Source organism: Astatotilapia calliptera, chromosome 18 (assembly GCF_964374335.1).
Source record: "Astatotilapia calliptera chromosome 18, fAstCal68.1, whole genome shotgun sequence".
Lineage (NCBI taxonomy): Eukaryota > Metazoa > Chordata > Actinopteri > Cichliformes > Cichlidae > Astatotilapia > Astatotilapia calliptera.
This window is the reverse complement of record NC_137439.1, coordinates 24,345,679-24,479,999: the sequence shown is the minus strand read 5'-3', so window position 1 is coordinate 24,479,999 and position 134,321 is coordinate 24,345,679. Positions and strand designations below refer to the sequence as shown.

Below are 134,321 nucleotides of genomic sequence, written 5' to 3'. Positions count from 1 at the left end.
AACTTCATGTTTCTTCAAAAAACATAAAGGTCTAGCTGTTAAAACAAAGATTATATGAAAGCAAACTGTTGTCTTTAACAACAAAACAATCTTCGCCTTTCTTCCAATAACATTTCTGCTGAAAGAAGTCAAGGTGAAGGTCAGGGTTGCTCTGAAGGATGTAAAAAAAAAAGAAAAAGAAAAAGCCTCATAATCCCCTCTAGTCTCTGCAGTGTTGATGGACAAAAAAAGGGGTTTTGCTTCATGATGTCTTTTCCATCCTGGGCAGCCGTGTGACGGCAGCTACAGCCCAACAGACAGGAAATGCAATTAGAAGTCACAGTAAAAAAGGGGACATTAGCATGCACAGACAAAAGAGTCACAGTCCTGAAGCCCCAGGTGAGGAAGGAGGTCGTAATCATAACCACCCTTACAATTTCCTGCCTTTTAGGAAGTAGAGGGAGGTGGTCCTTCAGACTGTGCCACAAATGCCTCATATTTTTGTAAGTAATGACCAGAGTTCTTAGGGTCAAGATCCTCAGTCAACAGCCAGCACTGAGTGTGTGAATGTTATCTAGTCTTAACCTGACCATGTGCTGGATTAGCTTTTACCCAGACGTACATCTGGCCTTAATAATGACCTGCTTAAACACCCAGTGTATCGTATTTGATACATGTCTTTTGTGACTTTTTGAGACAAGCAATTAAAAAATTGCCAGATGTAGCATTCATGTAGCATTAAATGTAATTCTTTTTTTAAACAAATGGTCAGATGGTTCACTAAAACTTTCCTGGCAACTATGTCATGTTTCAGGCTTTAAAAGATTTTTAAAAACCTAAACAACTGAAAAGAACAAACAAAAAAAACAGGACATGTATGGATAGGCTGCTTACACTTTATTTCAAACTGTGTCCAGTTTTGGCAAAGTGACAGAAAACTTGAAAAAAAAGTGACATGCATTGCTCGAATGTAAGTATATCTCGTATGTCCTATTGGTCTGTTCACTTTATGACATGTTAACATATTTATAATACTTTGTTTTGAGCTCTGTTAAAAGGAATGATATAAATACAATAACCTTCAGGGAGTTGTTCAAGCATAAATTAAATTTAAAGAATGTAAGGTGGGAAAGTTCAAACTATGCCTGTAGCCTCGTAGTCTGTTCAGAGTCTGCCCCACATCTTGCCCTATGACAAGCCTGAACTGGATGAGAAATTATAGAAAGTGCATAACAATTGTTGTTATTGACCACTGTGTCAGTCAGACAATGCTCAGTGGTGAACTGTGCACATAGAATACACAAATGATGTACGGGGCAGGAAAATGAGATGACATGACAGGAAACAGACTTGCTCAGACCAGCATCATCAAGATAATTTTCCAGTAAGTAGTTTTAACACATCCTGTGTCCCATCGCATCCAATAAAGAGACTCCCAGTAGCATCCAACCATCTGACCTTTAATACCCTGATTGGCGCTCCTGCATTTCACATCCTAAATGTGGAAAACACTACTGTTAAACAAAGGATATCCTATCCCTCTCGCCCAAGCCTAAGTGCTGTATTTAATTGGCACCAATACAAATACCCTTTTGATTCTTGAATTAACAGCATGTCCCCATCCTTTCACAGTTCTTTGAACAGGATGTTTGTCTGTTCTCAAGATGTTTTTTCCCCACTGGACCATGTTGGCTCCACACTGTTGGGGTCCAAATAAAATGAACCTTTGTATGAAACGAATCCAAGACCAGTAGCTTTGTTTATCTTTTTGTCTGTATTAAAGCTGTTGTATTAATATTCAGGCTGTGATCGGAGAAAGAAGATAAAATCTGATTGCTATGTCTAAGGTTGTTTAAGGTGTGGTCAGACCACTCATCATGTAGCGATTGCTCCGTCTTTTCCCACCTGTTTTTTTTTCTTTTTCAATGAGAGGTATTTTAAGATCTTATTTAGATTATGGATATCCGTGTTCTCTGCCGTAAGGAGGTTACGCACTGTTTTTAAGTGCTTGTCAAAAGATTCCTACCATTTTTCTCTGCCTCCATACTAACAAGTTGGCAGGTAAACATAAACATGTTGGAAGGATTAAACCGTGTTGCCAATAAGCTGTCACAGGAGGGGCTTGGGAGTCAGCTGCAGACAATTAGTTACACAATAGGTGACGCACACAGAAACAAACAGTTCTTTCCGGATCTGAATGGGATAATATTTTAAATAGCTTTGTTTATAAAGAACAAGACAAGGAGACAGAGAAATGGAGACTAGAGGCACAGTTTACATGCTTAGGCTTAAACAAAACCTTTATTTTTATCTTTGTATTTACAGTGTAAAAATACTATATACTAAATACTAGATGCCATTATTCATACACGCATGACAAAGCTTCACATTTTAAATGTAAAAGTGCAAGTTATTGGAATGTATTTCATACATGCATACTGAAACATTACCTGTCGTAAGCAGAGCGTATTATACAGTACTTTTATGTATAGACAATGTGAGAACTCAATATGAGAAGCCATGTGTAACAGATAACAACAGATTATAAAAATGATATGGTTAACCCAGCATTCTGGAGACTTCTTGTTTCTCTCTGTTGAAAGAAAGAAAGAAAGAAAGAAAGAAAGAAAGAAAGAAAGAAAGAAAGAAAGAAAGAAAGAAAGACAAAAATTTGGTAATTGTATATAAAGTGGAAGTGCATCAAACCTGCAACATTTTGTTAAAGGATAACTTTGGTGATAATCTGTGTAATACACAAGGGTCTTCTAGAAAATTTTGATATAAACTATTTAGAAATAACCTATAAAGCTATTTTAAAACATTTATGTATTTACCCCACCGCTTACCAAAATCCAAATTTTTTTGGTAAGGTGTTCCATCGAACATTGTGTTACCTAAAAAAAACTGGTTTGTCTAAAAAGGCCAATTAATCACATTAGCAGAGGCTGAAATCTGTCATGCTGATTAAAGAAGCAGCACATTTGCTTAAAAAAATGCTCTACCTTGGCTATTTTAGCAGACTTAAACCCACACAGGTTGTTGCCTCATTCACGCACGTAAGCAATTGCATTGCTTCTTCAATTTTATTTGGTGCACAAATAACCCACTAGTGTTTCTAGTTTGAGTGACTTGCAGGTCTTCAGCTGGCAACTTAATTTAGTAAGAGCTAGACAGGTTTGTGAACAGAGTATTATACCCTGTTGTATGTCTTTATGATTCTATAATCAAACCCAAAAGGCTGACATTCAACTAGTCAAAGTCATTGCTTCTTTAATCAGCACACTTTTCAGCATTAAGTAAAACATAAGTGATGGCTGATGTTGATTTTAACTATTTTTTTAAAATAATCCTGCATTAATAATGGTCATTTACATCATTTAGTGTCATATTTTATTGCCCTGCGCCTTTCTTTAAGAACCTGCACTTTTCTTTTTTTTGAACATTAGTATAATAACAATACCAGTACATGCCTATTCTACAGTATTATTTGGCCTGCTGACCGTGAAAGGAAAATGATGCAATGCTTTTATAATGTTTATAAATGCATAAAAAGGGTCATTTTAACCTATTTCTACGTGGTTGCTAGGTAACACGATGATGCAATAATATATCATGTGCCATTCAGCTTTTGTGGATGCAGACGCAGATAGATAGGTGGAGAAATGCTTAAATGAGGTCATTTTAGCCTGTTGCTAGGCGTTCACTTAGCAACATCGGTAAGAACCTTCAGGGGCTCAAGATGAACCCGTGCGCCATCTTGGTTGCTCACCTCCTGGTCATGTAGGAGGACTCAGCAATCAGCAACTTACAACACTTGCAATAACTCATAATCCTCAGAGAATAAATACAATACTTACTGTGGGCCAGGTGGGTTGATCAGGCGTTGTAGATTTTGTATGTGCTGAGCGATGTTGCCTATTTGTTAAAAGATAAGAAAATAGTGATTTATCATGACCTCGCCATGAGTTATTAATCATATAAATTTAGATGTTTGACAGTGAGAATAATAAATAAGAGTAAAACAAATGTATTTATTTATGCTCAAGGGGTGTACCTGTCATTCCATTGGGTTTTCCTGCACCAAATGGCGATCCAGCTCCAGTACTGGTACCACTTGATGTTCCTTTCCCTGGTATACTTGGTGTTTTACTTTGACCTGAGTTACTGCTCCCAAACCAAGGAAGCCCAAAGGTAGTTTTACTTGTTGATGATGATGATGAGGAGGAGGAGGAGGAGGAGGAGGAGGAAGAGGAGGATGATGAACCTAATCCTAAGCCAGAGCTTCTTGTATTTGAAGTTTGCTTATTCAAGGAAAACGAATTTGAGCTGAGGTTAGGAGTAGACACTGATGACCCAGAGGAAGACCCGATGGAAGAAGAGCCTCTCCCACTCAATAATGGGTTATTTGAGCCTATTCCACCTGAGCTAAGATTTGGATTGTTAAGTCCTGACCCAGGAGAGCTGACTCTTGACCCAGTGGACAAGGGTGTATTTGAGGAGCTTGCTCCAGTTGCACCCAGTAGAGTTGATGCAGGTTTATTGAATGATCCAAGTGAGCTATAACCTTGGCCTAACAGTCCAGTTGACCCTGTCTTACCCTGCTGACCGAAACTGGTAGAGCTTGGAGAATTAGAGCCGACACCCAAGCGATTCTGTACTGGTTGATGGGCCAGGGCTCCAGCAAACCCTGTCTGAAAAATAAAAAATGGTCCGTTTAAACATGAGAGAAAATAGAGCCTTCAATTTTCATTCATGTATAACACAACAAAACACGTGAATCAAGAGAAAATATCAAAACAATGAAATCAAGTTCTGCTTTAAGAAAAAACTCAATTTTTCCTCAGTAATCATAAAACTGCACTAAGCTTCACATCTAGGTTCAAATTTTCTCCTCAGACCATAGCAGACACTTAACACGAAAGGCAGAAACATTTGCCTGCTTTCACCTCTTTGCCCTCTAGTTTTTTACTGGCGGACAATACCCTGCTCCCCCCTCATCTTCTGCACTTGCTGGAGTTGAGGCTGGATCATTTCCAACAACCAGTCATGCTGCTTTGATCTCATCCACCTTATATAACACCTCATTATCTCAAAGAGGTGAGGCATGGGCTTTTTTCTATGTTAGCATTCCTGCACTTGCTCTGTACCGCAGAGGCTGTCATTAACAGCAGTGCTAACGTTTTTGCACAAAATCAGCTAGTTGCTGTATCAATAAATGCAGATCATTGCACTTATCAATAGTTTTATAGGAAAATCTACAACAAAATATACAGACAAAGACAAATTGCATGGGATCACTTTTCATAATAGCATGAATCTCTGTCTGCAGTTGTCATTGAGTACCCCTGAGAAAAGCTTTGGAAGGATGAAGGACTCAGTTGAAAATTAAATTAGGTTTTTGATGACTAAGTGGGGTTTTTTTTTCCTGAAATATCCAAGTTTTTACATAACTTGGATATTTAAGAACACAAAAAAGCTCAAAAAGCGGGGCTTGTGTAGCATATCGATCAGTCTTGAGTGTTTTTTCTTACCTTGGACTTGTTGAGAATTTCGATTTGCTGCATAAGGCTCTCAATCGCTTTAGTTTTATAATTGACGGTGCTTTCTAAGACCTCTTTCTCTCCGCTTAGCCTCTTCTTTTCCCTCAGGAGTCTCTCCTGGTCCTGATCATGCTTCTGCTGAAGTTTGTCTAGGTTCTGTTTGTATTGCTCAACCATGCCTGCGCGCTCCTTGCTGCACGAGCGGTAGTCTTCAGAGAATCGCCAGTTTTCAGCCTTCAAGCGGATGTTCTCATGCTGGATGCCTGCCACATGATTTCCCACGGTGTTCATGTAACGCTGGAGCTTGTCTTCCACCTCTCTGGACAGGTTGGTGCAGTTGGAGCGGATCTGTTCCAGGTGTTCCCTCTGTTTCGGACAGGTGATCTGGAAGGCAATGTGTGCAGGGAAGAGCGAATCGATCTTGTGCAGAAAAGCCCTGGAAACATTGTAGACCGAACCCAAGGACTGGGAAAACTCATCTTTGGATGTTTTCTCGTAGATCTGCAGCTGCTTTTCTTTTGTGGCGATATCCCTCCTCAGCTTGATGGTCTCCAAGTTGAGGTTGTCCCTTTCTTTGGCAATCTCCTCCATTTCCATCTTCATGGCTTGCACTGACTGAGTGAAGTTGGAACTCACAAGCTGAAACCTAGCTTTCAGTTCTTCGACCATCACCCCACAGTTACAAGTATTAAAATCTGTAGCTTTAAAAAAATAGAAAAGAAAAACAACATACAAAGTAAGTCACAGCTGCATGAAATGCATTAATGTATTTATTTTGGGGCTTGCACTGAAGACGTATCATATTTACCTCTTGACATGGGGCATGGGGAGGATCGTAAGAGTCTGCATGAGAGCAGCTCAGTATTGAGCTGTAGCTGTTGACATTAATACAAACAAAACAAAACAGAGTGTTAGGGATTTGTTCTAAAACAGAGTGAAAAAACACATTTTTAAAACTTCAGGTTTGCCAGTCGCAAGAAATATTTGAGCTAAAGTTCTATGGATCTATGATCATTTTGATTCATCTCCAGTTTTGGTGGTGTGAAGTTCAGCGGTCTCTGCCAACTTTTATACAGCAGGAATGGACACATTCCCTTTGTGGACAAATTTATGCGTAACTTCTTGGAGCTTTTTTTTTACCAGGACCATCTTCACCCTAACCACTGGGGTTCATATAATTTATCTACAAACATTTACCTAACCCTCAGCATGGCCCATAAACTCAAATACAGGTACAACTATCATAGACTTTCACCTTTTAACGTGTATAACCACCTTGGGTAAATACCTCACTGCCATTACTAATTTGATATCTTTCGATTTCTTGCATCCTAATGCCAGCAAAATTGAGGTTCTGGTGTTTGGACCTGACAGCTTCTCTGAGGAGGTCAGTCATTCTGTCGTGCCGCCCCCTGTCCAGATTATCGTAAATCACTGAATGTACACCTCTGTGTCCTCCTTAGCCTGTCTCCAACTGGTGCAAACAAAAAACTCGCCAGCACTCAAATATTACATTTAATCTTGCTGCCATTCACTGAGAAATTCAGAATTAATTTTCAAATTTCATTAATATCAATGTAGAGCTCTGATTTGACCATCAGAAGATAGGTACAGCTTGGCCATAAAGAGATGGAAATGGTCAGCAATACTTAGGTAAGCTGTTGCATTTAAACAATGCTCAGCTGGTACAAAGCCATTCGAAGTTGTGGCTCCTAGACTCTGGAACAGCCATCCTCAGCCTGGCTGAATATGTGGTTTGCTTTGAATGAATGATGAAAGCTCATTTTTATAGCTTTTTTTATTCTTGTTTTTCTGATGTGTGTGCGTAAGCATGCATGCAGGAGTGAATGTAAGACCGTATATTTGACAGTTTGTATGTTTGAACCTGTGGATTTATTGTTAATGTGCAGTTCATCAAGCTGTGAAGCACAAATGAAATATTATTAAGTATATTATTATTTTGCATCAACTTGGCTAAAGTATTGCAGGTGTATTGATCATCTTTTCCTGTCATCTGTAATTTTACTTATTAAAAAGATGAAAGCTTCATAAATTAAATTAGATAACACATAAGAAGGTAGACATAGAAGAAAGATATCGGTATTGTAAAAAGCTCAGTTCCTCACCTGCTTCTGATCGCATTCGTGGAAATACAGAATTGACATATTGGTGTACTGACGCAGTATTGTCAGGTCAGAGTCGAGCCGAGCCTTCGCAGTCAGGGTGACATTGAGGAAATTGGTCAAGTTTGTCCTCTGCTTCTTGAGAGCCACATTCTCCAAGGATAGCTGACTGAAGCGCTCCTCAAGGTCCTGCGTGCGTTCTTGGCATGTAGAGTCCTGCGTCTTACCATAGACAAGAAAGAGCACGAGGCTAACTATGATAAGAGACTGAATGAGCGAGGAGAAGAAGAAGACGATGCGCATGTAGTAGCCGCAACTCTTGCTGCTGGAGCGGTACTGCATCTTTTTTTTAGCCTGTGGGCTGTGCTTGGAGACCTGGGAATAGCCGCTGCTGTACATGGGTGCTCTAAAACAGAGTAAAAAAAATCAAAACAAAAACCAAAAACAAAACAAAACGAAGGGCTTAAAGCAAGTCCAAGATCTGAGAGTTACCAGGAGACAGATGATAATGCTGAATTATTTCAGACTGTCCGGCTGATTTCACACCCCATTTCTTGTAAAGTCTTCCAGTGAAGCCCAATATGCTGCAGATCCTGACCAGATTCCTCTTTGCAGTTGTGCTACAAGAGAATAGAAACGATTGTGTGCTGGTTGTAAACTTGGGCAAGGGTTTATAAACACCTTTGGCCACACATTTCCTATAATGGGAATGGTCCTGTTCCCAGTCTCCTCCCTCCGTTGGCCGCCCACACCTATGCAGAGTTTATCAAACACACGATGACCTCTCTGCATGCTTTATGAGCCAGATGTTTTCTTGGGAAAAACTAAATAAATTCTCTTACTGTAATTTGCGAACTGCACCTCATTGCAATTGGTTGAGTCAGAATTTAAGGCCTGCTGAAAAACCCCAAATACCAATGGGCTCCGAGGACCTCACTGGACTGAATGTGTGGAGCTTCCCTGTAAATCTGCCAAATCCATCTTTCATGGGATCATAAACAGTGATTTCCATCACGCAGCTGACAAGGAGGACAATGGCTCCTGATGCTCCTCTAAGAGTCTTATTCTGTGGCTCTTTGATGCTTCGAGTCTCAGTCCAACACAATGACGTCAGCACACTTCCCTCTGTCATAACACAAACATGCACTAAGGCACACACACACGCGCGATTTAAAATGAAATGTAAGAGTGAGAATCCCAACTTTTGTCCTGAACGCTATTGTTGACATGGTTGACAGGAAGTGGCACACTGCAGAGGAATTGCTGATGTCCAAAGCTGCCAAGAATCTACAGAAAAGACTCAACAAACACAGGATACAGATTACACAAATAATAAGGGTGTTTTAATTGAGGTTGAAGTGGTTTGCTTGTTTTTTTTAATATCTAGATGGTGGGTCCGGTTTCCATTTTATTTTTATTTTTGGAATCATGGTGATGCCGACCTGGTCGAGCAGCACAGAGAGCTATGTTTTACTTCCAGCATACGCTAAACACGTGAAGCCCGGAGTGAAGTCGGACTCCAGTGGTGATGGTGATGAGCCACTAAAATGTGGTTCAACACCATTTTTTGCCACTGAACATGAGCAAATCTCCTTGCATGTGAATTTCAGGTTCCTTTGTGACATAAATAACAGGAAGGGCTCATAGGGTCCAGTTTTGTGTGATTTCTTTGCTTTGGGTGCGTCTTTCCCAGCAGGACTCCCATCACAAAGACTATAAATCAAATATTAAGTGTTTGAGTTGACCGTTAACAATCAAGAAAATATTTCTTGTAGATAATGTTATATTTATAATAAAGACCATTTTATCTGCAGTGTGCACTTAATAAAGTCCTTATCTATCTGAGAGATTTTATGCCATTAATATTGGTAATTTAAAAAAGAAGTATTTTAATTGAATTGTCTCAGAACATGGTAGACATTTGGATCTTCATGCAGTTGTAAAAATAACAACAACCAAGAAAAACCTTTTTGACATAACTGAGCAATCTTTTTTTTAAATTATTATTAGTCTTTTGTTTATACAGGTAAAAAATCTCATTGAGATTAAAAATTCTCATTTCCTCATTTTCCAAGAGAGACCTGCCATCTAAGCATAACAATTATATTTCACTTGACTGCATGATTTAAAAAAAAAAGTTTAAAGTCATGATTAACGATGATTTTAAGAGGCCGCTTAAGGTCTTTTTGTTAGAAAATGCAGACGTTACTGCAAAAACAGTTTATTTAAACCAAATTCTGTTTATTTCTCAGCCTCAAAACTGTCATCAACAGCTGCCCATGTGAGTGTGAAACAGCCGCAATTTCTAGCACCTCATGTGAGAACAAGCCAAATGTGTACCCCTCCCACACAGCAGGAGCTAATGTAGGTGTGCAGCATCTGCTCCTGCAGCTGAGGTTAAGCACCTTTAACAGAAACACAGAGCTTGAAATGTTTGTGCCAGATTACACTTCAGGCTTGTGGCGGGAAGAAAATATTTCCCTTCAACAGGATTTTTTAGTTATTTTATTGAAAAATAAAAATATCAGAATTCAGCCAGACACTATAAAAAAGCTGCACGCTGTCATTCACCAGCGGTTTTTTCTTTCAAATTGATGTGGCAGGAGGGGGTGTTTGGAGAGACCAAAGAGAAGGTATTGCATTGTGCTTTTTATTTTCCTTGAAACTCGAAGACCTCCATTATGCTCGTGTTTCTTGAAACTGGAGAGGGCATACACCCACACAAAATCCACTGAGGGCTGCTTGCATGTTCGCTTAAAATGCAGAATTACTGCTTCTGCAAATGAGCAACAAAACATTTGGAAGTGGTTAAAGTAAACCTTGGTGCTACAATATGAGCACATATAAATAATTCTTACACATATATAAAGAAAACATTCTTTAGATCTTATGAATGTGAAAGTTTCGTTTTAGTGTGGGTGAAATATTACACACAGTTTACCATTATGGGATTCTTTTATAGTTTCCTACATATTTTTAAAACATATCAAATTTGTCAAGTCAAGAAATCAGCTGATGTATTAAACAGTAACATTAAGCACAGGCCTCTACAGTGTACAATGTACCAAAACTGACAGATTTCTAATACATTTACCTGCAGCAGGCTGGTAATCAGTAATGACATATCTTAAGAGATAATCATTTAGGTAACGTTTGTCCTGATGGCGCAGCAAGAAGACAGTCACATACAGTAATCGTCATGGGACACACTGCCACTTAGAGGAACATAAACACTACTACAGCCACAGATCTACTTGGAAATGTAGTGGCTGAATGCATGTGTGTGTAGCAGCTCCAAGCGTCAGGAAAGTCTTTTTAAGCTTTGCCTGGATTATTATACTCCTCTAAGGCAATGTGCATGAATGAAAAATATGCACCTATTTAACAAAATTATTTTCTTGGCTGTAATTGGAGTGCCAATAGAAAACTTTGAGAATGTTGTTCTGTCCAGGCAGGACTATCTTGTCACAACTTGTCATATTTGCTCAATATAGCCTAACATTTTGATAAAAATTGCATGTTTTTTCATTTTTTGACTAACATGTTTAAAAGTATTCTGCATGTTTCCTTCAGTATTTTTGTGACATACAACAATATAACGTCCTGAAGTTGACACTAGTGATTTTTTTTTTAAAAATCAATGTGTGCTCAAATATGGGATTTTATAGGATGGCTTGATTTATTTATTTATTTATTTTATATTTACTTTGCCCAAACACAGATATTCTTTTGTCTATTCCAGATTACAGGTCCTGAGTCATTTTTATGGTACGAACGGACAATAAAAATTTCAGTCTTTTATCTTTAATAGGTTTTGAGATATTCATGTTCAAATATTGCTGCAGATTTTAACGTGCAAAAAAAAAAAAAATTCTGAAAGTGGGCAGACTGGCTGCTTATAAAAAGATATATTTCTTATAAAGGGCAGCACGGTGGTTAGCACTGTTGCCACACAGCAAGAAGGTCCTGTGTTCAATTCCACCATCAGGCATGGGGTCTTTCTGTGTGGAGTTTGCATGTTCTCCCTGTGTTTGCGTGGGGTACTCCGGCTTTCTCCCACCATCCAAAGACATGCAAGGATAGGTTAATTGATTGCAGTGTTAGCCCTGCAACAGACTGGCGACCTGTCCAGGGTGCATCTCGCCCTATGACAGCTGGGATCGGCTCCAGCACCCCCCGTGACCTTGAGAAGGATAAGCGAATGGATGGATATTTCTTAAAAAGCATTCCATATATACAAAAAAAAAAGTATTTGAAAAGCTGCAATTTCACAGCAAAACATATGTCCAAAATTTAGCCACAAAATCAGAGGTGGATGAGAAGAAAACAGACGTGAACAGTAAAGCAGTGAAAATACTGCAACACATGAGGACAATTTAAAGAGCTGAACACAGAATTATAAATTCTTTGTAATGCTGTGGACAAATTTGTGTTTTACTAATTAACAGCTTTTGTTATTTAGATCAGATTTTTAGTTAATATTTGATGGACTGACTCTTTCATACAGCACGTGCTGCTGAATTTTTAAAATGTGCTCCAAAAAAATGTGAACATCTGAATGTGTAGCAGCTGTGTGTATCACTGATGGAGATGTTACTTAGTTTCATAGCACCTGTCTAAAAATGGTTTTATGACTGCTGTCCTGATGTTACCAGCTGATGTGTGAAGTACTGTTATTAAGCCTCAAGCTGGGGATTTTTGTTGTCAGTGTTTTGAAACTGAATGTGATTTGAAATACAGACTGAGGACACTCTATGCTTATGATTCAAAGTGCTCTGATTATCATTCATTCTGACTCGTAGAATGATCCAAATTCACAAAATTGACTTAACTGTTAGTTTGACATCATGTTGAATAGAATATTCAGCTCATAACCCATCAAGGAAATGTTTAATAATGTCATAGACCAAAAAAAGGTGAGGGCCAAAGACTCTTATACAAGCGGAATTTGACTTGCATCCAAAAGAATCGCCTCCTGCTGGCCATTGGAGAGAATGCAGGTTTAAGGCTTTTAAGGCACACTGACTTTTTTTTCAAACCTAGAAGCTATGTCATCTTTTATTCTGTCTGTGATGATGAGCTGGCCTCCACATTCTCCATATCCCACCCAAATCAAAATTTCCATCTCCAGTTTCACTTGAGAGCAGACTGGAATTCCCAGCGCAAACACAGAGGATCCACACACCACAGAACACCCCAAGAGGTCCCGTGTCCATGTTCACGTGTGTCAGAACCATCTTGTAGCACAGGAAAAATGTGCACAACTTTAGGCAGATAGTTTTAATGTTGCAAATGCTTGTTCCCTCACACTTTCTTAAGTTCAAGGCAAAATCTGAAAAATAATCTGATTTGCTTTCTTGTGTAGCATATAGTCTTGATACAAGTTGGCTTGCTTATGACCACAGGTAACATAATCCAGCCAATAGCAAAAAAGGCTCACTTTTAACATAATCTACTTTCTACTTAAATGCCACAGAAATAAAGTGGGTTCAGTGTACAAGCGGTTAATTTTCTTTTTAATTGTGTTGATGGATTTTCTTCTGCCCAGTGAAGAGATGTGATAAAGATAAAATGTAAAAATGTAAACAAAGCTACTTCTGAAGTAGCTTCCTGTCTTCGTGCTGGTCCCTGTGAACATCCAGATCTGATTTCAGCTTTTATGCTAAGCTAGGCTAACATTGCCCTGTCTGTGCCTTCATGTGACAGATATGAAACTTCGACGGCTGTTCTCATCTCAGCTCTCAACAGTCACAAATTAAATTGTTACATCTCATTTTTCTAATGCATACACACCAAAGTGTATAAACAATTTGCAGTTTTACCAGGAGGGGGGTTGTGTTATGTGTCGGCTGGGAGCACTAACTTCCTGGAGGCTCCGCTGGTTGCCTGGCAACTGCTCGATAATTCCCTAAAATGTCCAGCTTTCACTTTAATACCAAATATTTGGAAAGGCATCTAATTTACATGTTTCTTTTTTACTCCAGTGCTTCCTGGACCACCTGCCTGGCATACTGTTTTATCTGCCCCAACAAAAAAACCCCCAAAAAAACCCAAACTTATTTCCTAATGAAAACTCCTGGATGACACCCAGAATCACACCATAGGATTTGAGATGTTTCATGTGCACATTGCGCAGTTATGTTGAACATGTGCAGTATTGGGTGGCTTACTTAAGGAAAGAGGTGGTACATGCCTTCGTCAATCATCAGACCGCGGAAAGGCAAATAAACAAGGTGGTGCTAAATAACGGCATGTGCAGAGTTTGTGCACAAAGAAAGTGGAAATACCTGCTCTTGTTGTCTGCGCTCCAGCTTGAGCTGAATTTAAATGGCACTGCACCGCGTCGGCGGGGTTAAAAAATTCAGACGTTCATTTATCACGACAATGCGCGATGATATCAAAGACAGAATTGCTGAAATGAATTTTCTCAACAGGCCCTGTGATGTGCCATCCTCTCAGATCATTTATTCTGGCTCAAATTTAATTTAGAAAAAAAAATAAAAAATGAAAGAATAGCTGTGGCCAGCACCTCCTGCGGTTATGTGATAAGAAAGACTGGAGCATTCATATCAAAGAAATTTCCCCCTCATATATATTGTATTTATCTATGTTTTTTAATCACTTTTTTCCTGCTGAGCCATGAGGCAGACGGGAAATTATCGGGAGGAAGGGGGGGGTTTCGCTTGTAATGATGGAATGTACAGTGGCTTTCTGCACGTTCCCACCAAGCACCTCTCATCTGAGGTGACTGAAAAGACCAAATGATGAATACCTGGGAGTTAATCCCCCTCCCCTCCTCTCTGTGTCTTCAGCACAGCAGATGTTTTCCCTTTGACCCACACAAAAGGCTTCTGTTTTTGTTACCAGGCTTGTCCATTCCTCAAAGGTCAGAGGTCACGCTGGTCTCAGGGCGAAGCTGTCACTGCAAGTCTAAACATTTGACGGCCATCAGAGCGTGATGAAAACAGCACCCCTGCAAAAAAAAAAAAAAAGGCTACACAGACGCCTCACGACTGCTTTTAAGTAAAGACCTACTTTCCATATGTTGATGCAGTTGAAAGCACACAGTTTAGATCAGTTTAGAGTTTGGTGGGGATGCCTCGGGGAGAGGGATGGCCTAACATGAGACATTTAAAGGTTAACTTAAATAGGTAAAATGTTAACGAACAGTAGTGATTCATGTTTCAACTTGTCTACACAAGCAAACGGTTCAATTAACTGCCCCGTAAACTTAAATTTAAAGGAAAGTTGGCAGCTTAAAGCCAAAAAAGTAACAATCATTTTAAATTTGACAAATAGGTTTTCTGAGCAGAGTTTAAAGACTTGGAAAACTAGTTTCATGTTAGAATTGCATAAGATGATTTACTGAGAATAACCTAGAGTCATCTCTAACCTGAGAGATGGACAATAATCCCATAGAAATGAGACATTTAGGTAGATAGACGTATAGGAAAAAGTCAAACTTTTGCACAGTTTAAATGAAATATTTGAGCCCACATAAAAACATGCCAGATTTTTCCCAAAAGGTTGATTGAGTTCATGTGGCCGTAGCGTTTTCAGTGGGAGAAAGGTTTCGGTACTCGTTCAAGTGTGACTTAATCTGTCTCGGACTGTAGTCACTGGATACGTGAAAACGTTACGTCCACATGAACTGAATCAACCTTTTGGGATTTACGGAGCTGGATGATTGTGCATGCATCAAGACCTGCCAGATTTACATGCATGTGTAAACGTAGAGATGTAAAACTGTGTATATTTAGATGTGATTTTAAAGCAAACAAAGCCTCCGTCTAGTGTTGGGGTTGTAAAGTCAACTAACAGGCCTTTTTAGCTAGCCATGTCCTCTATTAACCAGCTGCTTGTCAGCATTTGATGTATTCACCAACTCTGACCCCAATCAGGCTGCTTAACCTTGAAGAAAGGATTCAGCTGTGTCTTGTTCACTTGGGTCCTCGGATCCGTAACAAACTTGGACATTTCTTACCTCAGTAAAAGAAGCCTCAGCCAGCTATACAAAGACACAGTGTTCGTGTACGAGGCACTGCAATGCTCCGAGTACTTCAGATTCTTCAGTATGTTACAGACTGCTGGTGCTGTTACAATCTATTACTTTTTGTTAAATAAAGCACACTTACATTTTTCTTCTTATGATAGATTTTATTTTGTTTTCAATTTCAATTTTCATTTTTTACATATATATATATATATATGTAAAAAAAAAAAAATATATATATATATATATATATATATATATATATATATATATATATAAAAGAGCGTCATCAAGGCAATATCAGAGGAAATGGAAAACATAAGATCATCATGGTGGTGCATACTAATGCATGCTTGCCTGCTGTGGTGTGCGATTGTTTAATTATTTATAATTACTGATGTTGGTGCGTGAAAACTCAACATTGAGGGACCCTGGGAAATGGTTTGCTGATCTAGACTGTGCTTAAAATTTTAAAGGGGTTAAATTAGTTTAAGCTCTTTTTTTCCTTTAATCTGTGTATCTCATCTCAGAGAGGTGACGTTCATAGATATTTCGGTCACACACACATTATTTTTTAAAGAACAGACTGGGCTAAAAATCACAAGTGCTGTTTATTACAGGTGACCAACCTTTGCTTGCTTGTTGCAAGACTGGATCTACCTGCTGGCAGCTGTCAGTCATATCGGAGTATGAACTCATCAAAAAAGTAGTGTAGTTGAAATGCTCTGATTTTCACTGTTTGCATCACCTCTACATTCATAATTTTCGGCAAACATCAGAAACATTTGACTCTTTCACTTGATGTGACTGTCTATGGAAGCTTTTTCTGCCTGTGGGAATGTTTTGATTTTCATGGGACTGGAAAAAAATAGATAAAAATTTGCCATCCGTAGGACACATTTTCAAGCCCCTTACTCTAATTTTGAGATATTAAGTCAAAATTTAGAGATAATAACTTTATTCATGGATGCCAATTTAGATTTTTTTTCTGTTTCTTCAAAAAAACTTTCACTGACTTTCTTACACCAATCAAAAGTGTAATACAAGTAACAGGTATACAGAGGTCCCTCGTTTATGTTCTAAAAATAACCTGCGATAGGTGAAATCTGCGAAGTAGCCAACTTTATTTTTTACAATTATTATAGATGTTTTAAGGCTGTAAAACCCCTCACTAATGAATCAATGGTACGGGAGCAGAGGAAGCAAGAAGATTGAGTTGAGTAAAGTTGGACTTATCTGACTGTTTTGTTTCGCTTACGGTAACTTCTACCTTCCTTTAGCATGTCCAGAAGTCCAATCTTTTCGGCGATGGTTAGCATCCTCCTCTGCCTTTTGGGTGCTACTGTAGGTGCCTTTGAAGGTGCAAAACATTTACAAACATAAAGTACAGCACTTCAGAGTTACACTGCTAGCGATCGAAGATTTATGTAAATTTGACAAGCTGGAGACATGGCATGTAGGAGATTGATTGACAATGGTCTACAGCCGATCAGGACGTGCTGTAAACAAAAACAAAACAAAAAGCATGCAAAAATAAAATACGCAAAACAGCGAGGCCGCGAAAAGTGAACCGCATCATAGCAACGGACCACTGTACACAGAAGCAGTGCTCAAAAGGTTGAACAAATAAAACAATATTTCATTTATTTATGTTCAATATGTTAACATGCCAATTTGCATTTTACTTTTATTTTAGCAGTCTTTGAAACTGAGCTAACCCATCAGTTGTTCAACAGCAAAAGAACACATCACAGAAAAACAGCTCAGCTCTCCAACTAAACTAGTGTAGCAGGGGAGCTGTTCTTGCAATGAACATAAAAAAAGCATTTTTTTTTAAACTTCTCTATTTTTGTTATCTTAAAACTGTTGATAAGTGGGAGCATTTTGCACTTTGAGTAGCGTGACCCTGTTGACCTAAAGAGAATCTCCAAAATGTTTAAACTGCTATTAGATAGTCAGACTTCACTATTTTATGTGTATACACGTTTGTGTCTGTTGTTCTGGCTGCTTGACAGATATTTTTCACAGTCTTGCATTTCTGGATTTCTCGCTGGGAGCGATCACATCCTGCAAGTCCAAAGGTCACACCTCTGCTGCCCCCAGTAGCAGCATTAAATCGGACAGACACGCTGGCGTTGAAGTGACGAGAATGTAAAATATTCTCATTGTTTTCTGCAAAAAGTGATCTTAAATGTCACACCTGTTGTGTGCGAAATGCTATTCGGGTTCTGTAAATGACAATTTTATTATTGACATTTTTAAAACTGAGAGTTTAGGAAGATGCCACTGACATGTTTTGAAGACAGAACATGTCAGTGGCAGCAATCTGGTGCGCTAATGCTGAACCTGCATGGATAATGGCATACAAGAAGGGCAGTTGGGTGCTGTTAAAGCTCCGCCGGTTGAGGAGGCGACACAAATGCCAAAGGCTACTGCCGGAGCCTCAGTTTGCGTGCAGGTCAGACCACTTCCTGTGTGTCAGATCCCCCTCTCACTCTCTCCCTGTTTCCTGCCTGTTCCCTGTACTAACCTCTCAAAATAAAGGCCAAAAAAAGGGAAAAAAACTAAAAAGTTCAGAATCCAGGGGTTTGAATCCACAAGAGCTCTAAAATATTACTGACAGCATTATTTATAATGCGATAAAGCTACACAAAACACTCAGAAAAAAATGGTTTTAACATTCTTTTGATTGCGTAAATCAACCTGTAATACATCCTCTGACCTGCAATGCCAAATTGAAAATCTTCTGACATCTAACGACAGGGCAATTAATGGGAACTCTTTAAATTTACTGTTTTTCAGATACAAAAAGTATTGATTATCGGCCCTGCTGGGTATCTCATCTCCCTCCACACACACTCCTTTTATAAGCAGCCTTTTATTTGACAAGCCTAATCTTTCTCAACACAAGAAGTGACAATAAGCAGGCACAGAGGCCTAATTAAAGGGACTTTCATTCAAATTAACACACACTCTCTCCCACACAAACCTCTGATGACCCATTAGCTGCACAATGGTTAGGACAATGCTTCTCTATCACACACACACACACACACACACACACACACACACACACACACACACACACACAAATACACACAGTGTTCTGCAGGGGGAGAGCGGTAAAGCTGGATTTAGATTTAGGAATGCAATAAAAGTGCAGATGGGGGTGGGGCTAACCAGCTGCTTGTCAATAGGGTGGGGTTGGGGGGGAGATACCTTCACAATCTCTAGATAAGACAAGTTGCATATAATGGGATCTCTCAGGGCACTTTCATCTATCCATATCTTCGACTGCGACCCCCATGAAGCTGCGCAGTTTACAAGCAGATTCATCACTTATCTCTTGAAGCTCTTATCCGAGGTTGTCGTCCCTCCTCTCCAACCCTTTTATCGGAATCTGACCCCGGGCTTTTAGCGTGGCAAGGGGCGTGAAAGTCAGCTTGACCTCTCGGGGTAACCTCCGACACAAAACACCGTGTGCAGCAACAAAGCGCTGAAAACAGAGGACCTCTGAGAAATGAGCAGTGACCATTAAATGGTAACCTCTATTTTCTAGCACAATAAAAGTGTTCTCGGGAGAACTGCTCGCATGTACGCGGGATCAAAGAGCACCGTTCACGGCGCAGTGCGCTTTTGCGCTGGGAACTAAAGTTCACCTCGATGCTACCTCGCTTGGCTTCTTAAAAAATAAAGTTTACTGTGATATGAAAGCATGAATCTGAGGGTGCTCTTAAAGACAAAGGCGAAGCAGGAGATTGGCTTGCATGTGTTTGTTGTGGGGCTTATGGGTAATCTGGTTTTGTCGGGATGGTTTTTGAGGCCTCGGGGTCATGCTCTCTGCATCTCTGAAGACAGACATCCTCCACATTCTTCCTGTGTGTGTGTTTGTGTGCGCACGCTGCCCTACACAGCCCACTCTCTTTGCTCTTTGACTCCAATGGCCATATAAGGCAGCCAGCACCATGGTAACCACAGGGCTTGAATAGCAGTGTCAAATCCCTGGGAGCGCACACACACACACACAGCCCCCTCCCCCTCTGCATACACTCCTGCTCCCCTCCCTCCTTCTCTCTCTCTCTCCGGCTTTGCTTGATCTCTCTTTCTCAAACACACACACAGACACACACACAGACACACACACAGACACTTACAAATACGTTGGAGGAAAACAGACAACAGGAAAGAGGGTCGAGGAGAGAGAGAGACAGAAGGTGGGGGGAAAAAAGCAAATGCTGAGAATTTCAGTCTGTGTGTCGAGCTCAGCCATTTCCTTGAATCATAATCTGATTTGTGGACTGTGAAGCCGGAGAGGGAGAGACAGAGGGGTGAGAGGAGCACCCATCTCTGCAACCCCCTCCTTCTGATCGCCTGAGCCATAGGGAAAAGCTTCTCACACACACACAGAGGCGAAAAGCAGCACACAGGGGCTAGGCCGCAAGTCATTAGTTCTTGGTGGACAAGCACTGACAAAAGGCTGGAGGGAGGCTGCACAGGCGCCTGGAGAGCGACCGCAGGAACTATGGAGGGCTGAGCACACGGACACCCTCTTGTACGCTCTCTTGTTTTTCTGGGTTTTCTCTGTGGAAGCAGGAAGCACAGAGGCTTGTGTCACAACTGAAGCTACAACAAGCTACAACAAGCAAGGAAGAGAGATCACTTCCTTGTGCCGGGGATCTGCTGGTGTGTATTTTGGAAGTGAGTGCAGGCAGTCCACGTCGCCAGGTCTGCTGCCACCGCTGCTGCTTTTGCAGCTGCCCCCAACATCGCTCTGAGGACCGCCGTGACCACCTGAAAATGTTGCAGCTGCTGCGTGGACATTAACTTGGTTTGCTCAGTGTGGAATGTCTCCATCACGGGTCACAATGCTACTGCTGCTGCTGAGAGGATTACAGCAGGGAGAGAAGAGTTGCCTGCCTTCTCAGGAAGATCTCTAGAGCGACGAGAGGATTTCTTTTTCAGCGAGGGGAGCCACAGACACCACATTACTGTTTGCTCTAAGGTAAGCTTGACATTTTCTCTCAAAGGACTCTACATACACAGAATAGCTGCTACTAGCAAGGGCAAATTCAGTGTTAGGGGTACTTTAAGAGGGGCGGTGAAATGGTCTCCAGGCATGTGCTGAGGCGAGCTATGCTGAGGTCCTTTTTCAGCCATTACTGTTGCTACAGAGACAGGGCTGTACGTGTGTGAGAGGACAAGAGCATGCAGAGCAGCGCGAGACGGGATTCTGCACCTCGTGCCGTTTGCTTGCAAATGATTTTGTGTTTTGCTCTAATTTTGGAGGGTGTGCGCTTAATGTGTGTTTCCTGTGTAAGGTTCCTCGGCTGAGACTATTTTCCTGGGCAGTGCTCGTTGCCCTTAACCATCTCAGGAACTGGTCTGAAGAAGAGGACGAAAACACCAGGCAAGGGCTACGAGCTGGATAAAGAGAGAGCGCAAGAGACACAAGACACTGAAATCTACATGCATGCAAAACTAAAAGTTGCCACACTGAGACTGTTTCCAGGTCATAGTGGAGTGGGAGGAGACTGATCGCTCTTGTTTTTATTTCGTTCTCCTGCCAAACACACTTCTACTCAAAGGCTTAAAGCCCCCTCCTTTTTTTTAACCCCCTCTCATTGACATCTGCCATCAACCCCAAGGATTGTTTTTCTTTCTGTTCTTTTGTATAATAACCCAGAGACTTCATAAACAACTGAGAGAGGGAGAGGTGGGGGAAAACACACGCACACACAGTCTGGACTTTTTGATATTTATGTTACCTTGACAGCAACCAGAAATCTTGGCTGCCTGTCCCATTTTCCTCTGCGGTGGTTCGGTAACCAAGCGATGGCCATGGTGAGTGGGGGCTGGGGAGATCCCAATGGGGGCACTAACGGGCTGGGGGACAAGGGCTACCTGAGGGGGGAGGAGGAAGACGGTTCTCCCCAGGCGGGAGGCAGCGACATGGAAGCCGGAGAAGATGACAAGGCCTGCGTGGTGGACTGCGTGGTGTGCGGGGATAAATCCAGCGGGAAACACTACGGAGTGTTCACCTGCGAGGGCTGCAAGAGCTTCTTCAAGAGGAGCGTCAGGCGCAACCTCAGCTACACCTGCAGGTGAGGCATTGTGGGTAATTGTTATTTTTTGATTTATTGATGGGCTGAGCTCGCACAGCGTTGAGAAACCCGCTTAATACAGGATCTGGAAGGTGAAAGAGGAAATGAGATTAGTTATCGTTAAAAATACGCCCATGTGGTTTTTTTTTTCTTTAAAAAAAAATTGTAGCCTAAATGAAATATTGAAAAAATAGTTGTTATTGACAAATATAAACTTCCTAAATGTAAGGACTCGCTGCATTTCTTTGTCTTGTTGTACTGGGTGTACTACTTTAAGTGCCACAAAACAAACTGCTTTCATGTGGGAAGAACATTTTCTCTATTATCTGTTTTTTTTCTGACTAAATTATTCCCCAAAAATAACAGAAACGTTACTAATCAAATCAGCTATTATTTGTAGCTAATATTTATTATATGTGTTCACTAGATCGCCATTACAATTTTGAAACTAGTGATTATTTTCATTTTTTTAAATCGATCTAAAAAACTCTCCGTGCTCTTCAGCTTGCATGCTTTGCCATGCCAAGCTATTCTCACTTCAGATTATTTCTGTTCACTTCTGATCAAAAAACTGTCTGAATCCATTAATTAATTACAATTATTTATTTATTTATTTATTTGCTGTTCATTTGACTTATTTAGCCCATGATAACATTTTAGCCAATTTTACTTGAATAATAATGAAAGCGTCTGTTGTGCACAGCACACAGCTACATACAGTTAAGCTACATGACTGAACCATGTAGCCATCAGCTCTCTGGGCGCCATCCTGTTGTGCGCAGCCTCGTGGAAAATCTAGTTTCATAATGCAATATTAATGTTGAGTAGCTCTGTTAAAAGGAAGTGCTGGCATCAGGCTGTTGACACTAATCTGCAAACAGCTTTTATGCTCATCAGATTTTTTGTTTGTTCTTTTTGAGAGGAAGATAATGGCTGCACATCAGAGCAGAGCAGCTTTTCCACTCGCTGTATGGGCTTTGTTCTTATATTTGTCATCATGTTTGGCCGCTTTTGATCACACGTCACACAAACTGACGCCCCGCAGTAGAGCTGACCGTTATTAACTGTATTACAGGACAGTGTGGTCGATGTATTTTAATACATGTAAATACAGTGTGTAAGAGGTGTGATGTGAGGCAAATGTTTATTAACTTTACACATCTGTAATGCTGCTCTGCTGCATGTGCTGCAGAATTGTTTGCGATGACATGAGGCCAACTTCATTTTTCCAGACAATCAAATATTTAATGACTTATTATTCATTAATTGACTTTTTTTGGCGGGTTTATTCTCAGATCAAATAGAGAGTGTCAGATCGACCAGCACCACAGGAACCAGTGCCAGTACTGTCGCCTGAAGAAGTGCTTCCGTGTTGGCATGCGCAAAGAAGGTAACTATCCTGTTCCCCAAATTATTTTACCATCCATTCACTTTATAAGAATAAGAAACACTGTGGCAAATGCTGTGATTGTAATTGCACAATAGTGGAAATAGTTCAGCTGAATGAATAAAAGAGGCTACTTTCAGCTGCTCTTGTATTTACAATGGGTCGCCACAGTGGGTAGCTCTGCTTATTTGATTTATATGTTGGATACCCTTCCCTACGTAAACCCCAAAGAACCGGGGATCTTCTGCTTGTTAGGCAAATGTGTAAACCACTACACTATAAAAAAGGGGGAATAAGTGACATTCAGCACTAAGCATCAGAGTCTTCTCGTTATTTCCGTCAGATACTTTTTTAAAATAAAGAATAAAAACCCATTAAAGTATAGTAGTATTTATCTGCTAGTGTGATCTTGCCTTTTCTGTGCTCTGTAGTGCAGAGAATGCCACACATGGTTCTCTAGGTCCTATCATGGCTTAGCAAGCCATGCGTGTCAGCTCAATGCCATGTACTAAGTGGCTTAATCTAGTGCCTGCGTAACAGTGAGTGAGAGGGATACAGGGCTAAGACACCTGCGTCCCAGAGGCTTAAACCTCTGGTTGAAGCTACAGAAATCCTCTGACTTGTTGGCTCAATCAAGAAGAATCCAATATGGGAACTTCACCCTAAGTGGAGGATCAGGCGAGGCCATCAGTAAATGTCCCTCTGACAGATACACAACAACAAACAAATAAATAAATAGTTGTATACAAACACATTTGTTAGGCTTTTTAAAACTGACATCAACATTTAGGAGATTCTAAGCACAGACATCCTCCCTCAGTGTCCCTTCAGTTGGTTTATTCCTTGCAATCACAGATCACAAAGTACGCTAACTACACACATTATGAGTCCCTATAGAAAACGAGAGAGATTCCCTTTGCTCCACTACCTTGACTGAGAGGTCAGAGGTCAGAGTCAGCTAGTGAGCCGCATTCCTACTGTATGTGTGAATTGGGCATATTGATCAAGGACGCTTGAAAAGGGCAGATGCTCATACCGGGAATTAATATCCCCAAATGGAGAGATCTCTACTGGTTTCTGCCCTGCTTTGAGCTGAGCTTGATTGTGCATGCTTTCAATGCTAGAGAATAGCTTCCTAATTGAGTCAGGCCTGGTAATCAGAAATGCACTGCTGGCTGAATTCAGTTTTAACTTTTCTTCTCTTTGGTCTTCTCAACCAAATCCCCTCCATCACCTCCCCTTGTCTTTTGCAATTTTCTATTCTGCCCTTTTCTTCTCCAAACCCTTTCCTTTCCTTTCCTTTCCTCTCCTCTCCTCCCCTTTGTCCCCCAACCAAAATACAGCAGTTCAACGCGGTCGCATCCCACCTCAGCCGAGCCTCAGCCCCTCCATCACACCCATAGGTGGCGCCAGTGGCCTTGGAGGCGGCGAGTTCTATAACAACAACAATGGAGGTAGTGGTGGTGGTCAGCCAGTGTCTGAACTTATTTCCCAGCTCCTGAGAGCCGAGCCTTACCCCAACAGTCGCTACGGACACCAGTACAACCAGCAGGCCGGTCCTGATAACGCTATGGGAATAGATAATATCTGTGAACTGGCTGCGCGGTTACTCTTCAGCACAGTGGAGTGGGCGAGGAACATCCCTTATTTCCCTGAGCTGCCTGTGTCCGACCAGGTTAGAGGATTATTTCTAATTAAACGCCACATATACAGTTTTGACTTTGAAAGACTCTTCCCTCTTTATCAGATTATATTGCAGGAACTGTAAAAGATAAGCAGAATGAACTGAGTAGACATTAAAGTGTTGAGGGGGGGTGTCACTGATTGAGACACTACTAAATCCTCAGGTGGCCCTGCTGAGACTGAGCTGGAGCGAGCTGTTCATCCTCAGCGCGGCGCAGTCTGCCCTGCCGCTCCACATGGCGCCCCTGTTGGCTGCAGCTGGTTTCCACTCCTCGCCCATGTCTGCGGAGCGCGTGGTGTCCTTCATGGATCAGGTGAGGGTGTTCCAGGACCAGGTGGACAAGCTGACCAGGCTACAGGTGGACTCTGCTGAGTACAGCTGTCTCAAGGCCATCGCGCTGTTCTCGCCAGGTGATTAGTGATTCGAGTGGCTAGTAAGAGCAGAAAACGTCTTGCTTGTTGACTTCACCTGCTGTCATTTAGCACAGCTAGATCAACAAAAGAATGGTACAAATCCTCACAGTTAGATGGTGCCTGGCAAACATCCAACAGCTTTATCTTGTAAAAAAGACCCTTCTTCTTCTTTCATGGAGAAAAAACACAAAGAACTGCTGGAAGACTAACAAGCCACTTAGTCCAAGGCATTCATCGAACAATTTACCTCCTATGGCACCATCTCCTGGCTTGTCATTGAAAATGCAGTAATGTTTTAAGTGCTTTGTAATTAGCAGCACCATTGATCAGCATGAGCCCTGAGCTTTTCCTGACTTAAGTCTTACATAAGTGTCTGCCTTAAAGACATAGTTTATAGCGACTGTCACCTCTAAAAGCGATCATTATTTAAAGTAAAACTTTTTTAAGTGAGGCTTATAAATCATTTTTTGGCCTGAGAGCATCCATAGATGAAGCACTCTGGTTTCACGTGTTTCCCTCTGGGAGGTTTTATTACATTATTTGCTGGGATTTCATCCTTCCTCTAGGCTCATCACGACTCTTTATGTAACCTGCCCACACTATTAAGTAACTGCCTCCTCCCTCCTCCCTCTTAGATGCCTGTGGTCTAACAGACCCAGTACACGTGGAGTCTCTGCAGGAGAAGGCTCAGGTGGCTCTGACAGAGTACGAGAGGATGCAGTACCCGAGTCAGCCTCAGCGCTTCGGCCGCCTCCTCCTGCGCCTGCCCGCCCTGCGTGCCGTTCCTGCCAGCCTCATCTCCCAGCTCTTTTTCATGCGCCTGATAGGAAAGACACCCATTGAGACGCTGATCCGGGACATGCAGCTCTCCGGAAACTCAATCAGCTGGCCGTATGTCCCAGGACAGTAGCTCCCTGACAGACGAGGTCTCCGTCTGGTAATAGTGACGACAAGGACCCACAGGAAACCTCCTGACTCATCACTATCCATCTGTGTGGTTATCAAACTGCAGCGCCAGCTGGCCATCATATGCACTGTACTGTAACCGCTCAATTCCCCCTCATGAACGAGCCCTCAGACTCCACATGGGCCTCCAGAAGAAGAGAGTAGAAGAATAGCATAGCCAGTGCCAAGCTGGAGCTGTCTTGTTGCCAGTGCTGTCGTTCTGGTGCCAGGTCCCAGGCCGGAGACCAGCTCCTCACGCTGGGCTCCGATATGGCCACCACAGCCAGTCATGTCACCACCCACATGTCATAGTGACTAAAGACTCTGCAGTTTCATGTAGAGGGCAGCAGCACCCCACTAGAAATACATTTAGAGAACAAAACTGTCCTGCCAACAAACATCGGAGGAGCAGTGTTTCCCACACCAGGCTCATTTTCCATGGCTCGCCATTTGTGATACAATGACCTTTTTAACCAAATAACTGACAACAGGATGATGAAGTATCACTATTATGGATCGATCTGTGCGCCTCACTGTTGAAGGGAAACTCTTACCTCAACAACGAGGAAGACACTAAGGAGCTCCTGAAAAGGAGCAGAAAGGAGATAAAACCAAGGAAAATTCACCAAAGTCTATCATATCATCCTACGAGATGGTCCTCACACCCAGAAAACGAGATGAACCGACTTGTGACTGCCTGACCATTGAGTAAACAGCGCATTTAAATTCATCCACAGGGCTCACTGGTGGTGTAGTTGAAGAAGATTTAAAAAAAAGGCATAGTAAGATGAGAGCGGACTAATACCTCACTAGACATCAGAATGCTTTAGTCTGATATTTCCTAAACACAAACCTCTGTAAATTTTGTTCACCAGAAACCGCCTTCTTTTTGACAACTGCCTTGTTTTTCAGTACAAATTTGAGACACCTGTGTAACACGAGTCTTAGATCCCCCAAATTGATTTTCAGTCGTTTTGACTCGCTGAATGTTCAGCGTTATTTTGATCAAACATCATTGTTATTATATATACATATATATAAATATATATTTGTTTTCTTTTTTCACATATGCACTGAGAAACGGCAGGCTGACGTCTAAATCCTACTTGAGTTTAGCTGTTTGAAACGATTCTAAAACAACAAGAATTAGCTTGACAAAAACAGCTCTAAGAGTAAATAATCGACACTACCAGTTAAATTCCAGTTTACGCTTCTGGAGATCACGATCTCCCGAAAACTGTATTGAAATATGTACATATATATATTGAGCCCGGCTTTTGTCTTTTCTGCATGTTCAACTGTTATTTTGGATCTCTGCTAAGTTGATACTGTTTTATTTTATGTAATTAAAGTTTCATTTAAACATTAAAGTATTTGCCTTCAATGGTAGCTCCTAAATGTTTCTTCTTTTTTTTTCCTACCTGTATTTACATGAAAATACCTCTGTCATCTGTTGAGATGTCAAGAAAGAAGCTGAATGCCATTACAACTAATACGACGTAGAGCTGTTCATGCTCTCATCTCTTAGCATCTTGAGTGTGTCTCTGCTGTTTGTGAATGATGTTGTAATTGATGAGGATCTGGTGAAAAGACTGCGCTTGCAGGATATTCAATGCCAAAAGATTATACGGTCTGTCGGGTTAGAAGAAGATGGGATTCCCCGGTCCACATGAATTTACCTCACATGGGTATTTCAAGAGGCGGGTTTACAAAATCAGGACTATTTTAGGTATTTTTAAGGAAATGATGAAAAACGCACTCCAAACTCAGCACGATTCAGCAGTTAGCAATTTAAGAAACCAGAGAGGAAGGGTGCAACTCCTGCTTCTTGATTTGCTGCTGGGCCATTTTGGAAGTTCTTTGCATATTCTTCCCTCAGTCTACAATTCACACAACCACGCCGTAGAGGCAGGGGAACAATATTGTTAATGTTTTCTTATCTTTGTGTTACTGAGTTCTTAAGATTTAAAATTTCATGTGTATGGCAACGCTATTAAAAGAATCAAACGATGACGATGTGTCTTTTGTTATGTTTTTTTTTTAACTTCTTGAATAATGTGTTGTAATTTCATCTGTATGAAAAATGCCAAATAAACACTGCAACATGTACTGCAAGTTTGCTGTTGAAAGTAGTTTTGTATGACAAAAACAGGAGTTTCACTTGCTTCTTTATTTACATTACGCTCGTCTTCCAGCGTATTCTTACATAGTTTGTCATATATTTAAATTAAATTACAACTGAAATTGAAATCTCATGCTTAAATATGACAGACATCGTGACAGACGTATGACAGCGCCGTGTTCCTATGCAGTTTAAAACCACACACAGAGTTGCTGTATGCTTACAGCTTCATGAACATTGATGTCAAAAACAGAAATGAGGTTCACTGGCTGTAGGACCAGTATTAGTGACACTAGCTGGGAAGTTCTGTGCAGCCAGTGAAGGAAAAGTCAGTAAATGCTGGATGAATTCTTGTCAGCACACCTTTCTGGACAGATGAATAATGTACACTAGCAGAAACCTTGGTCGTAGATTTTCACCAGACGTTTGATGTGGAAAAGTTTTTGCCGAAGTTCCTTACTCTGCTTCTTCTTTGCTTGATACTCAGGCGTCTAGAAAAAACAAAATTTAAACAAGTGTATATTTAACAAACTCAATATTGTCAATTGTAGTAGTGTTACAGTGCAGGAATGAGATAGCTAGTTTATCTTATAATCTGGACTGTAAAAAAGCTAACTGCATTTGTCTAATATATGAAAACATGTCATAGCTCCCCTTAAAGAGATTAAAAAGTATATAGCTGGCCACATTCTGCTTTCAGGTCCTTCTCTGGGTTCTACCCTCCCCTACTGCTAGTTCCTGATGTTCCTGCTTTTCATGTCACTGGTGCTGGTATGAGTCCTGCAGCCACTGCATGCTCTCCAGGGACTATAGAAGTTGACTAAAGTTGCCTTTCCTTAGCTTAGCTAGTTTTCATTTTTACTTTTTTGTAGGTTTCTTATGTGCCTAGCTGGTTTTTGCTTGTTAAACCCGACTGATTTATTGTGACCACAGGGAGCTTGTAGGGGAGAGTTGCCATATTCTTCTCATATTCCCCTTTTTCTCTTGTTTATCTTTGGTTGCTAGGGAGTCGAGCAGTAGGTCTGCTTTTCTGTTGAGTAGCTTCATCAGTCAATGGGTTTTTATTTCATTTTGGTTGCTGTGTTGGTTTTGTCTCTTCCTAAAATGAACTTCTGCTTCCTTTTATTCACAACCTGACAATAAATCTTTTCAAACCGACCCAAACAGCCTCCTCATGTTTCCCCATCTAGTATTATGTAATTCCCCTTACATCTAGGCCTATTTGGGGATGTAACATGGTCCCCCCAAAGCCCCCAAATTGGGCTGTTAAATCAGAGAACGATGAAATGGCATGTGGGAAGATTTCAGACAAGCAAAGATGGTGAAAAAGTCTTGCCAATTTTGTTTTTATTGATTTCCCTGGTGACTCTAATCCTGCATTTTTTCTGTTTGCGTGACCACTGAAAAAAAATTTAGAAAATACCCCTCAGCTCCCTTACTGCAAGACATCAGAAAAGTTTATGGGCTTAATCACCAGCTTCAAGCCCTACTGATTATAAAACAAAGGTCATTTTAAAGAAATGGTCCTCAGCAGAGTTAGAAAGAAGGAGCAACAACTTATGATAAACAAGTCATTAGCCGACTAGCATGCAGTGTCCCACTTTTTCACCAGCTGCGTTGATTTCAAAACGCTAAGATGACGTTGGAAGAAATGTTCGGTTTGACGCTTCACAACTGATCTTTAATTTAACCAATGAGTGATGACGCAGCAGGCATATCCATCTTTTATATTCAATCTATGATTTTAGGTTAGTGTATGTTTAATTTACTCAGTTTCTCTCTAAAGTGAAGAAACTGCAAACTTTACATTATGACATCACAGATCTTCTTATACTCACACTTTTAAGGCATTTCAGTTGGTTATACTCATCTGCCACACCCTAAAAAAAGAAAAAAGAAAGGTTTTGCTGACTTTATGCTGGGAAATGTCAAATACTTAAATACAAAAGCCACAACCATGACTGGCTGATATATTCTCCTGGCTTTTCCACTCTGTGCACCTTATTCCTGTTTTTCTCTACCTGGTACTTCATGGAGTCTTCTTCCAGTGCGTCCAACTCTCGGCTCAGCTTGTGCATCTTGTCGCTGATGTCATCCAGCTCGCTGCAGAGGATCTTATAGCGCGACAGATCTGAGTCAAAATCCTTCTTGTATCTTCTGCGCTGCTCATCTGAAGTTATCTCTGGGTACAGCCTGGAACAGCGTTAATACCAAGACATGAAATCATTGTTACATTAAAACTGTTATTGGGGCAATGGCAGATACTAATGAAAAGCTCCCCTTTGTATCTCCACCAGTATTAAATTAGCTGAACTCCCTTAGAGGCAACTGTGATCCTGACCACTTCTTTCTGATATTGCTGTATTTTACTCTAAAATATTATAAATACTGTGTCATTTCTTTATTAAAGATGTGACTGATTAGATAATTGTTCCTCCTCAGGGTATGATCTTTACTTAATCGTGGGTATAACCAAAGGGGATTTTTAAAAACTGATACCAGTGCTAATTTTTCTTGCTTAGTCGACATCTGCAGTGATATTCAGCATTTTTTTTATTTAATTCTATTCCTTCATAAAAAAAAATTAAGAGACTGTTAAAAGGAAGGAAATGCATCTAAACCAGCACGTAGACTCTTCATTTAGATGTAATGCATATTTTTAACATTATATGAGTAAAAACACATTTTTCTTGTTAAATAAAGAGACGTGTAGTTTTTATGATTTCAGGTTCAAGACTATATTTTGTATTTATTATTTAAACTACTCTGAACACCACTGAAGCTTCTTTTGCTTTGAGTAAATACTTTCTCACACACTGAACTCTCTGAGGTTGCAGCAACCTCAGGACATACCTGTAGAGGTAATCTGTGTGGTCCCGGTCCAGCCCGTTGCCGGTGTCTCCTGTGGTGTAACCAGTTTCATACTGCGACTCGATCATCACCTGAGCAGCAGGCATTGGCTCTCTGTCCTTTTTCCGTTCCTTCTTCACGTAATAAGGTGGAGACCTGATGCTGTCACTCTCATCTGAAGAGCTGCTGGGACAAACTTTGGCCCTGCAGTTTTGGTACAAAGGCTCAGCACCATGTGTCTTGCTCTTGTTTGCAGAGAAACTGTGGAAAATCAAGACTTAACTGAAGATCAGGAACAGGGAAACATAACTTATGTGTTTGACACTGTGACGAAAATGTGTCTCTTTTTGCTTTTTGTACTTCATACTTGTTTGGATTTGAAGCCAAACGTGTGTGTGTGTGTGTTTTTGTAATGTGACCTATTATTTGAACACAGGCCACACTGGAGAATCTGTGCGTCACAGACTCATTTGCTGCAAACATCACCCACCTGTTGGTTTTGTAATTTCCCTCACTGTGGATGCTGACTGCTCCATTGCCGTAGGAGACCGCGCTGTTCTCCGCCCTCAGGTCTGGCGCTGCTCTCTCTGACACAACAACAGTCGGTGCCTGCTGGGTGCTGCGCACTTCTCCAACATGATTCACCTAAGACAACATCCGGACCGTCAAATCATAATCTCCTTATTTACTTCCAGGACCTCTGGTTTGAATAACCTGAAGTCTTTATCTTGGTGTTTTCTGAGATAACGCCATATTTAACACGATGATATAAATAATATAATCCTCCAGAGTTGTGAGATGTATTTTTTTAAGCCGGAAAGAAATCCTTCGACTGACTCTGTCGCCTAAGTGGAGAAGTGCAGAACTGGAGGGTTCTCCAAACTGCTCAGAAACACTTGGCTGAAAGTCGGCATGTCCCTGCCAGACGCGTTCACATGTAGCCAGACTGATACAAGGGCAGACACAAACGCTAGCCTTGGCCTCAGCATGACTGTGTGACAGCTCTCATATCCATTCAGCCATTAAAGAGAGAGAAGCACTCCTCCAGGTTTTCAGGATGAGCTCCCCCTCACCTAAAATAATCTCTTCATTTCTTTCAGCAGCTAACAGAGGCGATTCATTCGAAGGACACACGCGCACAATACAATTTCCCGGTTCCATCTGATGTGAGATGCATTCCACCAGAGCGTTAACAGTGTGAGAGCGTGTGAACATCAATATCATCAGCAGCGCGCTGAAAAGGCTGAGACTGCGGCGAAGAGTCGCATGTGTTTATCAGACAGATATTTTAACACCTACAGTGTAACAGATGCTGCAACCACTGTCAAAAGAAAACATCCTTATAGGGTACGGAGAATATCAGACACTGGAACTGCATTACACCTCATTTGATCCACTGTCATATGCATCATTAATGAAGGCTTGTCTGACCTATTTCTGTAACAGGGTGCAGTCACACAGGATAAAGGTCTAGCGAGCTGATGTTTGAAAAATGCAGTCAGTGAAATAGATCTTATGAATGTCAGGGTTGCAAGTCAATCCCCCATGTGAGGGTGTGTGGGTGTGTGGGTGGGGAGCACCTAGAGGAAAGCTACAAGGAATTTGATCCACTGCGGCAGACAGGTGCACATTCAGCTGTTATTGTTAAATCCAGACATCGGGATTATTATTAGTAATGGTTCTGATTACTACCTAAATCTGCAGATATTTCTAATTAAATGATTGTGCTGTCTATAAAGGGCTGCCAACTATTAGAATTTAGAAATTTACCCAGGAAAGCTGTTTTTAATGATTGCTTTGACTCACTATTATGGTAATTTGTAAGCCATAGAATCTGCGACATTATGTAAACGCTCATCACAATAAAATCTCTCTGTAACCTTGAGATATTTTTCCTTTGGAGGAGGTCTTGTCATCTGTTCGACTCTGGGGTAACTCCTGATGCTGATAAAAAAAAGCCCCATTAATTACGTTTTTTTTTTAATTCAACATAAGCAACGCACAGTTTTCAGATATCATAACGCATTTTCTTTTAATCTACTTTTCCTATATTCCCTCAATTATCTCCCTTTTCCAGTCATGTAGCACAAAACCGGGGGAAATTACGTCTTAGCCAGGAGTCTAATCTGCAGCAGTGTGTAGCAGCCCCTTCACAGACTGAATCATTTAGTGCCACCACACTCTGTAGGGATTCACACAGCAACACAGAGGCAACTCAACCCTTTTTATTCATTATACATGCCACATACATTATATATGCCTCCCTGCAAGGCAAGCATCTTCAGTGCGAAACAAGAGTGCCCCAGAATAGGGCCTGCCTCTTGATGAAGCAACTTGGTACATGCTTTGCGCTGATAGGAAGAATGTAGGCCAAGACTTCACTGAACTTACTGAATACGTTGCTTCCCTTGCCCTAATGAGTCACGGTGGGCCTGATACGTTCATGTCACATGGCTACTTTAATGGATTAATTGCTGCTAAACATCGCATCAGGCTACTGCGAAATAAAAAGAGCACATAGCGTCAAAGCAGCAGGAATAGCTGGTAAATGCTGGACCGCTGATGCTCTCTGAGAAAAGCTCTCAAACCAATTTTTCTTTTCCTCTCATTGACACATGCGTCAATAAAACCACAAAAGAACTAATTCTTTAAATTCCTCAAACCCCACATCCTTGCTGAGGTCATAATCTGAGATGAAGCATACCTGCATCTCTGAGAAATGCAAAGAAGGCAGATTGGACAGTATGTGCAGTATGTTCCCATTAATAAACGTGCTGTGGAGGATGTTTATTAGTGACATGACAATGAGCCAAATTGCACCTCAACGTTCTGTGAGCTTTGTAGCAGACCAAGTGGCAAAGTGATGGAGTTGTGCATCAGATGGCATGGTCATTCCAACAGCCTGACCTAAACCCATCATGGTTGGGATGCAGAGGGAGGAAATCAGTCAAGAAATGCTTATCGCAGCTGGCAGCTCCTGCAAGACTGCTGGAAACAATTTTTATGATAACTTAAGGAAGTCGCTTGTCAGAATGAACAGCGCTCAAACCTGTTATCAAAGCAAAGGAGGTTATTTGAGGAATGCTTTGTTCACATTTTTTGCTCCGCACATTCAGTAAAGGTCAGAAGTTTACATGCTCTCATCACGGGCTTGAACGTTATGGTAATTTGGGGCTATTTTTTTGAACTGTCCTTTTTGCATGGTGAAATAATTATACAGCATTCATCTTTAATGGCTTTAAAAAGAAACAACAAGAAGTGGGTGCACGAGTTTGAATTTATTTTGGATTTTCTCTAATTCCCATACAGGCTGATGGGCAACTTGCTGAGGGACATTTAATCAAATGTTTGTGAGAGTGAGTGTCAATTAAAAGCCCCAAATTACCACGACTGTAAACTGTAATTCTGTTATTTAAATTTTTTGATGTCTTCAGGACTGTTCTACTATACTGTCATGTATGAAAATAATGAAAAACCATTAAATGTGTACAAATTGGTACTATAGTTCAAGCACATGTTTTTTCTGTGGGTAAAATCTTGACCGATGGAACAAAGTGGTGCTGCATGTTAGTCAAGAGCTTCTATTTCTGTCTGTCTCTTTTATCTGTCTCAGCTTTAAGTAGATTTTTTGGTTTCTAAGTCATAATTTATGTAATGTAAATTTAAACAAAAATAAATGTGACAGAAACAACATAGAAATAATGTTTGTAATCTGCATCATATTCACAGCAAAGCACATATCTTATCCCATTGATAAAATCTAAGAAGTCAACCTGCTGTTCAGGGTCATTTCTTTAGATGGATATTGTACTGGTTTCTGTGGGTTTTGGCTGATTATGTGGAGAATAATATCAATTAAAAAATTACTGAACGAGGTGCCGACACCTTTGCTACGTGAGGTTCATTTATTGCCGTCTTTGTTGCTGTATGGTGTAATATATTATGTCATATGTTGTAAATCTGTGAGGTTTGGAACAAAACAACTTAATTTTATTTAGGGACAACTAGTTAAAAAAATATGTTTACCACAAATTCTTCTGGTTCTAAATGAATCGGTCTGAGACTGTGTGCAAAGTGAAACTTAAAACCTGGCTCTTAACCATAAAGTGAGTTACTTTATGAGCTTCCTGATCAGTTTCATGTCACTAAAAGCTAAAACCTGGACCTTGTAATGCTGTCTGACTGTCATTGTTAAATGGTTTCTATGTGCCTGTTATCACTAGTCTGGTTAATCATCAGTCAGAGTGAAACCTGGGAGTGTCAAGGATAAACACCAGTATTCTTTGATTCAACATCGACAGGTATTGTGACTTTGTGACACTCATTTTTCACTGTCAATGCATGAAAACCTCAACAGATTGTTTATATAAATGCTGGGAATTCATTGGTGCTGGTATCTGAAAAAAAGCAATTGTGACTGTTTAGGAAGTGATGTCACTGTAAAAAATGAAGTTATACAAAAATAAGTCAACATCTTTTTGTTAATTCACTTTTTTTTATCCTCAGCTGATAAACATCAGTTCCCCATTTATATGCTGTTTCAAAAATTATAATGAGACTTTACTCACCCAGTCCTGTATATCCTGCCCCTCCGATGGCCTGGCCACGGCCTCATCCCAATGGATGTTAGCTTTTCCATGGCGCCAAATCTTGCTGCGGGTTTTGTAGGCGAAGTAAGCAGAAAACGATAAAGCCACCACCACCAGAAGACCCAACACAAACGCCACTGCCTGAGGAAAGAGTGAACTTTGGATGGATGGATGGATGGATGGATGGATGGATGGATGGATGGATAGATAGATAGATAGATAGATAGATAGATAGATAGATAGATAGATAGATAGATAGATAGATAGATAGATAGATAGATAGATAGATAGATAGATAGATAGATAGATAGATAGATAGATAGATAGATACTTCCTGCTAACCTCCTCGGGGTCCATGTAGCAGTAGTGTTGCAGGTATTGATTGAACAGAGGAAACCCCCCAGGAAAACCGGCCCCCACGCTGCCACTGAGGCTAGGGCTGCCCTGGATGTTCTGACACATCATGAGCATGGGGTTGTACAGCATGCTCTGCGAGCTCTGAGACATCGGGTTCACACCAATAACAAAGATGATGTCAATGATGCCCTAGACGACAAACCGAAAGCAAATTTAATCATAATAAATAAGTGATTTGCCAATGCCACAGATTAAAAACACAGAAGTCTCATGTAGTTTCTACTTACACTAAAAAGTTGGCTCAAACGTTTAATTTAGCATCATTTCTGAACACAAAAGGCTGCAATTCAGTTTCAGGTCAAAATTGACTGATCAGAAGAGGATCCCACTGATCAGCCCACAGAGAACACAGAACCACTGTACTGTGTTCCTCCTCTGAGTGGGGTCCTTCTGCATGGAGTCAGCATGTTATCCTGTATCTGTGCGGGTTCTCTTTGGCTACTCTGGCTTCTTCCTACTATTTAAAGATATGCAGCATGTTAGGTTAGCTGGTGATTTTAATCTAGCCGAAGGTGTGCAAGTCAATTAAATGGTTGTCTGTTTCTCATATGCTGTCCCTGCGATAGACTGGTGACCTGTCCAGGGTGTATCCTGTTAGGACAACTGCTTTTGAAAAGCAGAAGAAGAATGAATGGATGGATGGATGAATGGATGGGTGATGAGTGCTGATCGAAGGGATTTGATGAAAATGAACAACTGAATATATTTGTGACTTGCTTTGTTTGTTGGGTGAGACAGACTCACCTGAAGGACAGCTAAGATGATATCACAGATGAACACAGTGAGGTAAAACCTGCATGTCCGTATGCTCCGTGACCGTGAGAAACTTGCCACCAAGAACCCCAGTGACACCAGGAAGTTGATGGCACCCATGGAAATCATCGCTGCCTTGGCAGACTGAGGCGTCATGTAGGAGCCGCCATAGCCGTAGCTACCTCCATAATATCCTGACCCCAACCCTCCAACACTTCCAGCATCAACAACACCATATCCCCCATACCCAAATCTGTTCATGTCCCACACCAAAGTTGACGCTACTAAGGCGAAGATGAGGAAACACATGAGCACCGTGGCTCCTTGGAAGGTCTTGACAAAACCAGGAGGTGAGAACCAGCGGTAGAAGTGTTGAGGCTTCCCCTCCATGTAGTAAGACTCTGGTGGGACATCGTAGGTATAGGGGGCATTCTGGCTTCGAGGGGATTGGACACTCCTTGGGGGATACAAGCTGTGGGAGGTAGTGCTGTAGGGTGGGCTGTACACAGGGGGGCTATCATAGTACCGAGGCTCATACATGGTTTACTGGATAATGCTCCAATTTCACCTGGAAGAGGGGTGAAAATGAGACAGAATTAATGCAAGGGTAAATGACTTGAGCCTATATAGATATCAGCACTATAACATAATGCATTTAATAGGAGATTTTATTACGCTAAGTATTTTAATTCAATTTTTTATAGTGTAAATTCTTCAGTGGGATGTTTTGATGAGCAAAATGACTTTCAAAATCTAAAAGATGAATTCACTTCCAACGCATTTTCCCTGTCCCTTTAAGCCCTAATTAAGTGTAGCTACGTTTTAGTTATAAGCACCTTTTTCAGCTCACCAGCATGCAGCACTCTCACCTCAGCCCGTCCCTGAACCCTTTCTAGTGTAGCTGACCCACACTTCATCACTCCAATGAGCTCAAACCCAGCACGCTTCAATTATTCAGACACACAGCAGATAAGAGGTGAGCAGCCATGCGTGGTGTTTTCAGCAGTGGAGAGCCACAGACATAGCCCCTGTTCTGCATGTTACCTGTGAGCACCTGCTGATTGTCAGCACCACTTAGGGAGGGGTGAAGATACAACTTAAACCCCCCAAATTTAACTTTTTCTGTTTGATTTAAACCCGTGAAATAACGAACTCGTGTACTCCTCTGTTACTGCAACTGTGTGCTAATTGTACATAACTGAACATCTCTACATTAAAAGAGGCTCATTCCACTTCAGCCCAGAAAAAAACACTTCTGTCCACTGTCATAACGTGTTTAAAATATGAGCATTTTACTTGGTCGTAAAATATTTTAAACTCATTTGTTAATGCTCGGAGGTTTTCTTTTAATCAATCAGCATCATCAGCGAGGTTAGACGGTCAATAATAATTAAGAAAATTCTCTTTAAATGTAAAAAACTTCAGAGAGGAATCAACAAGGACATATGAGTTACGCAACTTACCCAAGCGCCGTGAAAAACTCATAAACTTTACACCGATCCAGGTTCAGCTGCTTAAACCGCGTCGTTCATGACTCCTGGCCACCACCACACCGTCCGCTTTATATCCCATCAACGATCGTTAACTTCGCCTTTATTTTACTGGATGGATAGTTTCTCCTAACAAAACAATGAAAGTTTCGAAAGCTTCACCCACACTCTCCGGAGCTACCGAGCGTCTCAGCAGGGGCACCGTTCACCCGCTAACGACCTGCTTCACCCACGTGCTCGTGACAGTTTATACCCAGGCTCCTGCTACATTCAAATTGCAGTTTACAACCTCCAACCTAAGTATAACCTACTGATATTCAGCCCAGTCCACGCATTAGACCGAAACCTTTTTGACAAATCTTTTGATAAATTCTAATATAATTGTAAAAGTACAATTCATGTGATCTATGATTCAAACTTTATACAATGCAGAGTGATACTTAACTACTAAATCATAACAATAAGTGCATAACTGCTTTTCCCAGACAGGCTGGTCTAAGTATTTCAGACCTTCAAAACCTTGAAGGTGATTGGTTACAGCAGCAGAAGACCACACCGGGTGCCATTGCTGTCAGCTAAAAACAGGAAACTCAAATCATCTCAAACCGATTTCTTGAACATAGCATTACGTTGGCTATACTCAAATGGCCTCTACAGTCACCAGATCTCAATCCAGCAGAGCAGCTTTGGGATGTGTAGAGTAACATCACAGATGTGCAGCTTCCAAATCTGCAGCAAATATGTGATGGTGATGTCAATATGGACCAAAATGTCAGAGGAATGTTTCAAGCACCTTGTTGAATCTATGCTAATTAACTATTAAGGCAGGCCTTAAGTCCAAAGTAGTTGAGTCTGGTACAACTAATAACTTGTGTAACTAATAACATGGCCAGTGACTATAAATCTGTTCTAATGGGTGTATATGACAAGAGAAAGGATCAACAGGTGGTTTTATTTGTTGTTTGGTTTGTTGTTCTTGTTGTTGTTGTTGTCTTAATAGAAATACCACAGCGGCGGATTTCATAGATAATATCTCTACATTGTGTATTCTATGAGTGCCTGTGGCAGAGTCTACTGAGAACAAGAATAATATTTCTGAGCCGAGTTACTTTACAATACAATTTGGAGAAATTATGCTGCATTTTCCTATTTAACATTTTAAATCAGAGAAACTATGAAATCTCCAAAATATATTAAAATCATTAGATTAAAAATTATTGCCAGTTTCCAAGTTCTGTTAATTTGGCACCTGCAGTTTTTTAACTGAGAACTTGCTTTCGCTGTGATGCCCAAAGAAGAAAAGTGAAAAGTAAAGAAATAACAGCATAAAATTAATATAGTTGTAAAAAAATATTACAGAAAGATATATAACAATCCTTTAACTTTATTTTATTTCTACATCAAGCATGTGAACGTTGCTCGGCCTTCACAGAAATGACAAGAAAGTATTTAGAAACACAAAACCGTCAAGTCAAAGCTCTACAGAAGAAGCATCTCTTATAATGTTGTAGCCCAAGGAATATAATCATGTCACAAACCAGAATTTGTGTAAACATTGATCTAATTGTACATGAAAATACAATGATGCGCAACAATCAGACTTTTCCAGAAGGAAGAATGTTGTCTGTCACACAAAGAAGCAGACATTTTAAAAAGCGTTTTTATTTCATCAGTTCATCAGTTGCTGTGGACACTTGTTTCTGATCTTCTTCATGTCTGACCATCTGCCATGGTCTCCTGGTCATAATCACGGATTCTGTTTTTAATGTGGCTCAATTTGGCTTTCAAGTAGTCACAGCGTTCCTTTTTCTCTAGGAAAGTAGGGTCCTGCGAAACATGCACACAACAGTCTGCTGATTAATGCCTGAAAGCTCTATTTCCAACCTTTCTTACTGATTCATTCTGTAATTGATCTGTGTTAAACATGATTTTTCAGAATTATTTGCATCAGTAGACAATTACCGAATAAAAGCTACTATTACCTGGGCAGAACACAGAACTCTAATACCTCTATGGTTAAATTTGAAAATTGCTACGATTGATTTCAGAGTGAGCAGCTGTAGAAATCGCGGTTTATACTGTCATTAAAAAAACAGAAAAAAAGGTTAAAAAAAATTGTCACTTACATTCCTTTTCTGGTGATACTTCTTTACAATACTTTGAATCCTGCGTTGGTCCTATATGAATAACAAAGTAATTAATTCCCATATAAAAAAGGAAAACCGATGGGAGGTCGGTATGAATCTCACCTCTTTGCTACTTGTCTCTCGGGGGAGTCGCTCCATCATGAGATCCAGCTCTCTGAACTTACTCAGAGTAGCACTGATGTCTCTGTGAAGGTCTTTGTATTCCTGATACTGATCATTGAAAACTGCTTTGTACTTTTCCCTTTCCTCCACACAGCTGATCTCTGGATACTTGCTACAGAAAGGAGACACACAGTAAAACTGATTCTCTGTATGTTTCGAACTAATGGTGTGATTCAACTTATAAATGTTAACTTACATGATGTAGTCTGCAATGATGTGCACTTTGGGGTTCAGATTGACTGGATTCTTTTGGACGTCATGTAGAAGATTATCCCGATTGTTATAATCTTTACTCAGCGCTTTGTCAGCTTCATCATCCCTGAATGATATGCGTTTTGTTGTTACCGGTTTGAGTGGGATGGACTGTTGAAACTCCTCCTGAGGCTGAAGGTAAAAGAAAAACATCATTTGGCAAATACAAAACAAATGAACAAGATGTTCACAACACTATACTGGCATGTGCCATCATTACATGAAGGCTTTTATTTTGAAAAATACAGCTGCATTTCTTTAATGGAACTATTATGTTCACATCTGGCTTCTCATCCTTTCTTATTTTACATTACTATACATATTATCCCAACACACCATTACAGAAAACTATAGAGACATGTTTACTGCACAGGTTATGTGGCGATCTGCACTCACAGTAATATGGTTGTTTTGTTAGCCTACAGTGGCCCAGATGTTGTTGTCAACAGCTGGAAAGGCCATACATTGAAAACTAATTTGCTTCATTCTTGTTTTATGCTTCAAATATTTGCTGTGGGTTACTCATGGGATATATTTTGCTAAACCTCCAATCATCTGTGTATCTGATATTTCTATTTAGCTCTATCAAACCTGCAACGTCACAGAGCAGGCAGCCCTCTTAGACCTGTTTATTTGCCAGTGGGGAAATGATACGGTCATGGGAGCAGTGCTGATGTTATTTTATCATTATCAGTATTGTTACTGGAACAAAGTAGCTGTCACGATCCTGGGTCTTTTGACCCAGCGTTTTGAGTTTTAGTTTATTTTAATGTTTATAGTGTATGTTTAAAGTTCATTAGGTTGGCGAAGTTCATTTGTTTATTAGATTCCCTTTGTGTTTTGTACCCTTGTATTTAAGTTTCCCTCTAACTTCATGTGTTTCATGCTGCGTGTCTTTTGTTGTCAAGTTTGTATTGTCATGTCTGCGTCTCATGTTTCCTGTTTTATTTTGAAGGTCTATGTCAGTATAGTCAGCTTTGCTTCCTGGTTATGTCAGATTAGTGTCAGCTGTTTCCCCATGTGTTTCCACTTCCCCTAATCACCCTTGTGTCTGTTTAGTTTGTGTGTTCTGTTCATTTATTGTCAGGTCGTCTGTTGTTCCACATCATGTTTCCAGGATTTTTCCATGTTCAAGGTTTTGGTCTTTGTTTTTTGTTCAGCAGTTAATTTTCCCAGTTTAGTTCTAGTTTTTTTTCCCTGTGTGCCTCTGCCTTTTGTTTTTGTACTTTTTTTTTAATTTTTAAATCAGCCATATTAAACGACTTGCTTTTTGTTAATATTCAAGTTTTGGGTCCTTTTTGTCAGTCCACACCGTCTGCCTCTGCCAGACTGTGACAGTAGTTGCCCTTGTGCCAAAGATGCAGGTGATAGCTACATTTGCAGGTGCAACTCTGTTCTTTAAAATTCTAAAATACTGCCACACAAGAAATGAGCTAAATATTAACCAACTTTAACAGAAAAAACTGTAATGATGAGCAATTTAAAGGTGGGTTTCCACTATATTAGCCTTTCACAGAGAATTTAACTGTACTGTATTCATGAGGATACCTTCATATATGCAGCTTTGAAATGTATTTCAGTCAGTCTTCAGATTTAGAAGACCTGACCTTGTATTTCATATTTGTTTACAGAGGAGTAAAAATCTGTACCTGGTTCTCAAAATACTGCCTCTCTCTACGTGCAGCTTCATGCCTCCACATCTTCAGACATACCAGGAAGCTTCCTAGATACAGGGCCATGTTGATGAAGATGAAAGCTGTTCCTGCCATCTGGCCACCATCAACCCGACACAGATTTGCGACGATGGGGTTAATACCTATTGTTGTGTAGCATAGCCCCCCGCGATTCAAGTCGTTCAAGTAAACTATCCCTGCTGCCATGTAGAACAGGAAAAGAGCCACGTTGATGAAGGCCTCTGTCAGGGGCCACCACGAGGAGTCGAGAAGTATAGTGCGATAGTACATTGTCATTCCCACCACCAGGAGACACAGAGTAAGGATCCATGAGATTCCAGCTACAGCTAGAATGAAAGGAGTCATAGGACCTCTGTAGCTGTACCCAGACAGGCCCATCCCATTGTTGTATACACCATTATAGAGTCCGTAGCTGTTGGACCATTCACTGTCTTTCTGAATGTAAGCAATGACACACGCAAAAACCATTCCTCCAAATAGGAGCTGAAGTCCAGCTAGAAGCCTGAGCAATCCCGGCCATGATTTCAAATAAGAGTACTTCTGCTTGTAGACCTCCACCTTCTCAGCGTAATACTCTGCAGGGTGGATGCTGGACAGTAGTGACTCCTCTACTGGGACGTGACCAAAGAGACCGTCAGTGGGACTCTCTCTTATCAAAGGCTTATGTGAGCTGTGACTGGAGCTTCCCAGAGATTCATTCCAGTTCCGACGCTCCACCAAGGGACTTACAGGGGGGCTCACTCTGGTCCCATTGGGTAGGATCTGGATACCAGTTGTGCTGGCTTCAGAGTCGCTTTCTTTTGTCCATTTTTTGCCCCATGACTGAGGGATGAGGGATTTCAATCTGTCTTTCAGGCTTCCTTTTTTTTCCTTCTCTTGCTCAGCATAAGGTGGAGAACTGGATGTGCGACCTGTGGAGGTCGCATCATCCTCACCATCATCGGTGATATTATCCGGTGTGTGAGTAACCCATACAGCAACTGGTGGATCTTTAATGGTGGAGGACCCGACCACACCCTCCTGGTCTTGTTTCTTGAATGATTTCATGCTGTGGGCTGATTTTGGGAATTCATTGGAAAAATCGCAGAATCTTTACCACGGCAAGACAAAGAGAAGCTGTGGGAAAGAGAAAGAATAGTAGCATTCTACAAATAACATTCAAACATCTGTATATCAGTTTATTAGGGTAAAAATGAAGCTATATATGTGTATACATACACATATATCTATACACATATATGTGTATGTATATATCTATCTATAGATAGATATATAATCATTTGTGGGTTTCTACTACTGAATTAAAATTTACAGGATATAGTTAAAAATAAAAACCTTCCCGATAAACACAAATGTCAGATTCTTATACAGTGAGGTATCTTGTGCATAGACCTCCTCAACCAGTTGCAAATATATGGTGACACAATATCTCTATATTGAATGGAAAATGAAGGAAAACCTCAATTCAAGATTTCTAAAAGACAGTTGTGTTAGTGGAAAGCCATTAGTCACACCATGTCAAACAGCATGACACATACACCACAAACTGCTGGAATACAGCAACTCCAAAAAAGACCCCAACATGACTCCAGTACTGCTTGGGCTTTGCTAATTACAGAGGACTTGTGTGAGTTGTGACTCACACAATGCCGCGGCTCCGTGTACTTCACTACTGTCGTGATACTATCGCTGAATTTTAAAAAACGGGACACCTGATTCTACATTTGTTTTTCAAATGTCAAATCCAACAGCTTACCTTGACCCCAACTCTCTGGTAACGTAGAGATGGCACTATCTCATAGGATTTTTGAGCCGCAACTGTCCAGCAGGCCCACACAGTTCACTCTCTTCAATCTCTCGGGTGACTCACTCCTGGTTTAGCACACACAGGGAGATTGGCTAATGTGTGTGGACAAAAGAGGTGGTACTAAAAGCTTAAACATTAAACCTGAACCGCCCCTGCGCTGGTGCTGACTGGCACTGCTAGGTTAATCTGTGGGAGAGAGAGTGGCTGAAACTGTTGACATTCATGGAGTGCATGATGTTGGCGCTTTGCTGATAAAAATAGGTTAAAAGAGTGGGGAAAAAAGTACACAATCTAGTAATTAATACTGGATCAGGGACTCCTGGGTACACACAAAAGTTCATCTCGTCAGCAGTTCTTAAAGCATTACGCATATCACTTAAGACTATCAGCAACAGGAGTTTGTCCATGAGATTTCACTTTTCTTTTTAGAGTTGAGAAAGTGTTTGATAAGCGACCCATATTATCAATTACATCTCGTATCTTGCATTGGTATAATACTGCTTTATCATCCCATCATTTATGAATTATTCATTCTCATCTCAGCTGTGACTTTGTGTTAGACTGGGAGCTGGGTATTTGGCACTAGAGGGCAGCAGGCTCCCATGCTTCTCCTGCTCTGAGTTTGGTTTGTCTCTTTATCCCATTTAATGTGGCTATCTTTCCCAGTTACCTTTTCAGTGTTGCACTGAGTGTATTCAGACGTGGCCCTGTGAATAATGGCTACAATCTGCGTTTTAAGATTAGTCATGTCCTCTGAGCTAAATTCATAAAATACATTTAGTTGTAGATGAAACTGCAGGCTTTGATGATGACGTCTCTAAAGTGTTACTGGAACACTTCCCATAAGCGATGACATTGTGATACATGTCTTTTTATGTATCATTTAACCCTCCACAGCTGATTCCAGGAATCATTCCTGCTGTATAGCGTGGCATCACTCGGTGCCAGCGATTGTTCCAAAACAGATTTTCATGTAGAGAAAGCTCGGGGCAAGGACATCTGTAGTCCACCACCCCTCCCCACCTACAGAAAACACGCACGCACACACAAAGCAGTACTCATATCCTATACAGTACAATGATCTTATAATTTGAACAACTCTATCAAGTGCATAGGGAGTTGGTGGACCTCCGGTAGCCCTGGGCGTTGGGCTAAACCTCATTTGGGATTACCATAGTTGTCCACTGTTGCAACACAGGCACCTACTCAACTGCATATAATATGGAGGACAATGCAAAAGCATGTTTAAATATATTATTATATGAGGTAATACTGCTAGCTTAGTACAGTGCCTCTCGGTTTGGAAACTGAAAAAGGTACATGCCTCACACTCAGGCAGAATTTTACTGATCTAAATATAAGCATAATGGCATCACCATCATCAAATGGTACAAAATTGAATATTTTTCAACTTCCACTTTATGATTTTTTTTTAAACTAAGTGCTTAATTCTATGACAACCTAAATACCTGCTTGGTCTTTGCTGTCAAGAGAGCAGGTAGCAAAGGTTTAATGAGTCAGCTGTTTGATATGAATAACCTGTCATTACCGGCCACACCATTACCACTGGCTTTGCTGATTATTTACTGATGTAAATAAAGGAAATATAGTGAAGAGTGAGTCCTTGTGAGGTGTGATGTAGTGTCAGTGTGTCAGCTTAGATTGGAAATAACAGTGTCGATCATCATGGTTTCATAAACAACATTTATTGTGCCCATCTCGGTTGTGGGCCATTACCCCATCATATATATATATATATATATATATAACTGTATTTACCCACTGATGGAGCTAGCCCCCCAATTTGAGAGCCACTTATGTACATGAGCAAAAATTTACAGATGAGGCATCAATGAATCATGTTAGCTGACTCTGTGTTAAGTTGATAGGGAAACTAGGCCTACACAGAAACAAGAACAATACTGTATGTGTACCAATCTGAGTTTTTAGCCTTGGCTGAAATGATCCTTTCAAGTGGAAAACATCCAGCTAGCCAAGCATGTGTGAGTGTGAACATACACATACGCAATATATAGTGCATGTACACTTTCACAGTTGAAGTCCTAGCATATGGTTTGAGAGTTTTGAAAAGAGCTGCCGCCTTCTTTCACTGCTAAATGAAGCAGAGAAGCAATGGCAGCTTCCAGCAAGCAGCCTCATTTGCAGCCGTTCATTCTGTTCGGATCTCAGCAGATGAGGAGATACAGATAGAGCTAAAAAGACAGAAAGAGAAATGATGGATGCTGAAATAAGTGACACTCAAAAAAACATTTGGTGGAATGAAAAGGCCCTTCACACCCACTCTCCACCACTACACCAAAACCAAAATCAATACTCTCTCTGATTTCCCCGAGTGTATGCCAAACCACATTAGTTGAAAGCTATATGCAGGGCATTAAGCATAATGCAGCTCCTAGCTGCTCGTTCCTGAGAAAAGTCAGCCTTGTAATAAATTTAATAACTTAATAAAAACACTTCCCCATGTCTTCTGCAAGTTTTCCCCATAGGATCTTTTCAAACTGTGCTCTTCAGGATCCTATATGCTGATTCTTCTTCCCCCTGTAATTCCAAACTCCAAGGGTGATCTTCAGTCCTCTGCAACATGACTCCATCTCCTATTTCCTCACTGTTTGGCTGAGCTTCAGTACCCTCTAGGGGAGATTGCTGGTAATTTAATGCCACTATTCTTGCTTTTCACACTTCAGCACAAGGATAAGCTGAGTGAATTAAATGTGTTTATTAAGACAGATTGTTAGAGAAGGAAAGGATGGCCATGCGGCATAATTTGTGTGCACCTTTCACAATTTCTGCCTCTCTTTCCTACTTGGGTTTCCACCGTAAAGCGAGATTTAGTTCTATGAGAGCGCATTCAATGTCACGTATGATTGTTATCACTTTAGAGGATAAAAACAATATTTTAATTACTTTGTACTAATTGGATTGTTGAGGAGCTGTTCCCTGTGTTTCCACGGTTGCATGTCTTTGGGGTTGTGTAGCAACAACAACAGGGTGACTGACTCTGCCACTTTTGCGGGATATCGGTCTGCTGCCAAGTCCCTGCAGATTTTACTGTAATTAACCAGCCAGAGCCTTGTTTGTGCATGTGGACATGAATAGTAGCTTGTTATTTGAACATTAATGGCTGTGTACGAGTGTGTGTGTTGTGCACAGCTCACAGTTCACCTTGGAACAGCGCCCCAGCAGCTGCGTGTCCTCTGGAGTGCTGTTTATATCAATACTTCCTCCTGTAATCATGTTTTAGGATGGCCCATGCCTCAGTTTCACAGGACGAAACGTGTGATGTTTGCGTCTGTCAACACATTTGCCAACCCACCTTTCAAGTGTCACATTTTACTTTGGGCTTCTGCCATTTTCCTTCCCTCTTGGCATGGGAAAGTTTCAGATTGGAGTACGCAAATGAAACGGGAAGTAAAGCATTAGGAAGATTATTCAAAACGGAATTTTCAAATCCCAGCGGAAGAAAAAGAAAGAATAACGGTCATAGATGAAGATAGTCTTTAATGTTGACCTTGGTGTCTTTCCTTGTTAGGACAAAGGTTCACCTGCAAAATGAAGGAACAATGAACAGTATACAGAGAACATGTTAAACCCATTTGCCATCCATTAAAAGTTGATTTATTCCAGTGCTACTACGTACATTATGCATCATGTGGCAGTGTACACAGAACAATGATTTGGTTACATTTTTTCAGTTTTTTGGGGAGTGGGGGGTTCACTCTGTACTCAGCAGAAGTGTGTTCTGATGCCTGCTCTATGACGAAAGCCTACTTATAATAAAAGTCCGGGATGTGTTAATCATTTTGTCTTATCTACCATTATCAGAGCAACATCATGAATGTCCCTCACTTCACTATGAAATACTGTGTATGTGTTTCATCTTCTAGAAAAGGATCAGTTCAGTAAATATTAGAATGGTGTTTAGGCTGGTCTTTGTGATGGGATACAAAGAAAACCAATTACAACAGAGTAAGGAACAGCAGATCCTGGATTAAATTTCCTATCTGCAAATGTAAAACAATAAAAGGTCTTTTGGGGGTTTCTTTTGTAACTGCCAGAATTTCAATCCCCTCGTGTAATTTCTAGGCATTTTTTTTTCTACATACCTATGACATGCTGGCAGCCACCTACCTTTACCTTTTCAGCTTTGTCCTGTTTAAATGGTGACATCTACAATGAGGTCATATTAACAGGACACCCAATCTTGCTGTTCATAACCTTCCTGTCAGTGAATGAGCAAAGTCTTTTCTTTTTTTCGTGCCACCCGATGAAGTCCTTAACACCAGCATTGTTATGTCTCTCTGGGGAAGAGACTCCAGCATCTGTGATCCTTTCTGTTGTAACTACACACCAAGTACAAAATGGGACATGACCTGGGTTTCCATTGCTTCTTCCTCCCTTACAGTTTTTTTTGTTTGGGGTTTTCTTTTTTTTTGGAACCACTTCAATGTCTTTTCTGCAGGCCATCTGTCAAGCCTACTTTTGTATGAGGGACTGATATTCTTAATAATGACAGATGAAAAACGTGAGGGCGTACCAGATGTAATGACAAGGTGGAAACCTTAGATAGAAACAGGCAGGTAAGGCTGTAATCAAGCAGATAGGCTTAGCCATCCTGACTAATTGGATGATACTGATTGAAACAGAGACTGCAAAAGCATGATAGATCTCTTTATAGGCTACTATTAGGGAGAAGTGTAGCACTCTGAGATAGGAAAGGCTAAAGGTGGGGGCAGTAAAGAGTCATGCTTCATCAACTCAAGTTGAAAGGGAAAAAGCTAATATTCATGCTCGATTAAGTTGCACTTGTAGCAAACTGAATACATTCTTAAAAGAAGTGCTCTCTGGTCAATCCAGAGCCTGTGAGATAGCGAACCTGTTTGTTCTCTCACAGGGTTGGACCTAGACTCAGTTAAGCCTAAAGCAGCTTGGAAATAATTAAGACCATGGAAATTATAATGATCCTACACCTGTCCATTTGCTTAAGGGACCACAAATATGAGATTTAGCACTAGCGTTCTTTTGGGACTCAATCTACTGTTTAAATCATCCTAGCCTGCTAACCTGATGACCTCCTGTTCTGTTCTAATGTGCTCTGGGAAAATCCTAAATATTTGTCTTCAAATTAAACTTTGCAAGTCATCACAGCACTAGAATATGCCAGTGCATGCTTTCATAGATGTTTCCCCCTCACTTCTTATCCATCACTGTACCACTCAGATAACCAAAGCAAAGGCCTCAAAGAACAGTTCAATGTTATACTTTACTACTGAGAGCTGTCCACTTAGGCTACAGGTCTGTACAGTAAATATAAAGCTAGTATTAGAAACCAGTTAGCTTATGCTCCTGATGAGTCAATTGAAGCCACAGACTGAAAGTGACAAAACTCAGAAGCTCTGACAGACATGCCCAATTTTACAGTAGAAGCAAAATCTTTACAATGGATTTGGTACCTATAGCCAATTTCCCAGTTTATAACAACTGTTCAGAATAATTTTGACTTAATTAGACTTTATTTGTAATAAAGCTTGAACTATAATTAAGGGTCTATCTGAGTATTTTGTCTTGCTCTTGTCATACTAAAAGATATTTTAAGAAACTGGCTGTTCAGTTTCTTTGATAAGTACATTTTAAGTCTGTTTTTCACTAGTCAAAGTTTGTGTTGTGCTCAATATAACAGAGAACTCCTGATGCATCTTTTTCTAAACTTTCCCAGTCAGTGCTAGCATTACAAACCATGAGTCACTGCAGCTCTCTGAGAAAAAAAACCCCTCACAAAAAAGCCCCCAGTGCATCCAGTATAATCTACATAATGGAAATAGTGACACAATATGGTAGCGATAGCTTAAGAGGAGCTAGAGCTAGCTTATATCTCGGGTTGTTTTGATTCTGGCTGGACTCAGGAATGTAAGTAGTTAATGTGAATTTGTGTTTATTACTTAAATTCCTCCGCATGTATATGACAACATACTCAAAAATTAATCTTGCAGTCTCCCACCAGTTAAGCCAATCTAAAGCTAATTTTATATTTAAAGTACAGACATGAGGGGCAGTGATAACATACTAGACTACAAGACAGCATATAAGTTTAATCGTTTTTTCTTTTTTTTTTAACTGTAAAACTATGGTTTATTTACTTTGAGATCAGTTCACTGTTTTGTAACCCGAAAAGTTTCTTCAGCAGTTTTTGTATTTTTGAGGATTTTTTTTGGAAATACTGATTTTTTTTTTTTTTAATCTCTCTTCATATTTTAAACAGGATCAACTTGCTGCAATTCTCTAGGTTCTGAAACTCTAAAAAAACACAGGTATCCTCGCAAAATAAAAAATTGGGGGAAAACAAAATTAAAAAATATAATACAAAAGAAAAGCAACCAACAAACCAAAGGTAATCTAATGAAACCAAGCGTATAAATAACCAGAGCCATCTGGGTGTGATCCATAACTACTTCTGGACAGAACCATGCAAAAGAGCTGGGTTAGTTACTCAGTTTGACCAGTGATGTGTTTGTGCCTGTATCCCAGCAGACCTCAAGCCATGCAATTTTCTGAAGACCACAGGAAGTTCTAATTAGTGGTAGTGAGAAAGGTAGACTACTACATATTTCATATTTGTTGTGTATGAGTGTGCAGCATTGAGCTTAAAGTGAACTTGTTCTCTGAAACACACAAATATGCTCTCAATCTGTCTCGCCACGGGTTTCTCGCTGTACTTCTCCATTTGTCGCTGTGTTAGAAATAGAAAAACCGGTTTTCAAAACATTTAGAGTTGCGGTGTAATGGAGGCAATGTTATGCATGTTAGACATTTTCTTTAAAGTTTTGGAGAGGAATGTATCTGAAAAAGGAATGCAATGTTGTATTTAGACTGTTAACATCGTAAAAAAGCTCTGAAATTAGTAATTAAATAACCCTCTACTATTTATACATTCAGGCACTGAAAAATCACATGTCAATATGTAACTAAAAAAGATAGTCGCTCTCATTTTTTTCCTTGGTAAGAACAAGGAAGCTGATACCTTGAAGTTGGCAATAGTGATCATTTTTCCTACCCAGTAGTAACGCCATATGCATCCCCATTGCTATTTATTTGTGTAACAGTTTCTCCTCCCCTTTAAGTGCATTTTCAATCACTGACCTGAAGTCAGAGCTTTTGTAGCCTCTCCTAAAGCTTTCACCCTAAACTATGGGAAAGAATCCATGACACTAGTCATTTGAAAGGGAAGTCCAATGGTTTGTCTTGTTCTCCTCACCGGACAAACAGGTAGACGGACAGATGGGTGGACAGATGTCCTCCATGGCCTCAGAGGGCCAGCAGGTGAGCCAAGGCCCTCAGCTCCACAGACCAACTTCCCCCCTTGTTGTTAAGGACTCTCCGGTGTGATAGCCAGCTCTCACCTCAGCAACCCTGAACTCAGTCTTTTTCTTTTTCTTTTTAACTATACAAGGGCTTTTACAAAAAAAGCTAACTTGGACAGCCATACAATGGCTAAAACATAAACCATATCTCTACTTTATCTCAGTTTGTAATTTTTTTTCTATTTTTCTTTTTTGGATGCATTTGTTTTTTCTTGATTTAAGTCTTTGCTTGCTTTTCTTTGTTCTTTTCGAGTAGCTCTAATCAGGCCTGTGCTGAGAGGCTCAGTCACAGAGAAACTGGTTTTCTGGATTTTTTTTTTTTTCATTAGGTGGAGAGGAAGGAATGAGTGGGAGGGAAAGGACAAGGATCAGGTCACGGACCAAGATGTGGGTTCATTATTAGTCCAGACATGGACTTGCCAGCAGATATGAGACAGAATTGGATGGGACAGAATGAGGCGACACGTTGGTTTGGGAAAGGTAGGGCTCAAAGGTGATTACAGAAGATTTGTCAAGGTTATCCGCTATCAGAGGAGGTGTGTGGTGCTGTGGAGGGAGAGCGCCGCCTACGGGCGGTGGAAGTCCAGGATCGCTCGGAGCGTTCGGAACGCTCAGAGGCTAGCGAAGCGGGTCGAAAGCGGTGAACAAAGCCGTCCAGGAAGTCCTGCTGCTGCTGGGTTATGGCTTGCGAGATGAGGCAGGGCAGTGCCTGCAGGCTGCCCGTCACTGAGTCCAGCTTGTCCTCCAATGTGCCGATGCGCTTATCCAGCTCCTCACTGCGTTCCTGCAGCTCCGACACCAGGTCATACATCACATTCTGGGTCTAATGAAGGAGAGAAAGTAAATGTGTTTTGGGACAAGAAGGAACAGGAGGACAGAGACAGGAGGGACAAGGGAGGAAGAGGCAAGATAGAAACATTAAGAAGCTGTTTCACAACTTGTTGCAACAACTAAAATTAAGAGATGATATACAGTAGGACACATATAGTGATTAAGGAAAAAAAAACCTTAATGTAACAGTAATAATAAATTCCATGAGTAGACAACTACAGTAAATATATTACAGCAGAGGAGGAAATAATTTAAAGGAAGCAGTAGGAAGGGGAGCTGTAAAGTTTCAGCAAGTCAGCATAGATTTTATCTTCCCATAGATTTTACAACCAACTTCTCCAATCCATTTATAGCTCCTGAAGGTCTTTAATCCTTTATGTGTTTGCTTGACACAACTCATTTATATAATGAAAAGCATCTCTAGTATTTAGGTACTTATTGCTTAACAGTTCATGCAGTTCTGGCCAGCTCAGCATGAGGCATCTGCAAGTAATTATTGCATCTCAACTAAGCAGTTTTCGATATTGCAAAATTAATCACACATTATATACAACATATTGCATTCTTCAACATCACAGAGCATTTTATAAGATTTGCAATTTAACAGTCATCTGCAGAGATTACAAAATACTCATGTAGGGTCTCCAGGCATGTGTGCCCCTCAGAAATCAAATCTAAAATCCAGATGTGAAAGGTTTATATCTCTATGGGGTTTGAAAATAAAGCTGAGCCACTGTAGGGTGTATGCAGATTGATCTGACCATTGAGCACAGTAAGGCGCAAGTAAACACACATTAAAGCGATTGGCCTTGGAACCTTTTAAAATACACACTGGAGTGCAAATGCCATCCACATCAAATGAAGTCAATGCAGCCATGCACCTCCCTTTGAACCCCCTCTCAGCTCTGGTGCCTCAGCTGACATCTGTACAGCCAGACAGAAGCTACTGAAGCATTTCTGTATTCAGCCTCTTATGGACAGATGCTGTTTACAGTGTGTCATCAGGTTCAGGTTCTTCAAACTGAGTAGTCTCGCATTAGGGTTCATTCTCCAAAGAGTTAGCTTGGCCAAGATCACTTTTTAAGGCAGTGCAGGTGCCGTTTGATTTGATGTGATGCGTAGATGTAGAATTTAAAATGGTATGATAGTGTCAAACATGAAATTTGAAAAGGAGTTAACAATGGAGACCTAATAAATAAAAGAAATAAATATCAATTATATTATTTATTGTGTACAATAACTTTACCACTTTAATGATTTCTATAGGAGCTTAATTTGCCAAAAAACAGAGAAAATAGTCCATGAAATAAAGTTAGAATTGATTCTGACTGATTGTATTTTCATCTTCTCCCGCAAACTATAGATAACATAACAGTAAAAGTTTTAAAAGTTATATTTAAGAATGAAACTGATGACCTGTACTGAATGACGTAATGTTTGACATTTGTATTAGCCCTCAAAAACTATTAAGTATTAGATTAAAAAGAGCACTCCTCTCAAATGTTGAAGCCTGAACAACTAAAGCAATCTTAACCTTCTAACGCTTCAAGAGCTGCACATATTGTCTACCTGGGATGTTGCATCTTGGGCCAAGCATTTTAACCAGTTGCCTAAAACCCTGCTTTTCAACCACATAATCACATCAGTAATTTCTATCCACCATTTGCTCTTCCTTTCATATGCAGTAGAATTAGCAAGTAGTCCAGCAATGTTTGCTCAAGTTATTTGTTTACATTTGGGTCTCATATAAAAAGTTGCTATTATCTCCTCCTCTGAAGCCTGGTTGTACTCAATGTGTTTTTGCCTGAAGTAATATAAAAAGTTAGTTGTTTCCACCTTTAGTCTGAAAGGTTTTCTTGCATATTTTGCAAAGTAGTGAGCTTTGCTGCTAGTTGTTGAAGTAGCTTCCTTTTTGTTACCAAATCATCATCAGAGGATGATACACGCTCTTGCTCTCAGACATGCCAGGCTTGTCTCGTTATTCTGTGTGCTGGGGAATGTAAACACAGGCCTTGGATATAGTAATAATGATATGGTACTTTTTTATTATGTATTTGCGGATGATATGATATGGCACAACCCTATTTTCCTAGGGTTTTTTTGCTGACTATTCAAAAAAAAGAAAAAAAAGAATGTACAACTTGATGCAGTCCCAGGATTGGCTCACCTATCAGCTTTATGCGGTAAGCTAAAGACGCTACAATTTTTAAGTGCACGGGGAGAACACTGAAAATATCCTAGGACAAAACCTTGGGGTTCCCTGTAGTTTATGTCCTTGGAAAGAGCCTGCTTAGGCCCTTCCTGAGAAGAATATCTCCATATAATAGAAGAATATACATTCAGTCAGTTTAAATAAAGACAGAATAGCAACGGCAAGTTAAAATCATCACAGCACAAATTATATCAAAACCTTCAAAAGATTAAGTTAGATTTTTAACTTGGAAAACTTACCTTTGCCAGGTCCACCAAGGTGTTAGCCTGATCATTGAGTTTCCTTTGCTCCATCTTAACACTGCGCAGTCTGAGTGGGCGCACAAGGAGGTGTGAACATGAAAAACAGGGAAGGAGAATGTGGACAAAAGGAAAGAGATGACAGCAAGGAAGAGAGGAGAGCAGAGTGAAGAAGGGGAAGGAGGGTAGTTTGAAGGAGTAGAGCACAGAGAGACAGGTTTTTGAGGGGCAGAGAGGGCCAATAGAAAAGAAAGGAGGAGGAGGAGGAACAACAAATGTTTTATCAGGACACTTCTTTCACTGATGACATTGAAAAGAAAGTAAGACATGCATTGTAAATATTTTCTTTATGTATTTATATTTATACACATATATGGAAGTGTATGCATATAAATATATATTAAAGGCATTCCTGGTCTTGGTCAATACAATACCAACCAAAACATGCAAAATTACAGAAGCATACTACACTCATTTAAAAAAAAAAATAGACTGTTTGTCATGTTTAAGCTAGCTCTTTTTTGTTATAACAAGATCTTTTTTTCACAACGTTACAGTCCTTTAAGCAGCAGGTGGCAGCAAGTATTTTTGTTGTAATGAGAAATGATGCTAATAGTGAGAGATGATCTTGTTACAAGCCAAAAAAAGAATCAGTTTTTGAAAAAGTGGGAAAAGGAGCTCAATACGTGAAAGAAACGTATTATTAGGAGTTAAAAATGCCCCTGTGAGCAAGAATGCAATATGCTTCCATACAAGAAAATCCCAAAACCTGTTTGAAATCAAAACATTCCCATCTCTTTCCAAAACTAAGACATTGAAAAAAGGAAAAAGATGGCATGCCCTTTGTCAGTGCTACACACAGCTCAGTGGTAGGACTTCAGATATACACACTGGTCATTCAGTAAGCGTGCAGTGACTATGACTGACTTTGTGCACAATGAAACGAGTTGGGTGTTTTCAGTGCTATTGTGAGTGTGTGTGTGTGTGTGTGTGTGTGTGTGTGTGTGTGTGTGTGTGTGTGTGTGTGTGTGTGTGTGAGAGAGAGAGAGTGCATATGTGCATGAGCTGATGAGTGTATGTGTGGATGCCACAGATAAAGGATGAAACTTGCCAGAAATAAACTGCCTAATGACACTGCTGAACATACGGCAACATCGACATTTCAAACATTTTAAATGAAATGCTGCACGATGATACATTGGACATGTTTTGTGATGCCTTCAACAAAGCGCCTCCTTATCTCTAATCAAATACATTATGGCTCTGTAAGAACTGTTAACGCTGATGTGCATAATATGCCATTGTTAGCAGTGGCATCACACAGCCATCATCTGAATGTGCGAGGGGAAGAATTTCCCTGTTCGGCAAATTATGAGACAGGATGACATTCAAGGGCATTTATTCATGTGCAAATCAGTATATCAGAGCAGAGTGAGACTGCTCGCTTACGGCTCTATCTCTGTGGGAAACTGCTCCAGCTCGTATGTGTCTGTTTGCCCGGCTTTGTCATCCCTTATGGCTGTCGAAGAATTGGGACTATTTGAGGTAAAAGCTCTACTTATTAGCGTAACACATTTTGAGTACAATTTTGTTCTACAAAACCCCAATGTACATGTTGCGTTGTGCTTTTTGTGCCATCCTATTGATGTCATGTACAAGGCCTTGTTGTTTGATCTCATATTAGAAAGGGAAAAAACAGCATAAATCAAGACTAAATCAACAGCAAGCATTTGATCCACATTAGAACTACAGGATAGAACACTGTGCTTATTTATGTCATCACAAAACCTTCAGGAGTGTAGGATGAGTTCTGTTGATGCAGGTTAATATAGCCCCAGAGCAGCTATATTAATCATGGGCAACAATATACACTACATCATCAATGATTATGAACTGCTGGCCAAGCCAACAAAGCTCCAAGCTCATTCTGCGCAAGATGCTTTTTCTTTCACACGTTCTCTCCAGACAGCCCTCCACTATCGACAATGTGGATGCTTTTCGTTCATTCAAGTCAGGGGGGAAATGGGAGGGAGAGGGAAGTAAATGGAACACTGAAGTAAAGAAAAAAAAAAAACACACAACCGAAAACAGCAATTCAGCATCCATCCTTTTTTTCTTCTTCTTCTTCTTTTTTTTTTTAGCAACAAGTAAACTTTTTTTTTTTTTACATGCATGTCGAACGCAGACATGGAGAGAGGAGGAGCAGGATGTTGAAGAAACAGTAGGAAGAGGATACATAGAAGACTCAACTTACTTCTGAGCTCTGCGGTGATAGAGCAAAACAAAGACAGAACACAGTACAGATTTTTAACCCCACAACATTCACGAAACGAGCGAAAACCATTACACTTCTCACTGTAAGCACAGGGTAAAAAGAGGGTCGCGGGGAGAGGGGGGCAAGGGAGGGGAACAGGAAGGACCATTACACTAGATTGCAGAGTGTTTGTGCGTATGTGTGTGTGTGTGTGTGTGTGTGTGTGTGTGCGTGAGTGTACGTGTGTGCGCGCGCACGCTCTGTATGTGTCCATCTGTGAGAGCTTACATATGTGTATGACAATCAAAGGAAATGGTCTTCAAGGAGAGGACATTGTGGGAAAACAGCATTGTTGATACTATCAGATATACACAACTATGTGGTATTATAGCTGATAACGCTGCCTAACAACAAATAACATTAAGGAATGAACCCAAAGGGACTATTTTCTTTTACAGCTAATCAGTAAGAATTACATTATCTCAGATTAACAGTTCAAATGATAATACAGCCTAAATATGTTAACCACAAGTAGCATTAAAGATTGAGCATCATTAGTTCTGGTTTTAGGCCATGCTGAAAGTCTCCTTGGTAGTTTGTGGTGAACGTCTCTGTCATATTTAGATTAGATTATGCAAAACACACAAGGTGCAGTGAACTTACTGGTGAATGGCTTGGAGAAACTTGCGCTGGTGTTTCCGCACCTTGGCGTGATCTATCTTCTTGACCAATTTTGTGTGTTTGTAAATGAGCCATGTTTCCCTGAGTACATTGGCAGCTGTGTTCTTTACCTATGAAACAAGGGCGAGAAACTTATATAACATAGAGTAGTTTGAACTGCTCTGACAGATTACAGACTGAAGCACCCATCTGTGTGTATTATTATGATTAACAATAATTTCAAAAAGTGGTTACACACAGAAAAATAAAACAATAAAAAAGGTTAAGTTAGAATTACATGTGCCAAAAACTCATTGTATTTGACTCCATACACACACTCACCAGCCATTTCATTAGTTGCACCTAGCTAATACTGGTTTTGGATTTGTGAGAGCCAATTCCTCATGACATCACACAGTTACTGTAGATTTATCAGCTGCACATCCATGACATAAATCTCCCATTCAACCACATCACAAAGTTGCCCTGTTGGACTGAAACTTCTTGTCATTTCAAGAAACGATCTGAGCTTTGCGACATGGGGCTTTATCCTGTTGGAAGCTGCCATTGGAAGCTGGGTACACTGTGGTGTTAAGGGTTGGACAGGTGGTGTTTAAAGGGCGTTCAGCTGGTACTAAGTGCGTTTAAGCACCTATAGTTCATTTACTCTGGTCCAAATCAGTTTATGAATTTGTAAGCTTGTAGCTTTCCCCGTGGTTTGGTTTGTTTACACAGAGTAAAGTCCAAGAGAACCAAAATGCATCACTGCAAACTACGTGAGAGTGTTCAGTCTGCTTGAATGGATCCGTGCGTTCATGGTGTTTATGCCATATTCTGACCCTACCATCTGAATGTTGCAGCAGAAACTGAGACTCATCAGACCAGGCAATGTTTTTCCAATCTTCTGTTGTCAAGTTTTGGTTAGTCCATTGTCGCACCCGGCCGGATTCTCTGCTGCTATAGCCCATCCGCTTCAAGGTATGGCATATTGTGCATTCAGAGGAGCTCTTCTGCATACATTTCAGTTTAATTTTATTTATATAAAGCCAATTCCCGACAAAAATTGCCTCAAAGTTTCTTATAATGTAAGGGAAAGACCTTAAAATATTAGAAAGCTATCCCAAACAACCCCCTGTCAACAGTTGGAAGGAAAAACTCCCTTTTAACAGGAAAAAACCTCTGACAGAATCAGGCTCAGGGAGTGGCAGCCATCTGCCACAACTTGTGGGGGGTGAGGGGAAAGAGAAAAGAGCAGAAAGAGGACGAAGGGAGAGAGAGTCAGGGTTTAATAGTTACAAACGATTAAAACCAATAGTCGGCAGAAAACACACATAGGTTTCTTCAGCATGTTGTTTTGCCCATGTCTGCATATTTAAATGCACTGATTTCCTGTCATGTGACTGGCTGGTTAGACGTTTGCATTAACAAGCAGTTGAAGAGGTGTACCCAATAAAGTGGCTGGTAAGTGTATTGTTTATTCTACAATCCCAGTCAAATTAACAGACTGGAAGAAGCAAATTGTCACACATTTTTTGAGCTGAGAATGCTCGAAAGAGTTATAAACCAAAACATTCTCATCACTGTTACAAACACAAAATGCATATTATAAGAGTTTACTATTACAGTTTACTGTGACTCACTCGTTTGCAGAGTTGTGTGTCCATCATGAAGTTGTGGACATGCTTCTCAGCCTTGGTTAGCTCCAGCTTCCTGGCTACCACTGCAACTACCAACGCAGTGCAACCAGCTCCCTGTTGCACAAAAACAGCAACTGTTCTTTCTTATATGGACACTACATTGTGTTTGGCTGGTGTTACATAGATCTCCATATATACATAGTACATTTCAGGTTCTTTCAAATAAATGACCAGTGTGTGAGCTCTACAGAAGAAGAATTAAATACATGTTCTGGTAGGTTAAAAACAAACAAACAGAGGAAGCGAGAAACAAATATATGTTGAGGAATCAAGTTGAAATCTGACGATCAGGTTGCATGATAATACTTTGAGCTTGAGGTTTCGTTCTATCTGATCATAGTTGTCTTGTGTGTTCTGTTATACATTTATGTAACTGAAGACATGATGAACCTACCATGATCCCTGTAAGCAGACACACGCCTTTCCCACAGTAGGTGTGTGGTACCATGTCTCCGTAGCCAATGGAGAGGAAGGTAATCGAGATGAGCCACATGGCTCCCAGGAAGTTACTGGTCACTTCCTGTTTGTCATGATACCTAAGGCAATGGAGATATGCAGAAGTCAGGAAAGCTGGAACTCAGTTTCGTGAATGTGAGCATGCTGAAGAATGACATGGTGCTGTGTGAACCAAACGGGTTGTGAGCGGAGGTGGTGGAGGTGGTGAGGATCGAGGAGTAGGAAGAAATCATGTTGGAAGGTGAGACACCTGTTTTATAAAGCCAGTTCTAAAAAAAAATGCAGCAGATTTTAGTGAGAAACAACAAAGAAAAGGTCTACTCAGTACATGTGCAAAAAACAGTAGAATTCCTTTCTGTTTTCCTTCATCTTTAAGACAGTTTTTAATGCAGAGCCATATTTTTAATGGGAAGGACGCTCAGAATAATGCGAAGGCAGGGGAAAAAAATCACTTTCTAATAGAAATAACTGATTTGAAACTGAAACCATGATGTTCACCATCTGTCAGTTTGAAAATGAGGCACTTGATGAGATGAATGATGGGAAATTTAAAAAGAAAAAAAGAGTCTGAGGCCAAATGACATCATCTTGATTTAAAATGGAAAGAAATTATACTAAGTATAGTAAGCAAGTTTTAAATGACAAAGAGAGAGGCCATGTTGCTCAGCGTGACTGGATATAGTGCCATGGCTTTAAGTTATTTTCAGTATTGCACCAGAAGGTACATCAGTGCATCCAAAAATGCATACGCTTCTTCTTTAAATCAAACTAATAGTCGGATTATTGGTCAACGTTTAATAAAAATCTTCCTTCCTTCTCAGAGTTGCCCCGACAGAAGTTTTGGTAATGCAAATCATCAGTTCAAACTGACAGCCATGCTTGAAAATGTCGGACCAAAAGGCCCATAGTGCATACGTAAAGACACTTGTGTAACAAAAAACACAACGCACACAAAGCTGGATTGAGGATGACATTGCCATACCTTCCACAGCAAAGCAAAAGTCAATCACGGAGGCAAATCTGCCTCATTCACCCACCCTCATTCAACTCGCCTGATTATTCCCAATGGGCTGTCTAGGAGGAGATCAGATAAGATTTAATTTTGAATTCAAAATCAAATATTCATTAAGCACTTTCAGACAACATCACGCTAACATCCTTATGACAAGGCAATCTAGACTCTGAGTCTAATTTCTTGGGATTTGGTTAAGGATTTTGTAAAGGGAGTTCTAACTGGGCCAATCATGAATTTCCGATGAGTTTGAAATATCCAGCAGCGTCCAAGCCTATGAACTCAGAATGACCAGCACAATCATCTCTAATTAGCGCACAAGTACATATCAGAACAGCTGGGGTTCAGTTTATGAAGTTTTTCTCTACACCAGGAGGGAAAAAAAAAGATTCACAGTTTCATAGAAAAACCGTTTCCTCTTTCTCCTCCAAGACAGTTCATTGTTACCAAACACCATAAATGAACTAATCATGCCTTCCACATTTCTTAAAACTCCCACTCTCAAGTTTTTCTATTCATGCTCAAAGTCCGGGGGAAAAATAGCTGAGCGTTTTTGTCCCACAGAATGTCAAAAAAGTGTGTGGTCTATGGGATTCAAGCTTTTTCAATAACATGCAGAGAAGCAGTCTGTACAATACCATGCAGGAATAAAAAACATGTCTGCATCTGCATGCTTCAAAGCCAGTATATTGAGAGCAGGGGAGCAACAGAAAAACCTAGGGTCCATTTAGAGATTAACACCACCTATGACAAATCCTGAAGTATTACCATGTGAAAGGGGACCGTTACGTCTTCTTGGTACTGTTCATTTGTAAACAGTGGGGTGAGGACTGGTTGAGTAACAAAGGAAGAAGCTCATTGAATTTGACACCCCTGTCTCTTTTACCTGAATCCCAACACTTCACCAGCTGCCCTTTGATAACTGCCATGGGGATAAACTTGATCAGCTGGCTAAATATTGTAATTGCAAGTGACTACAATGTTAGTGACTAGTATGTTAATTTCATTCATTTTGTCATCAAGGCATGCAGAGAATGAGTCACGTCTCCAAGGCAGGCAGGAATGTGCTGCACCTTTCAGCACAGTGAACAGTTTATTGCAGTACAATATGGTCGCCTCTGTTGTAAATATGACCTATAAATATGCTTGGCAACAATGCAAAGAGGCATTGTTGCTTTCTCTTTTATCGCCTGTTTTTCTGTTGGTGGACATTTCATTGCACATATTTCAGCTCTCTGAAAAAGAGCAGAAGACAGCAGTACTGGAGCAGAGACAGAGGCTGAAATGGGAGCAAATCAATAGCGTTTTAAGGCTCTCAATATACTGTGTCAAGTTTTGGAATAGCATGGAGAAGAGCTGGCACCACTTTCAACTTATTCCAGGACAGGACATATATAATGTCCAGAGCAGATAGTTGTAATCCCCCCTGGTTAAATTCTCCCTGACAGACACTAACAGCAAATGCATTATTCTTGGATCAATTACCCAAACGTTTTACAGATTACATTATTTATCCAGCATCAAATGCAACAACATCCATTTACATCCAAAAGAGCACCGAGGCCTTCGTTCTGCGAGACAGTGTGATGACCACAACACAAGACCGATAAGGCAACGTCTCAAGTCGCAGTGTTTTAACTAAGCTGACCAGCAACGAGATAAACAATTGCTTGTGAATGACTATATCGGCCTGTTCAAATCACCATCGGTGTAGTCTAATCAGCCTTTTCCCTCCCAACATGGCTATGCTCTCTGTTTATGTGCACGAATGGAATCACTTCATTTTTCAGCTGCTGTTGTCTGTAGATGTTTGACAGAGGCTGACAACACAGCCTCTCTATAAATAAAGTAGCAAGAATGGATCACATGTGAATGAGGCGCACTTAACCTTGCCAACATGCACACACACACATACACTCAGGTTTTCCTTTCGAACTGGATTCCTTCACATACGCGAAATATTTTAACAGATGTTTCCTTCAGAACAAGGGCGCTTTTTAAGGTATCACACACATAAAAGTTACTACTGTGCTTCGTGCGCCTAAAATGCACAAATGAATTAAAAAACACTTGCAAAACCCGATAGTACAACAATATTTAGATTTCAAACATGCTAGAGGAAGAACATCAACCTTGCCTCTGTTTCTTGCCTTCTTTAGTCAGCCGGCACAGCGAAGCAAAGAGCCAAGCACTTTGTTCACACTGAAAAGCTCGTGCTTTACATTCTGAAGTCATCACCTTCATATAGTAACACCACATCACCACTTTTGTCCAGATGTTCAATCGAGGCAAAATAAATGGAAAAAAAAAAAAGTCAGAATGCCAAAAATTTAATCTGAACACTGCTGTGATGACTTTTAAACAAATACATCGGGATGCTCCGCGGGGGGAGGGGTTTTAGTTGCAATAAACATGAGCAGATTAAACTCAAAGTAATGACAGCTTCTTTGAAAAACTGCAAACCTAGCAGTGTTTTTACAGCACAGCAATACACAAAAGTAAGCAAGCAAAGCAGCACAGCAAACTAAAAAAAATCTGTACATTTGCTAATTGCTGAAATTGAAAGGGGACATATTGTATTTTTACATGCTTTATCATATTTATAGTGTTAGAAAAATGGATCACATTACAAATTTAACATGGCTGAATTTTTTTTTAAATTGCCATGTACGAGACAAAAGCTCAGGCTTTTGAATCGTTGGGATTTCTTGTACCTTTAGGCTCAGTTTACCAAGAGCTCTTCTGCTCTTAGTTCTTTATGAACTAAAAGTACAAGTCAGAGAGAGAGAAAGGAGGTGTATGGTCATCTCAGTTGAGCAGCTCTGGCTGTGAGCACAGTATTCCCACCCACTTGGTGTTCAAACACTCAACCAGAAGGGAGGATGGCCTTTGGATAATGTTCTTCTGAAGGAGAGGAGCTAAAACTGCTTCTTTCAGACAGAGGGCTGAACCGAGTCCCAGTGTAAGCTATATATGGATTATTTTGAACTGATTTATGCAAAGCTACTCAAGCAGAGTCCAAGAATTAAAATATGGAGTTGGGTATGATAATATCGGAATAATAAGTCCACTTTAAATATGGTGCGAGTTTTCACAGTTCAAAGCAATACAGTACAGAGTTTTTAAAATCCCAGATTCTTCCTGTGGCACCAACGTGAGATTGATTTGTGATTTTTGAAACTTTACAAGACCAGATTTTCAGTTTTCTCTAATGGCACGATTAGGTAAAATTTAGTTATGGATTAAATGTGTGAAAGAATTAATTATGGTTAATTAACAAATGTTAGCATGCTATCAATCTAATGTGATGAACATGGAACACGTTTTAGTTAAAAATATGTAAAACTTAAAAATTCTGAAGGTTTTATTATTATGCAGTTTAGACTCAACCCACTGTAAAGTTTATGCCCTAAATTAACTGTATTGGTAATTACCAAAATTGTTTTTATGTTTCAGTAATGGTTAATCCACCAGTATGCACAAGCTCTTTAACTGAAATATTTTAATGTTGGTGTTATTGTTGTTAACCTAGATTTTCAAATGTACTGGTTAAAAAAATAAAAATAAAAAATAGTTGTTAAGATGCCAAATTACAGTGATCTACTTGGATTCCTGAACAGAAATTTTTATTTGATTTGATTAATTCCTTCTTAAAGAATTTCAGTGTAACAGCTCAAATTTATAGAAATATTAATTCATTAAAGTTTGTTATTTGCCTAATGAATAATAATATTTTTCAATGTGAAACAATTTTTTGAAAGTTTCTAAATCTTTATTTGTGTTTTCTTGTTTTTATGGCCTGTGGTCATATACACACATTATATACATCTCCCTCTCACCACCTGGTGGGTGATGTTTGCGGTCCTCAAGCTTGGGTCCTCAGGTCTGGGAGTTTGAGGGTCCTATGCAGTATCTTAGCTGTTACTAGGTCGGTACTCTTCTGAACAGAGACATCTGGTGTGCTTGGAATCTGTGTCCATATGTGGGGCATCCAGGTGGTTCTCAGGTTGCTCTGCCTGGTCTTGGAGTCCTGGTGATGCTTTGACCCATTGGTGTTATTTCCAAAGCTACTATGAAGTGTGCTCATGTATTGACTATACATTTTGCCTGCTGCAGTATCTGAGAGGAGCTTCCATGTTGTGGAGAGGCAGGTGATTACCTGGACGGCAACAGTGTTGTACCCTTGTAGGGCTCCTTCATGCATATCACCTCTTACACTGGGGTGGCTGTGTACATGTATTTTATAATATCCATGTTTAAACAGCTTAGGAACAAAATAGATTTCCAAGTTCTCTAACTGCTTTCTGTGTAATGTGTACAATGAAGAAAGCTTTTATATGAAAGTATATGTCATGCAATTCAAACATGAAATGAAATTATGCAGACGAATCTGCAGCAATCTTCACCTCTTGGCTTTGTGCCCAAATCCAACTCTGTCAAATGAATTCTTAAACACACTTGAGCAGTCAAGGCTCAATGTCACAGTGACCTGTCATCAGGAAATCAAACACAGAGGAGTGGCGGTCTCACAAGATCTGATGTAATTGTGCTTCGGTCAATTAGCACGAAATATAAACCACATGGAGGTTCGCCATGTTGCAGAAACTGGATATTAGCTTTAAATTAAGTACCTGTTAGATTTCCTCTATATATATATTGCAGGGAAGAAAATGAATTTTAAAGTGCCAGTGCAAAAATGCACACACTTTAAAGAAGAATTAACCTAAATCTACTGCACTACTGTCAACCAACTAAAATGTTTTATTTTTAACTGAAAGCTCTTTGGATTTGCTGACTCAAGGTTTTATCCCCCCCTCAACGAGGCTTTCTCTGGGCCTCTGCTTCCAGAAATGCTCAGAGTGTGTTAGCACATCTGCATTTTTAAATTTATTTTTACAGGGTCAGTGAGAAAACTTTCAAACAGTATGCTGTAACTGCAGAGATTTTCTGCAAGTCACTCAATTATGAATAATGAAGTAAATAATGTCAGCTGGCCTAAGCCCTTTACAGTGTTGTGTGTGCGCCCTTGCAAACTTTCGTAATTAACCTGAGAACTACAGTCAGTCTTTCCTTTCATGAAGTCAGGTCTCTCTGTGCTATGCTGGGACTGTCCTCCCTAATCTACAGACAAGAAACTCCATTCGTGACACCCTTAATCTTAATGTTTCAGAGCTGGAGTGTGTGCTTACATCAAAGGTTATCAGATTGACAGTAATCCATCACAGATGTTTCACTGAATTAGGATAGAGACACCTCTAGAAAAGCTCCTCAGTAAGCTTCCAAGCCCAGTAACACACTTTACATTCTCAACTCCAACAATAGTTGTTTTGCTCAAGCTAAGAAGCACTTCTTCAAAACAGTTTCCATGTAGAGCTGGGCGATATGAGATTTTTTCATATCACGATATGTTTTTTTCATTTCAGGCGATAACGATATCTATCACGATATAAGCCAAATAACTATATTTGTAAGATTTAAATGTGCCGTTGCTCACAAGTAAAATGTGAAATAATCAGCAGCTTGTTTTTATTTAAATATTTATTCCCCATAATAAGTTCAACAGGGTAGATGTACTTAAGGAACATGAGACTTTTTCAGATAAATAAAGGCAAATATTGCAAACTACACAAAAGGCAGCCGCTAAAGCGTTTAAGTTTCAAAATAGAACAAACAAAACAGACTAAATTGTCAATTCCACTTAGAAACAAAATATTAATTCTAAAAATAAATCTTAGTTTGTTTTACAGAAGAACAGACAAAACTGACTAACTTTTGTCAATATCAAATAAACTGAGAACTAAAAGGAAATTCTCAATCTCTCCTTGTTGTATAGCTGAGCTTTTCAAACAGTTTTAACAGTTACTTTAGTCTGACAAAAGCCGAATGACGAATTAGCGCTTCCAGTCAGAGACTGAGGCTACGTCCACACGTACACGGGTATTTTTGAAAACTGAGATTTTCTGTTTTCGTTTTAAAAAATAATCCCGTCCACACATAAAGGCAGAAATGAAGGAAAACGCTGCTATGAACATGCCAAAGCAGCAGGTGGCGCTAGATTCCTAGCCGTGCCGAAATGCTGGCCAATCAGAAGTCTAGAAGCCTCGGTGGGAAAAAGTAAACAAAGCTGGGGCATAGAAGCAGAACCGAGTCGTATGTGTGGAGGGACAGTAACTGTGTGTATATGTAAGCATTTAAACACTGCAGAGAGTAGAATTAACAGTATTGTAGAAATTCATTTCACCGAAACAATAACGTGGCGCACAGTGTGACGCATGCACCAGTTTATTGTATTTCCAGACTTGCTTTCGGCACAATTTACAGTGCACGCTACTCTGTTTTTTGTCAGACTTGAAATAGCCGAAATACCTTCACACTACGGAACTTCTTTAGCTCTTCCGTTCGACAATCTCTCCGGCATTGGAACCATCATCTGTTTTCTCTTCGGTCACGCTCGGTTGATTTTTCTAGTCGGCACACTCATTTCCTCCATTACCCGCTGGCTGCTTCCCAAACAAACACACGTGCGGCTTGGCACTTGTGCTATACGGTAACAAGTCACGCGACGTGACGCTGCGGCTGTGATTGGTTCGGCTCCGCGCTACTTAATTTGGATTGGCTGACTTTTTTTTTTTTTTTTTTTTGAGGACAAGAGCGGCGAGGTCTATCGCGATAGCTTAATTTCTCTATCGAGTAAAAGTTATATCGCGATACATATCGTTATTGTTCTATCGCCCAGCTCTAGTGGAGGGACAGTAACTGTGTGTATATGTAAGCATTTAAACACTGCAGAGAGTAGAATTAACAGTAACAGTATTGTAGAAATTCATTTCACCGAAACAATAACGTGGCGCACAGTGTGACGCATGCACCAGTTTATTGTATTTCCAGACTTGCTTTCGGCACAATTTACAGTGCACGCTACTCTGTTTTTTGTCAGACTTGAAATAGCCGAAATACCTTCAAACTACGGAACTTCTATGGCTCTTCCGTTCGACAATCTCTCCGGCGTTGGAACCATCATCTGTTTTCTCTTCGGTCACGCTCGGTTGATTTTTCTAGTCGGCACACTCATTTCCTCCATTACCAGCTGGCTGCTTCCCAAACAAACACACGTGCGGCTTGGCACTTGTGCTGTACGTAACAAGTCACGCGACGTGACGCTGCGGCTGTGATTGGTTCGGCTCCGCGCTACTTAGTTTGGATTGGCTGACCTTTTTTTTTTTTTTTTTTTTTTTTAAGAGGACAAGAGCGGCGAGGTCTATCGCGATAGCTTAATTTCTCTATCGAGTAAAAGTTATATCGCGATACATATCGTTATCGTTCTATCGCCCAGCTCTATTTCCATGTAAATGTTAAAATTTTTTTCCAAGAAGTAACTCATTCATCCTCTGATGCACACTCTGGGTATTAAACCATCATGGGACACGCAGAAACACCGAAACACTACCACTCCACCTCCACTGCCAACTCAGTACATCTAAACATTTTCTTTCATGTTTCAAATCTTCTCAGTACACTCAGCCTTCCACAATGTGTGGTTTACTTCTGCACACAACACAGAGACTGTCTTTAACATTATACTTTTAACTCTTTTAGGTGCACACAAAAAAACAGACCTACCAAATGATTGTGAAGTTTTCAAGTTTTCAAATCCTAATCATCAGGTCATTTTATTTTTGTCCCTTTTTTTGCAGCTGTAAAGAAACCTTTCAGTTTTGCTTATTAAACTACTTGTTTTACCACACGTGAGAACCACAGAGCAGAAGCCTCAGCAGTGAGTCTGTTCTTCCAGTGAGGCATTAATAGGAGGAGTCAGTGGAGCTGACGTTCCCCCAAATCAGACTTTTCCCTTTCTAAGAGTAGACTGAAACAAGCAGGAGGATCTCCTAGACAGGATAACAACTCCATGTGTAAACTGGTAGAAGCAAATCCACCGCTGCTTTGTCTTTCGGAAAATCATTTCTGAATGCATATGATCGCATCAAGACTGCAGAGAGAGACAGTAACTGATGAAAAACAGAGAACTAACTTAATTTTATGTTACTGCATGTCAGTCTTTTACCTGTCCCAGTGCTTATCACATATTATGCAAATTTACCTTGTGGGCTTACATGCGCTGATAGGCTACAATCAATACTAGGCCTGCAGAGCGAGCACGCTGTCACATCAAGTGAAACAATGAAGAATCTAACTGTCCCTGGTGAATATAGTAGTACATGCCACGTCGAATCAAAGAGGCTCCCTTACATTGCCCACATTGCAGCATCAGACTATAAATGTAAACCTACTGTAAGAAACTCAAAGGAACGGCAACATTTCGGTTTTGTATAAGTTTGGTTGAGCTCACAGCCTGGAAACTGTAAAGTTACAAAGCCTGCTTGAATATTTCATGTAAACATGTGGTTGGTGTGAGAAAGTTCAAGTTGCTCTGGTATGCATTTCTCCAGTTAAACATTCGGACAACCTGTCTTGGCTGGCGCTGTTTGTATCTTGAGCCTGATAATCTGGTGCTGTGCTGTAAGGGAAAGTCAGCTAAACTTTCTTGCCTTTTACGTAGCCTACAGGCCCTGAATGGAGTATGCGAGGTGAGAAATAGCAGCCTCGCATTGCCCCGAAATAGAGCGTTTTGTTTCAGATAACAAAGTTAGAACAGGAGTGGAAGAGAATTAGATAACAGCTAAAGAGAAAAAGGAGTGAGAAACCAGGGAGACAGGCAAGGCATGCATGCAAGTGTGTAACTGAGTTCGGGCTGGATTAGGCCTGCTTGTTATGGATAAGGAAAGGCAAAGGGACAAGGAATCAGTAGTGGGGAGAGATGAGGAGAAACTGCAAAGCATGCCACGTTAGATGGGTACAGTAGGAGATCTGCAAAGGATCAGTCAGCAGTAAGAGAGAGAGGGAGGGAGGTGTCTTTGGTAGTGAGGGAGAAGCCAAAAGAGCTTAGTTAAGGAGCTTAGTTGAGGTAGGTTAGCTCTGAGGATGGGCTGTAACAAGAAAGATGGGAAAGGGGGCCAGTGTTAAATCCATCTACTGTAACATTAGCATTTCTCCCATCTCCACCCTCTCTCAGTCCCTCTGGTTGTGTGTCTTTCATTCCCCCCATCTAGGCATTTTCCAGGTAGACTCCGTGTTCGTCCAATCTCACACCGTACTGCCCTTTGATTTACTTCGCAGCGTGGTCAATGTGACAGTGTTACGGCGCATTTAACAGATACAAGTCACATACAGCACTTTGGGAAACAAGCGCCTCTTCTTTTTTTCAACTTTGGTTTCACTTGAAATGATGGGATTGATAAGTAAACATGAAAACTCGCATGCTGTTTCAATGTTTACTAAAAGAAAGGAGGAAGGGGAATGACATTCGGCTCACGTGGGCAAACAAAAACTAGAGACGCCGCAGAAACCAAACTCTTGTTTTTAAAAGATGTCTCCGTTAACACATGTAGCAATGGAAAGCAATGCTCTCATTTACCCTCTAACTGCGTTATGCCACTCACGTATCTCTCACTCAGAATCTTGCTGTGCTAAAAGTAACACGCAGCCCAGACAAAAGTGCCCTCAGCTAAATACACGAAATGACTTGACATTCGTTCTCTTCTTGCACACTCGGGCCTTATTTTGATAACAGAGGACAAAGTGTCTTCATCTCTGCAGAACAATCTTTTGGGTAGAAGCAACAAAAGTCTGTGGAAAACTATAACACTGTTCAATTAGTTTTGTGAGGGGAGACACATAATGAGATGGTAATGTGTGAACACAAAGAACAGAAAGGCCTTTGGTCTTCGAAAATCTTTGGAGTTGCTGCTAAAAAGACATCTTTTTGCAGTATGGATCTATAACAATTGCATAAGGAGAGAGAGAGAGAAAAAATGAGATAAGACAAATTGCCCTCTGGCAGACTGGTGAAGGTGACTTGAAGGAGTTGCTCCATTTTTATACAAACTTCCTCCTCCAGCTCCTACCGGCCTAATGCACAACAGTTAGCAAAGAGACGCTTGCTTCAAAGTGCTGCTCACACTGTAGGTCTCTGCTGTCCTCCTACAGCCACTAAAAGGAATTGTGCCACTTTCATGCCAACTAGAGGGCCCTTCCTAATTCTCCGTTTGACCTACTGGGTTTGGAAAGGATCATCGGTCAATTTTGTTTCAGAGGAGCTGCCCCTTCTCCCCGCTACCACCACCCCGCTCCCCACCACCCTCCAACCCCACTCAGGGCAGCAGTGGCGCCAGCTCGATGAAAAAAATGATAAGTTGGGTTTTCCACGGCTAGAGAACGAGGACTCACATGGTATCCCTATGGAGCAGCATAGTGGGGAAATAGAAAGTACAACAAAACATTATACAAACACACGCACACGCATGCACACGCACACACACACACACAACCTTCATGTGCATGCTAAAGTGCACCCATCCATAGTAACAGACGTAGACATACAGACACAAATCTACCCATCTGGACACATTATTCTGAGGCTAAATGATTAATAGCATGCCCTGCTCATGTGTTTGTGCATTTTTAAACCAAACCACACTCTAGAGATTCTGTGCCTCTCAACTCCTTATTCATTTAAGTTCAGAAATCCAAACTAAACCCATGTAGTTTGTTTTTTTTCCTCTACTAGCATTTGACTTGAATGAAATGACTCCTTCCTTTTATGAGGTGCTAAAGACTGAATGATGGCAAAAATGTGACATATAGCCAATTATAATAGAGAGACTTTGTGCAACTTAACTTTATGGAGACGTCATCATGTGCAAATTTAATGTTGTGTTTTTTCAACCAATGCATGAAGCGCTTTCAGTGCTCAGGTAGAGTAGAAAAGCGCTATGTAGGAACCAGTCTATTTATCATTGGGTTGAGGTTATCTCATGCCTGTGACACCTCACTGGCCTCCCTCTGTGCTCCAGAGGAGCTGGTGTGAAAGTTTTTGAGTTTTAAATCCACCAGCCATGAAGATCCCAAGGTAAGGGCGTGTAAAGGGGGGTGGTTAGTGACAGGTTAACATGTGGGTAGTTAGGGGGCAGGGGTACGGGAGGGGGAGGGGAGGTACTTAATAAAAGCAGGCAAGATGAGCTGCAGCAATAAAAGAAAGACCTTCCTCTGACGGGATGTTTAGCTTTTGTGGTGTAGCACGTGTAGACTAAAATATTGGGTTTGACAAGAACTGCTGCTATAGATTTTCCCACTCTCCAGCCATGCAACTCAAGTCCCCCTTCCACACCATCTATGCAAAAATGAATTTAAAAACATCAAAGCTGGCATTAATGTCTCATTTCCCTATGCAAATGCACAAACGAGAAAGAAAAAGAGAGCCTCTCATTTCTCCCTGCCTCTTTCATTTTCAGCGAGAATCATTGGTGCCCCCTTGAGACGAAGCCCGTTGCGCAGTTTTGGTGAGAAAAACGGGTTAGGGGATCCTGGGGGCTGCTCTGCATTATCAAAACAAACCATTCAGCAAACAAACAATTAAACACTCATGAATTATGGACAAGCCATCTAAAATAGCAATAAAAACAAGGAGTGGGAAGTCGTGGAGCAAGTGCTGAGCTAATGAAACGTGTGCAAGGGTGTTTTTAAACGGCCGGGCAGTGGTGTAGTATGTGGGCGTATTAGCGTATGCCTTCCTGCACACGTGTACGACATCGATATGTAACCTATTCTGATGATTCCACATATTTCAGGGAAAGGACAGAGAGCACGGAAACGCGTGGGAACAAAAGCGATAAGTGAAGGAAGAGAAGACGTCTAATAATCCACAAAGTGCAATTGTGCATCAGCCATTTTGGTTTGTGCCCAGCAACAACATCCATTATTCACAGCCCTGTATTTACCTCTCACAGACACGCACAGTCCATGCAGCAATGATCCAGGAGGATATACTGAACACCAGCAGAACAGTTCCTGGACAGATGGTCATGAGGGTCTTCATGACAAAGCGTGTGTTGAAGTTAATCTTGTTGAGGGCGCCAATGCTGCGGGACGAAGCGTCCGTGAACAGCTTGCTGTGGAGTAACATGACTCTGCCAATCAGGTAGAGTCTCAGGAACATGGGGATGGAGAGGATGATGTCCACATCCGCGTCGGCCACCGACGGCGTGTAGGTAAAAGCCAGCCGCGCTGTCCATGTGAAGACATACTGGCCCGGGATGGGGTGAATGGCACACACCAGTAGTTCCAGCACGATGAAGAAGATTCGCTCATACGTCATGGCTATCCTCCAATCATCCGCACCATTGTCGACCATAAACAGCTGAAGGAAAAGACAGACTGAGGTCAGGTTGGATAAAGTTAGAATTTCCTTCCACACTCAACTTCTTTTCCTTCTACACATCTTTAATACATTTTCAACCACATGGACCTTTGAATGAGGCCTCATAGTATTGGTGTGTTTGTAGATGATCCATAAGACATGGATGCTGCTCATGATGGCCAATACTTGATCTACAAATATCAGCCATAGCATTAAAAACACCTGCCAAAACTTGTGTAGATCAAAAATGTCAGTATACTGGGATGGTGGGAGATGGTGATGGTGAGTTCCTCTGGGCTTGTCTATGAGAAATCCAACATTTCTCAAGCAGAAGATCATCATTGTTATTCTTCTTTCTTTCTTCTTTTTTTTTATTTGGCTGATCTTTGTAAATCAAGCTAGCAGACAAGAGTAGCATAGGTGTCTTATGTTTTGATTTATAAACAACACACCTCTAAGACTCAAATAAGCTAAGGGCAAATACATAATAAATATACGGAGCATGAGATGTATGGCAGTAGTTCTAGTTATCCCAGGAAAACTTTACAGAAACTCAAATACAATAAAACAGAAAACAACTGTATAGATTCATCAAGACTACTGTTTGCAAATAAATAATACAGTGTTTCTGGACAACAACTTAAGAGTCATTTAAGAGTGATTTTTTTCCACCCCACTGGAAAACCTAAATTGTGCAATAAACCTTTAAGCATAATTTTTACAAAAGTTGTGAGAAAGTTTAATAAACACAACATTTTCAAGAAAAAAAAACAATTGAAATCGGTCAATTGTTTTGTGGTTTGAGGTTTAAAGGGTTAACGGCTTTAATTTAAGATAGGTTTTTCTCTACAGTGGCAACAAAACATGCAGCCTAATACTGCTGCAGAGGTTCCTGTGAATATGCTGCACATGTAGGTTACTCTTCTTTGCTTCTGGCCAGGTCCTTACTGTTTTGGGTCATTTTCTTTCTTTAGAAAGACAAAGTAGTCCATCTCCCATTGTTACCTGTTGCCCTTTTTTCTCCACCATCCTCTTAGCAATATAAAATACTAATTGTCGCACTCAGGATAGCATTAATGATGCATCAGAGTTTACAGTGACATAGTTTTCCTACACTGCCTTTGTACAGACAGCGGGGTTTGTAGGAAATGTCAATATTTAGTGATGTCAGTTTTGTTTGTGTAAACTATTTAGTAACAATTTATAATCACAATCATTAATAGAGCAAAAACTAATCATTTTATTTATGGAATTTTATTGATTTGAATCAAAACAGACAATTGCAAACACTTAATACTGACTATTCCACCTATAAACATCTATAAAAATGTCATTTTATCAAATGTTTACAATACTTACTTAACTGGCTGTAGTTTAAAGCTTAAATTGGAGATTGCTGTGGTCCTGTTTCTCTCCTGTTTAGTTTTGTTTCCACTTGTCTACATTTTCTGTGAATGATTTTGGAGTGAGACCTCTCACGATTTCTACATGCGTATCACAGGACCAACACTACGTGACATCCTGTATGAATCTGAGCCATCAGAGGCTCTGACAACAGCAATATTTCACACCCTGAGACTGAGGCTCAGTGAAAGGTAATAATAAAAATTAAATGAAAAACTTTATCACAAAATCACAATGACTCTTTGCAGTCACTAACTAATATAAGATATTTCATAAACAGTATGAAATAAGTATTGTCTCTTATCAGTTATACACCACATGTAGAGTACTCATTACTTTACATTTTGCTACAAACATAGGTGCAGCGATTTATTAAAATGTGTGCAAATGTACATGGAAATACAGCACACAGTTTGTACACTTCCAACAAGCTTTAAAGTCAATATTTGGTATCAACACCTTTATTCTTCATCACAGCCTAAACTCTCTCAGGCAGCTTTCTTTTAATTTCTTGAAGTAGTCTCCAGGAATAGTTCTCTACGCTTCTTGAAAGACATTCAAAGCCCATCTTTGGAGGTTTCTGCCTTTTGTTCCGTTCCCTGTGAAAATGATCCCACACTGCTTCAATAATGTTAAGGCCCGGGCTCAGGGGAGGCCAATCCATGACTGATAGTGTTAAACTGTGTGCTTTTCTATTCAGGTTTATTTTTTACAGCACTGGCAGTGTTTGAGGTCACTGTCATGCTGAAAAATTAGCTGTTGTCAATCAAATGCTTCCAGATGGACTGGTGACTCAAAGTCTGACTGTACATTGTACAAACCATGACAGAGCCTCCACCTTGTTTTACAGTTAGCTGTAGACACTCACATTATACCTCTCTCCTGATATCCCACATACATAATGATGGAAATTTAACCAGTTCAGATTTGGCTTTTTCTTTTTTCTTAAGGTCATAGTTTTCAGGTACTTTTAATGTATGCACAACATGTTGAAAGTTAACATCTCACTGGGAATCGCTTAGTTGGTGCCAAAATACACTGTCAAACTGTATCTTTGGGACAGGCTTACAAAAGAAATAAAAAAAAACTTCAGGTCAGCTACAAAGACAAAAAATTACAAGAAAGTCCAGCTCCTTAGAAGCAAAATTACACGGGTTGGGGGGGTAAAGTGGTTACAATCAAGCACTTTTTACAGTTCAACATTTTTTTAAGCTTCAAAAGTTTATCTTTGGGTGGGTGCTTTAAGGTTACACTGAGCTGTCTGCTTCAATTTCAGTTAAAGAGAAAAAAAGACTAAGTGATTTGTATTTAGCGTAGTTTTGCCAGTAGAAATTGAATTCCCAACGGACTTTTTAAAATCAGGTTTTATAATATTTAACTTCTGCCACACTGATCTCAAAAGGTAAATGAATAAACAAAGGTTACTTTTTCTGCAGTGCACTCACCTGGATTTCCCGGGCATGGTACATTATTATAAGACCAAGCAATATAACAGTGGAAAGGCTGATAAGGCATTTCAGTGCAAATGAGTATGAAGATTCCTAGGGTGAGAAACAAAAAGGACATGAGAGACAAAATTAGAAATAGCCACCAAAATTAAAACCATTCTCTTAATATGTGCAAACATCATAGAGTATCATATATAGGAGTACAACATTACAGTCAAAGAGTGTTCACCATTACACAACTCATATTTTCTAGGTTTAATAATAAGATATATACATGTCATTTTAACCTCTATGGTATAGCTATATGTATACAGATAACACTACACAACTGCATCTATACATAGCACCCTCAAACACACACTAACACATATACACACACACACGCTACTTATTAGCTGAAGCTCAACAAGAGCCCACATAATGGGGTTTCACGAACAGCGCAGTCAGGATGTTGCTAAACAATACAGCTGCAGGTGGAGGTGTAGCCTGATATTATCTATGGACACCATTTCCCACCATCTAAACTACCAATTAATCAAAGCCCAGCACTAACAGGGGGACTTTCCACTTAATGGTAGGTGCAGAAAAGGCAAGGATGGTATTAGCAGGGGGCCAGCACAATGAGCACTGCTGATGATAAATAGGCCGGCTGGATGCTCACGCAGGAAAGCTCTTTGTATGTGTGTACGCGTTTGTACATGGGGGCCGTAGATCTAGAAAATGAGAACCTGTGCTACTCAAATCCTCCCCCAACCCTCTATGTTGGTAAAATGCCAACTGATAAATCAATTTAACAACCATGGTGTAAAAATGCTGCTCTGCAGCAGGCTAATGATCATAGTGTTGTTATTACAATAACAACACTGACGACAAACGATTAAAAAAACCAAGTGGAAATATCATTCATAATTGCCAGTGAGATGACAGTCCTTGCTTCTCAATATATGTTGTCCTTTGGTGGTCCATATTACAGAATTATTTTTAGCCATCAACTAGATTGCTTTGCCCCTCAGGTTGGCGACATGTTCTCAAGACATTCTAATGTCTGAAATTGTTTTGAAAGTCCCTGATGAAATAATACAGAGTAAACCAATTAATCCACGTGCCAGAGGTTCAAGGATTTTTAAGTCCCAGTGCTCACTGCCTCTTTACATGTTCCCTCCTTCAGGGCTCAGAAAACCTTTGCTGAGCCGCGAGCGTCTGCTCCATGACGGGACGTGAGATGGAAAAATGGACCAGCCACAGCACATGCTACCTGTCTGATGTGGGAAGGCTGCGGTGCTGCTCAGAGACATTAGGTCATTTCCATTTCAGCTGAGGTCAGTATGATGAATGGACTGAACAAAACTCAGTAACAGTCACAGACAAATCTATTGACTTTCTTAAAACCCCATAAATCATCCTATAGATTACCCCACCAACTTACTATATTTTAGAGCCACAAACCCTTCCTCACACACATATGAAAGAAAGAACACAATTAAAATGCACACACAGACACAAACAGGCAAAAACAAAATCGATCCCTTTTTTAAAGGGAAAAATTGATGCTTTTTAAATAATTTCAGTATGTCATTCACAAAATATTGAAAAACTTCTAATTGCCCATAATGATTACCATGACAGTTAGCACACTCCAATCCTGCACACATAAAGTAAAAATACCCATTAAGACAAGCACATCATATGAATAATTAATGATTCATTATGCATTTTCAGCTTTAAAATTTTCACAAATGCATGCTGCATTCCTCTCTTTCTGCTGACAGTGAAAAAAAGTCTTGTTCAGAAAGTGGTTTATTTACTATAAGCTCATTTATGACTGACTGTAAAAGATCAACAAAGAAAAAGCAGTAGCCCCTTAAACCAGAATTACTTCTAAGGCCAGTAAGGGACAAGTCCACTGTTTGTAGAAAGAAGTCAAATTGACCTAAAAAAAAGTACAAGAAAAATATTTTTTGAACTAGAACTTTGTTGAGCACTTTCTTAAGAGTTTAAATCAACATTTTGTACACGAGGATTAAAAAAAAGGACAATAAAGCAGGATGTGCGATCATATGAGCATGCAGCATCCTCAGATTATCTGACCAGATAATACCAACATTCTGCAAACTGCAAAAGTGCTCGTTTTGTTTTAGTAATGTAGGCAACATATATGCCAAAGCTGCAATTCTTATAGAACTGACAGGGGGCCTTCCAATGTCCTTGTCTCACAGAGAGTATGAGTCGGGTTTTGAAGTACTTTGCATTTGAGGAGAATGACCGAGAGGTGATAGGTTAAGTGATTTACAAAAGCAACATGCAAACGAGCCTTTTCCACTTTAGTGAAGCTCTTAAAAGACTCACATCCACATTTTTTCAAAGAATTCAAGTCAGTTAAGTATTAGATCATATTAACAACCTCCAAAAGGTCGTTCTCTTTATGTTATCCTGGAGATCAGCTGTGACACACGTTTGCAGTTGCTAATGTTATGTGAATGTTCAAGCTAATGTAATGTAACAAACGTTATACCTCATAGTAAACTTTAGCAGGCCACTCAGCAATCATCCTAACATCTCAGTCTGTGCCTGTCAGCAACATAATGTTAAGATTTTCTGCTCTGTACTTTTGTTGCTTTTATTAACAGAAATGTCCTTGTTGTAATGTTCAAGTGGTTTTTTTGTGTTTTTTTAAATAAAGAAGTTTAAATAAGTGGGATGGCTCTGTAGTGGTGTACAGATTTGCTTGGCATACTAAAGGTCAGTAGCTCACTGCCAGTCGGAGAAACCTGGGGGCTTTTTGTCCCCTTGGGGTTGTGTCAGGAAGAGTGCTTTGTGTTTAGGTGCATGGTAGTATGAAACTAGTATTATGGCATCCATTCATCAGGTTTTCAGTCAGATTAATTCCTCGCTTGTGACAGCTCAAAACTCAAGGCTTGAGAACAGTCAACAGACCGTGCACTTTTCAAACACTAGCTCTTCTATTCTACTTTGTTTTTACTGACTCCAGAGAAGAAAGAAAACAGCTCTGTGACCTATCATATCGCTGCAGTGTCAGCTTCACAGTAAAAAATAATGTGGTGGGACTTGTGCCGCACTAAGTGAAGGATATTCTTCCCCCATATATGACACACTAGGGTTGACTGTTTGACACTGATGGACAATGACAGGCCAAGGGGTGGTAGCTTGGTCACAACAGTGACCCTGAAAACCCACTGCCTCGCCAGTGTCCTCGTTCAAGAGTCCCTCTTGTCTCTAGAGTGTGCTGCGTCATTGCCACTCCTACAAACTGATGCAGTTTGAAAAAGCTGGAACTTCATTCCCACCTTTTATTCTCACTTGCCGACCTCTTCATTTCTATGTGTCTTTATCTCTCTTTGTATGAATCTTTATGGCTCTTGATGTCCGCTTTGCTCCACTATCCCAGTTTCCTTCTGCCAATAATAGCAATAGCAATGGAATCAGTCCTTTGGGTACGTGCCAATATAATGCCAATAACTAAAACTTTTAAGTAGTGACAAAAATAGACCTACCAGCAAAAAAAAAACCCAAAAAGACAAAACAAGTTCCAAAAAGACAATATCTTTTAATAGAATAAATAGTCTATTAGTCATTGTGCAGATCACATGACACTTCTTTTTACTTCTATTGGAGCAATACTCCCAGTTGCTTTGTTGCATACTGTACGTCAGTGTCTGTGCTAATAATCACTCTTCATGAAACTGACAGCTGCCAACCCCACACAACTCAAACATAACAATAGAAGTGACAACACACAGGGCTCCCACTCATGCATCACACACACACACAGACGCACGCACGCACAACCTACCTTAGTGTAAACCCCCCATGACAGTTCCGTCTCTGTCACCATGACAACAATCCCAAACATCCCAAAGATTAGAGCGTAATCGCTTAACCGTTTCCGCTTCTCAAACAACGCCCTCCGGTGGCCGAGCTTGTAGCCAATGTCCCTGTTCTTCTTCTGGGGTGCCCGCCCACTGCCCCGCCCACTGCCCTCCCTGACCAAGCTCTCGTTGGATGCCTTGCTGGGGTCTTCGCCGCCGTTGCCCTTGGACACCACCACCTCCAGGCCAGAGCTGTGCAGCGTCTGCAAGGGTTGCGTCTCCGAGTCGAGCTCCGCGAGGTTGCGGCGCGACGAGGACGCCAGGCTGCCCACTAGTGGTCTCACCACTCCGCCATTGTACTTGCAGGTGTTCATGGCTATCTGAGGGAGTCGGCCACAGCTCTCAGAGAGGGAGGGCTTGGATCCAGCATGGCTCAGCTTCTTCTGCTCAGTATTGGCCTGTGAACAGGAAGCAAAGGAATTAGCACAATACTACCACAACTTTATAAAAAAAAAAAATAATAATAATTAAAGGTGTAAAAACCGACAGCAGGTTGAAGAGACGCACAGGTTTAGACTTTAAATAGAGCATTGATGTGGGAGTTACATCACTGCAGCTCTGGAGAGGGCACGGAGACGAGAGGATCTTGCAAAACAATATTGGTTATAAAAGGAGACAAATTTAGTGCTTAGCAGGACATGTGTCCAAGCGTACAGCATGAATCAAAATAGCAATAGTTCTGGTTTCAAAGCCCCACATATGGAGGGTTTTTCCTTGAGTAACAAACTGATAGCTTCTAACCAAGTTACAGCTCTTCATTAAGAACAGCCTGTTTTTGTGAGTAGTAAAAGCAGGATTTTTCCTGTTAAACATTTGGTGCCCTGTTTTTGTGGAGGTTTTCCCACAAAAAGAGCTCCCCTTCAAGAAATGCCATCCAAACTGCATGGCTCAAAAATAAATTAATAATGGATGAAAGGGGTTTTGATGTATAAATAAAACCATATAACCAATATTGGACCCTACAAAGTGCAGAAAATTGAATCTTTGCGCAGCACAAATTTAGATATAAATGATTAATGCACAGCATGGCCCTTTTTCCTGTCAGACAAACATTTTTCCCCTGCAGAGATGAGCAGCTAGCTGCCCAAAAGAGGAGAAGAAGAAGAAGAAAAAAATAACACGGATCTCCTTGATTCAGGTGTCCCAGCTTCTCACTAATTTAACAAAACAGTATAAAGTGTTTATTGCTTTTCATGTCTGTTGAAGGCACAGCAAGCTTACAGGAAAGCTGAAGAACAAAGGATGACACAAGCATCCTTGTGAAAATATTAAGTTTTCACCACTGAAAACAGTATATTCTTCATTATAAGGGGGATGGGGACTCATTTTTTTCTCTTTCGTTTTAAAATCACCTTCTAACCCGATGCTATGAGATGTGCCTCCTATGAGATCTGCCTCCTCTTTTACTGAGTCCTATATCACTTCTGCTGTTCTTGGTAGATAGGAATGAGTTTCTGCCCCGGCAACGCAGACAGAAAATGTTCAATCCATGCAGAGACTATAGAGCAGTCACCCCAGAAGCATCTATCTGCCGGTCTATCCCTTGCCCTTCAGAGACTTGGGCCGATTATCATAATGGGTTATGAAAACTTCACATGGAACAGTGCTTTTTCCGAAACAAGTCAGGGGTGTGCGATAGCACTGCTGGCCCTTTTTTATCAGCCCTGACAAAGCATGCCTAATGCCTTTAAATGTGCTGGTGGGAATACAGAAGGGCAGCCCTAATGGAAATTTACTAACTCTGGGCCTGTGATGCTATCATCTTGCACATATTGTGGCTCCATGAGAACAGGACTAAAGGTTAAGGATAAGTGCAGCCCATAGTGTTTCTAATCCCCTTTCCTGTATTAAATTGCTTTTTAATCTGTGCCATTAGGACCTCTGTACACTTGTGAAGACTGAAGTGAGTGAACTTTACGTTTGAATGACAGGAAAGACTGCAGAATTAGATGCTGATATGGCAGTCCTACCAAAGATGATGGAAGAGGATATAATTAGAACAGGAGGAGCTGAATTTTCCTAATCTAACTTTTCCCGCAGAAGCTTCTTGGATAAAAGGGTCTTGTGAATGAATTTAAATTAATTCTAACAGTTTGCATCTTATTGACATCGAGGATTAGAATCCCCAAATATGGATTTATTTCAGTGTCAAGTAAAGTTTGAAAAGATTTCACACAAATTATGCCTTCCTCTGGCTTCCTCTGCTTCAGGAAACCCTTGAAGCAGTCAACATAACCCAATACAAAAGGCATCTCAAAACAGTAATTTTTTAAATATAAATTTCAAATGATTACTCATTATAGCCCATCAGAAATCCAGTATCTCAAATTATTATTAGTACACACAGAACATCCCAAGCCAGACAGCCAGTGGATTCAATGCTATGCTATGTTGCACTTTATCTGGAAATCAAGGTCCTGGAGTTTAGTGGAAGATTAAAGTAAATATCCAGGGTATTTTAAAACCCAGTGTAAAGTTTCTGCAGTCTGATGATGTTGAAGGCCATGTTGTCTGCTGGCAGTTGGTCCACTGTGTTTTATCCAGGCCAAAGTCAACACAGCCGCTCAACCAGGAGGTTTTAGAGCATGTCATGCTTCCATCCAAAGACAAGTTTCATGGAGAAGCAGAAAGGGACTTTTTCCACAATACTCTAAATTCTTGAGACACAAATGTCAAAAAATATCACCGGTCGTGAATCAAAGATATGTACAGACTGCGTCAGAAGAGAAACAGCAGAGCTGAATCATCCCGCAAAATACAGCTGGATCGATCTCAACCATAAGCAGTCTGTATTTAGAAAGCCATTTTATTAAATTCTAATAAATATTTCAAAAGTCATTACCAATGCATCAATAAAGTCCTTTTACTAGCATTAAGATCCAAAGCAGAAAAGCCTGTCTTTCCTTTAAATGCTTGGGATTGTCATAGTAACTGGTGAGCAACTGCAAAATATCCTTATTCCTTTGGTTTTAAATGTTATTAACATGATGTCACTCATTCTCAAGAGATAATTTCCAACTTTTGTGTGGGAGGTAAATAACACTGAAGTTTCACTTCTTGCTGATCCCGTGTTATTTTTAGTCTCAGTCAAACTTCCTGAGATGCTTGATATGCAAATATGGATGGCAAACTATAAAAGCTGACAAAAAAATTATATCACAGAGACTTACTGAAGACCACTACTTCAAGCATCGCTTGTGGATTTCTGTGAGAATGTACAGTAAAAAGGTCGTCCAACACAGAGGTATTCTGACTCAAGCGTTTCACATGTATAAGATGGCTTTTTTCCTGACAGTCATCCTTGTGTTTTGAGTGAGTCTGTAAATCAGTGTGTGTTAGTATGCTTACTTCAATAGACTAAACCAGGGGTAGGCAACCTTTCTGATGGCGAGTGCCATTTAAAATTTCCTCAGAAGTCAGTGTGCCATATGATTGCTTTAGCAATAAATTTAATAACGCTCTATATGAACAGTTACACAATATATAGGACCACTTTATAGAATTATATTTGTTTGCAGATGTTGGCAGCTATCAGCGAATAGTTATCAGCTGTTTTGAAACAAAAAAAGACTTTTTATCCATAACAGCAAATGAACTGTACAACAGAAAATGCAAATGCTATTTGTGGTCTCCTCACAACAATGATAAGAAAAATAAACTAAGCCAATATGGCATGTCTGTTAATACAGAGACACACATGTATGATCTCTGGTCTCCCACTCAGAGACACAGGTCTCCGAGTGTCCAGCATTCAGACGGCTACCTGAGGACACTCATGTGAGAGAAAATCTGCTCACACAGATATGTAGAGCCAAATACTGTCAATAAGGCCTCTGCAATGTTCTGAAGACAGTTAAACTTGTCAGGTAGTGATGTCCAGCAGGTGAAAATGCAAGCTATGGATTCCAGCTGCTTCGATGTTGCATTAACTGACATTAACTCAGCCAGTTAATGCGAGACAAATCCAGCTGCTCATTAAAGATTTCTGGTTTGATCAGAAAATAAAACATTGGTCCATACACCTGAAAGTCCCAATTTGCGATGTGCACCGCTGGCGGGGCCATTTATTTTTTGATGCACCCTCTCAGATTAATTCACTGCGTGTCGTGCCCAGGGCTGGACTGGGACAAAAAAAACAGCCCGGGAAATTTTGACTAGAGACCAGACCACCAGGTATTAAAGCCATAAAGCCTTTGAATGAAAACAGACGCTGCTGTGACAGTGATGTACAGTCTTGTCGGTATATGCATGATTTCTATACATTTTACATCAGATAAAAACTTTGGTTGTAAGATTCAGATAATTATTTAATAACAGCCAGACATTTTAAATGAGAATAAGAAAGTATTTCTTTGTGCCCACCTTTCGCTGTTAATGCTCTACCTGGCCCCCTGGCAACACTTTGCTAGACCCGCCCCTGCACAGTTACCAGCTGTCAGCTACTTAAAAAAGGATCCTGGTGTTATTTGTCTCTCAGAAACAGTTCATAACTTCTCTTCAACTCATTCATGTCACCTAAAAGGTAAACCTGTTTCTCCATCACCTGTTCAGCTCTGATGATTCAGTAAGGACATCTCCTGGTTTCATCTTCATGTTTCCCTCTCATCACATAACCAAACAGACATCATGACCAGCAGCTTTTACAGCTGTGGCTCCAGCAAACCTCAGCTGATACTAGAAATTAATATTAAATAAATTCTAACAACAGCTGATCAAGCTTAAACGTGCTGTTGTTTAGCGCGACCTCCGTGATTGCCCCGTTCTGGCGCAAAGTGGGCGATAAACAAACAAGAGAGAAAAGCCGATCAGCTGATTATTGATCAGTTTCATGATTAAAGTAGCAACAGGAGAGGGAGGGGAGAGAATGAGAGGAGAAGAAGAGGCAGCTGTGCGGCTAACGACAGAATAAATCCACCTTTGTGTCTTTTTCCATCCTAGACAACACCAAAAGGGTAATAATTTCTGTGAATGCGGGACGATTCCGTCTTTTTAAGATGGTTGGCAACTCTACTAACTAACCTTATGAATAAAATAAAGTTCACTATCAGTAACATCATAGCACCCACCCAGCTGTATAGAAACTCTGTCATGCTAGCTAGTACGCAGTATGAGTTATTGTAACTGACTGTAAAAAGTCAGCACAACGAAAATAAACTACACCTGCCGACCCAGATAGACTGCAGGTTATAACTTCTTACCTGAAGTTCAGTTCACCTGACACTCGGACCAGCGGCTGCCTCTCCTCCTCCTGCCTTCCCTCTCCCTTATCCACCTGCTGGCCTCCACCACTTGTTAATGTTACTGAATCTGTGGAAGCTCCGCCACAGCCACCACCAAACAACTGAGTTATTTTACGCCAGCATCTGGCCAATCCACCACCTTTCATTGTTTATACCGTTACAAAAAAAAAAAAAAAAAAAAAAAAAAAATCATCGGGCCACTGAGCAAATGCCCGGTATGCCCGATGGCCAGTCCAGCTATGGTCGTGCCATCAGTTGGCACGCGTGCCTAGGGTTGCCGAGCCCTGGACTAAACTAATAAACCAGCCTGATAGAGTGCCGCCCGGCCAGTGTAGTCCTCTCTCCTTTCTCCTGGTGGTATCTACTTTCCACCATAAACACGTCCCTTTCACTCAGTTTCATGGCTGAAAATTTTGAAATATTTCCAACAGATTAATTACAGTCACTACAGTCACTGTTGAGCAAGTTTTGAAAAATCTAAATTAGTCACTCTGAGCTTTTCCACAATTTCCACTGCAAATCAACCATACCGCTCCATGCAAACATTTCCATTCATTTCAGTCAAATTAAATATTTTTTTAAACAGTACGTTTAAAAAGTAAGAAATGCAGCAGCGCAGAGCAGCGCTCTCTCTCGCTTACCATTGTCATTCACGTGTCGGACGCTCAGTGAACGCAGCCTCTCGTTGCAGATCTTCTACGAAATTGCTGGCTTAAAACGGGTCATTAGCATTAATATGGACCCTGCTGACCGCATGTGACGGGCACACTTTCCAGTCTAAAAGCGCTGTGAACGCCCATCTACTCCCCGACTTCCTGCTTCTGTTGCCCATTGTCCAACCTGATTTGCACCAGTGTTTTGTCCCAACCTGCACACGGGTGTGACTTCTTAAGAAGCAAGTGTTCACCTCCAGTGAAAACAAATTAAATGATCAGCCCTATCATGCAGTACAAATTAATGCTGCGCTTTGGAATGCCATACTCCCACATTAGGAAATTCATAGAAAGGTTATTATAGTTCATTAAAACTAACCTTAAAACTAAGAATACAAAAAAAAAACGTAAGAAAAAAATAAAATAAATCGGTGTAAAGTTTCAGTTAGTTATTATGTAATATACTTAGTTTTTAAGTTTGTTGATCAGGTACAAAAGAGAAAAGAAAAAATCGAAACTTGTCTGATGATGTATTTATTTACATGTTTGAGACTTTGTATGTGTGCAAGACCGAGTCAGCTGCTTTCAAAAACTTCTGTGCTTTTCTTGTTTTATCTTTACTGGTGTTCATATATCTTGTCTTCGACATATAACCTCCATGCAATTATAATTAGAGAGGTTAAAACTGAGGCTGGAATTAATAAGAGAAAAAATAAACTAAGTCTAAACATTTTCAAACACAAAACTAAACTGAAAGAAGAAGAAAAAACGCACTCAGTGAATGAACTGAAACTGAATTAAAAGCAAAAAAAATTAAAATAAAAAAACATTATAAAAGCTCTTCTTGGCAGATACAAAATTAGGCACACCCAACTGTATATCCTGCTCATCTCATGTTCTGAACAGAACAAAATGACCATCATTTTGTAGCTGTTTCATGAGACATGAGACCTTGAACTTACTAGTGTTTAGTGATGTCAACAATTTAAGCCACAACATTTTTAGCCTACATCATACTTTATATAAATACTTTATATAACTCACAAGTTATGGCTGAGCATCTGCTTACCTTTGATGCTGGATGTTTTGGCCTTGGCTTCTAAAATCTTGCAATGATTTAGCAGGAAAAAAATGCAAAAAAGAAAAAGAAGTTGTACAGATTCCCCCTCTCTAGTTATCTGTTAATTTGCAGTTCTCACTAGGTGTGAGCACTGCTCATTGGTCAGACTACCTGTAGGAACAATTAGCCAGCAACAAACATTTGTTTGCGATTGTCCATTGGCATACTCAGACTATAAATACACACAGTCAGGCTAAACACCTGTGTGTTGACACATTGGAGCAGAGATGATGAGCATCAGCAAGAAGAACTCCCGACAGATTCAGCTCATGAGGGCAAGAGAAGAACTGGCGCCAGAGATTTAAAGGCATTTTGCAAGCCTGGGAATTAAACTGTCACTGTAAACTGTACATCAGCACAAGATGGAAAGACAACGCCGACCACTGAAACTAAGGAAACTGCAAAAATAAGCAACAAAGTAAATTACTATATTCGGTACACATACAGTATCAGTTCTATGACACATTACATAACCAGCCTGTTTATTGCTGTGTTGATAATGTTTTGTTTTTTTGGACTTCCACAGTGATGTCCTGGCTGATAGATTGACCAACAAGAGTTGACTGTACAAGTGGTATTTGTCGTGCCTGAAGAAAGCTTGGCTGTAAGTATAGAAAGCCCCAATTCTTTCCATTGATAGAGAACCACAATAAGGAGGCAAAGCTTCAAAAGGCTCTTTAGTGGATAGAATCAGGGGAAATATGGCACTAATCTACTATCTTCACTAAAGAAACCACTGTGACCCTATGCACGGTCTCATTTCCGATGGAAAAACCACTTTGTTGCCAAATCAAGCTCCATGTCTGATGGTTTCAGACCCGGTGCAGGTCCTGTGGTCACTGTAAGGGAATCACAGACAGACTGTATTCTGAACAGACAATTTTGAAGCAAGTTGCTGCAGCTAGTATCAGAGAACCTTATGGCCAGAATCATAGTTTCTTCCAAGACATCGACCTAAAGCAAACTACTACTTCGGCCTAAATCAGAGGGGATCAACTGGGTAAAAACTCCAGAGTCACTGGTTGGAGTTTGCTTGGCACTCCATGAAAGACTTCCTCCATACGGAAGCAGGAACTTGTTCATGCCATAAAAGTGTTTTGAAGATTTGTTTGTTTAAAAATCTCATTATGGTCAAGGACCAACCAGGGACAGGCTAGCTATTTTAAGTCAATGTATGATCCACTTGCTGTTGTAAACTCATTTAAGGAAAAAGTGCTCAAGTTCAAAAACAGAAGCAAGAAAAAGAATTTTGTTTTTTTTTTAAAGACATGGCCTACATGTTTTGTTCATATGGGTTAAAAAATCATTTTCAGAGTAAACTATGAGCTGGTGTGTATCAGAGAAGGATTTTTTAGTGCTAAAAAAAATAAACCAGAGTGTGATAATAAAACTGAAAATATGCACAATAAAAATAGCAGACAACTTAAACATACTAAAATCTAACTCTGGATTCCTCTTTGTATAACTCAAGAGTCCTTCACAGATTTTACACCAAGAGTCCTCACATTGCTTTCCAAAATCTCAGAGCACCCAACCAATTCCAAAATACTCTCACCCAGTTAGCCAGCTACCCGAGCCCCTTTGCTTTTCATATGTTTCCCTTCACCCAGACTAAACAGCAGAAAGGCAAGCCGGACCATTGTCATCCCCTGATGACCCCACAGAGGAGCCATGGGTGGGGGCTGCCTGTCCAGCCAACCAACAGCTCAATTTTAGGCTGAACAGCACGTAGCATTCAGGCTTTTTGAAATTGAGACTTATAATGAAATTGAAAAGCCTCAGTGCAGAACAGTTTAGATGATGGCAACTCTTCGTCTTGCATTTCTCCCTCTCTGCTTCATTCTCCATCCAGCTCAAATCAAATAGAAAATCCTCACTCCTGTGTTGTAGTCTTGAAGGCTTATATACTCTAAAATGGAATAGTGTATTATTAATATTAATTGGGTGAGTGTTTGTAAGTTTGAGCACGTGGGTGCCAGTCTGTTTAATTGTGTGTGTGTGGCAGGAGGAGTGGGGGTGGTCGGGGGGTTGCATATGTGTGATAGAAGTACATGCTGAGTCTCTGCCACGCTCTGGATTAGGTTGGATATTGATGCAGACAGCGTAAAGCAACGAAAACGAGCTCGAGGAGAAATTGTTTGAGAAGATCCATGTGTTTGTGTAAAATCTGCGAGCAGACGACAGATGCTGACAAGTCCGATATGAAAGGAAGGTCACAAATGAGGGAGACGCGGGAAAAGCGACAAAGTAAGGTAGGGATCTAGAAATCGAGGAAACATAAAAGGGTGAAAACAGAAAGAGATAAATGAAAGAGAAGACAGACAGCTCCCTATGGGTGTCTCTGCCAGCCCCTGGAGTGATTGAGAGCTGCAGGCTACACTCTCCAGTTTGTCCCTGCACACTAGACGCTGTCACATTTCTCTGACAGGCCAGCAGGAAACAGGGCTCCTCCATCCATCCCTAGCCAGCATGTGGATCATTACTCAGCTCTAGCAAAGACAGGGGATAACCAGTAGCTGCAGCCCCACACTCATAAAGGAAATTACTCTGTCAGAGCTATCTGTGTGCTGAGCTGATTGAAATAATTATATATTTAATGAATCATGCTGGAACATTAAATGTTTAAAGGTGAACAGCATATTCTTTAGACACATCAGGTCTGAGGAATAACACCATGATTTTAAACCTGTTATCTTGCAGTAGTGGAAAAGGTGAGACTCTTTGTGCTCAGCCTTATCACCTTATACTTCATGCCCTCATATCTCTGTAGGGGTGTCTACCTCCGGGATAAGCTACAGCTATTCTGAGTGTTTTGTGAAGACACAGCAGTTCTAGGGAGTAAGGAGAAAGCAGACGTTCAAAGTTCTCACAGGATACACAGAAATGTAAAGTCGGACTGAGTTCACATGTCTGATACAATCTGTAATGTCTGAACAACTTGAAGTGCGCTGAGGTGAGCTGGTCGTGTGCCTGGAGCGAGGCTAGAGCAGGTTTGTAACAAGTTAATGGGTACACCTCTTGCACTGCTTATTAAGACAATGTAGATATGGTCAAGATGTGCTGCTGATGTTAAAACAGAGCATCAGAATGGGGAAGAGAGGTGATATAAGTGACTTTGAACGTGGCGTGGTTGGTGGTGCCAGATGGGCTGGTCTGAGTTTTTGAGAACTGCTGATCTAGTGGGATTTTTTGACGTCACCACACATCTCTAGGGTTTACAAAGAATTCCCACCCATCCAAAAGGGAAAAAAAGAGAATATCCAGTGAATGGTAATGCTCTGGGTGAAAATGCTTTGTCAGAGGTCAGAGAATAGCCAGAGTGCTTGGTTGAAATGTGTGTTTGAGTTACTTTTCCCGTACTTTCAGCTCAAAGTTATGTAGTAGTCTGTCTCTAAATGCTCAACGCATCAAACCTTAAAGCAGAAGAGTTAAAGCAGCACAAGAGACTGAGTGACACTCCCATCAGCTACGAACTGAGAAAACTGCAATTTACATGGACTCACCAAAAGTGGACAACAAAATTGGAAAAATGCTGCCTGGTCTGGCGAGTCTCAATTTCTTCTGCAGAATTTTGATGATAGTGTCAGAATTTTATGAAAATGTGAAAATATGAAATATCGATGGTTCAGGTTGGTGGTTGAGCTGTAAGGGTGTGGGAGATATTTTCTTTTGGTTGCTCAAATATTGTCGCTGACCATGTCCATGATGGTTGTCTAATGGTTTCTTCCAGAGAAATAACACACCATGTCACAAAGATTAAATCATCTCAAATCGGTTTCTTGAACATAACAATGAGTTCACTGTATTCACACTGTACTGTATGGTCTCCAGAGTCACCAGAAATCAGTATAAGAGAGCACCTTTGGGATGTGGTGGAACGAGAGATTCACATCATGAAAGTGCTGCTGAAAAAATCACAGTTAATTTGTGTAACTCTGTCATTTTAGAGCATTGAAGGTCTTCTTTGTGTGTTTTAGAACCTGGTACCCTAGAAGCATTGCTGCTTCTGTTTTTCAGACCCACTGCATGCCCTGTTGCTCTCAGTGTGATAGGTTTTTGTTCTTCACTTTGCAAAATGAATCCTGGCCAGCTGGGCTTGCCAGCATAAATAGGTCAGAAGCTGCCGTTGCCCAAATAATTATGTGCATATACAAATAATTAAAATTTTGCTTGGATTTTGTAACAACCTCATGTTCTATAACAAAATAGAAAAACAATGCTATTTAGGTTTCTGTACTTACAACAGACTGACATTATTACTGTATAAGTAAATTTTCAATTATAAGCCAATCATAGACAAAGACATGTCTAATGGTGCACACATTAGATTTATATTGTTCGCTCACTGCTTTGTAAATGCCACATTAATTGTGTTTTCTCTGCATTTTGAGTTACCTGTCTCCTGTTCCACTCCTTATCCTTCTTCTGTTTTTATGGCAGTGTGCAAAAAACTTCTAGGTGCATTACCGCCACCAACTGGTATGGAGTGTGGCCCAGAATGTCACTTAAGGATTAGATCCTATCATACAAATTGCTGAGGTTGGAGCTGGTTCAAATACAGACGCCCATCAAATGGTCCAAACCATCTGCAGTAACAGCATGGGGTCTGATTTGTATTTCTTTGTACTGAGTTTTCTTTGTACTGAGTTTAGTTATTGTCCATGAGATTTTAAACTCAGTGGTAGAATCACTGTCTGGAAATTCACTCTCTACGCATCCTGTAATTAAGATTGATGGCCTGTTTGATAACAGAGACAATTATTGGCGTCTTGTTAAGCTCACCCTCCCTCTTGCCCTCTTTTTGCTGCATTTAGAGATGAAAGAAAAAGTAGCCAAAAACAAGACAAAGCCTTCACGGAAGGAAGGACACAGGTACACGCCTGTGGGAACGTGATATTGTTAGGACTAATAATGCACTGTGTTCAACTGAGACACAAAGCTGTTATAATTAGGACCCAACAAGGTTACTTCATGTGTGAGTGTGTGCTTTATAATCTAGGTCCTGGGGAGATTGGCGTTAGAACTAATGGGAGGAGGGGTATTTTTCCTGTGGGACACCCATTGCCTCATTAGGGACAATTTTAATTTTCAGCAAATTAAAGGAGAGGGCTGTTACAAACTCATCTGCAGAACAGACCATAACGTGTGAACTGAGATTGATAATATACAGTAAAATAAAATGTACATTAAATCTGGCCGTGTGTGGATCCTTAAATGTTGCATGGTTGGAGAGTAAATATATTAGAACTACTGTAATCAAGTACTGCATGTAGAAACAGGAAAGCATCTTCTTTCTTTCAGCTAATCAACAGTATTGCCCAGTTCACCCTCAGAGACTCCCATTATGCCTGATTGCTTGATTGATTCCAGATTTGTGCCAATAACCCATTTAGAAGGACAGAACAGGTGTTTGACGAACTCTGTGAGAGACATTTCTGGCCAGAAATCATACCTTCTCTCACACAGCACTACAGTCATCCTTTCCTTTTGTTCTATTAAACTACCTCAATAAAAACTTTGGCACGATAAAATGAAACTGAACTGAAACTGAATTCAGTACGTCAACATCAAAAACTTTCAAAAAGGGGACCTGTGCCATCCGTTTCTGGGACATGCTCACAGTGAACACAAAGGGAAAGGAAATGTGAATATATCCACAAAATAAAGAGTCAATGTTTTTAGTATAGTAAGTATGATCAAATATTTGGCCATAATGAACGGAGGCGGTATTAATATTCTAGAGAGGCAAACAGCAGCATTAACTGCCTCCCAAAGGAAACACAATGCTCATTTCTCACCAGCTGCAAGGTGGGGTGGCACTTTTGGAAGGTTTTCAGCAGTCGCGGCCTGGCTTTCAGTTTACTGGTGTTTTTAGTGGGGCTTTTAGCCCCATTTTTTGCGACACGATGACATAAACCAGTCATTTATTTCTTAACTTTTGTTACAGGTGTAGAGCAAACTACAAGCAGTGAGTACAATGGTGCTGATGGTGTGTGCGACTTAAAATTAGATGTTGAAATTCCCAATTTCCAAATTCCCAGTTGGAAATTTTAACTGACACAAGGTTAGAGCAATTCCAAAGACCCCGGCTTAACAATCCACTGCTTAAATATTAGCAAAACTAAGAAAAAGCTGCCTTCAGCGGCAACAGCAGGTAGTGCTGCATGTTTGAATTGGCAGTAGACGTCCTTTCTGGTGTAAACCAAAGGGGATTTGTGTTAAACCAGGAATTTTTCAAATGTGTCAACTACTACACTACGGCAGCCGCACACATCTGTCGAACTCAACATCTGCGCTGCAGATATCTAATCCTTAAGTGTTGTGTATTTGTGAAAAGAGTCTACCTGTGAACGTGCTGTAGTGTTTTTAAGTGCAACAAAACAAGCACTGCACTGTATTGCTAGTAATGCATGAATGGCTGTAACTTGCTAAGGAGCTAAACAAATCGTGCTTTTCCTTCTTTTTCTGACTTTACTACTGAACTCAGGAGCGACATCTGACTTTCAAGGTGGATGCAACAGAGCATGAAAAAGAAAGCGCCAAACAAGAATGTAAATATATGTATGTGAATGCGACTATAGATTTTAGATGGAATTTAGAATCCATAGAGATTTGACGGTGACCCATGATGTTGAAATAAGACACCCCATATGGAAAAGATATATATAAATCTTATAAAGTTTGTATCTGTCTTGTGTGAAACTTGTATGAAAAGCATACAAGAGTGAAAACAGATATAAGATCCCTTGAAAAATTATATATTGAAACTTGTATGTTTTGGATACTTACTAAAACAATATATGAAAGTAATGAGAAAGTGGCCACTTTCATGAGTAAATCATATAAGTTTTTACTATTTCTTTTCCATATGGGACAACACTGCAACGTGATGGTATGTCCTCCTATCGGAACCACAGTTGCTCACTTGTTTTAAAAACAACTTTCAATCCTAAATAGAAACAGCGACATCTTGATGTTATACCACTGTTAATTCACTGTTAATGCAAATGTTTCAACCTGCAAACGTCAGCTCAGTGAGTACAAAACGCCAGAAACCACAAGAACGGTGATTGCGGTCAAGAACACAGCACTGAACTGTATCGATAACTAAGCTATGCTTTTCTTCACACACCGCAAAATATATTACAATCTATTACGTCACAGAGTACTAGGATAATGAGAAGGTTTAAATATAACAAGGTTGGTGGAATCTGGGGCTTGCAGTGCATTATGGAATGAGTTTGTAATTATTTACACAGTCGTGGACCTTTTGCCTTGTCTTTTTACATTTTTCTTGTGATCCAAGCCAAGCTTGTAGTTTTGGCTTGGGTCACAGCTTAGAACTCTTTATCTAAGCATTTCTGAAACGCTAATGGAAACAAATGAATGGGAATTTTACTTCCTGGAGCTGGAGCCTATAAAAAAAGTGGGGCTCAGTTATAGTAGGTACCGATCCGTGTATACATCTGCCGAGCAATGCCTATAGTAGACTTGTAGTCAAGACCGCCTAATCAGAGACCAAGACAAAACCAAGACCAGAGGGTATCGAGACCAAGACAAGACCAAGACCAAGTCTAGACGAGACCAAGACCGAGACAAAAAAGACTAACTTTTGTGTGCTTTTGAGGGATGACATGATGGTACTGACTGGCCCCAAAGTCATCTGACAAAACAGCGATCACCTCCAACAACTGTCTAAAGAATGGGAAATATGTAACTGGTTTCAGTTATACTTTATATATAGATAAAATTGTAATATCAAACTGAAGATTATAATCTACAATTTGGAGGGATTTGAGCATGGCTGAGCCACTGTGTGTCACTGTGTGACAGCTGAGCAGCGAAAGGAAATTAATGGAGGAGCCGGCTCTCGCTCAATGGGAGTCGACTATTCTGATTCACTACAAAGCACTCTCTAAGCACGGCTCTTAGAGCTAAAGCTTTTGCGCATGATACGTTATCGAACGTTACGCTGTGTGTCATGGATACTGTTGACTCCAAATCTCCCGACCACTATGTTGATCTGAGACAGCAAGACCGAGACAGCGAGACCAAGACAAGACCAAGACCACGTAAAAGTGGTCTCGAGACCAAGACCGGTCTCGAGACATCCAACTCTAGCCTATAGACAATCAGTGGGTGTCTCTGTGAGATTGTAAGGTTTTCCTTACAATGTAAAGTGCTCAGAGATGTGATGTGATCTGGCCTTATAAAATAAATTGAATTCAACTTCATTGAATAGCTTGTTGCTAATGATCAATAGTGCAAGGAGTAGCAGTAGTTTAAAATTACATGTCTAAGAATGTATGTAGGATCATATGGGGCATTATGTTTTGTATGATTTATGCCCTAAATAGTTTCTCATGCCATTGACCTTTTGTCCCATTAATCAGCGTGCTCAGTAATGCATGTGGTCAGGGACACAAGACTCACAAACACACCAAACCACAAAAGCTTGAAATATGGCTGGCTTATGTGTTCCCAGTGGACTAAACCAACCTCATTAGGCGACTACTCCCTGGGTGGCTATTTGACATCCCAATAGCACCACAGTGGCCCTATATTCCACAGTGGCATTATCACCCTTAAGTGCCCATAATCCACATTACAATCCCACAATCTTGGACTCTTACAAAGCTTCATTCGCTACTGTGAGACTTTACAACAGCATCAATGTATAAACGGCACCGCCTGACAATTTCTATTTTCATTGCGAGGTGATTGTAAGTCATTTGAAAACTGGCCCCCAGTAAATTCAGGCTGAGGCAGTTTCTTTCTTTCCCCGAGGCACAAACATCAATAGCGGAGAGAGAAGCCAGGACAACCTATAGCACAGGACAGATCGATAGCGCAACAAACTCAGTAAAGATTGACTGGAGAGTTGCCTGGAAACATCCAGCTTGAGATTTATGATGGGAGGAAGACACAAGCCAAGAGGAGAAGCTAGAGGACAAGAGAGGGAGAGAAAGACACACTTATGGGGATTCAGACAAATTCTCATATTTTTTAGGATCTCAGAGCCAAATATCTTCCTGACAATTGTAAACACACCAGTTCATGAAATAAATAAATTGTCCCTAAACACTATGCACATTTTTCTATGGAGAATAAACACCAATGGAGAAAAAATCCAAATGAATCTTTCAGCTACATTTCCCCTCTTCTAGCCATCTTCCATGTGGTCTTCCTGTTGAAAAAAGGAGGAAAAATGATATCTACTCAAGCAGACAGTATATGCCTGACATTCCACTGGGAAAATTACTGAAACAGTGACAAGATGAAATGAGAAGATATCGAGTTTCTATTCTATTCTAACAGAGAGCCCTTACCATATGTCACCCGGCTCCAGCGTGCTCTGACTGTTGCAGCAGCCTTCCATAGACTCAAACTAATTGAATATCCTTATCTGGCAATGAACTACCCCCTTTTTCTCTGGTGAAGTGAAACAGAGGCCAGTTGGAAAAGCATGCATGTGAATTCACCCAGAGACACATCCAGAGGAAATTTAACACACTGCTGTACTTTCTTCTCTGCATAATCTTGTTTTCAGGTGATGAACCATAACCAGACCCCACACCCTACTATACTACAGCAAGATAAAAGTTCTGGGAATGGTGCTAACGGCCTTAAGCTACAGCTTCCCTCTGTGGTTTTTTTTTTCTTTTTTTGAAGTTATGAAATTAAGTGCTGCAGTTTCTAATACCCCCTGGGCTCCTTAGTGTAAATTGATTCTATTTAAAAGACTTTTTTTCCTTTGTGACAGAGAATAAGAGGTGGCTGGGGAGCAGAAACAAATGATTGAAAACGAACTCTCAAAGAAAGAGACGGGAGACAGCAGCTTTGTTCATGAAAGGGTTAAAGAGGAAAAAGTGGAGGAGACAAAGACCACTGGACCACTAAGAGTTAAAGTTAGAAGGAAGCTGATTATTTTAGGCTGGAGCAGCTATATAAGACCACTATCATAGACGACGGGAAATCAGGGAGGAAAACACTACAAACCACAAGTATGACTTGATTTCAAGTCATACTTGTGGATTGAAACTATACAGCTAGCCTACACTTCATACAATACATGTGATCCATCTCACGTTATAAATCTATGACACTCTAAATGTAGAACTGGGCTTGAGCAATATACGTAACTAAGGTTACATCCATGATAAAGCAATAATGGTCAGATTTACATCAGCCAGACTGAAGTTGAAATCTCAAAACTAAATCTGAGAAATAAAAGCAACATTCACATGCTGCACTGTGCAAAAGTCTTGAGCCACCTCTCATGTCTTTAGATTTTCTTCCATGGAGTAAGATTTTCAGTCATTGTCAAAGTGGTCTTGAGCATTAGTTATTCAGTCTTTCTGAAGGTCTTTCACAGATTTCCTTTAAATATTGTCCGCTTTTAAATCATTGTCGATATCTGAGGAGGAGATCAGGAGAGAACAGTAAGTTTCTACAGCCATCTGTGAAACATGGTGGAGGCTCTGTCATGGTTTGGGGCTGAATTTCAGGCAGGTTTTGAAGAGCTTGTCAAAACTGATGGAATTATGAACTCAGAAAAGTACTGTCTTTTCAGTCCACAATGAAATACAATCTAGGAAGTGCGGCAACGGCTTCATTTTTCAGAATGAGATTGATTTTAAAAAATACTGTCAGTGCAGTAAAAGCATATCTAAAAAGAAAAGCACACATGCAACACTATCAGTCATGGATTGCTCTCCCGAGAGCCCAGACCTCAGCATTGTTGAAGCAATGTGAGATAATCTGGACAGAGAACAGAACAAAAGAAGCCTGGAGAACTATTCCTGAAGACTACTGTTCGTACATTTTAATAAATTGCTGCACCTGTTTCCCATTTTCCTATCAAAAAATAAAGAAATGAGAGGCACCTTAAGACTTTTGCACAGTACTGTATTTGCTAATGCTTTTATTTATTCAACCGCAAAAGAAATGTAACCCAAATCCAAAACCCATTAATACATCCCCATTCTAAAGACTACTGCAGATGCATAATTAAGCAAGCTATGACTCAAACAAGGAAGCATTCCTGGCAAAGAATACAGTGCAGTGATACAGTGGAGGATAATATGCTCTTCTACATGAGAAGCTGGAAAAGAATTAATGTCACCTTTTCCAGTTAAAGCGCTGACTGTGGTACGCACATGATAATGATAAACTAAAGCAATCCTCCCACTCACTCGCTCACTCTCTTCCGCTTAATACTTAAACCAAGTGCAAACACAGAACATGCAGCCGAGCACACACACACACACACACACACACACACACACACACACACACACACACACACACACACACACACACACACACACACACACACACACACACACCGGAGAAATGCCCAGTGGAGTAGCTGTTTCTCTGCAGCTTGTGTTATCCATGACAGCTATTTCATATTCTCCAGCTAGGTGATTTGAGGTAACAAAGGAAAGCAGCTTCACTCAACTCATATTCTCTTTCAATTTGCAAAGCTCATATGTTAGAGAAGAGCCACTATAGCTGGAAATAGTAAAACACAGGTGCGCACACACGCCTCAGTAATTTGAATGTATTACACACACAGTAGAATACACACAAATACACAGTCTTCCTGATTAGGTGCTTGCATTACTCTTTTTTTTATTATTTCCAAAGAAACACCCTTGTTTGTATAAGGGTAACAAATAGTATTCACATTGTCTACAAACCGCTAACTGCAGGGTGCATCTGACTAGATGCGGATCAGGTTTTTTGCGTTCACTGCATATTTATCAGTGGCCAGAGGAGGCTGTGAATGAATAGTGCAGGGAAATAGTTTGTGTATCATGTTCTGTAAATTAAGCACTACGGTAGCTCAAGGGATCAGCAGTCAGACTTTGACCTGGAGGCATAAAGACCTGAAGAGAAGAACGGGGGGAAAAGCACATTTAGTGAGAGCAGTGGAGCAGCATTCACATGCACCAATAGAGCGCACACACCGACACACAAAGCAAACATCGTACAGATTCTCACAATGGCGAGCTTTCCAAACTTGAATTTTCAAGGGCAGGTTGCGAGCAAAGCGTTAGTGGATTGTGTGAGCAAAAGTATGATGAAATCACACATCTTTCACATCCCATTATTGCACTCTGCACTCCTTCCAAACACTGTGTTTAACAAACATTTGAAAACAGCCAGCAGGCAATATTGAAATGACTCAGTGAGCTTACATCTCGACAATATTCAAAGATACGTAGAAGGACGCATGCGCGAACACACCTGCAGCCGTGCACGCACACACTGTGGAGCATCACTGTACATCTGCATCTTTAGGACATTGTAAGGAATGACAAATGACTGCTTAAAGCCACATTACTCATACTTTCATACTCTTGTGTGTTGTGATCATGCCCTAACGCAGGACCAGCCTCAGATCAATAACCTAATTAGCCATAAAGCATATGCATTGCAGTGATACATTATATGCCTGGCATCACTTGGCTAACATCTCACAGGAATTACCATATAAATTAACTGTGGTCATTTATTAAGCAAAGAGCCATGGTGGGGAGTTGGCACGCAACAAAGTTTTAAAAAAATTAATTTGTAAGCTGCAACACGTATTAAAAAAGAAAAACACCATGAAAGTGTGGCCCCTTAGTGCAATAACCATGCAGGCAACTGCCAGTTACATTCTGCCTGGGTGTTGAAAATTGGCATCCTGACAATTTATTAAAACAGTATACCAACTTACTAGAGCCAGCTATTTAAGAAAGTACCCCACCACTCGCTGCTGATGGTAGATGATGTAAATTGGTTTTCCAGCTGTCTTTCAGGTGGACTTCCTGATTCCTCCTGGAGGTGGTGTGTGACTTGAGCTTGCCTCAGCATTACCTGTAGCCCTGACAGGTACAGGTGAGGTTGCTGCAAGTTACCCTACCAAGCGAACCGTTACTCAACCACAGTTCTCAGCTTCACTATCTGGACTAGCTCCCACAGCTCCTGGGTTAGTTGGGGAGGAGAGGAAAACTATTTCTCAAAACTTCAATCCTGGTTAGAGTGTGACCGAAGTGGGACTCCAAACTTATAGAACCATTCCTTGACCAAGACCTCTGTGTCGAAGCCTGCTGGTCCCAAGTGGGAATGACCTGGATGAACTTAGAGAAAACGAGAGTCATTACAAGCGCATACTCCCTGCCAACTTGTGCAGGTTCCAGCAGAGAAAAGTCCAGTGCTAGAATTCCATTCGGCCTTGACAGTAGCAGGTGCCCCTTAGTTTCCCAAACCTGCGGCTGGATATTTTTAGCCACACTACACCTGCTGCATCTCTGACACAAGTCTTTAATCATCATCCCCAGAGCAGGCCAGTAACACCGCTGCAGGATTAACTCTGTTGTCCTTTCAGCTCCCTGGTGACCATGGTAGGTATGCAACTGTTGAAAAACTTCCCCTTGTAAACAGTCAGGTAAGACCAATTGGAGCACACACTCACCCCCATCAGGCCGCTAGTACCTCTGATGCAGCACTCCCTCTTTCACCAGCCGACCCAGTAATCCTAATGCATCAGGGGGAAGGTTCTGCCTATCAGAACGGCTAGGAAATCGCTCTTGCAGACAAAAAGATAGAACAGCACTTATAACAGGATTGGCCTTCTGCAAGGCCAACAAATCATCTGTTGAATATTCTGGTACAGCATAAATAGTGACCTGGACTGCCTTGTTTGTTTTATCAGCCTTTTGAACCACGTGTGGCACAGTGGTTCCTGAACAGATAGGTTCCACCCCTACCGCTGTTGGAGAGAGGTGTTGTCTGGACAGTGCATAAGCATCTGGTTGCTTTGTCCACACTTTATAATCATACACTGCAAACTCTGACACCCAGCGTTGCTTTGTAGCTGCAAGCTTGGCTGTGTTTTAGATGACTGAGGGGGTTGTTTGAGCCGTCCACACCAGATACCTGTGGCCCAGGAGATATTCTTTTGGTGAATTTCATTGCCAGGGACTCCAGTTTCATTGAGCTGTAGTTCTTTTCAGCTGGATGAAGACTTCAGCTGGCATAGTTGATGGGTCTCACTTTACCCTCTTGTTCCTGGGACAGGACTGCTTCAAGTCCTTTGTGGTTGGGGTCCATCTTCAGAATAAAGGGAAGGCTAAAATCAGCATACGCCAAGACAAGTGAGGACATCAGGGGTTTGAGGTCCTGAAAACTTCTCTCTGAGCTGTCCAGGCATCATACAGGGCCACACTCCCGCAACAATTTTTCTTCCTAGTGAGGTCAGCCACCAGCTGGTGGAGTGGGGCAGCCACCTTGACAAACCGCACTACCAGCTTGAAAACCCAAGAAATTATCTTAATTCTGATACTGTCCTTGGCGTTGGCCACTCCACTACTGCAGCCACCTTCTTGGGATCAGTCGCTACTGCAGCAGCTGACACCACATAACCAAGATACTGTACTTGGCAATGGAAAAACTGGCACTTCTCAAGTTTTACTTTGAGCCTTCCTGGTTTCACTATTTCGTAGTCTGCAGTCCACACAGAGTTGTAGGCTACTGTCCTTCTTTTACGAACTAGGACGATGGGAGAGGCATACAGGCTGCCACTCTCTTATAACAGTACTCTCTAGCAATTGGCAAATGCGGGCTCTCACATCATCATAGTTGGAGGGAGGCATACGCCTATACCTCTGTCTCATTGGGACATCATCAAGCAAGAGGAGGTCATGGGTAACTAAGCTTGTGTGATCCAGGTCACCATCTGAAAACAACATTACCCCAACTTTGTCTTGCTCTAACAAAGGGAGAGAAGAGAGGTACAAAGACCTTATCTGTTCTCTTACTGAACTACCCAAAGCATCATGGGACGAAAGCCTAGCTGTGACAGGACAGGGCTCCTGAATCACAGTAGAAATCCCCTTGGGCAAGCTTACAATCTGTGCCTGGCTTAACACACCAAGTGGACAATGGGGGTGCAAGTAAACCATGGTACCACCTATGTTGACTACTGGCACATATACTGTGCCTTCCCTGACAGTAACCATTCCTGGAGAGACAAGCACACGCTCTGAGAGGGACTAATTATCAACAAGGGGCTTAAACAACACCGCATCTGACTCAAAGAGTTGCTGCAAACACATAGCAGCCACTCACTTGACCACACCACTAGGTGTGAACGCAGGACATCTTACCCAGTACTCTTGGGACATCAGGAGAGGGCTTTTGACCAGGGTGGTACTTTACACTCACCTTTATGAGGCACATTTTTTCCAGCACTTCTACATCCAGCTCTACATAATCTCTAACCCGTTGGAAGCCTGCAATTGCAACGACTGGTGAGACCTTGGGGCGTCCTGGAAATGTTCCCTAAAGAAGCTCTTGGTAATTGTCTAACAGGCACTTTAGCGGCACCCCATCCACTTTAACTGTCACGAAAGGGCACAATGCCACTAAACTAGGGGCAGGAATGTGAGAAATGGGATCTGATGCAGGTAAGCCTTTATTAGACCCTCCTGACGCTCTGTTCTTCAGATCAAGGGGAAATAGTTTCCCACATCCTGAGCTATAGTACATACAGCAGCTGGCGCAGGGTCCCTAAGTGCCTGTTCCTCTGAATCCACGTGTGTAACATTCCCTAACATAGTGGCCTGGCTTTTGACAGTGTCTATGCAAAACGCTATCAGGGCATTTAAACCTAGCAATAGTGTGGGGAGCGGTTTGCAATACCATGAGACCCTGGGTCAGCTGGTTAAGCTGTTCCTGCTGTTTTTTTAACAATTCTTTTAACTCAGCAATTTCTGTCCAACCCGTGTTAGTAGGTGCGACACCTCTAGAGCACTGTAAAGCACTAAGGGACGGGACAAGATGTCCCCATGCCCCTAGGCTCATTGGGTTGCCCTTCCCACTCCCAACGGATAGCTTCAGCTCGCACATCCAAAGTATAACCTGGTGACTGATGCACCAACCGTTCTAAAATTTGGGTCATACACATGCTCATTGAACTGGTCTCTGAAAATACCAAAACATGCTCCCCTAGGGACACACCATTCAACCTTTTTTCATAAGACAGCACAGAGCATGTGAAAATTCCTGTAATGACTCTTCCTCTCGCTGCTTCCTCGAGAAAAAGCTTTATTGCAAATAGGATTTAGGGCAACCATACAACTCTTCAAGAAAAGTGAAAATCTTATCTGGATATTCCCTCTCTGCTCTTGGTCCGTACACATATTACTAACCCTGATCTCATTGTTAGCTTCCCCTTCCAAATGTTCACATATAAAATAAGCTTGATCAACAGGTTTTAAGTTTCTGGTTCTCAATGTAGCTTTAATTTTCTTCACTGCAATCCCAGAAGAGGCCCTAAAAACTGGACATTATCTTTCTCTAGAAATGTACAGTAAACGTTCAATAGGTACAGTAAGAGCAGGGTGAGAGTCACCAGCCGGAGAGCCAGTGCTTGAGCCAAATGCTGCCGGCAGGGGATTAGTTGCCTTTTCCTGTAGCAAATGTTCTTTTTCCACCTGTAGCTGCTGAACCAAGTCCCACAGCTCTTGAACCTCATTCCACATTATGGGAGACAGAAGAGATTAGTTCAGTATGACCACAAATTGGCCTGCAGGGATTCCACAGCCAACGTCGAAAGGTCCCTTGAAATGCACACTGCTGTTTTTGTTCAAACATGAAAAAATAAAGAACTAACACTTTGTCTCAAATCAACTGACCAGTGTGAACCTGTCGACACCGCCAGAATCTGGCCCCGCCCTCACATTTAATTATCTAAATTCTAAGGAACACGCTTGGTCAAAGAAAATGAGCTGAGACAAACAAAGCTTTCCCCAAAAATTATTTATAATTTATTTAACAATTTTCAAAATATTTCTTTTAATATTAATACATCTTAAATACAGTCACTATAATCAATCACAAGAAAAAGAAAATTAATTAGAAAGGGTGGCCCTACAGGCTGCTTGCTGGTTTGTCCAAACCTCCCCAGCCAGACTCCTCTTTATCCGCCAAAAAACATACTAGTTGTTATTAAGCTGCTGTTTTCTTTTCCTCGTCATCAATTATTCCGTATATGATTACCTGATGTGTCTCACGGAAAGTGCTCACCAACAAGCAGATCACCCGCGCACAGCATCCTCACCACCAGCCTTGCAGCACATTTCCACACACACAGCTATAACCACGAGCATGATAATCAACTATGTAAAGTTGCAGAATCCCTTACCGGTAGCAAATAAACAGAATCTGCTTGGTCTCTACAGAACCAAGCCACAGCTCTGCCGCGTTGCCACATCTGACAGCCTAAACGTTATGCACAGCTGTATGCGACTGAGACATTTAAAGAGCCACCCAATCCTGGCTGGCATCTTTCTGCACAAGGGGGAGGGCGTGCAGCACTAGACAGCACTCCTTAGTGCAATAAACAGGCAGACAACTGCCAGTTACAAAAGGTCCAACAGTCAAGCTGCAAACTCCACTGACAGCTAACAGAGTGAAAACATACCTTGGCTCTACTCGTGGGAAGGAGCGACGTGACCGAGGAAACCCCCCCAAGCACGCTTTCTTTCCACTCTTTGTATTCAACTAGACCGCAAGTAATTCAATACAACTCTTATTGTGCAGGATCATTCAAATGAAATGCAAATGAACTAGAACAAGTGGAGAACTATTTGAACACCTCTTACAGCAATGCCAGTGTGTGTGTGTGTGTGTGTGTGTGTGTGTGTGTGTGTGTGTGTGTGTGTGTGTGTGTGTGTGTGTGTGTGTGTGTGTGTGTGTGTGTGTGTGTGTGTGTGTGTGTGATGTGCAAACAGTGCTGTTAAGTGTGTCTTGCTTTTGGTAAAGACAAGAGTGAAATGACTTGTAAATCTAATAGACAGTCTTGCTCTGCACATGATTTCTTAACCAAACTCAGTAACCCAAAGAGAATCTGCAACACAATACAAGGCTGATCTCTCTCTATCAGCACACATGGTAACATTTCAGAGCAGACGAGCAGCATAGAATTTGAACACAGCGTAGCACACACACACACACACAGACACACACACACACAAAACTAGGGAAAACAGTTTAACAACAACTATATAATTTAACCTCGTAACTCTCCTCGAGCTGCACAATAATACCATATCTGTCATTTCCATCCGCTGTTTGCTCATCCTGTCATATGGAGGGAATGTAGTGAGTGCTCAAGTGATGCTCGGTTGAGTCACATTTTAACTTTGGGTTACACATCACCAGCTGCTAGTTTTGCCTCTTTTCTGTAAACTGGTTGTACTCAAAAGTGTGTTTTTGCCTCAAGTAGTTGTTTCTACCTTTATCAGAAAAGAAATTCTTGTATATTTTGCTCTCCTTTGCTGGAGGTTGCTAAGGTAGCCCCCCTTTTAGGTATTAAATTACTTAGGTGATCGGAGACCGACACATGGCTCTTTCTCTCAGACATGTCTGGGCTTGTGTCATCGCTGTACACAATAGGGAAGTTGATGCACGATGTTGCTACATCCTTCATATCAAGGTATGGCACTTTTTTTTAATCACGTAAAACTTTATACCAGGACAGCATGGTATGGCATAGTCCTAATTGTAAACAGTGTTGGATGCAACAGTTTACTCTTTGTACAAATAGTTAGAATCTGATTACAATACTGAATAGTTAAATGCAGACACTGTACCTACAAATCTAGATAGCTACACTTTAGCCTACACTTTATAAAATACATCTAATCAATCTCATGTTATAAATCTATGACACTGAATGTAGAACTGGGCTTGAGCAATATATGTAACTACTGTATATATGTAAGGTTACATCCATGATAAAGCAATAATGGTCAGATTTACATCAGCCAGACTGAAGTTGAAATCTTAAAACTAAATCTGAGAAATAAAAGCAACATTCACATGCTGCACTGTGCAAAAGTCTTGAGCCACCTCTCATTTCTTTAGATTTTCTTCCATGGAGAAAGATTTTCTGTCACAGTGGTCTTGAACATTAGTTATTCAGTCTTTCTGAAGGTCTTTCACAGATTTCCTTTAAATATTGTCTGTTTTCAAATCATTGTCAATATCTGAGGAGGAGATCAGGAGAGAACAGTAAGTGTCTACAGCCATCTGTGAAACACGGTGGAGGCTCTGTCATGGTTTGGGGCTGAATTTCAGCCAGCGGTGTTTTGAACTTCGAAAAGTACTGTCTTTTCAGTCCACCATGAAAAACAATCTAGAAGGTGTCTCACTGGCAACTGCTTCATTTTTCAGCATGGTTGTTCTAAAAAAATGCTGTCAGTGCAGTAAAAGCATATCTAAACAGAAAAAACACACATGCAACACTACCAGTCATGGATTGGCCTCCGTCGGCACCCAACAACGTTTTTTTTTAATTAATTTGTAAGCAGCAACACATATTAGAAAAGGAAAACACCATGAAAGGTCCAGCACTCAAGCTACAAACTCCACTGACGGCTAACAGAGTGAAAACAGGCCTTGGCTCCACTCGTGGGAAGCCACGACGTGACCGAGGACACCCCCCCAGCACGCTTTCTTTCCACTCTTTGTATTCAACTAGACCGCAAGTAATTCAACAACTCTCCTTGTGCAGGATCATTCAAATGAAATGCAAATGAACTAGAATAAGTGGAGAACTATTTGAACACCTCTTACAGCAATGCCAGTGTTTGTGTGTGTGTGTGTGTGTGTGTGTGTGTGTGTGTGTGTGTGTGTGTGTGTGTGTGTGTGTGTGTGTGTGTGTGTGTGTGTCAAGTGCAAACAGTGCTGTTAAGTGTGTCTTGCATGTGGCAAAGACAGGCTTGAAATGACTTGTAAATCTAATGGATAGTCTTGCTCTGCACATGATTCCTTGACCAAACTCAGTAACCCAGAGAGAATCTGCTACACAATACAAGGCTGATCTCTCCATAGCAACACACATGGTAACACAAATCTATTTCAGAGCTGGAGTGCAGTGTAGCACTTAAACAGACCGTAACACACGCACACACACACAAAACTAGGGAAAACAGCAATCAATTATTAAATGAGCTTCATGTTCATACTTACTGCCTGCGTATTTTGCCAGCTGCAGCCAAAAACTAAGAGGCCCCCACTGCTCAACACCTACCTCACTTCATTCAGCTTTATCAGAGATATACAGCGGTGCCACTCCTTCTAATGCGAGCTAGAATGTGAGCTGCCCTGTCTCTGACATTTAATTGTTCTGTCGGGTGTGTTTACTTTGAAGGTGTTGGCTAGCCCTCCAATGCATAGGCCAGTGGAAACATGGGCATCTAATGAGAGCAAAACAAACAGAGGCCCTACAACAACAACAGCAGGGAGATGACCGATAGAGAAAGTTTAAATGAACATAATGTTTCTCCTGGCATAAGCCTGCCAGTAAATCATAATGCTGTAAGCAGATCTGTCTACATCAATTGTTTCGAGTTCCAGCAGACAGCGTTACCTCAGCGTTATTACGGAGCCAACCCAAACACACACACACACACACACACACAATGATAAGATAAACTAGTTTTTTAAAGAGAGCCAGAAGCTGAATTACCTCAACATTTCCTTAATTTAGACAGCTCAAGTGCACAAGCGTCCAGGTAGGATTCAATTAGAAATAAACGATCTCGGTTACAAGAAAAATTGAATGCCCGGAAAGGAGAAAAAATTACATGCTAAACAAGAAGCTTTAAATGGAGAAGAGCAACATCTGGCGAATCAAATGTTTCCTCGCCCTCTTTTAAGGAAATAATCATTCCCCTGCTACTGTTCAGACCTCTTGCAAACACAACCACGCTAAATCCTCCAGACAGCGTCAACGAGACACAAAGTTGGTTGCAAGTGGCACTTTGATATATACTGTGTTGACCTAGATCATATAGAGTGATTATAACCATGTTGGACCGCCATTTGGCAGGAGCTGCACAAAAGGTTTTACTGTAATAGCTTTCCTCCTCTTTCAAGCCATCCATTCTGCAGTGACACATACAACCTTATGTTCTCCTGAAAGGTGGGCTGGCAATCGCCCGGCACACACACACACGCATACATACCGCTACAGTACAGTAAAGCAGGCCTGTTGCATCCAACAAATGTGTGATGCGACAGGTCAAAGAGAGAAAGGTGACACCAGGTTATAAATATATTTTTTTCTTCTTTTTCTTTTTTTCTTCTCTTCTTTCTAGATCGACTTTTTATATTGGTTTTCCCTTAAGGGCAGTTTTATCCAGTGTAAAACTGACTGATTTGCTGCGCAGCCTCTAATGCCACATTGGGTAAACTGAGAAGAAGTGAAATGATTAGCACATTGACAGGTTAGTTTGGTGACAGAAAATGAACAAGAAACTACTTAATAATTGATCATCGGTGCCATTTTTCTAGCAGAATTATAACTTATATCTTTCTTAAAAACATTTTAAGCTATATCGTTTTATTTGTGAAGACCTTTCTCTTGTGCTTGGATTTTGACTGCTGATCAGCTGTAACACATAGCTCCTCAGAAAATATAAGCTGACACTGGCAGGCCAATATCGTTGGGTGAGTTTAGCTATTTGCTAATTCATCAGTACCGGCCTTTAAAACAAACAATACATGGAAATTTTAAAAGTAAAGAAGAAACACCCTTTAACATCGTATGAGCGTTGACATCACGTGGTTTGTCCACCAAAGCACACTCAGCAACTTCCTGTTAGCAACACGTGTTTGGAGTGACACAAACACAGCAACCAGTGTAAATGAGTAAATAAATAACTACACATAACAAGTGTTAAGAAAACATGTTTATGTTTTGTGTTTGCGAAAGAAAAAAAAAATCTGCCGATATATCGGAATGTCCGATTTTATCAGATCAAAAAAATAATAAGACTGAAATCTTTCACTAATTTAAAAGTTCTCATTAGTTTCATCTCTTTTAAGTTCCAATTCCTGTAAAATTTTCAAACACTCAAAGAAACTAATATTCAAACTAAAACAATCAGACAACCTACTTGGTGGAGATATTAAAGTGTGTCTATAAAGGTGTGTCATTTCAGAATATTTTCTGGTTCCAGCCTCTTACATGGATTTGCTACTTTTCTCTAATCAGTATCGCTGAAAGTGGATCATTTGGGTGATCTGACCTGTTGTTTTAACAAAACAAAATTCTGAAGATGTCTCCTGATGCAATTGTTTGATTTTATCTTGTGTTTTTATAATTAATATTATTTTTTAAACTACATAAATTAGCTTAATGCCATAATTTGTCATTTATGGCATTGAAAAAGTGATGATAAGGAAAAGCTTGTAGAAAATGTTGTAGAAAATCTAAAAATCTGAGATGTTGCCCTACAATGCTCTATGAAAGTGCCAGGATGGATTCCCCCGGCTTGTGCTCCCACATGTCATCTTTGGTGTTCCAACAAGAGACAGAAGCCACGTTAATATAACAAAAAAGAGTGCAAAAAAAGGAAACCCACCTCGATTTCCATGACTCTGCATACAAAGCCTTGTATTTATTTTATCACATTTTAAATTTCAGACAAACCTCCTTTAATTCCTGGCATTGAATCAGACAAACTGTATCCCGATTAATCACAGGTGTCTGCTACACACAGTGTTGGTATATACTCAAAAAAAAACAACTTATTAAAGGAAAGCAAATCCACTGGTGTTTATGTGCTACAATGTCCCTGCAGGGAATATCACCATAGCAGTAAGTGGCAGGCATTAGAGTACTTACACAGCCCGGCACAATAGAAGCAGCAACGCAGCTTTCAAAGCACAATGTTACTGAGGCAGGACACAATATCGTACTACCTGCCATCAGTTCAGTGGGCTAGCTATTGAGTTTCAGGGTGTGCTGATACTGTAACCGTATACACTTTATCGGGCTTGTTCTGTCACAAGTGTTTTGTTTAAGGGATTTCAGATGGGTGAGGGGGTATGGGCTGTCTCATTAAGGGTGAGTCAATAAGATGTAACCACGATCCCACAAACGTCTGCGGATAAATAAGCATTTCTCGCCGTACCAAAATACTTGGCATGGTCAACCTGAGCGAGTGGAAAAGGGCTGTTACTTAACAGAGTTTCATAGCAGCAGTTCCTCGATTGTTTTTCTTTTTCCTTCGTTCTTTCGTCCTCATTTCCATTTTCATGATTGAAACGGGATTGTGTAATAGTTGTGTGATAATAAATGTCTTGTTCACAGTGCCAATTACATGCTGGAAAGCTGCATACAAATGGGGATAATTACAATACATAACGGCATTTTGATTATTTTTGAGAGTGCACAAAGTTCATCGTATTCATCTTGCTTCTCGTTCGGAGGCTTTTTTGTAGCCCTGACTGGTGTCCCACTATGTGCGGACACCTCAGACCATTTCACAGCTTTCAATGCCTCTGTGGCTCTTGAAATCACTCAATATCACGTTGGCAAAGGATTTTAAGCTTATTAAAAATCCCAGATTCTTTACACAGTAATGAGCATGCACTTGGACTATTGTTCATTTAATCTTTATAATGAGTTTTTACACTATAATTAGTGCAATATTGGCTCATTTGCTATTATATAGAGATAATAGTTTCGCAGCATTCTTATGTTCTTCCCAAACATTGTGTTTTCCATTCTTGTTCACTTGTTTGTGATTCACATTAATGTTTAACTAACTAACCAAAGACAACTGATACCTGGTGAACAACATATCACCTGTGCCTTCATCTATGATGCAGTGACGCCAGCAGCAGCACCAGAGCCGACCGTCATACTTCTGGTAATAACTTATAACATTATTTTTTAGGGATCTGGAGATCAAAGCAGACTCTGTAGTATGGACACAACTGTAATATTATGCAACTAGAAAAGGTAGAGACGCTACTCTTGATTTTTCCTTCACAGAGCCTGTGAAGTTGTTAACTTCAAGGAAAAAAGTGTACTTTTCCTGAAGCCACTTGGTCATTTTTGGACGTTTTGCTGACGCTCCAAAATCGAGCCAAGTTCAGAACAGTCGTGTCAAGGTGGTTCGATATAACACCTTTTGCAACTGGTGCCAGCTCAGCCTCAGAAAACAGCTGTGGCATTTTAAAAAGGAGCCTCTTGGTGAGATTTAGATGCTGCTGAGCCCTCATCAACGCCTTCCTGTTCCTTTTTTTCCCTGTCCTGTAAAAACTTCACCTTGACAGCAGTGGGAGGAAATGCTGAAGGGGGGGAGGAAATAACAAAGGTGGCAACTAACTTAATAATCATTTTAAAATGAAACAAAAACCTCCTAGGTCCATCAGTACACTCAGTCATGATTCAAGAACTAGATTTCTCAGTGTCACTTTTAAAAGAGTACTCGGTGTGCTGCGGGGGAACATCATCAGCAATCATTATCATCAACAATCCGGTTTAACACTTTCCAATTTATCTTTGTCTGCCTTATCTTTTCCTTCTGTCCAAACTACAATAAAACTCCTTACCCTCCAACTTTGAGTAGCCTAAAGAACATCAAGTCACTGTTTTATCAGCGACTTTGGAACAAATGGCTAACTGGATCAAGAAGCATTCATAGTTCTTTAAATTTCCCACCCCCTCCTTCTTTTTCCCCAATTTTTTGGGGATTTTGACAGACATACGCACATTCCACTTGTTGTTACCACTTTCACTTCTGATGTCTGTTGAGTTGTTATAACTCACTCCTACCCTCAGTTATTCCCATTTTTTATTTTTTGTACCCAGTCGATATTTAGTCGTCTTAATACAGTGTGGAATGCACTGTGGCTGTTGGGAGAGAGATCTCTGCGAGCAGGAACATGCAGTAATGTATGAAGTGAGTGTGCTCACAGAGCCAGGTATCAGGGCCTAATAACATTAAGCTGAGCACTGACTCTACTGTCTCAGAGCCAAAATATAAAAATGTCCTCATGTTCTGTGGAAAACACAAACCTCCCTGTTTCTAATCAGCGCCATTTGAATATTTCTAATGTACTGCCTAAAACAACACCGCAACATGGAACAGGTGTGTGCGCGCGCGAGTGTGCGTTTGGTGTGTGTGTTTTTGGACTTGCATGCGGACGCTTGTGTGTGACCACGCGAAATAAACAAGCTTCCAGGTAAAGAAAGGAAACACAGAGTTGGTTATATGTGCGGTAGTTTCGCGCATTCTGTTAAAGCCACCTAATAGATTACTGAATGACGATTCGCACACGAGTGCGCGCACCGAACGCGTAGGTTAATGTGTTCTATCAAAAATCATATCGCAGGCGTGGTCATTCACTGAAAATCTTAGGAGCAGTTTATTTTGTCATCTGGAGCTGTCTCCGAAACCGCATGATAAAATGTGGAGAGGAGGGGAAGGGAGTAGGGGAGAAAAATCTACCTTGTGGAGGTCTATGCGTATCCTTTCCTCTCCTTTATGTGGACTCTCGGGCCACAGGTGATAGCTCGAGCCGTAGTTGGGGCTGTCTTTGCTGCTGTTGCTGCCGGTAGTCGCGGACGAGTTCCCCGCGTATGCCTGTTGTGTTACCGGGGGGGTTACGCGGGAGTCGCGGTTGTTTGGCTGGTCGCTCTGCGCGGTGATCCTCCCAGACTTATTGCGGTCTTGTTCACAGTGCTGCGGACGCTGGGGACAGAGCCCCAGTGCGTCTTGCTGCCGCTGCTGCCGCTGCTGCTGCTCTTGCTGTTGCAGCAGTGGAGCCCGATGAGTCCTACATAGCTCTCCTGAGTCGCTGGCGCAGTAGTTGATAGGCAAGCTGCTCCCCACCAGTAGCTGTTGCTGCGCTCGTAATTGTGGGATCTGTTGCTGCTGCTGCTGCTGCTGCTGCAGGTCCTGAGTCTGAAACTCGAATGCTCTCCTAGCCTCGGTTGACTCGCATACATTTAAAGAGCGCCCTTTCTGTGAGTTTGCACGGATTTCTTCAGGGGAGGGGTCTTTCTGCTGGAGTCTTAAATAACAGTGCTGCTGCTGCTGCTGTTGCTGCTGCTGATGCTGTTGCTGCTGCTGCTGTTGCTGCAACAACTGCCTGTGGTCTCGGTGCCCTCCTGCTCCTCCTCCTCCTCCCCTGCAGCGTTCCACGATGCTTGCCTGTTGGTAATTACTGGCACTCCTTCGGAGACGATCCCCCCTCTTAGATTCCCGGGAAAAGAGCAGAGAGGAAGAGGACGACGTTGGTGGCGGCGGAATAGGCGGCGGAATAGGCGGGGAGGGATGAGGTGGGAGAGGCTGGAAAGGATGGGACTGGTTTTGAGACAAGCTCGCCTCCTGCTCTGAAAAACTGCAGTGGCAGCTCGGAAAAACGGGCTGCTTCTCTGACTGCGGCGGCGGAGGCTGCTGCTGCTGCAGCTGAGAGCCGGCCGGGGCCCAGGGATCCTGGTGCAGGTGTGCCGGCTGCCCGGTGTTAGGTTCACTGACTCGGTGTGAAGGTCGCTGGGCGGTGTCGTAGCTCGCCAGAGGTAGAGGGTCGCCGCTGTGAACAGGTCTCCGAGAGGGCTGGCTCAGACAGGGGAGCTCCTGGAGGCTCTGGCGATGAGCGGCGGTGGTAGAAGTGCGATCTCGGTGGTGAGAAGAGGGCGGGGGCGGCAGGCTGAAAACAGGCGCGACTTGGTCTCGGCTCTGCTTGCTGTTTCCTCGGTTTTCGTCGGGGATTTGGTGCTGATGGACAGCTCCCGCGTACCGATGCCGCATCCCCTTGATCGCCTCGTCTCGCTGTGGTTGCTCCTTTGCCGTGCAGAGCTCCGACACCCGTTCATTGCGATCAATCCCAGCAGAATAGGACCGACTTGTATCATTGGTAGGTTTGACCAAGACCTGCCTTAAAACGTCACTATACAGCCAAAACACCGCCTTCGACTCAATATCGGTCCATTCCCTGCCATGCGCACAGGTTGCAGCAGATCGATCACTCCCGAGTGTTAAAGATTGGCCTATTACAGGAGCGGGACTATGCAAGAAAGGTGTTTAAATCCCGCACACTGACGGGTCGATCATGTTAAGCCACTGCGGACCTAATGCATCGAGTTTGTCAGTGTTGCCATAACCGCCTTGTATAATCAGAAATCACTTTTTTACTGCTACGTCACCCATATCCAACATGCCCACATACATCCCGAGCGTCACTAAAATTTATGACCAACTCTGCATGATTGCCTTGTTCGTAAAGTATCCGCATGTTTAAGGGAAAAACACGACGGCAACAATTTGTGTCTGTTTGCACATCACATTTCCACTTGTTGGTCCATGGAAAGCACATAAAATCAACAGGCGTGTAGCCGATTACCTCATGCTATACAGCACAAGCCTTGCAGTATGGAATTTAATAATTCATGTGCATAGTTTTTGTATTACCAGGCAGAAATATTAAGAATGGGTGCTGCATTCAGAGCCCGCAGTCACCTCTCGCAGGCTGCCGTGTGTGACGCGCAGCTCGCAGCTGTTGCATGCTCTCACTAAGACATTGTACAGGCTTCACTGTCACAGCTGTGAGGGGATCGGTTAGATGGAGACAGAGAGAGGGGCTGGGCGCAGACGGCGTTGGTGCTGGAGGAGTTAGGACACGCATTTCTAAAATAGCCTATACTTGCCGGGGTGTCAAGTGGCCAGAGGACTGTCCGTCAAATATCTGTTAGTGCCATGCAGCTGTGAGGATTACTCATCCAATAATAGACAACTTGAAGTACATAAGTTCAGATATATGTATATTTTTAAAGTCTGCCTATTTAAAATAGCCATATGTAGAGAAAAAAAAAGTATTCTACACGTCAATACTTGTAAAACCCTGTTGGCCAGCTGTGCTGTAAAGGAGGGATAGTAATACAAAGAGAGATTTCATTTAAAAAAAATTTAATTGTTGGAAAATACCCCTTTGATTTAGTAGGACCATTACATTTTGTTGCTTTGGTTGGAATTTATTATAGAACTGAGGTCTATTAAGTAAGTACATGGATTTTCTTCTGCAGCACGTTTAAAGCTTCTCCTTCAGAGGAGCACATAAAAATAGAGTAGCAATAAATTGCAGCATGGGAATGCATTGGGGATTAATCAGTAGAAATAAATGATTTCAGAGAAAACAAACCCATCGGGCCAACGTGCTTTAATGAAGGCCACTTGCACAGGTGTTGTGCTTTTAAAAGCAGAATCACTGTTTGTCTTGAACCCCTGATTGTGAAACTTCTCGACATTTGATGGTCAGACATTAGAAGTCTTGGTGCAGAATAGTGATAAGAAATAATAGATCAAAGACTGAAACTGTTCTAGGAGTAAGATATGCCTTTTACAGGACTTTGATCCTATATGCTGTGTGGAAATCTGTCTATTAAATTTGTTTCCTATTGTCCCAGGTAAACAGATTGCTTTATAGTTGTGTCTGTTCAACTGATTTGTGTTGTAAATCTGGGATTCTACAAGGGTGGAGGGATGTTTTCCTTTCTTTCTTTTCTCTTTTGCTTGTTATGCCCCTCTGTGACCCCTATTTTCTTTGTAGAGGCAGCAGCAACTTTTTTGGCAGCTTTGAGAATTATTCATCCAATAATAGAAAACTTGCTAAAAAAAAAAAAAGTTCTCATAGATTTTTTAAGTCTGTCTATTAAAAATACTCCCCTGAAGAGTTAAAGGGTGTTCTACTGTATAGTACTGTATAAATTTACCAGCCAATTTGTTGTGGACACCCATTCAAGTGCTTGTTAACATGAATATCTAACAAGCCAATCACATAGCAGTAACATTTAGGCATGTAGACGACCTGCTGAAATTTAAAGCGAGCATCAGAATGGAAGAGAAAAGTGATGTAAGTGACTCTGAAGTGCTGATCTGTGTGGGATTTCCCCACACAAACATCTCTAGGGTTTACAGCCAATGCTAAAAAAAATAAAAAATAAAAAAACAGACTGCAATGAGCGGCAGTTCTCTGGGTGAAATGACTTGTTGAGAGCAGACAATCGAAATTATCCAGAAGAGTATCTCTGAATAACACATTGAACCTCCAAGCAGATCAGCTACAACACCTGAAGACCACATCTAATGAGATGCTTAGAATCAGGAACTGAGGCTACAGTTCATAAGGGCTTGCTGAAATTGCATAACAAAAGACTGAAAACACTGTTGCCAGCCTCAGTTTGTCCTGTACAGTTTGGATGGCAGGGTCGGAATTTGGATTAATCAAATTGAAAGCCTGGATCCGCCCTGTCCTAATGGTTCAGGCTGGCAGTGATGGTGAAATGGTGTGAGGGATATTTTCTTGGAACATTGGGCTCCTTAGTACCAAGTCAACATCATTTAAACACCACAACCTACCTGAGTATTGTTACTGAATATATCAATCCCTTCTGACCACATCTCCTCTGATGGCTGCTTCCAGCAGGATAAATCTCCATGTCACAAAGCTCAGATAATTTTAAATTGGTTTCTTGAACATGACATTGAGTTCACTGTATTCAAATGGCCTCCACAGTCACTAGATCTCAATCCAACAGAGCACATTTGGGATGTGGTGGAACAGGAAATTTTAATCTTGGATGTGCAGCTGACAAATCTGCAGCAACTGTGTGATGCCAATCTGTGGAGCAAAATGAGGATGCTTCCAGCATCTTATTGAATCTATGTCATGGAGAATATAGACAAGTCTTAATGCATTTATTAGGTACACTAGCAAGATGTACCTAATAAAGTGACCAGTGAATGTATGTGTACATTGAAAATGGTCTTCACAGGGAATTGTTGAATTGAATCAGGCCTGTGGGCTTTGTCCACTTCACAGTCAGTATGCAAAGAGGGTGAGTGAACCTTTTCACTGTGTGGACATGTGACTGTTGTATTGAAAAAGACTTCTGCATGCTTTTGTAGTTTCATGGTCTGATGGCTAGTATGTAAAAGTGTAGGCACAAACAACTCAAACACAGCATTTTAGCCAAGAGAGAGAAGCGGAGACTGAGCCAAAGAGACAGGAGAGGATAGAGGATGGAGATGAAGACGCAGCCAACTTTTACATCATACATTAACCATTCTTAATAAGTAATAATCCTTCCCTTAAAGCTGGCTCAGCCATTTGAAGGTTTGATGGGTCCGAAGACTGCAGAGGTGGCACACTTTGCCTAACAACTGGAAGAAAGCTGTGGTACACTCTGTTTTATAGCTATGTCTATGTACTGCAGGAATTTGGAGTAGAGCTCTGGCCAAGGCTGCATTAGAAACCTGAGCATTTTCATTAAGTAATTGGTCGCTGTGACCTGTGTGAGTTCCTAAGCAAGATGGAGTTTCATTTGCTAGTTTGGGAAGCAATGTTACTGCTTCCACGTGAATAATTAAACCAAACTTTACAACTGCTGGACACACACAAACACCCATCCACCAACCAGCCACACATGCCAAAACCCACACTTTATATCTCAGTTTTCCTTTTTTTTCTCCCTTCCTCCTGGTCCAGACCTGCAAAACAGCATATTGTGTGTCCTCGTCTCTGTCGGGTGCTGTAGGGAGACACTGTGACACTAAAATGGTAGAGGAGGAAACATGGAAGAGGCCAGTGGCTGCAGCATGTAACACAGGAAGTAGATAAGAAACCTGTAATTACAGAGAAAGAGAAAACCAACCAGGGTGAAGCGGAGAGATGTGTAAGAATTTGTGTGTGCGTGAGAGAGAGGAAGAAACTGATAGTGTGTGCATCTGTGAGAGGAACTGGACAGAGAGAGAGAGAGAGAGAGAGAGAGAGATATCTAAAAGAGCAGGTGCACCAACACAGAACAGATCAAAAGAGTTCAATTGAAAAGAAGAGGAAAACAAAAAATGCGCTGTACTGTGACATAAACCAAAAAATGATTATACACAGGTACAGAGATTAGCCATTAGCAAAACACAGAAAACATCCACACTGAAAGACCTGTTTCTAATGTTCTTTGCATCTCACTATGTTTGGTGTAATATATCCAATAGCATTTATTTAATATTAATGTGACAAGCTTTACATTTACAGTATTAGGTAAACTGATGTGACTTTGACTGAAGTGTTTGGCACGACTTGCTCAGAGACACTTTAATTGAGCACATGTGGGGTTTCAAACCAGAGTCCAGCTCCTTGTTACCAGCTGCGACACTATAGCAGGTATTGTTTTCAGCTTGTGTGTCTGTGTTTGGTGTTTGTGTGTGTATATGTGTACTTGTGTCATCACTGCAAAACAGCACTCTGCTCCTGGTGACGTTTACTGTAACGTGAACTAACCTAAAGGTGGTTTTAACTGCTTTAGCATAAAGTACATCTACGAGGGGCTGATTATGCACACCAAAATGGTTTGTACAACAAAGCTGAAGACAAATGGACATCACATCCTCTGTCATAAACTGTCATAAACAGAGGGAGATGCAGCAACTGTTTGAAAAGATTTTATGGAAAAAGCCTTGAAAAAAACAAAAATTCTTCGCTCCTATACCAGCGTAAATGTGGAGGTATGGTCTGAGTGAGGACACTTGATGTGCACCCTATTGAAAAAAAAAAGCAAAGAAAAAAGGAGAGAAATCACACTGAAGGAAGTCAGCTGTTAATGGAGTTCTTTCAAAATAAAGGTACAACTAACAGGTTACGAATAGTTTAGCTAAGAGCAGTTTAGGCTAAGGTTTGCTATATAAAGCTTAGCAATACTAACATCAAATAGCATTAAGCTTAACTGTATGTTGGACCAGTGGTTCAGAGAACCAGAGAAGAAGAAAGAAGTAGGCCTGTGTTGGACTAGTGGTTCTCAACTGGTGTACAAAGAGGTAAACGAGGCATTTTGAGGTACATTTTAGGGTAATGAGATAGCATATTAAAACAGTACAATGACAATGCTTCCTTAACTTTAGATAAATGGGTGTAGGTTGATGGCAATGGATACCTGTGTGCACTCTCACAAAAGCTTTCATGCATTACTAAATCATCCAGAATATTCACAGCAGCACCAGACGTGCTGTATGTGGCCCGTTTAACTTTTGTGTTCCATAATATTAAAAACAGTAATAGAAAACGGATGTTAGACCAATTCACATCTCATAAAGCTGATTTAATCTGATGAATGTTAACTTATTTCTATTAGGCTAATTTAACTTTAATGTTAGACCTTCATAAAAAAAAATGTTTTGAGACTTACCTAAACTTTCATCAGTTATCATGAATATAATTACATTATTTAAAATTAGTGCGGTGTGCCTTAATGATCAGGTGTCACCACTGTTGTGTCTTAGCACCAAAACAAAACCGTGTAGCAGATAATGAGCAAAAATATATGATACAGACTACACATTCTGCACGCTGTGAAATCAGGGCTGAAATGGAGGAGATTTTAAACTGTCCAGAGTTATGGACATTTCATAGAGGCCAAAACGGAGAGAAAACGATGCGTTTTCAAACGAAAACGCATTAGTGTGGACGTAGCCTCAGGGAGGAGCAGCCATCTGCCACACCTGGTTGGAGGTGAGACGAGGAAGACCATGCAAGAGACACGCTGTGGTAGAGGACCCAATCAGGGTGATACTATGAGGTCTTTAAAAGATAAGATGAGGCCTGATTGTTCAAGACTTAAAAAAAAAAAACAAAGAGAAAAAAGCCAAAATCTCATTTCAGCGTGCACACCTTACAGTGGACGGCAATACTGTAACAATGAGACTTTATTTATCTTCCTCTTATACCTTACATGCATTGAATAATTTTTCTTGCAACCTTTTGCCACTCGTGAAATTCTGACAGATTGTCATAAATCTGGGGAAAATGTGGATTAGTTGTTATTTAACAGTGTAGTCTGATTCTTGTCATTGCTCTCTTGTTCTGCACAGAGGCCTTACCACCAATTGAAATCCAAATTAGTCACTCAAGTAATTGCAAATCAATAATATTGCAGCAAGCTTCGTCAGTGGTGTAATTTTGAGAATAAAAAGTGATTCTGCATCCTAAATGACCAAAAACTCATCAAAGTCGCCAACAGTAAAAACAAAAATTGCACTGCAGAATTTTCATGTTACTGTGACAATTAGGGAAACACACACACGCACACCTCTCTATCAACACAGATTAGGCAATTTAAGAGAACACCAACTTTGAAGTAAAACGAGTGCACGAAATATAAAGGTAAAGGTCTCCACCAAAGATCTAAAATAAAGTTACACTTTAATTCATTGCTTTTAGGGTATGGCTTAGTGAGAAAACCCTTTTTTTCCTTTTATATTTCAAATAGCAGTCGTAAATGACTTTATCACTGCACAAGCACATCGGAAGGCTGTTATAAAGACAAAGCTTATAGTAAATATCATATGTAAACAATGTCATTAAGTTAAACAAAGGTTTCCAAATCACTTCTTTCCACATCAACTTCTCCACATTGTTACTTTTTTCCATTATAATGGCTGAGTGTATGGGAGCCATCTTGATATTTACTGCATGTTATTTCTATGGCTGTCATCTCACTCTAAAACTACTTACTGGGACAATGCCTCAAAGCCAGACTTTGGTGCAGTGGAAGCAAAAGTAGGCCTTTATACAGTGACCAGTGAATAATGTGACACATATTCTGCGGGACCAGTGCAGCTTGCCTGTGCTAATGCTGATATGCTCCACACATGATGAACTACCTGCGATCCCAGAGATAAAAAAAAGAAAGAGTCGTGACTCAGTTCAGCTGCAGCATTAACACGCTCGTGGTGCAGTTAGTGTGAGATGATACCAAGGGGCAGGCTCGACACAGCGCGTCTGGGAGATACAGGCTGCCAGCCGCGGCAGTGGCGGTGGAAGGGCCCCGTGCCCAATGGTGGAATTTAACTAAGATCATTAGTCAGATTTGCTCCACCACTCAAATGACTAAGCAGCTTTGCTATCATTCAGGAGGAGGCAGGTACCGGAAGAGTCATTGTTAAATATCAGCTGACATGTTTGCATCCCACTGTCCCATAAATGAGCGGAGAGTCCTGCAAGGCGGACAACTGTGATGAAGTGTTTTCTATTACTGCCACGGAAAGGGCCAAGGCACAAGGAATGATGGAGTGGCCCATGCAGGCAGCAGCTGGAATGAACAGACATGCCAGGTACCATCCGAGATGAGATGGGATCCCATTTAAGGAATTGAATAAAGGAATACCACATCCAGGGTGGAGAGACAGAAGAATGAGGGTTCTCATCCACCTCCAGAATATAACCCAGAAGCCAATTAGTCCCCTTGAGCCACAAAAAAACAAACAAAACAAAACACACACACATATACGTTCAGTGAGTAACATGTTGATATAACCGTTTCTATTGATTTAGTGTAGTATTATATTTGCTATAGTGTGTAATGTTGACATTATGAGTAGCAAAAAACCTTTTTATTTTAGTAAGATGACAACTAGACACAGCAAAATCCTCGCATGAATGTGACACCTACTGCCCTTTAGCTTGTTTATCTCCGCCTGAGACGTTATCACATTTGCTTTAAAGTGCTGTACGTCATACAACTTTTACATCTGATCAAGGTGTGGCCGTGTTAATGCAGTAATGACAGAAGTGTCACTGGACTTTGCCTGACGCCGGGTCCGCGTGACGTCTTCTCGGCTCACAAAAACCAAACACCTGCCCCGCATTTTCTGGTCTGGCCTTTGCAGGAGCACTGGGCCATCACCCTCTTTTCACAGAGCACAGCATTGCCACCGCACTAAATAGAGCAGTTGACGATGAGGGGAAGTGAAAGAGAACAAAGAGAAAGATAGAAAAACACAGGGCAAGGTCCATTTATAATGCAGCCCGGTGTGTGTGTGTGTGTGTGTGTGTGTGTGTGTGTGTGTGTGTGTGTGTGTGTGTGTGTGTGTGTGTGTGTGTGTGTGTGTGTGTGCTCCTGCATAGGTGTAAAGCTAGTTAAGGCATGATATTTAATTGTGTGTGTGTGCGCGCACACGTTCCAAACATGTGCGACTGGACGTGTGTTTGTGCATCAGTGTGTTCTTGTGAACAGATGTGCACACTGGTGCACCACAGTGTGGGCGGATGGGACCAGCGTCTGACTAGAGAGGCTCACTTTGTCCAGTTGTAAAATATGGTGATGAGAGATAGAGAGGCGAAAGCTCATCACTAATGCAAAGGTTCAAAGACTTGGTCCCTGTCTCATCATCAGAGCCGCAACAAACACAAAGGAGATGACCAACTGACCCCCCCACCACCACTCCATATTATCCACAGCAGGAGGAGATGGACTGTGCACTACTCTGTGAAAGGCTCATCTTATGAAACCTACCTTTAGAACACACACTTAATGCCACCTAATGTAAGGACAGAAAATTGTAAATAATAGCGCACACGTGCAGCATTGCATTATCTAATGCAAGAGGATATACCGTTAAATCCCACTCTGCACACCAGTGAGAAAGAAACTGTCCATTCCTAGTTACTCAGTATAGGTGTGTGGCAGATAGAAAGCTTCAGCTCTGCAAATAAAAAAAAGAAAGGGGGGGGGTCATGCACTACTGCTGCAAGGTGTGAAAATGCAAATAAAGGGAGACCCTGCAATTGGAATTTCATCCTGCAATCTTTTCAAACCCCGTCCTTTTGAACTGATGCTGATGGGAAAGAGAATGAGCAGGAAGGCAAAGAAATAAGGAATACCAGGAAAGAAGGGGAGGACGTACCTTTTATTTGATAGAGATTGCACAGGAGCTCTCCTTGGAAGACACATCAACGATGATTATAAATGACAGAAAGAAAATCAATAGTCTCCTGCTAAGAATAGGGGCTCCCCCAGTCATTGCCGTCTCCTGTCGCGTGTAGCATGGAATGGAAACGGAGGAAACACGTTGTGAAATTTTGCAAGCAGCTTATTGTTACAGCTGCTGGCTGCTCTCGTTTCTTTGCGCCTTGGTATTTTCCCCTCTTCCAACTGTTTGTGCGCTCACAAAACGCGGCTTCTGCTACGGAAAGTGTCCCCCTCTTCTTCTTTTTTTTTGAAGAAAAAAAAACTGATTTATTTTACTTTTTTTTTTTTTGCCTTGAGTGCTCAGTGAAAGCTCATTCCCATTCTCCGAGTCACGAAATTAATTATAAGGAGGGACGTTTTAATAGGATTTAGAGAGGGATCGATACCATTTGGACTTTTTTTTTTATCAATTCAAGGCGATGAAATAAAATCTGACACGGTGTGGGTCTCGTGGATAAAAACAGAGATGTGAGCCGGGGCAAATCATGAAATGTGCTGGATGGGGACTGATGTGTGTGTGTGTGTGTGTGGGGGGGGGGGGGGGGGGGGTGACCTTGTGTGAGCTGACTCCCCCACCCGCCCCACACCTCCTCCTCCTCCTCCTTCTTCTGAATTGATGCGGGGATTCCTGGTGCTATTTTTAGCCTCTCGGTCGTGGAGAGCCGTGCGTGGGAGGAGAGAGAGCGAGAGGGAGAGAAGAGGCAGCGGGAAGAGGAAGAGGAGCAGCGGGTGGATGAGAAAGAGGGAGAGATGGAAGAAGGAGAAGAGAGGAGAAAGAGGTGAGAGGGGGGTATTTGCATGGAGGGGGGGAGGGGGGGGGTTCCCATGCGGACTTCAACTGCAGCAGCATCCACACACAAAGCTCCACGCTGTGAGGGCTCTGAATCGTGACCAGACAGCCAGGAAAAAACAGAAAAGGGAGCGCCGTGTCCCCCCCCCCCCCCCCCCCCCAACACACACACACGGACACACAGAGAGAGAGAGAGAGAGAGATTTCTCTTTGATTGTAATTATTTTTCATTTATATTTTAGTTTTGCTTTTTTTTTTTTTTCAAACACCAGCCTTAAATTAGGTCTTTGAGAAAGATGGAGGAAGAGAAACCGCGCAGAGGTGCATGACATTACATGAGAGTGATGTGAGAATGATCAGCTACAGTGCACGGTAATAAATGCAATATTTAAAAAATATACAGAAATAAATACTTTAATACTTAATCACATTATTGTCATTTTAATTCAATCTAAAATTACTGGATGAGATTAAAGTCTCAGCTGTGTGATGTTGTATCAGAGGCAGGTGTTCTGCTTTAAAAAGGGGAATTTAAACTGAGCAAACCTTTGCATCTGATTGTGTTTTATCCCAACATTTAAACTTGGTCACACCACTAAAGATTTCTATTTAATTCTTCGATTTATTTCACTCCTGTAATTGCAGCTGAACTCAGCATTTGGCTTTGACGGGAAAATTATGTGCAATTTTCCTTCAGTAACAAAAAAAAAGGGGGGGGGGGCATTAATACACACCATTAATAGCCTCAGCTCTTGCGTTTCTATACAGCACGAACCCAGCAAATTAAGTCATACAATTAGCCGCACAGACTGAAATCACGAGGAGAGGAGAGGGACGCTTGGCATATGGAGAGAGGTTTTATTATTTATCACCAGAGGACTATTTTTAGCTCGCGCTGCGCTGTGTTGGCGTCGCGGTGTTTCCGGGCACGTTGTTGGCAGGCTTCCCCGTCACCCGTAGGTCACACGGTGGGGAGATCCATACATGCCATACTGCAATGAAGGGGGGATTAAAAAAAACATGCAAACGTCACAGAGAGGACTCCTGCTCAGCCTGCCAGCTTCATCGCAGGCGTGCAAATACTGACAGAAACAAAAGCAGGCACCTTCACCGGGGTAGGAATGCGTCAAGGAAGAAAGAGTAAATCAAGTAGACTCTTGGGCAAAACAGCTTTTTAAATACAGTAAAGCTCTTCTTTTATTTAATGTTATTATTTCCAAAATGGCCTTCAAAAACAATACTCAGTAAATAGTCACTAATATTGCTTTTATATGGCAGAACAATAAGCTGCAGGCAAGTTTTTTGGCATGTGAGGTAGAATTCAAGTATGATGCATTAATGACAATTTTCAGTTTTCTTTCCCTATTTTTATGCCATTTTTTTGCATCTTTTGCGTGCTGTGGAACCACCTGAATAGATGTGGGCTGGTGAACTTAGTGTAAAAGGAATCGATGGAGTTTCTACAAAGGAGAAACTGGACAAACATTTATGAGAAAAGTGCATTTAAGGTTGAACGCATCCACCTAAACTGGGAAGCAAAGAGGACGAATGCATGCAGTGAACAATAAAATGAATTATATAAAGCAAAAAGACAAAGAGAGAGAACAATGGAGGTAGTGAGGAATGAAAACAGGGTTGCCTGATTGAGGGGGAGGACGGTGGAGGGACAGGGGAGCGAGACAGATAGAGTGCATTAGGAATGATTGGAGAGGAGCGATACAGAGAGAGGAGTGGATGGGGTACATTCAGATGTTCTGGATGATAATTCTGCCTTGTGTCGTAATGAAAAAATCCTGATGCTATCTGGATGCTGGAAAAAGCTGCCCCCCCTTCCTAGGAAGAGAGTAAAGCCACTTTAGATATAGCATCTCTTCACTACCAAAGTTGTCCCCAAGGCATGGAGTGGTTGCAGGCCTGTGCTTGCTGCCTGTTGCACTGTCTGCCCTCCATCTATTCTGCATGGATGTCTGGATTTCTGCCACCCAGCCTGCCTGAATGTCTTCTTATCCGTCAGTCTCCATGCGTCTGTCTGTCACTGTCTGGCCAGCTGTTTGTCCATTCTGTGTATTATTTGTATTCCACGTGTATCTCCGTGGTCCAGCTTTTCTCCGTTTCCTCTCTGACAGACTCCCTCCCTCTCACGTCTGTCTGCATGTTGACGCTAGGTGCCTCTGTCTATTTGAATACCTCCATTTTGCTGGACGTCTTCGCTGCTCACTGCCTGCTGCATGCCAGGCGGCCTGTCTGCTTCAACGCCTCGTTGCCTCCCCTCGGCTTCAGGAAAAAAGACGAAGCTGCTGCCACACCCAAAAACAACATTAGGCCTACTTTGTTGGTCACGATCTAACCTTTAATTTGTGAATTTACAGCTTAACAGCTCTGTATGTGTATATTTGAGTAACTGTGGCTAATTTAAAATGGAGCTGAGGGAAATGCAGAACAATGACACAGACACAGTCCTAATTAAGGAATTAAAGCAGCTTAGGTTTATTACGTGACAAGGTCCATTCATCTGAGAGTTTAACCGTGCACCTTGAATTTGCTGTTCAGGGTGCAGTTTGAAACTGACCTCATGTTCATGGTCTTTATGCATGGTGAAATATCAGCCATTAACAGCATTGTTTTTAACCTTCAAGGGACCTTCAGCTGTATTTTTTCACCGATTCCTTGAGGCTACAGAGTATTTTTGCACGCAATTGCTAAACTGGTGAGACAGCCACATCTAGCTTTTGTGAAACTAAATTTATTCATTGATTTTTGCTGCTTATAAAAAGAAACATATCCATTTTGATAAAGGGGCATTTTGGAGGATTTCAGTTAGTGATTTGAAACTAAATTTGCAAGCGTTGTAGCTCAATCAAATCACCGTGGAGAAAACAACCCATCAAAACGTAGTCGTGACAGCTAGTAAAGCAGATATTTATAACTGTTACGTAAGTTATGATGCTGCTTTTAATAGAAGTGACGACTGTTAAAAAACAGACAACATCTGGCAAAAGAAATGTCATAAGTTTTAGTTTTCTGCCATTAACCTCTATCTGGTCAACATCACTGCCGTGTAGTTTCTGCCCTCTGCTTACTTTTAAAGTCAGATTACAGTAAAAGACCAAGTCTGCATTAAAATGCTATTTTACAGTCTATCTAGTGTAATTAATAGCAACAGTTTCTTACTGTAAAACGTCTTTGGCTCAGTGTGCCATATGTATAAAGATACTACTTAGTGTTCCTAATGTTATTTCCATTAAACAGTTCATTACTTTAATATGTAACATGGAGCTACAAAACCTCACACCTGCACCCAGAATTCAGTTTCACATCTTTCTTAAAATTATGACAAGGTATCAGTTTTGTCTATATTCCCCTGCTCGTTGCGATGGATGGTTACAGGAATGCTGCTGTGTTGATGTGATTAATCACCACAGGTGTCTATTCTCAGGTGCACAAACACAGGAAACTACATAACGCATGCACGTCTATCAAACTCTAAACACCAAATTTGAGCTGAAAGAGTCGTCACAGCTTTTCCAAATATAGATTTAAATTAAAATGTTTACATTCCTGTCAGTTTGTGCACAAAGAAAAAAGCTGTGTACATCCAGAGCATCAATTATATCCAGATGATTTTTACAAATAATGCCACGTAACTGAAGAAAATTTATTTTAGTTTTACAGCAATTTGTTAAATGGTAAGACAGAGTCAGCAGGTGTTTGATTTAATGCCTTGGCTTTAATGAGGGCGTGCTGCACACAGCAAAATACTTACTTAGACTGGACGTAAAACAGTAGCGAATCCTTGTTTTTGGATGGTGCTGGAGCTTCTTCCAGACTGCTGTGTTTTGGATCTGATGCTGTTTGTTCTTAATGGGCCAGACAGATGTGGTTGCTATCCATCAGGCCACATCTTCCATGTGTCACTAACAGTCTATTTCCCCGTGGTGCTGCCTCTCTTTAAAATGTGTCACTTTATTGTTCTGATTTCTCTTTCTTCTCCTGGGAGTGGAATATGATTTCACAGAACATTAAGTGGATGGGATCTAGGGGAATAGAGTAGGGACCGGGGATGGGAATGGCGGTGGGAATGGCGGTGGCAATGGCGTAGAGCATCGGTGATCTGGCCTAATTAAGCCCTCTCCCCATTTCCCTCCTACCCCCCTTCCTCCTCCACCTTTACTCCCACCCAGCAGTCCCTACTCCCTGTGCCTACCCCCCGTGCTCTCTGATAGCTTGGTGACTTTCACCGTGGAGTGTGAAGGACGAAGGAGTACTTCTTAAATCGTAATCCGCCTGACTTTGGGAGAAAAAGGATTAGTCTAGCAGTAGCCTGATTCAGTATCCTGTGTCTGTGTAACCCACATGTCAAGTACAAAGATGAAGAAAGGGTAAATGAAAATATATTAAGACATCAGAGCAACTAAGGTTAAACTTTAATGCAACCTAGTCTTTGTGGACTGAAATTATACCAGGCTATGAAGCCACAGATAGCACAGCACTGCATCCAGACACTTTCACCTTAAATGCTGTGGAATGCAATCTTCTGTTATCACTTGATAATGATGCTTCCTCCCTAAGCTATATTAGGGTTTATATAGGCTACATTTCATATGAAGGCATGACCTCATATTATTTTAATAGCACTGACCCAGGTATCATTGAGTGGCGCCAGGTGGATCCAGGCTAACCGTGTTTCACACATGGCTGGCGCAATTAGTAGCTAATCATCTCCTGTCATTAAAATCATAGGACTCTGCCAAAAAGGGAAGACCCACAGAGGTCACGCAGGGACGAAAGCCCTATATACAAAGCACATGCTTTGAACGCACAATTCAAACGAGGAACAATTGTGAGGGGCGGAGGAAGGGAATGCATTGTCAGAAGGAGGGAGGAAGTCCTGCAGCTACAACACATGCCCCCTCCTTCGCATCGGGCACGAGGCAAGTGTAGGATGATTGATAGCGGTGCCAAGACAACATCTCGTCAGGGGCCCAGTGCACAAGGGTGCCTAGCAGAGCAATGATGGACGAGCCTGTAGACCCTACATAAAAATCGAACCCGGCATATATAACACATTCCCAGCTCCCTTTCTTAACCTGTAATGTATCGTGATAGAAATTTGTTTCGCAGTCCATTGCCACAGACAGTGATGGATGCCAAAAAGAAAGAGAGGGAAAAGGGGAAGAGGAGAGAGAGGACATCAGGCGCTGGGGTGTGAATGTGTTGTGTGCATGTGCTGAGATAAACCGAAGGAATCACTGAGAATCTCTGTCATACCTTTTGCTGCTGTACACTTTATATACATATATATACAAATCTGCATAGACTAAGAAAAGTGAGCGCAGGTGTGCAGTCATCTATTCACACAGAGGTTCAAATAAATTAATAGTAAGGCTAATCTTACATTTTTAGCACATGATAGACGCATGTATTTGTGGTTAAATCTTCAGTCTGATAGCCCGGTTTCAGCTAAAATTCATGAGTGTTGAGTATTTGTTTATCCAATAACATGCACTAAGTTTATGGTTGACTGATGACAGAAGCTAAAATCTGAGGTTGAGTGATCCTGCTGATACCAACCAATATTAGGCTGCCTTGCCGAATATTCTGGTAAACTTATATTCAACCAAAGAGACGTATCCAAGTAGCTGTATTTAACTGCTGAATCTGATTGGATTGTCTCAATTTTGATTCAGGGAAAGCCCTGATTGGTAACTTCTTTAGTGAATTACTATGTCTAATTGGGGAGCCAGTGCTCATGTGGTAGAGTGGGTTGTTATCTTTGCTATTGCATGGTTGCTGGTTTGATCTCCAGCCTCTAGCACACGTCTAAGTGTTCTTGCAGACATCGAGCCCAAGTGCCCTTGACCCGATGGCAGGCCAGTCTCTTGTAGAGTGTGCATGTGGTAAAATGCTTTTGCTATCATCTAATATTATGAGAGAACATTCAACACATCACCTCGCCCTCTGTGCTGGGACTGAGTTTGTGCTACTTAGAAATAGTCAAGTGATTAAAGTAAAGGCCTTCTGTGGGAATTGTCATGTGTGCACTATATATGAGAACACATGAGACCCATATGCATGCTTGAAACACACACTGTGCACGTGTGCTGCTGCTACATGACCCATCATCACATCTCAGGCTCTCCCAAACCCACACACACCCACACACTGTGATTTCTTTTATGTGCAAAACGCTTGCAATTAACACAAATGTGTTCATATTTATGTTTTAAATGAATAATTTTACATTTAGACTTAAATATACTTAAATACTTAAATATTACTTTAAGTACTTAAATATTATTTTCTTGTGTTTATTGTGTTTATTAATCATATTAATCAATCATTTGATTAGAAATAACCACTAGATACTCTGTATTGATGCAGGTGGCACCCCTCTGCCTCCTTGCACATGCCTACCCATGTGTTGTGTTGTTTATGCCTTCTTTAACGCAGACTCACATACCTGCCTGTGCACAGAACACCGACCACCACGGTGCATTGTTAGCCGATCAAATTGACTTGTCGTCACGAATCTCCCAGTAGCTGATGAATTTTAGATGGGAGCAGATAATACCTCGACAGAGGAGGCCTCCCCCCACCAAGGCAAGAGAGGCTGCGCACTCAGCAGTGAAGCGCTGCCCACTGAGACCAAACCCCGGCTGCTGAAAGATTCCCTTGCAGTTGCGTGCTGTATAATTGTGGGTGGATTTCATGTAACTCGGAGAGCTAGAGGAAGTGTGTCCATGTGCGAGTGAGCACGTGTCAGCAGAGAGAAAGCGAGAGGGATGATGGAAAGAGGTATTCATCTCCATCTATCTCTGCAAACCTCCAACTGGATTTAGCAGCAGGCCTCTTCATCATAAACTGCAACGGACTATATTCCAAAGCCGTAGCTGTAAGAGGAGCCCCTCATGGCTTAAGTTTTTTAAGTTAGTGTATGTGTGAGAATGACAAGGAAGGGGAAAAGCAGTGAGTCAGAGATTTTGCATACATATGCATGGTTTTGGATTACCAACCCCACATGCAGATCCACATATAAGTATTAATAACTGTTTGTGACATTACTCAGCACATAACGATTATCACAGGGGACCTCTTTACTGGTGCCGCAAATGTAAACAAATGGTAGCCAGTCACAGCACAAGTAAAAGGTAAAATGTTCTAGCCACAATTATTTTTACAGAAACACAGTTTATTTAAAAAATAAATAATTCTAAATTATTATTGCATACACAATTTAAAAAAAGAAAAAGAAATGATCACATGATTGTGAAAATCCTCTATCCAAAGTCCAAAAATGACTGAATGGGACTTCATGAGATGAGTTAAGGATTGGGGTTGTTTTGACAATGTTCCCATTACGTCAAGTCAGTCCTTTTTTTAGACACTGACTAAAGCTCTTGCTGGAGATTTGAATAAGCAGAGTGGTTAAACTGAGAGAAAACATGGATTGAAACAGAATTCACAGAGACGGTATGATTTATTAAACACGGCGAGGTTACATTTTGATTTGTTGACATCTTTGCTTTAATTTCCACAAGGATCAGAAAGAATTGGACTCATATAATTGATGCAAACACATTAAAGGACAGTTCACTGCGCATGACTGGCATGCTTAGTACACAGCAAAGTGGGACGTATGTTATGTAGCTGAATCTTGACATGTTGTAATGCAAGAACTTTGTTGTTTACGGTATTGGCTGGGCTTCTATCTATGCATGAATCGTCATGTACAATTGGTGTCTTGTGTGCTCTAACTGTTCTGTTGGAGCTGTGAATTAAACCTGCCCTGATTTCAGCTGAATAGACATTCTGCAGAAGACTTGAGAATAAATGAGAAGTATATGTAGTTTTATATTTTAATATATATTGCTTTGACTAAATCAGACATTTAAACAGCTGCAAAATGTTGTAAGGGTCTTTTCGTTATTTCTTGCTGCAATAGGCAGCTCAAGATCATGTGTTGTTGTGAAACACACACACACACACACACACACACACACACACACACACACACACACACACACACACACACACACACACACACACAGGCAGATAGAAAGACTTAAAAGATGAAAACAATACCACATCAGCAGATGACTCTGCATTTTTACACGGTTCCCCTTGAGTTTTAAAACAGATTTTACCATTTTGCTAGAAGTCTTGTGTCTCTGAATCAGATTCTTTTTTTGATGTTTGTTCTTTGTAATCCACGTTAGTTTCTTAAAACCTCTGGTTGCTTCCAAATGTTATAACCATTGGTTTGTTTTCCAAGGTGACTGGACCTTTTCAGCCCTCAGCTTTGGAACTCTGCCCGAGCAACTCGGCTCGCCAACTCTGCAGGGTCTTTTAAATCACTTCTTAAAGATCACTTTATTGACTTGCTTTTTATTTGACTAAGTCTGCATTCTTTTTCTGTTCCTACCTGTTTGTGCTATAGTCCTCCCCTCATTTAATTCATTTAGATATTTTGTGTGCCCCTTGCTGATTCTTTTAATCTTTTGAGGTCTATATCATTTTTATCTATGACAAAAAAAATTTTCATAATGTTGTATCGTGATTATCAGGATAGCTTTGGGGTTAGGGGTCCTTACACCTCAGTGGGCTCATGAAAACTGGAAAAACAATCTAAATTCTGATGCCTCTTCAATAACTAATTATACTCTGGTAGGTTTAAGGCTTAAAAATGGAAAAATTGAGCCCCAACATGGCGTGTAGAAGTCTAGGCACTATTCGTGATATTTTTGCCTAATTAAAAAAACAAGAGTGTGACATCAGCAAGTTATTCCCCAAGACACCCTGGCACAAGAAAATCCTTGTGGTGATGTTTTGTTTTGGTCTGTTTACTCCATTTATTCACCTACATATTTTATGGTCTTAGTTTCTTTTCATTTCTCTAAAATAAAAAAGGTGCATTTTTGTTTAAGACTCTAGGTCAGAAAAGCTTCTCATACAGCAACACCTTTATTTGCATTGAAAATGCACTGATAAACACAATATATGCCCAACCTTTCCCATGCAGCAGAAAGATAAACGTGGGGATGAAAATTGTGAATATTACACTTGCAACATCAATAAGGTGACCCGGTCATATTTCTGACCTGTTGCCAATTAATCTCATCTTTTTAGCACCACATAATTTTCCAGCCTTTTGTTGCCCCCATTACAACTTTTTGGTGACGTGTTGCTGCCTTTAAAATTTAAAAATGAGCTAATATTTTCGTGAAAAAGTAAAATGTTTCTCAGTTTAAACTTTTTATATATTTTCTGTGTTATATTGTAAATAAAATATGTGTTTCTGAGATTTTCAAATGATTTTCTTCTGTTTTTACACAGCACCCCACATTTTTGGATCTGGGTTTGTATATGTTTACCTGATGGCTCCTGTAGCCAAAATTGAGTTGCAACGTTAGTCCCTGTCATCTGCTGTGTAAAACAGCTTTGTTTAACTGAATGTCAAACAACCGTATTTGCTCTGTACAGAGTAAACAGCTCAGCATCCCGCGACTGTAGCTGAAAAAGAGTCAATGAACTTCACAGTATTTTAGTAGCCAATAAAAAAATAATAATAAAATATAACAAAAAACACAAGAGCTTAAAAATAGCCTGCCCTTCTCCTGCAGCTCTCTCCTTGTGCTTCTAACCGCTCCATCAGAAAAATAGCTAGTGTTTACAATTGCTATATATGTGATCAAACTGAGTCAGTGCTGACTTTTTTGTTCTCATGGGAGTCAAACTATTACTTCTTCAACTTCTTTCCTACATACTTGATTTGGTGGAAAAACCTGTTATTGGCCAAAGTCTCCCAATGACAGGCTAGTTTTCCTCAACCCTGAAAACAGATCCTAGAGCACATGAAGGAGTCTAATTCCTTCTCAAACTGCCTGAATCACAATGTGGTAAAAGTCTCTTAGGGATTCTTTTTTTCTTTTTTGTAAAGTGATGCCAAAAATTATGATGACTACAGCAATTTTACATGTGCGTTCCTTCATTGCCATTACGCGTGTGCAAAAGGTAAGACCTAAACTGATCTTTACTGATATAAACTACCTTGATATTTAAATCCATCTGTGACACAGTAGAACTCTCCCATTCAAAGATGCCGTCAGTTAAATAGGAAAGATTGGCACCAGCTAATTAGCATATCGAAGGATCTACCCAACAGATGGCCTTGGATTATATTCAAGGCTTGGCTCAAGTTAGTGTGATGGAAATGTCTGACACAGGAACTGCCTCTCTGCATGCTCATCACTACTAGATACATGTTATAGTCATGAATACTTACCTCAACTCCAGGAAAAGTTTCATCCCTGAATGATGAGCTGATGCTTGATTTTTGGTCTGTACCAAAACTATTCAAAAAGACCACTTTGCTCTGTCTGTAGAAACTTGTGAAAAACTTTTGAGTTACTTTGCATATGTGTAATGAATCACTGATATCCTACCCTAACGTCAGCTATGGGTGAGCAAGCAGCCAGGTACATTACCAGTTTAAATCCTGTAAAGCCTTAAAGCTGGTGACAGGGCCACCAGTGGGCCAATGGTATAGTAGCTGCTGGAAAATACATTAGCTGATAAGACGGAGTACTTTGCGTAATAGTACTAATAGTACTATCCATTGTTTTGAGACCTGATAGCAAAAGTCACAGTTTAAACGTGCCTGCTGCTGGAGATGAGACTCATGAAGAAAGTGGCTCTATTGTCTTGGGTCTGGATTTTATTAGAAGTACAGCTAACGTTAG

General features: G+C 40.9%; 4 protein-coding genes across 5 annotated transcripts; 1 reads left to right on the top strand and 3 right to left on the bottom strand.

Moving 5' to 3' along the window:
- Positions 1-2,252: 2,252 nt before the first annotated feature.
- Positions 2,253-8,288, bottom strand: plvapa (plasmalemma vesicle associated protein a). The gene is made up of 7 exons (XM_026150521.2): positions 8,135-8,288; positions 7,646-8,048; positions 6,328-6,394; positions 5,511-6,220; positions 4,034-4,670; positions 3,837-3,894; positions 2,253-2,572 (listed from the first exon to the last, which is right to left on the bottom strand). Exons 2-7 carry the CDS (start codon positions 8,039-8,041, stop codon positions 2,539-2,541), a joined length of 1,902 nt encoding a protein of 633 aa, XP_026006306.2. The 5' UTR covers positions 8,042-8,048; positions 8,135-8,288; the 3' UTR covers positions 2,253-2,538.
- Positions 8,289-19,682: 11,394 nt separating this feature from the next.
- nr2f6a (nuclear receptor subfamily 2, group F, member 6a) lies at positions 19,683-28,280 on the top strand. Of its 2 annotated transcripts, none has more exons than XM_026149628.2 (6): positions 19,683-20,637; positions 20,954-21,736; positions 23,032-23,126; positions 24,470-24,798; positions 24,971-25,217; positions 25,856-28,280. In XM_026149628.2, exons 2-6 carry the CDS (start codon positions 21,468-21,470, stop codon positions 26,128-26,130), a joined length of 1,215 nt encoding a protein of 404 aa, XP_026005413.1. In that variant the 5' UTR covers positions 19,683-20,637; positions 20,954-21,467; the 3' UTR covers positions 26,131-28,280. The 2 variants fall into 2 exon arrangements, with proteins under 2 accessions (XP_026005413.1, XP_026005412.1); XM_026149627.2 differs by having other exon boundaries at positions 24,467-24,798.
- On the bottom strand, positions 27,976-44,593 carry ocln1 (occludin1). The gene is made up of 14 exons (XM_080292800.1): positions 44,398-44,593; positions 42,597-43,757; positions 40,892-41,079; positions 40,636-40,807; positions 40,513-40,563; positions 40,101-40,213; positions 36,888-37,437; positions 36,069-36,272; positions 35,706-35,867; positions 31,628-31,782; positions 31,141-31,398; positions 30,309-30,480; positions 30,126-30,167; positions 27,976-28,778 (listed from the first exon to the last, which is right to left on the bottom strand). Exons 2-14 carry the CDS (start codon positions 43,686-43,688, stop codon positions 28,677-28,679), a joined length of 3,261 nt encoding a protein of 1,086 aa, XP_080148926.1. The 5' UTR covers positions 43,689-43,757; positions 44,398-44,593; the 3' UTR covers positions 27,976-28,676.
- A 3,357-nt stretch (positions 44,594-47,950) lies between these two features.
- Positions 47,951-113,919, bottom strand: kcnn1a (potassium intermediate/small conductance calcium-activated channel, subfamily N, member 1a). The gene is made up of 9 exons (XM_026148663.2): positions 112,501-113,919; positions 80,102-80,575; positions 76,288-76,383; positions 73,020-73,438; positions 60,112-60,253; positions 59,661-59,771; positions 58,024-58,151; positions 55,107-55,176; positions 47,951-52,647 (listed from the first exon to the last, which is right to left on the bottom strand). Exons 1-9 carry the CDS (start codon positions 113,803-113,805, stop codon positions 52,342-52,344), a joined length of 3,051 nt encoding a protein of 1,016 aa, XP_026004448.1. The 5' UTR covers positions 113,806-113,919; the 3' UTR covers positions 47,951-52,341.
- Positions 113,920-134,321: the final 20,402 nt, after the last annotated feature.

Coding starts and splice junctions, on each gene's coding strand:
- plvapa (XM_026150521.2), bottom strand. CDS start 8,041: ATGTACAGCAGCGGCTATTCCCAGGTCTCCAAGCACAGCCCACAGGCT. Junction 6,221..6,327: donor CCCATGCCCCATGTCAAGAG/GTAAATATGATA, acceptor ATTTTTTTAAAG/CTACAGATTTTAATACTTGT. Junction 4,671..5,510: donor AAATTCTCAACAAGTCCAAG/GTAAGAAAAAAC, acceptor TTTATTTTTCAG/ACAGGGTTTGCTGGAGCCCT.
- nr2f6a (XM_026149627.2), top strand. CDS start 21,468: ATGGCCATGGTGAGTGGGGGCTGGGGAGATCCCAATGGGGGCACTAAC. Junction 24,799..24,970: donor AGCTGCCTGTGTCCGACCAG/GTTAGAGGATTA, acceptor CTAAATCCTCAG/GTGGCCCTGCTGAGACTGAG. Junction 25,218..25,855: donor CATCGCGCTGTTCTCGCCAG/GTGATTAGTGAT, acceptor CCTCCCTCTTAG/ATGCCTGTGGTCTAACAGAC.
- ocln1 (XM_080292800.1), bottom strand. CDS start 43,688: ATGAAATCATTCAAGAAACAAGACCAGGAGGGTGTGGTCGGGTCCTCC. Junction 37,438..40,100: donor ACCATGGCAGATGGTCAGAC/ATGAAGAAGATC, acceptor TATCCAGTAAAC/CATGTATGAGCCTCGGTACT. Junction 35,868..36,068: donor GCTACATGGACCCCGAGGAG/GTTAGCAGGAAG, acceptor CTCTTTCCTCAG/GCAGTGGCGTTTGTGTTGGG.
- kcnn1a (XM_026148663.2), bottom strand. CDS start 113,805: ATGCGGCATCGGTACGCGGGAGCTGTCCATCAGCACCAAATCCCCGAC. Junction 60,254..73,019: donor ACTGTGCGTGTCTGTGAGAG/GTAAATACAGGG, acceptor CCATTGCCTTAG/GTATCATGACAAACAGGAAG. Junction 52,648..55,106: donor CCTTGGTGGACCTGGCAAAG/GTAAGTTTTCCA, acceptor CTCCTTCATTAG/ACCCAGAATGTGATGTATGA.